Below are 144,179 nucleotides of genomic sequence, written 5' to 3'. Positions count from 1 at the left end.
CCCTGTGACAGGAGACAGTGTTGACTGACTTTCAGGGCATCCCAGTGCCATGGCATTTAACTTGCTATGAGTGATCCTGCATTGTGTTCAAGTGTGCACCATGCACACCATTGTGGCATTGCCCATCAGGACATGAGAACATTATAGTGCGTGTTGCTGGCATGCATCACAAGCATGTGAAATGAGTCTCTTCCCATCCCTTCATCCGGACACCTGTACTGAATCAGTAGCAAGAGATGTGCTGTGTGTATAGTGACATACTCCTACATGTTCACTTGCATGTATAACTAATGTGTGGGTGGTGTATGTTGGCACATTGGGGTGCTAGCATCCAACATGCAACAGACATATGTGTGAAAGTCAAGGAGGGATATGTGTGCCATGGTTGATGTTGAGAATGACAAATGTCTTTTTCTAAACAGTGTTGGCACTTTGAGCTGTTTTCAGCTGATGATGCCAGGGCTTGCCCTGTGATGTGATGTACTCACTGTGGTGTGTGCAGTCAGTGCAGGTGACTGATGTTGTTCTCTTACTTCCTATTCCTATCCAGATACATCCACGGCCACAGGAGGGGACAGCTCCACGGACCAGGAGAAGCCACAGAGCCTTACAGGGACAGAAGGAGAGGAGTCGGGTGGACCCAGTGGTGCAGAGGGCGCTCCCCCCTGCAGGATGCTACTTGTATTCTGGTCTTTGAGTGTTTTTCTTCCCCTCTTATATCTCTTTCTCTGGAAGATCTAAATAGCAAAACCTGCTTTGCCACTCAAAGTATCTGTGCCAAATCCAGATCAGGTAATAACTCCGATTCCTCAAAGACACACCGGTGCCTACACCCTCAGAGTGACCTGTGAGAGGCAGCTGTCACCAGCCCACAACAGCCGAAAAGGCCACAGAAGCTTAGAAATGGACCTGTACGTGCTAACAATGGATCAAGGTAATTGGGCCCCTTAAGAAACAGCAGATATACAGCTGAGTACAACAGACCTGTCTTTAGCCATGGAGCCTGGTTCTACAATGTACCTGGTGCTGAGCACATGTTCTGTTCGCCAGCCACCATGGAGCAATAGAACAGGAGTTTATTACAGAAATGTGCTCAACAACCAGCATTGTGTCTGCACTCAGGAAAGCTTGGTCGACCCTGTGAGAAAAAGGAAAATAATTAAACAAGGTGTTTCCGATTATTAAAAAGGACCAAGAGGTTCTTTGAACCTGTGAGAATTTTGAACTCACAAATATAGGTCTGAGACATTGATAGAGCGCCACGTTATTCAGAAAACTGTAGGGGTGCATCATATTTACTGTTAGTCCGCACCCACATATTAATCGAAATTGTATTAAGATGTGACTGAGAAATGTATTACCAAAATCTGCTTATAATAGTATGATTAGAATGTAACCATGCCATTTATGAAGAGCAGTGTCGTAGTCAATTGCGAATGTATTAATGTAGTCAATGCATAATGATTGGTTTTCGTGTAACGTGATGCAGTAGGTTAAACGTGCACCATATTGAAGTCTGCACGTGTAGTTTGCTTACTCATATATGAATTGTAGTGCAAATCAATGTTTATAGTAAAACTTTAGAAGAGAGTGTTTAAATTGTGTAAAGGCCTGATCGCATATACGTGAAAGAGAAAGGCCTGTTCGTTACTTATGTTAGCCAAATGTTGTAGGCCGAAAATAATTTCCCTTGGTAAGGCTTTGGGTTTCAGGATGTTAGAAAATCTTAGAGAAGTGGAAAGTTTCTCGTTCCCATGTTTCTGTTGCAGGTGCAAGGACATTTAGCTCGTTAGAGAACTAACTCTTTGTTTCAGGAGTCGGGATGGCCTGAGAAGCCAATATGGGAGTATACTGGAATGTAGGGGTGATACGTTCGGCGGAGAAGGTGCCTGGAACTCAAGGACGAGTAAACCGTCGTTGGATGAGAGACAAGTTTCATGGAAAAGCACTGGAAGAAGACTTGGCTGAAGAGAGGTGCCGGAGGGCGTGTTCTAGGTTTTTGAGATTTTGAATTAGGGACAGTGCCCCGTGGGTTGAGCAGTTGAGGCTTAGATGGGAAGCTAGAAGGAGCATCTTAGAGCGAGCTCTGACTAAGTGAGTGCACTTCTGAGGAAGTCTTCACTTCTGACACCTGTTACTCTCTTGCCTGGGGGGGGAAATACTAAGTAGGGATGTCACCTTAGAGATAGAGTAGGGATAGACTAACTGATTTTCCTTTTAGGCTAATGACTTCTAATGTAGAGACTAGAGTAATTATCGCTTTTTTGATGTTATTGGAATTGATTATTCTTCTTATTCTGAGTCACACGAGGCTTCTGTGTAGAATATCTTTTGTATTAATGCCCATTTATTTTCTTCACCTTGTATTGAGGTGCTTGTATGTGCAGTTATTCTTGGTTCTAATAAACTCCTAAAATTTGAGCTTTGGAGACATGTGGTCCCTTTAGAGATTGAAGTCAATTTATTGATTATGTATTAAAATTTGATTTCCTCCCCTCTACACTATTTAGTAGACAAAAAGATCCTGGCGACCTCAGAGGATTCTTGGTGATGGTAAGGTAGATAAGAATCCAGCTTCATCAGTTGGTAGCAGAGTAGGATGGTTATCTCTGATAGTGAGGGGAGATCTAGATCAAGATAAGAGATTCTAGTGGCCCATCGAATTCGAGCGATGGTGACCCATTGGATGGTGAGCGGCAGACAACGGCAGCGGAAGGAGATTGACGGAGAGTAGCGGTGCAGTGGAAAGCAGCAGTTCGTGGTGGAGTGAGTATGAATAGGGTGATGCGTTTTGTAGATTGCGGTATTGATTTGATTGTGTGATGTCTTGCGGAATTGGAATGAGAGTTGAGTGATTGTGAGATCAGGCTGTGAGTGCGCGCAGCCTAGGGATTCTTAGACTCGACAAGTAGTCTGAGAAGTTGTGGTGTAGAAGACACCCAAGGTAGATTTTGTTGACCATTAAAAGGGAATCGTGAGACGTCATCGATTACCCAGACCGAGATAGGTGGATCGAATGCATGAGTGCGTGAGTAACCGATGCTGGTTGTGGGTTGTTGTATGTGGAACATTGAGCGTTTGAAGCCTATCAGTTGAGGCGATTGTTCAGTCGTTTTGTGGACAGACAGTTGCCAGGTTTGAGGTCAACAATTTCGAGAGACTGTCGGAGGCAGTCAGAGAAGTGATTGTCCGGTCGTTTCGTGGACAGATAATTGCTTCGGAGTGTGAATGAGACAAATGCAAGAGTGAGAAGCGAATTGTGAAGGAGGGGAACTGCTGCCAGCGGAGGAAGTGTGATGTCAGAAGGTATCGCGCTGCGATAGGTCGGTTGGTGTGAGTTGCGCTGCTATTGGTGGATTAACATCAGGAAGTGAACGAAAACATTGTGCGCGATCAAAAATTTGTTCATCATGAAATGTTTTAAGGTTTTTCGAGAATTGTGTAGAGGTGACAAACATGTAGTTACTCGAGGGGGAGAAGAAGCCCCTCCCGTGGATACTCCAGCACATTATATGGCAAAGAATGTGGGATTGCATACTATAATTTGGCTTGTGAATTGGCATAAGATGACTCACGGTGAAGGAGAACTGACTTTCCCACAATATGGTTCTTTCAGGTTGGATGTGTTGTATCAGTTGAAATCTGTGATGTCTTCCTTGCGACCACTGCCTAGACCAACTCAGTTTGAGGCATTACATGCATGGATAAGAGCAGCGTATGATAGGAAAAGAGACAGGAGTCAAGAAAGGGTGAAGAAATCAATCAGGGCATTCCAGGATGTGAGGTGGGATGCGCTAGAAAAGAGGTGAAGAGTGGAAACGATTGAGGGGGATAGATTGTACCCACTATTAGAGAAACAGACAGTGCGAAGTCAGAGTGTAGACGAAGATGATAGTGATACGGATGACAGCTTGGTAGAGAGGTTGTTGTCTGAAAGACCGCCTCAGTTTAATCCAGATTCCTATGAAGGGAAGTCGGCTTCAGTGGAAGGGACTAGTGGGCTACCGACTCAGTCAGATGTGAGGGTAGTAGGGAAAATCTTGACAAGAACGGAGGACATGAGAATTCAGTCTGTAGCAAGTACTGAAGCTGCGGGAGGTGTGAGGTTACCGGATGCTTTAAAAGTACCGGTTACCATTGGACCCATTGTCTCAGTTTACAACCCAGACCAAGAGAGAGTTGGTAGTCTAGCACAGTCAGCTACTGGATCAAGGAGTGCCGGTAAGGGAAACGGGACAGTGAGTGAGGTGGAACAGACTTCGAGACCTATAGAATGGAGTATGCCATTGCCAGCCACTGCAGATTCCTCTAGGGGACAGGTGGATGTGAGACTGGTAAGACCAAGGTCTTTGGCCGAGTCAAGATCAGATCTGAGAATGTGGGTACCGCCTGCGAGAAATCAGTGTGAGAGAACTGCAGGGAATGAGGAGCAAGGTAATTCAGGAAACCGACCAGTCTCCAGGAACATGACAGAAGAGAGTAGGTCTCGAGACCAGAGCTGCGGGTACGATGAGCGGAATGGTGCAGTTTGTCGAGAAATGTTGAAAGGCGCTAAAAGGGAGGATGTTAGATGTAGTGAGATTGAAAGCAGAAGTAGACAAAATAATAAATGGAAATTTGCCTCTTGAAAGGATATATATTTATGAACAAGATGAGTTACTTTTTGTAGCGAAGTATATGACCCGCAAGGCAAAAATCGCACATGAGAAACTGACAGAGTTGGCAAAGAAGTACAATTTGGATTTGTCCAAAACAAAGTCATTACAGGGAAACCATAGGTTGCAGTATGGTGATCAAGAACTGGAAGAGAAAAGGGTCATAGGGCTGAGAACCCATATCAGAGATTTGATTATAGTGATGCATGCATGGATCATGCTTGATAAATGGGAGGAAAGATGGTCCAAGAAGAAGAGTTCCAAAAAGATAGTAGAAGAGACGCCACCTCCAGGTGGAGGGATGGTAGGCATAGGGAATTTCCCTTTACGAGAGGTACAAAATGGAGGGTACGTGCATGTGCCTTGGAGTAGGGGTGATTTGGCTGCATTTACAAACGATTTCCCTCGGCTGAGGGAGAAGCCTGTAGAATGGTACAAGCAGGTGGATCGCTTTGTCAAGATCTCAAAAGTGTTGTGGGTTGATTTGAACACGTTGTTTGACATCGTGGTTCCAGGGGATTTATGGTCTGCATGTAAAATTGCTGTTGAATGGCCGACTTCAGAGCCAGATAGGAATCGTATCACGAATGGCCCGTCACCTGTAGTTATGAAAAAGTTTGAGCAAGTGATCACGTGGTTAAAATCGAAAATTTCTCCTCAGGATATTGATTGGGTTAAGATAGATAGGACAGTCCAAGAATCAAAAGAGACGGTGCACGAGTACTATGAACGCCTCTTGCAGGCCTTCAAACAGTACAGTGGATTAGATGCTTTGGATTCCAAAGATATGGGACAGTTTGTTTCGAAGTTTGTGTTGGGTTTGAGATCAGAAGTTAGTCTCATAATAGAGCAACATCGATCTGTTGGCAGAACAAGCCGGTGGATGAGATCTTGCGGTATGCCAGGTACTGCAGTGATGAGGTAGATTCGAAGCACAGGAAGTTGAAAGACAAATTGATGCTTGTTCAGATGCAAACGACCCAAACTCAGTCTAGTGGAGGGACGTTAGGGAGAAGACAGGGAAATAACCAAGGAGAAAACCAGAACGTCCAAGGTCAGGGGAGACCAAAGTCAGTTGATCTCAAGAAGACAGGAGTGGATGTGGCGACATTGAAGAAGACCACTGCGTGTCATCTTTATCACCAGATTGGACATTGGAAACACGAGTGCCCTTTGAACCCGATTAACCAAGTGCAGCAGGAGGTAGAGATAGTTCAGGTACCTGTACCTGAAGCAGCCCCCACAGTGACTAGACCAAGGTCGATGAAAGGGGGGACGTTCAGTCCGCAGGTACAAGTTCTCCAGCCACCTAGAGTTCAATATGTTCAGCAGGAAGCTCGGACTTATCAACAGATGCCCTTGTTCGAAGGGTATGAGGAGTTTAGCCCAGATCCGTTGGCATGACAGTGCCTGAGAGGGGAGGACGACTGCACACTTGGGGCAGTCTCGGAGGTAGACCAGAGGGGACCATTTGTGGAAGCAGATGTTGATGGTCACCCTACCACCTTTTTGGTTGACACTGGTGCTACCCGGTCTACTGTGAGATCCGCAGTAGTCCCTAACCTACCCCTCTCGGGACAATTGATCCAAGTTGTTGGAGTAGCAAATAAGAAAATTAACAGTCCATTCACAGAGCCAATTTCTGTGAGAATAGGAACTTTCCCAGATCGACACCAGTTTGTGGTGTGTGACTCGAGTCCAGTTTGCCTGTTAGGGAGAGATCTGTTGTGTAAATTAAATTGCACCATCTATTGCACACCAAAAGGAGTTGAAGTACAGACAAAAGACGATGATGTGACTTTCAAAGTTGCTAATCAGCACTTGTGTATAGAAATGTACCCAGTGCTGACAGTGGAGGAGCTTCCACTTGACCTGAGAGATTCAGTGTCACATGAGGTGTGGGACTTCACTGGAGAAGAGATTGGATTGATCAAAGGTGTAGAGTCAGTGAAGATTCAGGTCAAGCAGAACGTGGAATTTCCTAGGACGCCCCAGTACAATTTGTCACCCGAGACTATTGCAGGGTTCAAACGTGTAATTGGGTCTATGATCAAGCATGGAATTCTGAAGGAGATCATGGGTAGCCCATGTAATTCACCTATCATGGGATTACAGAAACAGAGTGGGAAATTCAGGATCGTGCAGGACCTGCGAAAGGTCAACACGATAGTCGTTCCATGCTGTCCAGTGGTACCGAATCCATCTGTGATTCTGTTTCAGATTCCATGTGAAGCTGAGTGGTTTACAGTGATTGATCTGTGTCAAGCATTCTTCTCGATTCCACTCCATGAGGAAAGACAATTTCTTTTTGCTTTCCGGCGGGAAAATCGTGTGTTAACGTGGAGTGGTATCCTTCAGGGCAGAGCCAATCGATCTATAATCAGATCTTGAAGAAGAATCTTGGGAGTCTTGTGTTGCCCCAGAACTCTGTTCTGGTGCAATACATCAATGACTCATTGCCTCAGAAACAGAAGACGCTTGCAGGATCAATACTATTGCTTTACTGAATCACTTGGCAGAGAATGGACACAAGGTGTCCCCAAACAAATTGCAGTACTGTCTGAGTGAAGTACAGTATTTGGGTCACAGAATTGAGAAGGGCAAGAGGAAGGTGTCACCAGATCGCATTGAGGCAATTATGAACATGCCTGTGCCCACCACACAGAGAGAAGTTAGAATGTTCTTGGGGATGGATGGCTATTGTCGCCAATTGATTCCCAACTTCTCTTTTGAAGCGAAGCCTTTACAGCGGCTGACGCACAAACATGTGAGTGATCCGGTACCATGGGAAAACAACTGTTTAATGTCGTTTTTAAGGCTGAGAGAGGCTATGTGTCGCGCTCCAGCTTTGGGAATGCCTGATTACAACAAGACTTTCTCGTTGTTCTGTTGCGAAAGAGAAGGTTGCGCATTGTCAGTTTTGAGTCAGAATCATGGAGGTGTCTGTAGACCAGTTGCCTACTTTTCAGCTACTTTAGATCCAGTAGCTTCTGCGTCGCCCGGATGTCTCAAATCCGTTGCTGCAACAGGTGTCAGCATTGAAAGGTGTGAGAGTATTGTCATGGGACATCCACTTACAGTTTATGTGCCACATTCTGTTGAACTGTTGATGACGAGGACCAAGACACAGGAGCTCACAAATAACAGATTAACATGCTATGAGCAAGTTATACTTGCTGCATAAAATGTGACTTTGAAGAGGTGTTCTGTTTTGAACCTCGCCACATTGATGCCCATTCCACATGCAGATGGTGAAGATTGTGAGGACCATGACTGTCTTGATGTGACTGAACTGTGCACCAAACCGAGACCAGACATTTTGGATGAACCACTCCCTGATCCTGATGAAATTTTCTTTGTGGATGGTTCATGTTTAAGGGACAACGTTGGTCGACTGAGAGCAGCATTTGCTGTATGTACTATCACTGGAGTTGATGAAGCTGCCTGTTTGAGGGAGTACATTCCACACAGGTAGCTGAAATCATTGCTTTGACCCGTGCCTGTTTGGCTGCGGATCAGATTCGGATAACGATCTATACTGACAGTCAGTACGGGTTTGGTGTGGTTCATGACTTCGGGCAGCTATGGTCACAGAGAGGTTTCATGACATCTTCAGTTTCACCCATCAGAAATGGGGAATATGTGAGACAGTTGTTGGAAGCAATACAGTGTCCCAAGGAAAATGCGGTTGTCAAATGTTCTGCTCACAGTAGAGGGAATGACTTTGTTTCACTGCGAAATAACTATGCAAATGAGGTTGCCCGTTTTTGTGCAGAGCAAGGATGCATATTTACAGGAGGTTACACAGGAGAAAGCCAAGAAAGAACCGAGCTCAGCATGATGTTAGCCATGGCAGACACTTGGGAGGAACTAAAACGATTGCAAGATGAGGTTACCGACCAAGAACGAGATGGCTGGATAAGATCAGGATGTGAGAAAGGAGATGGGGATGTTTGAGTCTCGAGTGATGGTCGAGCTGTGTTGCCGGAAAGTTTGTTGAGCCCAATGGCAAGATTGATACATGGTGCAGTACATCTTGGCAGGGACGAGATGGTGCGAGTGTTTAGATAGACATGGTACAATCCGAAGTTTCGTGCGGCTGCCGAAGCTGTATGCCAGAGGTGTGTTACGTGTCAACAGATGAATGCAGGAAAGAAAACTGCTGTACCTTTGAGTCATATTGGAAGGTCAGGAGGGTCTTTCAATAGAATGCAGTTGGATTTCATTGAGATGCCAAAGTGTAATGGGCTGAGGTACATATTAGTCGTGGAATGTGTCTTCTCAAGGTGGGTGGAGGCTTACCCAACACGTAGATGTGACACACTTACTGTAGCTAAGCTATTGTTGAGGGACCTTGTCCCGAGGTTCGGGTTTCCGACCTCTTTGGAGTCGGATAGAGGGACACATTTCCATAGTGAGATCATGAAGTTGCTATGTGCTTCCTGTCCTTTCAGAACAATGATAGTGTCTTTTCTATTGATTTGAGTTAGGCTTTCTCGGAACACGGGGTTCTAAATGCCTAAGCTGAAGGGGGTTGAAGCGGGCACACTGACAGAGGGGGGGATGGGGGTAGAGAGGGGGGTTGGTGGGGGAGTTAGGGAGAAAATGTTGAAGAACTGGTTTCTCCTGACATGTACAATGATGGTTGGGTCTCTTACAAGATGCTATTGTATATAATATTGGTTTATTGGTACACTGGTTGGGAAAAACTCAATAAAATTCTTTAAAAAAAAAAAATTAAAAAATGAAGTTGCTATGTGCTGCATTCAATGTGGATCAGAGGTTACATTGCAGCTACCAACCAGAGGCTTCTGGGATTGTGGAGCAGGTTAATGGAACTTTGAAAGCATGGATGGCAAAGGTGTGCACTTCGACATCTTTGAAGGGGCCTGTTGCACTGCCCTTGGTTCTCATGAGCCTTCGTAGTGCACCAGATAGGAGAATGGGGTTATCACCTCATGAGATCCTGATGGGGAGGGCAATGCGACTGCCAGCAATACCTGCTACTGCGCTAATTAGCATCACTGATGATTTAATTCTCGATTACTGCAAGGGACTGGCTGGCGTAGTCCGCTCTGTGTCTCACCAGGTGCAAGCAGCAACTGTTCCAGCCTCAAGTGACCTGTGCCATGACCTGTGCCCAGGGGATTGGGTGCTGGTTCGTAAACACGTGAGGAAAAGATGCCTGGATGTTCGTCGGTGTGGCCTGTACCAGGTAATACCGGCCACGAACACGGCAGTGAAGTGTGGAGGGTTGCCGAACTGGGTGCATGCCTCCCATACCCATACCCAAAGAGTCCCAGCACCCTTGGAAGAAACAGCCTTGTGAATGAATATCCAGCTGAGGTGGCAGGATCATCTGAGAGGGCAAGTCAAGCTGTGAGGGTTGCTGATGCAGTTGGTTGTGCACAGGATCGAGCTGAAGGGGGTTGTGTCAATCAAATCCCCGAATTTGACTCGGACGGAGAAAGTATTGCTGTGGGTGGAGTAGAGTCAAATTCAGCCGAAGAAGGAAGTAGTGCAAAGGGTACCCAGAGGGAGAGCAGAAGTGCCACCAGAGCAGAAGAGATTTGGCCCGTGAGCCAGAGGCGTCTGAACCTGAGGTTGGCACCCAAAAGAGATCTTACCCCAGTTTCTGAATCGTCTGAATCTGAACAGAGTGACGAAGAGCAAGCCCGAGGTGGTCTGAGAAGATCCAGGAGGTCAAGAGTGCTGAGTCAAAGGTACGCCTCACCGGAGTGGACATACGTTGTGACTGATGCCAGGAGTGGTGAGCTCGGGGAGGTTGCAGTCCTTGACGTTGGTCAGCGAATTTCCGAACTTGAAAGTGGTTGTTTTGCTGTTGGTTCCGGGAGTGGAGATCAAAGGAATACTGACCCTCACAATTCCGAATACACCACATCTAAGCAGAATCCATGAACTAATCCTGGAGAAGCTGGTTTTTCCAACATTTGGTTATGTACCACCGCATCAGGAATTAGTGTGGATTCGTCTTGAACTTTTGCAACACGTTTTAGAGATTCTGGGAGCTGATCTTATTTTGGACTGAAAGTGAACTTGTTGTAAATAAAAAGTCTATAAAGAAGACAACCTATGCCCAAGTGGAAGAAGAAAAATTTAAGGACTTTCCGTCAAGACGACGAAGAAGGCTAGGGAAGTCTTGGGTGGACTGTGTAAATAAGGAACTGAAATTGCAAGGGGATTTCCAGTTCTTGAAGTATTGTTCGAACTGATTAGGAAGCGACGTTTGGAGGAGAAAAGAGACTCTTAATAGTTTGCTGCTGAAACCAAGTACTTTGAGAACTTTGCGAGATCAGGGAAGCTGGAAATACTCACCGTAGATCCAAATTAGTAGTAGGTACACTTGTAGGTGGAGTGATAGTTTCTATAATCATAATAGTTGTAGCCTCATATATTGTTTCACATGAGCAGGAAGCGGCGGTACAGGGAACACCTACACCCACCACTTCTAGCCAAAAGGAGGTCACTATAGGAGCTGAAAGAGCTTTACTAATCGAAGAGAGTCGTAGATTTCACATAGATTTGTCTAGAGGTGATGTTAAGCTTAATGCGTATGCGAGGCTGCTATATGTGTACGTGGATGCAATGGATGCAAAAGCCTGTTACGTATGCATGCAGTTACCTGCCTCGGTGGACGAGGGTATTAGATATCACCATCTTCCACTGACGTATGGAATTTCTTGTAGCTTATTGCTTAGTATCTTTTATGACAGAGGTCAGTTTGAGTATTTCGTTTTTCCAATTACGATGCAGTGCTTCCTGAAGTTCCAGCTTACAAGCATTTGAATAAGTATGATTATTATAAGTCAGAAGACAGACTTCGGAAGTATTTCATACCGTCTTTGGAATTGGATACGGCTTATGCTCATCTGCATAACTTGACCTGTTCATTGTCAGATATAGAGAAGAAATTTGTAGATCAAGTAGAAGATAGATATAGAAAACAAACACAAACACGAGATACAGGGGACAGTCCAGTAGATTGGACTGATGAAGAAAGGCTACACAGAGCCAAAGGGAGTTATGGTCCTATAGCATTGGACAAGGAGCAGAGAGGGAGGTTGTGTGTAAGACGTTATCAGGCCTACTATGAAAAGGTTCCGGTAGGACAGAGTACGTGTGATCATGTCTATACTATGGAAGATTCTGCTAAGAACTTTCTGCAAGGCTCAGTGCAAGTGATTCCAACTGTTTATTATATGTGTGGAAAGAATGCCTATGTTAGGTTGCCTGCTAATTGGTATGGTACATGCTATTTGGGAATAATTTTTCCGAAGATTTACCCTGCAGAAGATTTGGAGCTTTTGGAGGATGGACGGCATTCGAGAGCAAAGAGAGCTGCGCGTGCAGGAGCAGTGATTGGAGATATCTTTGAAGCAATGATACCGAGTTTGGGTGTGGTCTTGAATGATGTGAAGATCAGAACGTTGGCGACTGTGGTTGATGAGTTGTCAATGAATACAGCAAAGTCGCTGTTATTGGTGGATGGAGAGGTGTTATCGATAAGGACAATGGTTTTGCAGAACCGCCTTGGTTTAGACGCATTATTAGCAAAAGAGGGCAGAGTCTGTCAATTATTGAAAGTTCAGGAATGTTGTACGTATATTCCAGATAACAGCAAGGATCTGGAGAAATATATAGACAACATTACCACGATCCATCATGAAATAGAGGATTTGACAGAAGAGGGTGTGTGGGAAAAGATCGGTAAAGGATTTGGTCGTGTGGGAAGTTGGTTTGCCAGCTTGGGAAAAGGGTTCCTTGGCTTTGTACTAAAACTCCTCATCATTGTTGTGGTTTGTGTGGTTTGCTTGTGGGGATTCATCAGAGCCTATAAGTGGTACAGAGGAACCAGAGTTGAGAGAGCTCTCAGAGTGAGCGAAATGCGAATGGCTAGACTGCAGGACAGTCAATATCAGAACCTTAAGAATAGAGAAAGACTTCAGTGGGGGAGAATGGCAACAAGTACTGTTTAGGTTGGTACTTTCTCCAAGGGAATTGTGAAATGGTGTGATGACACTAGTCATCAAAGGGGGGAACTGATAGAGCACCATGTTGTTCAGAAAACTGTAGGGGTGCATCATATTAACTGTTAGTCCGCACCCACATATTAATCGAAATTGTATTAAGATGTGACTTAGAAATGTATTACCAAAATCTGCTTATAATAGTATGATTAGAATGGAACCATGCCATTTATGAAGAGCAAGGTCGTAGTTAATTGTGAATGTATTCATGTAGTCAATGCATAATGATCGGTTTTCGTGTAACGTGATGCAGTAGGTTAAACGTGCACCATATTGAAGTCTGCATGTGTAGTTTGCTTACTCATATATGAATTGTAGTGCAAATCAATGTTTATAGTATGACTTTAGAAGAGAGTGTTTAAATTGTGTAAAAGCCTGATCGCATATACGTTAAAGAGAAAGGCCTGTTCGTTACTTATGTTAGCCAAATGTTGTAGGCCGAAAATGATTTCCCTTGGTAAGGCTTTGGATTTCAGGATGTTAGAAAATCTTAGAGAAGTGGAAAGTTTCTGGCTCCCATGTTTCTGTTGCAGGTGCAAGGACATTTAGCTCGTTAGAGAACTAACTCTTTGTTTCAGGAGTTGGGATGGCCTGAGAAGCCAATATGGGAGTATACTGGAATGTAGGGATGATACTTTCGGTGGAGAAGGTGCCTGGAACTCAAGGACGAGTAAACCGTTGTTGGATGAGAGACATGTTTCAGTGGAAAAGTACTGGAAGAAGACCTGGCTGAAGAGGTGTGCCGGAGGGCATGTTCTAGGTTTTTGAGATTTTGAATTAGGGACAGTGCCCCGTGGGTTGAGCAGTTGAGGCTTAGATGGGAAGCTAGAAGGAGCATCTTAGAGCGAGCTCTGACTAAGTGAGTGCACTTCTGAGGAAGTCTTCACTTCTGACACCTTTTACTCTCTTGCCTGGGGGGGGGTGGATGCTAAGTAGGGATGTTACCTTAGAGATAGAGTAGGGATAGACAAACTGATTTTCCTTTTAAGCTAATGACTTCTAATGTAGAGACTGGAGTAATTATCACTTTTCTGATGTTATTGGAATTGATTCTTCTTCTTATTCTGAGTCGCATGAGGCTTCTGCGTAGAATATCTTTCCATTAGTGCCCATTTATTTTCTTCACCTTGTATTGAGGTGCTTGTATGTGCAGTTATTCTTGGTTGTAATAAACTCCTAAAATTTGAGCTTTGGAGACATGTGGTCCTTTTAGAGATTGAAGTCAATTTATTGATTATGTATTAAAATGTGATTTCCTCCGCTCTACACAATTTAGCAGACAAAAAGATCCTGGCGACCCGAGAGGATTCTTGGTGATGGTAAGGTAGATAAGAATCCGGCTTCATCAACATCAACTAAGATATTAGGCATATTGATTGTTTTTTTTATTCCGGTATACTTTTCACCTATGGTTATCCGGATCTTTTATTTCATTGGAGTTTGGATTTCTATCTGAAACTGACAATTAAGGTCCGTAGGCAGAGTCACCCTCCGTTGGTGGTACTTGTAGGCATCCTCAGGCATGCATGGTTGTTCTCCTCAAAGAAAACTACTACACATAGAACTCTGGAGTGGACACTGAGATAGTGGGGACAATTCCATTAATTATTCAAATGGCCTCATGTGGAGCCACGAGAGACTGAAAGCTGTGGCATGTGAGAAATACAAATCTGGGTCCTGATTCACGAAGGTAGCTTACCTTTTTTTCCAAGTTTACATTTTTGAGTAAGTTACTAGTCTTCAGTATTAACAAATTGCACTTTTGTAGTAACTTACATTTTTGTAGTTAAGTCGAGCACTACAGATGGCCAAATAAAGGCACTGCAACACCCTTTCCCAGAAAATAATGGAGGTGTAAAAGTGTGACTTTACTCAGGAGGGCAGTTTGTGAATCAGACTAAATATTGAGTCCCTCGGAGCCCCACTTCACTAGCACCAATGAGATTGGGGGAGCCATTATACTTAATCCGGGACAGAAGAGCCCCACAGTAGTATCCCAGGACAATAAGAGATCATGATTAGCAACTCACGATTTTATGCAAAAAATCTAATAAACACATTAAAAAAATGATTAGCAGCTTCTGAGTCTGGTGACATCTCTGGCCACCCATTATTGTAAAAAGGTCCCACGGTCTTATTCGAAAGGGGTGTTTTGACCTGTAAAAAGGGTTTATTTTGACAGGCTGAATTGCAGTTTTTACACTCCTAAAGTAAGGCTACAATGAAGGCATGAAGCCATGTTTGCCCTGCCACTGTAATGGATGGCACAATAGGTGCTGTAGTCCACTAGTAACGTTTAACTGACAGGCCCTGGGTACATTTTGTGTCATATACTAGAGACTTATAGGCAAGTTAAATATGCCAATTAGGAGTATGCTAATTCAGCCAAGTACATAGAGTTCTAAAGCCAGCAAAGAATATAGGTTCTAGCAAAAGGCAAAAAATATAAGCTTGCTCCACAGAAAAGGCAGATTTCAAACACACAACAATGACTTACTGTTACCGTGGGTTAAGAAACTTAGCAGTGGTGTGTTCTTTCTCCAGATAGGGTTATTTGAGATCAGGAAAAGTAATGACAGGGGTGTTATTCAGAGAGTACAATAGTCTGGAGGTTGTAATGTAATAATATGTTACTTGAAAAGATGGGTCTAGAGGTCAGTCCAGAAGTGAAGAAGTTAAAGTGGCCAGTCTACATGGGACAGTAAAGCTGATAGTCATACATTTAGGATAAAAGAACTCCAAGCTTGTGTCGGGAACCAGAATACCTGATAGAGCTATCACTTGCAGGAAATCTCCTATAGCGTCACAGTAAAGTGTAGGGGCTGAGTTGTCACAGGTACCAGCAGAAGAGTTCTCACAAGGCCCACTTATTTGGAGTGAAAGAAGAGCATTTTTTCACACCAATTATAAAATGAAAGTCTACTTGGCGATGCCCAAGACAAAATAATCTCTAGCACAACATCCTGGCATGCCATAGCCCACTCTGAAATCAGCAAGGATATAAGACTGTCTGTTATCACTGTTTTAAGGTACACACGTTTTACGCACATGATCAGTAGCTTACTTCATGTGTAAAGAAACTGCCCAAACCAGGCATGCAGAGAACAATTTCTGAGAAACCGCTTGATGCCAAATATGATAACATGTATCTTGAGATTCTGGTGTCAAAAAGTTTATCCAAAATGACATCAAATACCAACTACCAAAAGACCAAGCTAGCTAGTTCAGTTACAAATGTACTTAAAGTAGTAATCACAGTGTTGGGCGTAGAGACTCTTAAACAGTACACTGGGAATGACAACTTCGGTAGTAAAACAAACTAGAATGCTACTAACAAGGTCGGACTGAGACAAAAAATGGGCCTGGGCATCAAAATAAAAGTGGCCCCCTTTAGCTAACCAGATAGCTAAAAATGTGTCCCGCATTTGCAAATCAGGTGAGTTTTGAACTTTTACAGATACACTGTATAAGTGTTTTGTAGGGTATGGAAGGCCTCATGGATTTGAGCTTGCTGCAGGTAATGTTTGTGATAATATCAGGAAATCAACAGTAAAAACCAGTCCACCTGACCCAAAAAACAGGCCCACAAACTGCTAAAAAACTGGCCCACGAACTGATTTGTCAGACCAGCCCATCGGGCACTGCCTGATTGCTGTATAGGCCAGTCCGACCCTGGCTACTAACTACGCCTCAGCCATACAATAGACAAACTTACCCATATGTGGCTACAAATGGAAACCAGAGAAAATGATGGGATCGTTTAAACTAGGAACACAGAGAGGCCAAAATATACTAATAGTTTGATAGGATAGAGCAGTGACAGACACTTTCTCCTACATATTCTGGATGTTCAGCGAACACAGTTCTATGGGTAGCACAGCACTTTGAAAAGGAACTGTTTCATACAAACAGCAAACAATACATAATGAAATATATGAATATCAAACTGTGCATAAAACCAATATGTAACAGTAAACAATCACATAGGGTGAATAGGTTATGCAAGGTGCATACACAGTATTACCTAAAGTAGTCAGAGTTCTCACCATGAAAGCTACAGCAAAGATAGACCTTCCACAATTAGAAGGAAGGGGAAACAGCATGCCTTCCTGCTATATTTCCATAAGAGTCTTAGGATGGAATTGTCCTTATGGTCGATGGTCTAGAGCAGGGTTCTCCAAAGTCGATCCTGGAGAGCCAGATCCATGCCAGATTTTCAAGATAACTACATATATCTAAATGGGGGATATGCTAGAAATCTGGCAAGGATCCTGCCCTCCAGGACCGATTTTGGAGAACCCTAATCTAGAGTTCCACAATTTAAGTATGCATTCTGAGAAAGATTGTTTTAGAGTTTTTGCCTTCTTGAATTCTGGTATATCGAGGAGCAGATTGTCCCCTTTTGTAATCAAAGCACAGATTCACTTAGTAAAATAGTAGCAGCGTTGGCACTTAGGGACTTATTTAGAGTTTGGAGGACAGGGTAATCTGTCAAAACGTGGCAAATATCCCGTTGTCGCATTTAGAGTGCCATTGACTATAAGGGTTTTGTAATACAGCGATCAGCACATCTGTCCCGTTTGTGAGGGAGTATCTGTTCAGGTAAACCCTAGATAAGTTCATTAGTCCCATAGTTGGAGATCGCAGGGAAAGATTGGAATATAGCTCAGTCTCCTACTACAAAAAGACAGAGCAGGTGGAAAATTAAACACAGCTGTGCACATGAAACAAACTAGAAAGGCAATATAAAATGTTAGTATCTATATTATTTTTCTGGGTGTGTGAACTTGTCAAAGTTGAACTTTAACTCATTTGCTTCATTTTCTGAAAACCTTTGCCAACTTCATAGAGTTGCCACAAATTTATCAGAAACAGATGAAAAATCCTACAAAAAGTAGGTTTTTACTGGTGAAAACTTCCTTCAAAACCTATATTTGGTCAGATAATTGTCGTGCAAAAATAATAATGGCCAAAGGATAATTCAAAACACGTGGTAAATTTGCAAACATGTAAGGCTTTGCGAATTTGCAATGACTTGCAACTTAATGAAGCTGTAAACATTTTTACCTTCGCAAAACTTTGCCTGTGAAGCTATTTTGTTGCCCATCTCTCGTTATATGTTTGCAGTATGAGTTTTTGCTTTGGCAATAACATGTCATGACAATAATGTTTATCATTTTGTACTGCATTGTGCTGTACAAGGGGCACATGCTTACAACTGTCCAATGAAGCAGTTTGTAAGAGAGGAGCATTATAAAAGGTGCTCATGGAATTAAAAGGATTAATGAAGAAGGTTAGGGGGAAGACCTGGTAAAAAAAAATCTCAAGGAGGTAAGGAAAGACGAGAGAAGGGGAATGTCTACATGCAACTTCACGGTCTAATAAAAAAAAGAATGGTGCAAAAAAAGTGAAGTTAGCGAACTGGGGGAGCAGAAAGAATAGTTAGAGAGAAAATTAAGGGAAAGGGAAGGTGGAAAAGAATAAGAAGGGCAAGGCAACAGAATAAGAGGAAGTGGAAGAACAGAAGTCAAAGCGAAATATCTAATGGAACACTAAGGTGTGGTAAAGGACATGCGCGATTGCAGTTTGAAAAAGATAAGTGGAAAAGTGAGGAGGTGAGGAAGGTGATAGGAGGGACATTTGACAATCTAAAATGAGGGTCCACAAGAAGAGGAGAAAATAAATGCACTTGAGGCGGAGGAAAGGTGGAAAGGAAGCATAATGGGGAGGCGAAGCAAAGTAATTTAACATTTCTAGAAACAATGGCCTCCTCTCAGAGCTTCTTTATCTGGGGCTGTTCAGTTCCCTGCAGCATCGCTTCCCCGTGCCATCCTGCTCCTCTCACAGCCTCCACCGGGGCAGCCATCTCTAACAGCTCACGCCTCTGTTTGTTTTGTCAGGGGACCTCTTAACGGGCCTGGAGTTCACTCTGGAGGGCTTTGCAGGAAGCGTCTGTTCTCGGCCCCTAGCACACCTTCCCCACTGCCTGCTCTGCCTGTCACTCCAGGTGATGGATCGGAGAAAGGTCCGGTTCCCCTGGCAATGCCCGCCGGCCCCCCTCCTCCTCGCCTGTCCCATCCAGGCTCCATCTTCTCGCACCTCGCTTCCCGGGAGGATGCCCTGGCAGGTGTCAGGTTTTAGCACTGCGCTGGTGTCTCGAGATTACCCAGGAGTCTGAGAGGTTTGACGATAGCGCGCGCCCTCGGCGGTGCGCAGGCGCCCCACCCCGTCAATCTATGTCCTGTTGTTATTCCGCTGCTTTTAGAACCTTCCTGAACCTGCTGTGGTAGATAATGGCCAAGTTGGTAACATCTCGAGTCTGTTACTATCTATGTTTCTTCGAACACGGCAGCCATTTAGCACTCTTTTCAGTATAAATTCCTATACAATTATGACAAAATTAATCTGTGTGAAGTTTTGCTTCATACCATATCCAGTCCTGTCTCGATAACTTCTGAAGTTGCCGTCCCCATCTAAAAAAACACCGGCAAAGCCATTAGTGCTGACGTTCGTTACAGAGGAAAGTTATTTTTGATGCCTTAGCAATGTCATAGCTTGGGCCCATAGAAACCTTATAAGCATCAAAAGGGCCTTGAGTAGGTTCGTGTTCTGTTGAATTTGGCACTATTTCTTAGCGTGAAATTCAGAAAAGTGAGAAGGATAATGTAGGAGAAAGGGGAACACCAGAGAGAACAAGAACTTAAGTAAATATTGAAGGTAGATGGAAGAGGGTGATCAAAATAAAAGAACAAAATTATGATAGGCTATAGGAGAAGAAGTATAAGAGAGAGTGATATAGAGGATATAGAAGAGGATATAGGAGTCTGGATATACAGCCTGGCAGGGAAACAATAGATAGGAAAATAACATGGAATCAATCAATCAATCAATAATTTGTAAAGCACACTACATACCCGCGAGGGTTTCAAGGCGCTGAGGATGGGGAGAGGGGGGAGCTGTTGCTACTGGTCGAACAGCCAGGTCTTGAGTTGTCTCCTGAAGGCTAGAAGGTCTTCGGTTTGTCGTAGGATGAGGGGGAGGGTGTTCCAGGTCTTAGCGGCGCGATGGGAGAAGGATTTGCCTCCGGCTGTGGTTCTACGGATGCATGGGACGGTAGCCAGAGAGAGGTCTGCGGAGCGGAGTTTCCTGTTGGGTACGTAGCAGGAGAGTCGACTGTTGAGATAGGCTGGGCCGGTCTTGTGGAGTGCCTTGTGTGCGTGGATCAGGAGTTTGAAGGAGATTCTTTTGTCGACAGGGAGCCAGTGCAGGTTCCTCAGGTGGGGGGTGATGTGGTCGCGGCGCGGGACGTCGAGGATCAGGCGTGCAGAGGCATTCTGGATTCTTTGCAGTCTGTTGATGAGCTTGTTCGGGGCTCCGGCGTAGAGGGCGTTCCCGTAGTCGAGTTTGCTGCTGACTAGGGCCTGGGTGACTGTTTTTCTTGTGTCAGTCGGGATCCATCTGTAGATCTTGCGGAGCATACGGAGGGTGTTGAAGCAGCTGGAGGAGACAGCGTTGACTTGTTTGGTCATGGTGAGTTTTGAGTCAAGGATGACTCCCAGGTTGCGTGCGTGGTTGGTGGGTGCGGGGGGTGTTCCCAGCGACTCGGGCCACCAGGAGTCATCCCATGCTGAGGGGTTGGGCACGAGGATGAGGATCTCCGTCTTGTCTGTGTTCAGCTTAAGGTGGCTATCCTCCATCCAGTCGGCGACGACCTTCATTCCCTGGTGGAGGTTGGATTTGGCGGTGAGGGGGTCCTTGGTGAGGGAGAGGATCAGTTGCGTGTCGTCGGCATAGGAGATTATGTTGAGGTCGTGATGTCGGGCGATGCGTGTGAGGGGCGCCATGTAGACGTTAAATAGCGTCGGGCTGAGGGAGGATCCCTGCGGGACGCCGCAAATGATCTCGGAGGCTTCGGATCGGAACGGGGGGAGGCGGACCCTCTGGGTTCTGCTGGAGAGGAAGGAGGAGGTCCAGTCCAGGGCCTTGTCTCGGATCCCTGCGTCGTGGAGTCGTATGCGTAGTGTGCGGTGGCAGACAGTGTTGAAGGCGGCGGAGAGGTCCAGAAGGATGAGGGCCGCCGTCTCACCTTTGTCCAGTAGGATCCTGATGTCGTCTGTGGCGGCGATGAGGGCGGTCTCGGTGCTGTGGTTCCTGGGGAATCCTGACTGGGAGGGGTCCAGCATGCTGTAGTCTTCGAGGTAGCGGGTGAGCTGGATGTTGACTATCTTCTCGATGACCTTAGCTGGGAACGGGAGCAGGGAGATGGGCCGGAAGCTTTTGAGTTCGCTCGGGTCCGCCTTGGGTTTCTTTAGTAGGGCGTTGATCTCGGCGTGTTTCCAGCTTTCAGGGAAGGTCGCGGTCTCGAAGGAGAGGTTGATGATGTTGCGCAGGTGGGGTGCGATGAAGCTGCCGGCTTTGTTGAAGATGTGGTGTGGAAAAGGGTCAGATGGCGAGCCGGAGTGGATTGTGCCCATGGTCTTCATTGTGTCTTCAATGCTCACGTTGGTCCAGGTTGTCAGGAGTTCGTGGGGTGTGTGGGTTCCGGCGTGTTGGGGCCTGTTAGGGTCATCCGGGGGTTGAAGCTGTCGTGGATGTCGGCGATATTGCGGTGGAAGAAAAGGCGAGGGAGTCGCACAGGGCTTGCGACGGCGGGATGTCGTTGATGTTGGAGCTGGAGAGTTCCTTCACGATGGAAGGGAATAAAGAGAGGTGGTATATGAGCATTAAAATGTAGGAGTAATAGAACCACAGACGTAAAAAGAAAACAACTGAGACAACAAAAGAAAACACAGAGAGCAACAAGAATTATATACAGATCATTTGAGTGAGAGGTAGGAAGGTGGCTAAAAGAAAGATACACATGTATAATTAACAGGTTTAATTTACCATCCATTATCACTGCTCAGTGTCTGAGGGAACACTTTATTAGAGACTGTTGCATTCCTACTGAGACAGCTTTTGCTAACTAATGTCCATATGGGACAGATTAACTGTTGGATTTATTGATGTAACTTTCTACCGCTTCCCATTTCAAGAGATCTCTTGTTCACCTTACTTTGTTTTATTCTTTAAGAGATTAGAACCTTGATCCCTCACTTTCAGTGTAAAGCAAAGTATTGCAGATCATCCATAATCCTGTGTATCTGATAGAGACAGATAACCATAGATTGCTTACCTTAGAATATTTCCCAGGCATCAGACTAAATCCAGAAGTTTTCTAGCAGTTTTCCTGCGGTCTGGTAGGTGGTGTCATTCAGCTCTGTGTCTGCATTGTTGCCGTCGTCCGTGCCGGAAGTGAAGGCACGATGCCTAGATAGGCGCCACCCCGGTTTGCTGACATCAGTTCTTTCCTTTATGTGCCAGATAGCGCTGATCTGTGAGTAAATACACCAGGTCCTTTTTGACTGTTATTTTCCTGACTTTTTGTCAAACGTTTTTCTAGACATTTCTCTTGTGGTGTGACAGGGATGTACCTAAAGAAACCTACTGGTTTCAAACCATGTGGTATGTGTCACAGGAAGATGTTGGTGACAGACTCACCCTTGGTTTGTCTGTGGTGCTTGGAGAGGGACCAAAGCTCCAAGATCTGCATGGACTGTGGCACCATGCACCTGAAGTTGGGTGAAATTGGGTCAGTGGCAGAACCCTCTCTCTTCCCCAATCAGAACTAACCATAGTAACATTGCATCACTCCTGGGATGGGGTGGCCATCTGGGAGAGGTGGAGATCAGAGGACTCTGGTCTTTAGTGAAATTCGGACTCAATATCAACCTGTTGGAACTTTGGGTGATCCAGCTGGCATTGAAAGCCTTTCTTCCTTTGATAAGGGAAAGGCTGGTGCACAAGTTCATAGACAACACCACTGTCATGTGGTACTGCAACAAACAGGGCATGGTGGGGTTGTGGACTTTTTGTCAATAGGCCCTATGACTCTGGATTTTTCTGGAACATCAGGCCATTTCCCTGTTGGTTCAACACCTGACAGGCTCTCTGAATGCCTGGGCGGACAAACCCAGCCATTAATGCCTAGCGGATCACAAATGGTGTCTCCATCCGGAGGTGGTGCAAGGTCTCTTTCAAGAATGGGGAGAGCCACCGTTAGATCCGTTGGCCACCGCTGAGAGCTGTGCAATGCCAGCAGTTCTGCAGGCTGAAGTATTCATGGTGGCTCTCGCTCGGAGATGCTTTTCATCTCAAATGGAGCTCTGGCCTCCTGTGTGCCTTTCTGCCAATACCACTCCTGCCCAAAGTTCTCAAGAAGAACAGGAAAGACTGGGCCCAAGTTATTCTTGTGACTCCTGATTGGGCACGGAGAGTCTGGTACCCTGAGCTATTGAGTATGAGCATTGGTCTTCTGGTCGGGCTATCTGTTCAAGAGTATCTTCTGTCACAGCAACAGGGGAGGGTACTGCACCCAAATTTGCGCATCCTCCGCCTTCATGCATAGAGATTGAGTGGTGACAGTTGACAGCTTTCAAACTTTCTCCTGAAGTCAGTGATGTTATTCTAACAACCTTGGCATCCCTCCACTAAAATTGTATACGCCTGCCGATGGGATACATTTGTGACATGGTGTGCCTCCATGCATATTAAGACTCTGTCTGCACCCCTTTCCCAAGCTCTGGTATTTGTTCTTTCTTTGCCCCAGTAGGGCTCTGCTCTGGTAACTGTTAAGGGCTACTTTTCAGCCATTTCAGCATTTTTCTGGTTACCAGACCAACAGGCACATGCATCAAAGCAAAAACCGGTCGCAAACGGGCAGATTCTCAGAATCTGCCCCTTTGCGACCGTTATTTTTGCATTTGGGATGCATCATCCCAAATGCAAAAATCGCAATTTAAGTAATCTCTTAATTGCTATTACTTAAATTGCGATTGCATTTAAGGAATCTCAAATTGAGATTCCTTAAATCCAATGCATTAAAGTAAAAATGTTAGCGATTTCGCTAATAGGGGGAGCAAATTACCATGAAGTTGAACTTCATGGTAATTTGCAAAAACGTTGAAAAATGCACTAAAGTGCATTTATCAAAGTTCCATTTTACACACACACATGCCCTTGGGGCATGTGTGTGTGCAAGATGTACTCATATGCAGATTTCAGGGGTGCAACAGGGTGTCCTTTTGACACCCTGGCACCCTTGAAATTGCATGAGCAATTTGCGATTCTCTAATTGAGAATCGCAAATTGAGAAAGTCTTCCCATTCATTCCTATGGGCCTCTAGGCCCATAGGAATAAATGGGGAGGTATTCCTTAATTGCGACTCACAATTTGCGAGTCGCAATTAAGGAATGTTTATTTTGTAAGCGATTTCTACATGCATAGCCTTTTGCTATTCCTTATTAGCGAATCCTTATTTTTCGCTAATAAGGAATCGCAAATGGCATTGTTGATGCATGTGCCAGCAAAACTTCTTTGTTTAAGTCACCCGTTGTGACTAGGTTTCTTAAAAGTATCCAATATATGTTTCCTCCCAGACCATTCATCAAGCCTCAAAGGGATTTAATTATGGTCCTGACATTTTTGATGTGCGCTCCCTTTGAGCCACTACATAACTGCCCTCTCAGGTAATTGACCATCAAGACTGCTTTCCTAGTGGCCACCACATCAGCCAGGTGGGTATGCGAATTCTAGGTACTCTTTGTGCACCCTTCTTATACCACCTTCTATCCGGACAAGCTAGTGCTCCGGACATGTGCCTCCTTCCTTCTGAAGGTGGTGACTCATTTCCATGTAGGCCAGAACATCACCATGCCTACCTTCTTTGCTCCACCTCATCCTTCTAAAGAGGAGGAGCGACTCCACTGTCCGGACCCAAACAGAATGCTGTTGTTCTACCATGACCACAAAAGAGAGTTCCGGGTGGACATTCAACTCTTCATATGGTACGTCATGCCAAGAAAGAGAATGCTATGCAGAAATGGGCCATCTCAAGATGGATAGTGATCTGGATAAAGATCTGCTATGCACTGGCCAAGAAGCAACCCCTTGAGGGCTTGTGTGCATATTCCACCAAAACCAAAGCTGAAACTACTGTGTTAGCTTATGGAGTCCCTCTCCTGGACATCTGTCAGACAGCAAATGTGGGCATCTCTGCACACATTTACCAAGCACTGTTGCATGGACAATCTGGTCTGTTATGATGGGCACTTTGCCCCTTTGCCCGCAGAACTTTCTGGTTTAAATCATTTTCACAGATCCACCACTGGGGAGGTGTTGCTGGGGTATCTATTCTAAGGTAAGGAATCTGCAGGTAGAAGTCTCTATCAGATGAACATGTTACTTTCCTTCAGTAAGGCCTTATGTGGTTAAAAACTCTATCTAGCTGCAGATTCCTTACTGACCCTTCTATCCTCTCCACTCTGTGAACTGATTATAGTGTGAGGGTCACTCTTCCAAGAGCCTTAGAAATCCACACCAGTTGTCACTCGTCATTGTGGCTCTGCATTCCTGGTGTGGAAAGTCTTGAAAAGCAACGTCAGCGTGCCGGGGTGGCGCCTATATATGCACCACACACATCACTTCTGGCGCGGATGGTGCCGATGTGGAGCAGAATGACGCTACCTACTAGCACGGAAGGAGTACTACTCGAAAACCTCCGGATCCAGTCTGACGCCTGAGGAATATTCTAAGGTAAGGAGTCTGCGACTAGATAGAGTCTTTACCAGATAAGGCATTACGAAAGGAATGTAAATTGTTCTTTCATATCTTATATTTCCAATGCAATGTATGGAAAATTTGATTTTCATTTAAAATATTTAAATGTTTAGCTTTGTTAATGGCCACATACACACTTACACTATTTTTACTTAGTCTGGATATGCATGAAATCTATCCATAGTATTTATTGAAGTTACTTATAACCTTAATATAGCCAATAACATGAAATCACATTAGAATCATCAGCATGGAATAAAAGCACAAACATGGAAAAGAATGAGAAAACAGGGAGGTGAGGAGCGATCAAAGACTTTAAAATGAAAACCAATACATTTCTCTCCTGACTGCTAAGATGATCCCATGGATCTGTTTCATAGGGGTAGAGGAGTCATCAGGGAGCCATGTACAACATGACCACGTCTCAGTACTTTACAAATAATTCATAACTGTGTCTTTCCACCAAGCCTCTCTTAAGCTCCCTGGCCATCTTCCCGTTCACAAATATTTTTCCTGCCAATCTCCACCGTCACCCAGTACCCGTCTCTTCCTCAGGCACAGAAAAAGTAGCTGTCACCCTGCCATCCTCCCATCCCACCCTCTGTGAATTTCTTCCACTCCCTATCCCAATATTGTTAAACCTGGCATTCTTACACCCGCTCCTGGTAGCAGACATTACCACCCTCTTCCTACCTGAATCTGGGATTGTTGCTCTCATTGTGAAATTAGAGAGTCAAGGCTTTGCGTACAATGGTTCTGCGTAAACCACTGTCTTTGCAGTCTATGGGCAGACTCTTAGGTGAAAGGGGAGAAGGTATTTTTTGTAGGGCAATTCCCCTGTCTCTCACTCATCTGCCAAGACCTAAATCAAGCTATCGAAGGTTCTCAGGACAGCAGTCATTAACCATCATTCCACCACCTACCTTGTGTCTCTGGAGACCTTCTGGACATGGTGAATCAGCATCCTCGACTCGATTGGCTTTGAGTCTGGTTTTTCACTTCTCTTTCTTCGAAGAAGAGGAAAACAATTTGACATTGCAGCAGTGAATAACCTGATTTAAAATTCAGTTATAATGATAATGGGTTGCTAAAGAAGCCATATGCTGCAAGAGTAATTTAACTTAATTGTAGTGTAGTGTCTTTCGATCTCCTGGAGAGTTTGATGAGGTAATGATGGTATTGTTGCCCCTGCACTTCAATTTCTAGTGCTAATAAATTACAAAAAATCATTACTCCACTTTCATTGATAGTAAATGATACAAATGCTGTAATGTGCTTTTAAAATGTACTCCTTTTACAATTTAAAATGTTAAGTTCAATGTGACTGATATACACGATAATGTGAAACAACGCTCTTATACAATATGACATTGAATGTGCAAGACATTAGGGCAGCTGCCATAAGACGCCAAATATATACCTATCCTAGGTGCAGACGTGTAGATATAGCCAATCTTCAGGAAACACATCTTGACTATGGGTGTGATTTCGAGCTTGACCAATCATACCCACCACTGTGTAGGGATCAGTCTTGTTGTGTGGCTGAGATTTTCAGTGGCTGGGCACAAAAAAAGACACTTAATGAACATATGGAGGAACATGCACCCAGATGTTAAAGAATACTCCTTCTTCTCCCCTATATACAAACTTCATATTCATATATTTACTCACACAAAGCTTGGTAGTCAAAGTGATGAGTGCTGAATACTAGGGTCGCACCAAAGAAGAGCATAGTCTGCTCAAGATAGTGGTAGATCGGGGATGCAGGGTATCCCCCATAACAACATGGTGCATCAAGTTGGAGGCAATATTGGAAGTGGGGAAAGTAGGAGCCTGTGGAGGCTGGGGAGTTAAGGCTCTTGAAAGCTTATAAGGGACCCCAAATATTATTGAAGAGCTGCAGTTGATCTTGGATATTGTAAATTTGTTCATATGTGGCCAGGTGGTAGAGCTCCACGAGCCATTCCTGGTGTGTGGGTACCTGTGATCGTAAAATACATATTTTGGCTACCATAAAGGGCTGTCAACAGCCACCTCCTCCAATGGGAGACTGTGTACTCAATGTCGGTGAAGTCAAGAAGGATGGAGATCAGAGGACTCTGGTCTTTAGTGAAATTCGGACTCCATATCAACCTGTTGGAACTTTGGGTGATCCAGCTGGCATTGAAAGCCTTTCTTCCTTTGATAAGGGGAAGGCTGGTGCACAAGTTCATAGACAACACCACTGTCATGTGGTACTGCAACAAACAGGGCTTGGTGGGGTTGTGGACTTTTTGTCAATAGGCCCTATGACTCTGGATTTGTCTGGAACATCAGGCCATTTCCCTGTTGGTTCAACACCTGACAGGCTCTCTGAATGCCTGGGCGGACAAACTCAGCCATTAATGCCTAGCGGATCACCACAGTTCAAAAACCCCTCCAAGAAGGAATCTTTAGGGCTCCTAGTTATGGAGTTTATTTCTTGGCTGGTAAGCTGCAGTAGTTAATGCGATGGATACATCTCAAGTTAGAAAGGTAAGATACACAGGCTGTGCTCCCAGCAGGGGATGCCCAGTCATAGCTTTTAGGCAAGCATAGGCAACCATCTTCATTTCATTTGTTACTAAGGGTGTCCAGGCCAAGTTGGTTGCAGTATCTGCATAGGACAGGTAAGGTGATGCCATATTCACCCATGATACCCTTATTGTAACTCCATTCATTCCAAGCGGTGTCATACGGTTCCTACCAATTCAGTAAGGCTGTCCGTTTGGGCAAAATAAGCATCAAAACAATGGAGGACTGATTCAACTCGTATCATTAGAATATGTTGAACTAGTTCTTGGCTAGCTCACAGTGCACCGTGTGGACCTCTAAACCTTACAAGGTACCAGATGGTGTCTGCAACCTTCGAACATGATGACCCTGATTCCCCCAACGGAATCCCTGACACAGATCTACCCTTTTGTTGTTAGCTCAGGCATGCCCAAATTGAGACACAAGGAATACACAAATTGGCATTTCAAACATTTATTGAAGCAATTGGATTCTTGTGTAAAATATGTGTGCTGCAATGACAAATACAAGACCACAAAAAATAGTAACCAGCAATACTAGAATGGTGAAAACGATAAACTATTCAACCATTGTGCATTTGCATTGATTATATGAATACATATAATGGTACTTCTACCTAGCACTGTTTAGCCTAGAGAGCATAGGGTGAATGCGATTCTGCCAGATACCTTAGAATGTTCTAATTCCCCATTTACCTGTGTACGTGTGCCATCTGGTAGCCAGTCTGATGTCGAACAGGCCGCTGTCCCTCTCAGGATAATGATGAGCTTTAGCTGGACTAGAAGTCAGGCACAGTGCCTCCTCAACAATCCATCAAAATTCTCCTCTGCCTAAACAAAGGCTTGGTGCAACTTATATAACAAAACTGAACCCATTGGTTATGTGCCTGAGCTACGGTCCGGCTGTCATTGTTGATTTTACCCACCTAGAGCTGTCGCCAAACAGACAACAAACAAGGCCAATGTGCTCAGTGTACCTGGTCCTTGAACAGAACGTTCTAAGGTATGATAATGTGCCTAAGAGGAAATGTAGTTGTAAGCAAACCTTTTCTACGTACACCATCTCATGCTGGCATGCACCAAATGTGTGCTAAAAGTAATCATTTAAAAACATGTCAACTTTAAACGTGAACATGTAAAATGAAAGTGTTTTTTGCACAGGGCCTATGTAACCTCACAACAGTGGTTGCAATTTTTGCAGAACTGCACACCTAGGGCTAAAGTTGGTGTAAAAAAATTGGGGGATCTATTTACCTATCGCACACTGTACATTTGCCGAGCAGCAGGAGGGATGCTAGATGTAGGGAGAGCATTTTTTCAACGCATGTAGCCATTGTAAGAGCAATTGCACTAACATGGGGCATGGGGTATTCTGAACTAGAGAAGCCAGCAGCCTTACATTTGTTACTCAGTTATGGTACGGCAAGGAAAGCAGCTACTGTACTTCATAATATAGTGTTACCAAGTTATACTCAGGATAGCCAGGTCTTAAGAGTAAAGTGGGATACACATAAGAGGTTGAGACCCCACTTTCTAATATTTTCTGTTCGCACAACCGCAAAGGCTATCTTTTTACTACTTAACCTGCCAAATGAACTGTTTTGTATTCATGTTTTTTATTTTTATATTGAATGTAATATTTAATGCTCTTGGACACATTTCAGTTTTTATTTCTAGTCATTTTACATGTGTATTTTATATCTCTGTGTTTTATGTGGGCCTCCTTGGAGTTCCAAAGCATGAAATAAAACTTGATTTGATTTAATTTACCTACTGGTGTGCACTCAAAGAACATGTGTAGGAAGGTGGCAGCATCACATCCACATTTTAGACAAGTAGGTTGTCTATGTGGGTATATGTTATCTAATCTTGTCGGAGATAAGTGGGTGCAGTGAAGCACGTTAAAGTATGTCAGTTTAGACTGTTTTCACAGCTCTCTGCCTGAGCTTTTTTTTTCTTTTTTTCCAAAAAAGTCAGTACACACAAGTATCCCTTTGGTCTTGTTGTAATACTCCCTTACAAATGATATCAATTTGTCCGCATATTGAGGGACACCTATTGGTGCAAACTCCACATAATTATCTTATAGCCGCCTACTGATATACTGAACGGAGGGAGTTTTTCATTTATTTTTATAATTTACTAAATATTTAGTTGTTCTTCTCAAATGGACAAACATAAATTCCAGACCACGAATGAAACAAATGCTATTCTGGCAATATGAAACAAGTGTTTTTTTCTAGGGAATGTATTATGCAAACTCAATTATGTAATATTACCACAGATAACAAAATTATGGCATAATAACTGTTTATGGTGTAGTGTTCATCTGATGACAAACACCAAACTCAGAACTGTAGGGAAAATGAAAAAGACTGTGGAGCTGATTCCTCATTAACATGTAAAAGTTCGATGGAGAATTAGATTTTTGCCCGAACTTGCTTTTATCCTATTTTTTTAGTATTCACTATCATTTCCAGTAGCATGCCTGGGAAGCTGTGCCTGGTGCAGGTTTCCAGGTGCACTATGAAGATTTTCATATGACTATCCAACTGACTCCTGGTCAACTGTCCATAACATAGAAATCTTCAAAGTAGGAGTGGAGGCTAAGTCAACTACACATATTTCTACGTTTTTTTTGTTCGCCGCAGGAATAACATTTTCCCACATAGAGACAGCGCGTTATCTATTCCTTCAATAAATTGGGGGTGTTTGCTTCCCCTTGCCATCGTAGAAGAGGACTCACTCCTACCTCGACTGGTGTAAATCTCAAGTCATTTCCAGAGCTGAAAGGAGTCAGTGAGGAGTTTGGGAATATACTTGTTTCTTTAAACTTCCACGGCAAAGCACACCTTGGAAAGGCCACTTTCTACCCCTTGCAAGGGATTTATTTCTGTAGGTTTCTCCACACTCGTGGTAGAGAAATCTACATTACTAAATGCATTTACGACCATCAGAAATCCCTTTGTGAGTACCTGGAAGATGTAAATGAGGTCCTTTTGGCTGAATATACCTCTGTAAATAGCAGTAGCGGTCCGTGGAGGGAGTTCGGTGGGGCAGTGAGGCGGGACGGGGAGGGGCAGAGTGGGGAAATGTACACACCGGAATATGGATGAACGGAGGCAAGTACACATTTAAATAAATAAAACGAATTCCTTTGCGCGCGCTGCATCGCAAAATGCGATGCAGTGAGTGCAACGAAATTCGTTATATTTATTTAAATGTGTACTCACCTCCGTTCATCCATATTCCGATGTTTACATTTCCCCACTCTGCCCCTTCCCCGCCCCGCCTCACTGCCCCACCGAACTCCCTCCACGGACCGCTACTGGTAAATAGGCCCTATATATTTTCTAATTCCGTATAGGCTAAGGAATCTAGTCATGCTAGCAAATCGTTCCTTGCCATGACTCACTGGCCCGCAACAATGTGATGAATATGATTTTTGTCAGGTTTTAAGCAAATCTTGTTTAAAACATTGTAATTCCCATTAATCTCCCTCATGCAGAAGCGTATCACTACCAAGGGTTGACCAACATCCGTGTTCCCCTGGCTCTACTGAGCATTAGGGGCCATGACATACATGAATTTTCTATTGGTTTTGTGTGACCACATGATATAAACTTGGTGTAGTGCATTCAAGGAATTTGAGAAGCAGCAGAAAGAAAAATGCTTACCGTTACTATCTGTTTTCAACATCTACAACTCCTAAAATATGGTAGCTGGTGGCCAGACCATTCCCGTCCTTTTTGTCTCTAAACATGACTTTTGTCATATTTTGGGCAATTCTTTGAAAAACATTTCCTTCTGTATCTCTCACAATTGAGCATATCTCTGCAAAGGCTTGACCCTCATATCTGGTTACCAGATATTTGTGAGGTTTTAATAAGTTTGGGGTGCGTGTAGTAGGAAACTGCATGCAGTACATTCAGACAATTTGGAAAGCAACTCAAAACAAAATACCGATCAAGGATCTTTTGGTCTCTCATGGGCTATATTAAACATTTCATAAATTTATATTTTCAACATCTACACATCTTAATATTCCTTTTCTGAGTGGCACCCCTCCCTCACCCTAGTAAGCTGGCCAGGAGAAAGTGCTGAGTTTGACATTTGTTGTATTTTTAGCCACTTTTTCCAGAGCATGGTCATTTGCTCCACACTCTATCACACAAGAAGATGTTCCTGCCAAGGATTCACCCATTCTCCTTCATCTTCAGAGCATGGTGGTTCAAGACATGTATGGATTTTCTTTGAACTTGGGATACCCCCAGGCAATAAACTGAGTGCATTGCATTTAGGAAATTTGCAAAGCAACTGAAAGTAAAATGTTGGGTTAGGGAGCATGTCTTTTGATCGCAGGTGTCAGCTGTGGCCTTACTGAAACATAAGACAGACATATATTTCTAAAATCTACACATTCTGAGGGTACTATAATGGGTGCCACGCCTTCTCACCCTGACTGGCTGGCTACGGGAGTGGAAAGAACATGCTGTTTGTCATATTTTGTTTAATGTTTTTTCCCATAAAATACAGTATTTCTATTCAGCCTCCTTGACACAGAAACATATCTCAGCCAAGGGTTGACCCACATTTGTCTTTCCCTGGGTCTCCAGTGTGTGGGAGTATCAGATATGTGCAGGTTTTCAATGGATTTTAGCAAAGATCCACACACTTGACACCAGGTAATGTTTTTGATGCAGGCGCCTCCATGCAGGATGATTGGATTATTGGGGCCCGAGCTCTCCGAGCACCCATAGAAACCTACCAACCCTGGACATTTCTGAAAACCAAGCACCAAGTGAAAGCACGGGTATTTTGGCTTGCATGAATCCCATCACTTTTTATTATCCGTAATGATCTACAAATGTCAAAGTTTGGGTGAAAACAATTTTCAATTTGTTCACTTTTCTGTGAGTGAAAACTCCAGAACCTCTGACAAATAGTATACAATTCTTGCCATCCAACATTGCCACACATCTCTTATAAAAATGTCACCCCACAGATGTGGGTGGGACTATTGCATGGGAAAGGAATAGGCCTGAACTTTGAAAAGGTGAAGACTACATTAGCACTACGCTGACTTCAAACATCAGAGTTATGGTCTATTCTGTCACAAAAATGTTGAGAAATTCGGTTTTGAACATCAGTTTGATGCTTGAAGAGAACTCTGGATAAACAAAATTGGTGGCATCCACACAAATGATGCCACACAGGGCTCTTCTACATGTCTAGATTCAAGTAAGGCTGGGGAACGGTAGGTTTCCCTAGGTACTGGCTGGCGCTGGGGCTGAATACCGCAGCTACCCCATACCAAAAATGCAATCAACTCCTAGCTTTTTCTTGCACTTTCCATGCTTGTATTCCTGGGTCTTTCCTATAGCGGATGATTGGGGTATGGGATTTTAATCTGGAGATGATTTTAATCTGGAACAGTATTGCAATGCAAAATGGTAGGACATTCGTTATTATCTATTGCCTCCCTACTGTACTTTAATTTACACAAAAATTCTTTGTGAAAAAACTTCCTCAGATCCACCTGCTATTATAGGTAATCCAGAATTTGGAGAGGTACAAATGACACCTATCCCTAAATTCAGATTCTTGGGTATGTTAACAAAAATATATAGCTTTCATTCACACCCAATTTCTGATCGTTAGGTTATTCATTACCAAGTGATGCATGGTTGTTACACAACAAAAAAAGATTGCAAATCGTGGCTTATTTGGTGGCTCTGGGTATCACGGGCTTTTGGCAAAACTACAAATACTCTACATCTCTGTCTCCAAAAAGGATTTACAGAGGTAATAGTGCACTATTTTTGGACATCTAACATCTAGTTACAGTTGTAAACCATGTTACCCATTTTTGTTCTTTCCTTGTTTGTAGTCACTATTTTTTAATGTAATGATTAGTTTCTTTTGGACATCCGAGTGTAGTCTACAAAACGATCCTTGTTCATTTCAGAGTTTTCTGGGATCTTTCATGATTTTCGCAACATTTTCAAACCTGTTTCCCCCTCAATCACACAGTCACACAGCTCTTTCCTCTTATAATGCTTCTGTCTCTCCACGAGAAATGTGAAAGGAAAGAGCTGTGTGTCTGATGGTGTTTGGATTTTTTCTTACCCGAAGAAAAAATGCCTTATTTCTGGGACACAGACGCAATTAAGTGCCCTAGCAAGGAGCCAGATGCTGTGTGGATTTTTTTGAATTTTATTTCTAATTTTTAGTAAAAAAATCAGAGTAGAAGGTATTTGCTACACCCAGTAAATACCTCACTATGGGGCATATTTACAAGGGCATTGTGCCACAGGGAATGTGACTTTTAACAACATTCCTGTGGTGCAATGATCTGCTCCATATTTACAAAATGGGATTAAGCCACTTTTTGTGGCTTAATGCCACTTTGAAAATATGGTAAACTTTCACGTAGGTATCTGCGTGAACGGGGCGTGCAATGGGTGTTGCTGTGGGCGTTCCACCGCAACGCCCATTGCTTTTTGACGTTGTCCAAGATTTACAAGGATTTGTAAATCTGAGCAGTGCCAAAAACTAATGCCATGCAAGAGCAGGCATTAGAATGGCGAAACGAAGAGAAATACTTTTATTTCTCCTCATTTTTGCTTTTTCTATGTGAGGTGCAGCACACATAGAAAAAGCAAAACACCACAAATTATTGTTTATGTCCAAGAAGGTGCCCCTTCCTGCACATAAACAATCATTAAATAATGACGATCGACTTGCTACTTCTATGTGTGCTGCATATGTGTGCTGCATTCTGCAGCACACATAGAAGCAACAAGTCGCCATTATTAATTCTTTATGCATAGGAAGGCCACTTTCCTGGACATAAACAATAATTCCCTGCTACTCAGGCACCTGCAATGGGACCAGACAGCTAATTGTAGCGCCAGCACTAGAGAAAACACAGGGGAGAACCGTATTGTTATAAATACAGTTCATCCCTGTATTTTGGAAATGTCAAAATGCAGCTCTGCCAAATTTGGCTCAGCTCTGCGCTCCAACATTTCATTGTACATATGCCCCTATGTGGGATAGATAGCTTACTGTTGTTTTGTTAGTGCGAGTGGATGAGGTGGGTTGGGGTGATAACATCTCAGCCCTTCAACCAGAATTTGGAATCCCATTTACAGTCGCGGCCAGCATGACTCGCAGGTGGGCGGGGCTGGGGGGTTGCGCAGGGTAGGGTCACGCAAGGTTAGGGTTAATTTAAAATATATATATTTTTTTAAGTTATCTTACCTTTGCCGTCCCACGTCGGCGTCGTCTCTGCTCCTCTCCTCCTGAACAGGAAGCAGGCTGCCTCCCTCCCCTCCCCTAAACCAATCACACCGATGCAATGGCAGCACTGTGATTGGTCGGTACACCGACCAGTCAGACGCCTATGGGGTGGCCATTTTCTCCATGTAGGCAGCCTACATTGAGAAAAGGCAGAGTGCGCATGACAGGTTTGGTCGGGCCAGAGGACTGACCAAACATTCAGCGCCCTCAGCAGTGGGCAAGCCACTCCTCACCTGCCCTAGATCAGCCCCGCCCGCCCTCCCCCAACCAAACACTCCTGCTTTCTTGCAGTGTGAGAAGCAGAAACATAAAATGGTAGTTTTACCATTTTATGTTTCTGCTTCTCGCACTGCGAGAAAGCAGTGGGGCGATCCTCCTCCGCCCTAGTGGAAGAGCTGCCCCTGCCCCATTATATGTGTTTGCAATTCTTATTCCTTCTAGAAACCGAATCAGAACATCAAGTCATTACTAGAATATGCCCCTGAGGTTGTTCTATACCTTTCTTTCTGATTTGAGGAGGAGTGGAAGGTCTCCCAGGGGATTAAGGAAATGGAACATCCCTTCGGCACACGTTTATTAAAACCCATGTTTTCTCTGTATTGAAAACACAGCAGAGTCAATTGTGTTTTTCATCACAAGAGACACTATTCCGATTGCAAAGCTTATGTTAACTTTCACTAATGTTTGCTAATAGGCCAGTGTTTTTCTTGCAAATTATTTTTTTTGTCACCATTCTCTGTTCCAGCAAAGCCTCTTGCCTCACAATTCATTCTTGTCACATCTCCTACTGTTCATGAAATTTGATTTCAATCCCTGCATTTCCTGCTGCATCCATTTAAAATTATAGAAGATTGGGGTGCCTACAGGTGATCTGTTTCAGAGTGTTGATATAGTACACTATTATACCAAGTTAAAAACTTAAGACAATAACAAAAGACTTTATACGACACCTTTTCTGAAATCGCTGACATGCTTTAGGTCATGGGTAAACAGCACACGTACGCTATGCAAATATTTGTGTATGTCAGGAACTTTTACCCAGAGGAAGAAATAGCTAAATCCACCTGTCATAATGTCAAAAAGAATTGCTAACCTTTTCAGAGCTCTCTGAAAAATTCATCATCTTCTGTCAGACCTCCTGGTCAGCCACCGTGTGTTGAAGGCACCTGTGTCAAAGCAAAAGACTCCCTTAGGTGTGAGGGCACTGACAATGCAAATGAACTCAGCATGCAGCATACAAATGCAGCTGGCTGGTAATGTAAAGAATATTGATATTGGAAGTATTTGATATTAAAAATGAGTTGGCCGCCTTCGGATGGCGCTGCAGCTCATTTACTCGATTTTTATCATTCTAGGCAGTTGACGAAAATACAATATTTCAAATAATCAAATACTATTCTATCAGTCGCCAGTTTGCAGTATTTCAACTCTACATCAGTGGATACTTAGCCTTTTTATATAATTGATGATAATTTGTGTATGAAAATATATATTCACCCATATATTTGGTTCAATGCTATTTCCATTGTAAAATAATCTTAGCATTTCCTATAAATTTCTGCTTCTTGGACAGAGCTACAAGACATGTAGCAGTCTAATAACTCAGTCAACTGAGGTCTGACATACCAAGTTTTATGGAGATCCAAAGTGGGAGATGGTGGCAGGCAAACCCACGCTCATGCGCTGCCACTAGGTGAGATGCTCGACCCCCCTTACACAACTCACCGCGGCTTCTTCTCTTCCATGATGCCGGTCGGCTGCTCCATGGATCGCTGCCCATAGTACGCCTGTTTTAATGAATGAAGAGGATCCAGAACAACACAGTCAACCTCTTTGTTGCTCTTTGGAAGGCCAAGTTTGGTTGCAGCGGCTCCTTCTGTTCCTGCCTCAGGTGCCAGCCAATCCCGGATGTCCTGCGGAGTGCTGGCTCTGCCTCTTAATTAATGGTAGGGGTTGGCTGCTCTTCCTCCCGATACAGCGGCTGACGGGGGTAGGCTGCCGGGACTTGCCTGGCTTCCTAGTTCAGCAGGCTTGGGGCCCCAGGACAGCCCTTGCCATATCCTGCACCTAACAGAGGCTGGAAAAAGTGCACCATAGAGTTCCACAGCACAGGTGAAGCAGTGTTCTTTTTTTTCTGGGACTGCCTTGAACAGCAGGCATTGGGCCCCGGGGGCAGCTCTTACCACACCAAGCAGCTGATAGTTGTTGGGGGATGCTACAAGACGCACTGTCTACTCCCCCAGTGTGGGTGAAGCAGCGTTCTTTTCTGACCCAGGACAGCCTTGACCAGCAGGCATTGGACTCCATGCATTTTACTCCAGGCATTGGACTCCAGGAGATGGACTTTTGAGAGACTGTAGCTCCAAGTCCTGGGAAGCACCTGGATGTTTTTTTTTCTTCTACTTCTCTGCATATTTAAGGATTCACTGGGCGGTAGTGAGAGGGAACCGGGTTTCACACTAAGGGTTGCCATCATAGATAAACAGAAGCGTGACCTGGTAGTGGATCGCTGGGTGTCTTCTCTTGGCAAAAACCCCCCAAAATTCTACCTTACTCAGAGGATTAAAGAACTGCTGCATTTACTATGGGAAAGCATCTTAAGATCCAAAACAGCTAGATGAATATGGATACTGTTGGCTTAAAAACAAAATCACGGACTGCTCAAACAAATTCAGCATCAGCTAGGGCTGAACGTAGCCAGAAATCACATTGTGGGTCAACAGTAGCAAGCAGCCCGCTAAGCTCTGAGGATTATATGGTAGATCAAGGGTTGGCAGCTGGGGGTTCCTAGACAGCTTTGCCGCATATTTTGCAGGATCCTCCCCAAAATTAACTATTCATTCTAGCAAAGGAGGGCATGGTGCTTCAGGAAGATGTGGTGATACCACTAAAAACAGCATCCATAATCGTGCCAGAAGAAAAAGAAACCTCTTTTCAGGCACAAACTGATCCTTCTACGAATGTCACACAAGGGAAGCTGAAAGGATACTCCCTTTTTTTTTTCAAATCCAAAGTGACAACAGCAATGCTTCCAGTGCCCTCTATGATAGAGCAGAGTAATCAATCTCTGAATATGGGGGTTATCGCCCCTTCCCCGAAACATGACAAAACCGGTGCTTATCCAGTCCTTCTCCAACAGAATACCACAGTGGGACTGCACTTAACACAATCTTCGGCAACAGAACCAAGCCAGGACATGACCTCGCTAGCCCAATCGCTGACCACAACTGAAAGCAATTCCAAGATTTGTCTTTCAAATCAGAATACTATGGATTTTCAGTTGTCGCCTCTGCTAGTAGATCCAAGCAGGGTGCAATTGCAGGCTACTGTGGAACCCAGTTCCAAGACTCAGCTAACTGACCTAGGCGTGAACGATCAGCAGAGCCTGCAAAGGGGCCTAAACACCATGTTAAACCTTATTTTGGTTGAAATAAGAGACCTAAAGGCATCACAAGCAATTGAGAATGCATCCCTGCAGCACTGTCTCACGAAAATCAAAGAAGCAGTCACAAGCTTTCTGGTTAGGATGCAGAGGGCTGAATCTAGGATATCGCAGCTTGAGGATCGAATAGTTTATCTTACAGCAGCAACAGAGCGAGGAAAGATAAGTTGTTGTTGAAAAACAAGCTTGATGAACTGGAAAAGCACGGACAACGCTCCAATTTACAGCTGGTGGCTGTGCCAGAAGGTTGTGAAGGTGCCCAAACTGTTCAATGGGTTGAGACATTCATTAAGAATCATGTGGTACTGGAGATTTCAGGTGATCTGACAACTACGAGAGCCCATAAGATACTGGCTCATCCTTAGGAAATTTGAACCTGCCCAGGACAATCCTGGACTATTTTGGCGATTATCATATTAAGGAGCAGATACTTTCGAGAGCCATCCAAAGAAAACAATTTTCCACTGATAAAACACTGTATTGTCAAATATTTTGTGAAATGTCCTCTTCAGCTGCATGGCGCCAGAAGGAATTTGTTAAGCTCCTCTATCTATTTAAGGCCCAGGGTGCGCAGACAGCAATAGCGTAACAGTCCAAACTCCGGGTGTTAGTAAAGGGCAAATTTCATATGTTTACAAATTTGGAAGAGGTTCAAGAAATGTTGCAGGCTATCTCTACCCAGCGAAATCAAAGAAAGGAAAGAAAATAAAGGGTGGGGGAGATTACAGGTCGAAGAGATTTTCTAGAATGTCTATATGTGGGAGCCGGGTGGGTTTCCCGCTCAGGGTGCTCCAACATGGCACCCAGCTGGAGCGTCTATTTTGACGCTCTTTCAGGGGGGGTGGAGAGGGGTATCATGGGCTATTCCTTTCCATCCAGGGGTTGGGGGTCAGCTTGGGGGAGGTGTCGGTGGTGGAGGGCACAGATATTAGAAAAGAGCAGAATCATAGACATGGAAGGTGTGTTGGAAAAGAGAAAAAGGAAAAGAAAAAACAGCTTTAATTTTTTGTCAGTTTTTTTGTGCATAAAGAAGTCTTTTGGAAATGGAGGTTGAGGTATGTATAATATTGGTAAATGTCAATAGGATAGCTAATAGGAAAAAGTATAGGGCTCTTCTTAGGTGGCTGACTTCTTTCGCACCTCAAATATTATTTCTACAAGAGACACATTTAAAGTTTAATTCTCTGAAATTACATATTCCCAATAATTATGTAAAGGTATATGTTGCTTCTGCTGGGCTGGCCATAGGGAGCGCTGCAATCTGTTTTAGGCGAGGGCTAAATTGGGACATTATACGGGTCCAGATGGACCCTTTTGGTAGGTGGATTTGGATCATAGTTTGGGTCAATGGTTATGTTTTCAATCTCATTAATTATTAGGCCCCGACAGTAGACAACCACAAATTCATTATAAAAATGAATGACCTCATGAGAGGAGCGGTAGGTCCATTAATACTAGGGGAGGTCTTTAACTATATACAGGATTTAGCTAGGGATACCTCGAATAAAACAAAAAACATCTAAAGCCAATCACTAAAAAGGTATGAGATATCATTATCCAAGGCGATCAATTGATTGCTCCTTGACGTTGAGCCCATTCAGAAGTATCTCTGTATACTTATTATTCCCGGCAATTCCAGTCTGCTTCATGCACTGACTATTTAGCTATTTCTTGTTCTCTTAAGTGTCTTGACTCTCAAATATGGACAAACTCCTTTTCGGACCATCCTGCCATTAATGTTAATATTGAACTAGACGCTTGTCGAGGGAGAGATCCAGGTGACAGATGGGTCATCTCCTTCTCTACAATCAGGAATGGCTGATAAAAATGAAGATATGGATCAAAACGTTTTTCCAGATTAATTAAAGCACTGCAACACTTTTTTCTGTTTGAGTTGCTTTTAAGGCAGCTACCCGTGGGCAGATGATCGCTCTTGCCGCTGCTCAATCCAAGAACCGGAAGGCTCGTATTCGCGAACTTCAACTTGCAGTTGATACCGTAGTACAGGTCTCCAACTGAGCGATCGGCTATAGACCTGCAGCGGTCCAGTGCTAAACACGAACTGAGGGAGTTTCTTGCGCTGGAAGAGATTAACAGCTCTCACCCGTATCAACAACGAGTCCATGAGGAAAGTCAGCTGGGGGGCAGATTTTTAGCTTGGTCATCTAGGGTGAAGCAGGAAGCTGCTTTAGTTACTGAAGTACAGCAACCCATGTCGGGGGCTATGACATCCGATAAGGATGAGGTTGCAAAACTATTTCTTGCCCATTATAAAAATCTTTATGTGACCAAATATATGGTTTTGCAAGAGGCTATACATCAGTATTTCATAGACATCACTTTACCTGAAATATCAGGCATTCAGGCAGAGGAATTAGTGGCTGATATTACAGCATTAGAAATTTGCCAAATTATAGCCTCAATGCCATCCGGAAAGGCCTGTGGTAATGATGGGCTTCCAATAGAGTTTTATAAAATCTTTCAGAAAGAGTTAATTATGTTCCTCGTGGAACTTTTGACCACAGTGAGGAATGGGGGAGAGGTCCCCGGAGTATTTAAGGAATCAATTAGTGTAGGTTTTTTTCAAAAAGGGAAGAATCCTCTGGATGTCAACTCATATAGATCTATCAGTCTCTTAAATTCCGATTATAAAATCCTAATGAAAGTATGGGCCAACAGAATTACGCCTGTTGCCCAGATTATTCACAAAGATCAGACTGGCTTCTTGCCAGGACGGCAAATGTCTTCAAATACCACTTTTTTAATGCATGCTATTGATTTTTTTAATACTAATCAGATCCCTGCCTTTATAATGATGCTTGATGCTGAAAAAACCTTCGACCTTGTTAACAGTGAAATCGTTTTTTTGCTCTTAAGCGGGTCGGCTTTGCCAGCATAATTATAAATATGTTATATATTATATACCAGGGCTCACAGGCTTAGATGTCTTTGAACTCAAGTATAGTTGAAACTATAGATATAAATCGGGGAACTCGTCAAGGCTGACCCTTGATGCCTGTACTTTTATCTTTTTTTATCGAGCCATTGGCAGCCAGGATAAGGACTAACCGGGGAATTAAAGCCCCAATTGATGGTATGTTTAAGCTCAAGTTATTTGCGGAAGGTAGCATTTTGTACCTTAAACCCGATTAATTAAATTTGAATGCAATGCTCGGTGAGTTTGAGCAGTTTCAAGCTATCGGAGGCCTCAAAATGAATCATAATAAAACAGAAACTCTGTTGTTTAATATCTCAGTAGATAACCTCCCAGCTAATCTTCAGCGCTTGCCGGTTTCGACCAACCCGATTAGATATCTGGGAATTTATGTAACTAATTCTTATGCTGAATTATTTAGGTTGAATTATGAGGTTACGTTGAAAAAAATCAGAGATCTACTGGATATATGGTCTATTCTCCTTCTTACTCTTATTGGCCGGGTAGCCATCATCAAAATGTTAATTTTGCCTTTATTAGTTTTTTTATTCATCAATGTTCCAATAAAAATTAAGTCAGCCTATTTTAAAGAGCTGGATGTTCTTTTTCGCCAATTTGTTTGGAACAAAAAGGCACCCAGAGTTAAATACCCAGTTTTACAATTGGGAATAAATCATGGCGGCCTGGCATTGCCCCAGAAACGCACATATTATATAACCTCCCTCCTCGACTTCTTGGTTCGTATACTGGATTCGAGGGCATTGTTAGAGGATTTTTATTGATAGAATGGTAAAGTAAGTGGGATCACAGCTTCCGGGCTTCATGAAAACTGCTAAACTTCCTAAAAAACTATGTACAAGACATTGCAAGATTTACGTCCTAGACTCCAGTCTCTCTACATGAATATTTGCATTTAAAGGAATGTTAAGTCTTAGGTTTACATATACAGTCCAGTCATTTAAGGTTTTTGAATGCAAGAGGTTTCAGAGAGCTGGGTCATTTTCTGCTGGTAGAGAGGTGTCTCATCTGGCAGGGAATTCTAGCTAGATGTGGGGATCATAGTAAGCCTTTTTTAGGGGGTTTATACATATTGTCTATCTAGTGAAGAAATAATGTCTTGCCACCCGCCCTGGTCAATCACCACTAGCAGCAGCTCTTTATAAAGCCAGATTGAGTGGGGTGGGTATAGATTTCTGCAGTCAAGGCGGAAATCATCTAATAAAGGATTTCTTGGGCAAAAGTTTTATGACAACACAATGCCTCTTTTCTGAGGTCGAGTGAGAGAGAATCTCGCAACTTGGGAGTAAAGCCTTAAGTGCTGCAAATTTCAAGTGCATGTCTTTTCTCTCATGCTGGATGGCGTATTACACTCCTAAAGCCCTCCATAAAATGTACCCCGAAGTGGAAGATAAATGCTTTCGATGCAAGTAGGAAGATGGTGGAGACTGGCTTCATACTTTCTTCACCTGTCCATTGTTGGCTCAATTCTGAGAAAAATATTTGGTGCTCTTAGTAGAGGCTTACATAGCCAAGTTGACCCGGAGCCTGCAGAGGCACTTTTTGGCCTGACAAAACAGAAGTTAACGTCTCCGCTCCAAATACTAAAGCTAAGGAAGCCTTTATTTCGATCACCTCTTTAGTGGCCAGATCCTTGATTCTGCAAAACTGGAGGACAACTAGAGTTCCCACATATTTAGACTGGCACAAGAAAATCATTCACACAAGTAAATTTGAAGAGGCCTATGCAAAAAAGGTTGGTGCGACTAAAAGGTTTATGAGGGTCTGGAAATATATGGAACAACTCGAGAACGGAACTGCTATTTAGATATTCAAAATGCTTTAAAGTTTAATCTGAATGTACTGTTATTGTACTGCACTTTATTATTGGCAAAGCGTTATTTAAATCTTTTTCAAACATTATCTTAATGCACTGTTGCTGCACCGCACTTTACCTCTGGTTAAAATGTACTGTTGTCATATCGCACCTTGTTCCCTTTTTACGAAGACCGCAGACGGCTCTATTTTTATGAAACCAATCTGTTTATTTGTCATGATCCGTAGCAAAGTTACACAGCTGAGTGCCTACAACCAGTGGCTGGCAGCGAATGAGCAGTGTTGCATTTCTACACAGCTGTTATGCCTACAACTATTTTTAAGTCATAATCGATATCCGTTATTGATTGATCCTTTTGTCATTTTTTATCACACCTCCTTTTTTTCCTCTACCAAAGTAATATTATAACTCATTGAGATCTAATGAATTTTGTCTCTATTTTTCCTGCTCAGTTAAAAAAAAGTTTTATGGAGCTCCGTCCACAGAAAAAAAGTTAAGGGGGCGAAATAAGAAGTGTTTTCACATTTTTGCTCCGACAGGAAATTTTGCTTACAACTACAATCCAAACCACTGAATGGGTTAACGTCCAATTTGACATGAAAGTAGAAATTTGCAAATAAAGTATGCTTTCATTGGTTTGGTGTGAATCTATTCCGTAGATTTTTAGATATGTGCATTTTAAAAAGTTCGAGAGCAGGCTTTAAAGTGTTAGCACTTGAAATTTGGAGCTGTCTAGTTAGGTTGGTGCTGTTAAGAAACCAATCCACAGCTATGGAGGTTTTTCCCCAAAGGTGACAGACCCCAGGACAGTGGTCACAGTATCCAGAGGCATGGAAAATAAAACAAAACCTGAGAACAAAAGCATCTGAAACCACTTGTGAGCTTGCCAGCTGCCATTTTAGGTTCTGGGTAGAACCACCATTTTGTGCCTGACTCATAAATCGTTTGTGACTCACAAATATCTGACAATGTAAAAAATCTTAAAGAACACGAGTAAATCCAAATGCTAAATTGAGTATCTGGCTTTGCTTGGAAGGCATGAGCTAGGCTGCAGGCCAAGCTCGATGCCCAATCCCTGCTGCATAGGCCTTGAGTTCACGCCACCCTGGACGTGATTCCCACCGCGTATGGCCATAAGACTGCATGCATCATGGGTTGTGCGCCAGTTGTGCATCCGTGACAGGTTTAAGGGAAGGGCCTGGCCACAGGCACTGTACAGCCTGGCCCTGCTGCGAGTAAGTGATTAGGAGATGCGGACCATGGTGCATAGGTCGCAGCGCCTACAGGCCATGTGCAGCAGGTTTTTGAAATTAAGTAAATGATATTCACTGAAAAAACAAAAAGTTAAAAACTGGGGTATGGTTCTGAATCCAAAACATAAAACACTGAAATATATTGCAGGTTATGCATTAGCACCTTTGTAGCTATGGTTTGGTCAGAGTATGCATTAAAAAGGCATTTTTTGTTCATTTAAATAATTTAGCGCCACCCAACCAATCAGCATGAAAATTTCCAACCAAAAGTAGGTCCACTTAAGATTTTTCATTGCAAGTTTCATGCAGTTCTGAGAAGTGGGCCCTAAAAATAGTGGCAGTGACAAAAGTAACATTTCCTATTTTTACTCCCATGGGGCTCTTTGCTCCTCAAAACAGAAAAAAGGTGTTAATTGAATTACATAAATCTGGGCATGTAAATAGAACTTTACTCAAGGAACTTTCTTTGCTTGGTTTGCTGCAAATCTGTTCAGTTTTTGAGACACTAACATTTGATTGGGGTTCCGGTCTGGGCATGAGGAACTTTGGAGCTAACTGGGCAATGTAAAAGTGATAAGGGTAAAGTGATATGTAGTTTCATCATTAAGATGATGCATAACATTTGTAATTGGATCTGTTTCATACTTGAGCATTGCATTTAGTGCCTGAGTAATATTTTTAATGGCAGGTTTGTGAGTTATAGATTGTGGTAACCATAACTTGCGAGTTTCAGTGGTTTCTTAGTTTTAATTTGCAACCACAACTAGACTTTAATTATTTCATTGCGTTTTTTCAGAGACAATATACATATATGCACAAACACACACATATAATTATATATATTCACTGAAAAAACAAAGGTTAAAGTGATGTTATAGTTAGGTACGGTACTAAGGGCCAGATTTATCAAAATGTAATGCAAGACAACTTGCTGTGCTGCGCTGTGTGACAGGGAGAGCAGGAATGTGCCTTATCTGCTAAGTAATGATGCAATCCTACTTTCTCGCTGTGCTTGCACACTGAGTGTACAAGCCAATACAGGGTGTCTTGCGCCATGGTGCAAGGGTGCCTGCGTTACAGGAAGGATTGTTTTTGTGCAGGAAAGGACACCTTCCTGTACAAAAACAATCCTTAGAGGCATTTCCTCTTTCTATGTGTGCTGCAGAATGCATAGGAAGAGGAAATAATGAGGGGGAAAAGAAGATATTCCTTGTCATTATGTCTCTGCTGGGAAGGCGTACCATTGTGACGCAGTCCCAGGTTTACTCCCTTATTGAATCTGGGATTGCAGCAAAATCCATTGGTGAAGGCATGGGAACACCCATGCGCCACCCATGGAACGCCTTCCCAATTCAGAGTAATGCAAGGCAGCAATTTGCACTACCTTGCAGTACTCTGGATTTACTAAGCCATGCTGAGGCATGCAAGGTAGCTTTCCGTGGCTTAGTAAATCTTAATTAAGCCCTTGCGTTGCCCTGCTTTGCCTTGTGCGATGCAACTGCCACACCAGTGCATAGTAATTCAGCCCAAGGATTTTAGCTGAAGTAAAAGAAAAAAGCAAATAAGGTCCCCGCACCACTTAACTTAAGGAACATATTCATATTTTTGCAACAAACGTGTAAAAATATGATAGAGTCTCTTAAAAATTCAAAAAAGTTTAATTAAATAACATGAAGGAGTCTTTCACCTTGGTACAACAGATTAAGTTAATTTGAGATGTATTTTTTTAAGTGATAGGTTACAAAAATGAACGTAGAAATGTTCATGCATCCTCCCACCCTGACAAAAATGCCAATAGTGAACTAAAAGGGAAGTACCGTGTACATGTTTCGGTTCCCCTGAGCCCACCTTACACCCTGCCCAAAGTCCCACTGCCACTCTGCTGGCATCAATGCAGCCCTCGGGCACTCTACAGACCATATGTATGGCTCCTGGAAAAATGTTTGCAATGACCCATAATTTATAATTTAGTGAGCTAATTATAACTCTCATTTCCACCATGCACTGCTTATGACCACATATATTAAAACACTGTTGACATGTTAAATGACATCATTGATGACATCAATATCCACCTTGGCTCCTTCCTGAAAACATTTGGGATGATCCATCAAGCAGGTGACGTGAAAAGGCGGGAATCCCCAAACGTTGTTTTCCCATGTTAATTCCTAAAGGAAATTCTGGGAAGCATTCAGAAAAACAGCTAAATTGAAAAACTCCAGATTTGGATGAAAGTTAGAACTTTTCTCAGAAAGTGTGCTTTTTATGATGTGGTATAATTCCGTTAAGCCATTTTAGAGAAATTCATGTTTAAAGCGTTGTATGGGGTGGGCTTAAAAGGATTGTAATTATAGTTATATCTGCACAGTTGGTCCTGGCAGGAGTAAATGTAGAAAACAGTATTATTGATGTACTGGAGGCATGTCTGATTCACTATAGAAAAAGTTATATTGTGCACAGTTTAACTAGCAATAAAGTTTCAATTGCAAACAGAACTTCATGGCAACAAGTAGAGACTGAACGCAACCAGTGTAAGTTACACATGTATGTTACAATTAGGCTGCGGTTGAAGTTAAAGAGGCATTGGCAAAACATGTTATAAAACAAAAGCTTATCTTTATAATACATTATCTCCTCAGGTATTTTGTGCACATATTGACGTTAAATAGTTGTTGTGTAGTGATATCAACAACTACTATATAAACTGGAGATTTGTAAAGAGCAGCGGCGTCACTATGGAGGTGCGGGGGGTGCGGACCGCACCGGGTGACACCCTCACATGGGGTGACACCCAGCAGGGCGCAGGGGGAGGGCGAAGGCAGTGCGGAGCGAGGTTGCCTGCCTCTGATCACCGAGTTGTGGGCCCATCTTTTGAGCTGTCGGGAGGCCTGCGAGGCTGCGAAGACGACTTTCAGGCACAGCAGCTCTGTGTACAAGCTGAGGCCTCTCGCCTGCTAGCCCGGCAGTTCTTCTCTTACTGAAGACAGTGGCTGCAAGACGGGGTTCTCACTCTCTTTCCTCTCCTTTCTTTTATTTGCTCCCCTGTGAAATGGATCCAAAAAAGAAAATCACTTTTGCTGGAAAATCAATGTCGTATTTTTCTGACATTTAATTCCAAAGTGCAGCATCTGGAATAAAAGTTTAAAAATATGAAAAATAAATAACTAAATAAAGTAAGACAGAGTGGTAGCAAACTGGCCAGATTGATTTTATTAACACCCAAACACATTTGCGCCACTTTAACAGAGTTTGCCAGTTAAGCGCTACTTTTGTTGTCTTGGCTTTGTTTTCCCTGGGCTTGGAACTAGTGCACCAATCCTGGAGGTACTGCAATGTGAGGATTGAAAAACAAAATTCGTACTGCTGCTCTGCATCTAGGGATGTTGTCTTTTTTTACCATACTGCTTACGTTTTGTAAGGATATAAGCAATGGCCATTGAAATGGGTCCATTCAGGGCCCTGTTGTCATGTCCTTAACTTTTCAGGCAAAAGCACTCACTGATTTCTGAACAGTGAGTGTAAAAGCGTTAAGGTTACCATGTTGTTCCTGCTTACATTTCACATGGTTTGCTTTTTCCAGGATGCTGTCACTTTTTTTTTGTAGGCCACATATTGCTCTTGCCCAGTGCGTAATTTAAATTGAGCCGCATCCAGGTGTTTATAGCCGGCAACAATTGGGTTGTAGTTGAAGGCAGTCTGAGTTTTTCTCAGTGGGGCAGTATGGTGTTCAGTGGGGGAGAGGATGTGGCACTATGGCCAGAGCTGCTGAATTTGGAACTGGGGAACCAGGTTCAGCCTTAATAACCAGTCCGCCAGACCACTCTCCTGAGAGAGCACTATCTCATACTAGACCTTAGAAGGCTTCGCAAGACATTAGAAGCCCCGGTGTTGTAGCACCAGCAGGTGGACCCTAGCATGACAAGTGTAGGTTAACCTTCAAGGCTTGTCCACCACTATTCATACTGAAGTTCACCTCCAGTCTTGCGGGCAGGCCTATGAAGCAGCACACCCTAGAACAACAGTGACCCTGTCACTGAGATCACAGGACCCTTGAGAAGGGCCAGCTCTCGGGCGGTGCAACCGGTGTGACCGCACCAGGTGCTGACTTTAGGTGGAGGCATTATGTTTGCAAGTATATTATTGTTTTAAAGCGCTTGCTGCCTCCTTCCTGGCCTCCAGCAATTTTCGGTAACAATACAAATGTCATGATGACTCTGGTGATTAATGTTCTTCCTAGAGAGAGATCGGAATTTTGTCTAATGGAAGATTTGACTCATGGAAAGGTAGCTCAGAGGGTTAATGTACCTGCTGCAAAGAACATGTACCATGCAGATCACAAAGTGCACATAATGTAAATAGGCCAGTGGGCTATTGCTTTTGTCAAAGAGATCCTTTTGTTACTTGCAGTTTATAAGTTAAAATCCTAACATAGAACAGTGAGCTATTAACTGTCATCTACTCCGCAGCAACACAAGTCACATTTTTTATTAACTTTTGATACGTTTGAGCTACAAACAATTTATTAATTTAAATGGTCAGATCATGCAGCAGAACTTGCATTATGAGGCAAATATGGCAGAGCCATTATTATTTAGAAAACATTTGCAAACTAGGATTTTTAGCCATTCATGTTTGAACTGCTGTTTTGGAAAAGGGAGAAGTGCTGATGGCAGAAACTCCATGGCTCGGAGACAAATGGCTTGTGCTTCCACATTTTATCGTATTTGGGGACATTCTGTGATTAGAAGCATATCCCACTTTGTGAATACATTTTATTGTCAATAACTCATAATAACCTTAAATAATCATGTGTATCCATTGTTGATAAAACTGGGCTGTGAAACCAAACAAATACAAAAAATTGGGATGTTTGCGCCTTCTGGCCACACCTCTGGCTCCGCCCACTGATCCAATCCTTGGGTTATTCCCGCCCTCTGATTCTCCGCCCACAGTTCCCCTACTTTTTTCCCCCCACTTCGACCACTGGTATATGGTGTTGCTGGATAGTGGGAACACCACACCAGTACAAAGTACCATACCTATGATATTATAAATTCCAATAAACTGTTGACTAGCAGGTAGCCCACTGTACAACCTGATTAATGAGTCATTATCTCACTGTTGTTAACAGGCACATTTTGTAAATATAGGATCTATATTTACTAACGTTACTAAGGATTCTGTATTGTCCCGTTATTTGCCAACTGTGTCCACTGGCGGATTCGGAGCGGAGGAGGTCCATGCGGTAAGTCGTGAGGGGGTGACACCATGAGTTTTGTCAGTGTGGGTATGTTATGGTCCTGAGGCGGAAGCCGGGACTCTATGCTCCGTAAATTGCCTGTTTGTGATCGTGCTTTTTACATTGCTGATTGCTGATTGCTTTGTTTTAAAATTATCGTATTTACTGCTCTTTGATTTTAACTGCACTATTTGCACTTTTGGCGCTCGAACCCCTGTCTTGTAGCCCTTGTCCCGCCCTCCTCCAGACGAGCTGGGTGTTCAGACCAGTGCTCCGCCCCTCCCCACCTGACTAGGATAAACTCTCTGCTTTTCGCATTCTCGGTGATTGTCAGTGTGGGTATGTTATGGTCCTGAGGCGGAAGCCGGGACTCTATGCTCCGTAAATTGCCTGTTTGTGATCGTGCTTTTTACATTGCTGATTGCTTTGTTTTAAAATTATCGTATTTACTGCTCTTTGATTTTAACTGCACTATTTGCACTTTTGGCGCTCAAACCCCTGTCTTGTAGCCCTTGTCCCGCCCTCCTCCAGACGAGCTGGGCGTTCAGACCAGTGCTCCGCCCCTCCCTACCTGTTCAGGATTAAATGGCCACCTGGTTCGGGAAGCGCAGCGGACGAGCGCAGCGGGCGCGCCGGCGGCGCGCCGAAGGCTCGCCAAAGGCAAGCCCGTCTGCGCCCGTCCGCGCCGGTCCCGCGCCTAGTGCCGGAACCCCTGGGCCTGGGTCAAGGAGCAACTCGAGCGGTCACATTTACAGTCGTGACACTCTCCTGGCTCTGCGGCGCAAATGCAGAAGCCCGGGTTGCGTGATCCTGGAAATGCAGGAGGAGATACTTCCCCCTCAGTGCTGCATCAATTGTGGACAGGCTCTCCCCTTGTTAGGTTGGCAACCTAGTAACTCTCTCACTGCCTTACCTATTCCTAGGATGAGGAAAGAACACGCAGCAATTACATGCATGCTATTGAATGCCAGATCCCTGGTGAAACATAGTTCAGAGTTAGCGGAGCTTATTATCGAAACCAAATCTCTGATAGCATTTATCACTGAGTCCTGGACTGACGCTGCCTCAGGCCCAGATGTTATTAAGGCCACCCCCCCTGAGTACCAGTGCTTTGTCCAAAACAGAGAAAGTAAAAGGGGAGGAGGTCTTGTTATTATTTATCACAACTCGATCAGAGGATCCTTCCAGTCGGCCACTACGGATTTATTCGAATCACTTATTTACAACTTTACTCTGTCCAACCATCAAACTCTCAAGGGTGGCTTGATCTACAGGCCCCCAGGACCCAAAGCCCCGTTCCTCCCTGCACTCAGTGGTCTGTTAGAAGAAGCGCTGTGCGCTAAGACTTTTACTCTGCTAGGAGACTTTAACTTTCATCTGGAGTGTGATTCTGACTCGGACACAAGATACCTAATAGAACTGATGCACGGTATGGAGCTGAACCAAAGGGTCACCGGCTCGACCCACAGGGCAGGACACACCTTAGATGGGATCTTTTCTAATCTTCCCAACCTAGAACTCATTGCAGTTCAACCGGTTTCCTGGTCTGATCATTCGGTGGTGCAATTTGAAATTACCTTAGCCACGCCTCCCAGATGTAGTAAAGTCCTGAACCCCCCCAGAGTGATCAGGAGGTGGAAAACCATAGATGGAGAGGCCTTAGAAAACTTGCTTAAAATCTCCATGGAGCCTCTCCCAGTCAACCTGGAAGATGCTGCCACTGCCTATACGAGCTGGTTGGAGGCTGCCTGCCTTAACCTAGCCCCTCCTAAAACGTATCACTCCACACGCTCTAACCCCTCGGCACCGTGGTACTCTGAACATATCAGGGACCATAAAATGCTTTGCAAAAAACAGGAAAGACTCTGGCGGAAGAATTATAAAGAGGAGGATAGGAAGCTTCTCAACGCAGAGTTGAAAAGGTATAAACTCGCGATACAAGAAGCTAAACATGAGTTTTTTTCAAAACGCATTAGGGAGGCCGGTAATTCCTCCAGGGAACTGTTCCGCACAGTATCGTCCCTGGCGGCCCCCAAACCAGTGGAGATACCCCCCAGTCGCAAACTATGTGAAGACTTGGCGAAATTCTTTCAGAATAAGGTAGAAAACATCTTCCTTCCATTAGACACTCGTGCCAAGATGGCCGCTCCAGAAACCAACTTAGAGGCAGATAGCAATTCACCTAGGCTATTGAAATTCTCCCCCATTAGGGAGGAGGAGGTGAAAAACCGTCTTCAACGGATAAAATCTGGCTCCCCTAATGACCCCTGCCCAGCCAGTGTGGCCAAACTTGCCTCATCGACTGTGGCAGCAGGTCTCACTCCACTGTTCAATGCTATGCTGGACACGGGGGAGTTCCCTTCACGTTGGAAACAAGCTTCCATCCTTCCCTTGTTGAAGAAACCGAATCTGGAGCTGACCGATTTGAACAACCACCGGCCTATTGCCAGGTTGCCACTTCCAGCAAAAATCCTAGAGGGTATCCTAAACTCGCAGCTGAGCGCCTTCTTGAAGACAGGTCAGAGCCTGGATCCATCTCAACATGGATTTCGGGCGGGCCATAGCACCGAATCTGCATTGATCAAATCAGCAGAGGACGTAAGAACAGTGATGGATGCAGGAGGCAGAGCCGCCCTGATCCTGCTGGACCTGTCCGCAGCCTTTGATACGGTCCACCACAAGATATTTGTGGACCGGCTCAGGGCTAGTGGCATTCAAGGATATGCGCTCAAAATCTTGAATGCCTTTTTGTCCAGCAGGACTCAAAAGGTGGCGCTGGGGGACTATGAATCTACCCCTTTCGTGCTTCCCTGCGGAGTCCCTCAGGGGTCCTCCTTGAGCCCTACCCTTTTTAATGTATACGTCTCCACCCTGGCACCGGTCATCAGATCTTTTGGCTTCAAGTTAACATCATACGCGGATGACACTCAGATAGTAGTTTCAGTACTACCGGGGGAAACAGACAGCACCGCGGAAAGGTTCAGAGGCTGTATGCGGGAAGTCAGTAATTGGATGACGCAAAACTGCCTTAAACTTAATTCAGCTAAAACCGAAGTGTTGCTTTTTGGGTCCAGAGATAACTTCTGGTCCCCGTGCTGGTGGCCGGAGGAAATGGGCACCCCCCCAGCTCCGGTCTGGAAGGTTAAAAATCTGGGCGTTCTGATGGACGATTTGCTGTCCTTCAGACCTCAAATCAATGCACTCTCCTCAGCTACTCACTTCGTCCTAAAAACTATTCGGAAAGTTTCCCCTTTTCTTGCTGACGAATACAAGAAGACGGTGGTCATAGGTCTAGTGATGTCACGACTAGACTACTGCAACAGCTTATTGTTGAATGCCCAACAGGGGCTTCTCAACAAACTCCAAACTTTGCAGAATGCGGCAGCCCGACTGATCACAGGCACACCTAAATTTGCCTCAGTGTCACAGGATCTGGTAAAACTACACTGGCTACCAGTTCGCAAGAGAATTATCTTCAAATCTCTTTGCATAGCATTCAAGGCCCTGCATGGCCTGGGACCCCACTGCATTTCTCAACTTTTTCAATGGCACAGACCTAAAAGACTGCTGAGGTCAGCAGAGCAGGGTCTGGTAGTCATCCCCAGAGTCAGGAAAGCTCGCTGGGGTGGGAGGAGTTTCTCCCTAGGTGCAGCTAAGGCATGGAATTCCCTGCCACTGCACCTTAGACAACTGCCGGACCTCTTGTCCTTCAGGAGGGCCTTAAAGACGTGGCTCTTCTCACACTAATCACTTGTTTCATACACTCACTGTCAATCAGCGCCAGGACACCTCTGGGTAACAGTGCGCTTTCAATACAGAAAAACGGCTGAACGGAATTGCACAAAATTTGGTAGAAGGTTAGGACTTTACTTAGAAACTGTGTCTTTCATTATTTGGTGTAAACCTGTTCCGTAGTTTTTGGGAAATGTACATTTAAGGAGGTGCTCAGTGGTCATGAAGGAGCTAATCTCCAAGAAACAATTGAACAATTATGTACCACGAGAGTACCACAGTACTGACAACTGTAAAAAACACTTGCGTGGAGGGTATCGTATAATAACCAGGGTGGGTTGGAGTCAAATGTGAATGACAGTTTAACAGACCAGTGGATGAAGAGGGCTCACCCAAAACTCTGTTAAATTTGTGTATATGTATGTATTTTTTAATTTATCAGACCCTTCAGGATTTTATACCTTGCAAAATACTGTGAAATGTGGACTTTGGTAAAAATCCCAGGATTTTTGCGAAAGCCCTCCCCAAAATATTACAAATGAATTGGGCTCAGCATTCCTGTTCTTCAGATTTTTTTTTGATAATGCAAGGTTCAGATTACAGAGTCTCCACTCTCGAGTTTGAAACCTGTTTTCGCGGGAAATCCCAGCTCACCTTAGAGCTGTGCTTCACCAGGGGACTGAACGATGGGAGCTGATATTGTCTGATACATGTTGGAAGTGCGCGTGTGTGTGTGAGTGCGTGTGCATGTGTCTGTGTGTGTGTTTACAGGTCTAGGCATTCTACTTTTGTGAATAGTAAGGGGAAGCAAAGGGAAGTCAAAGCTGTGCAAAATGTGTTAAATGCAGATGGTGCTAGAATTTGCAAACCTTTACTTTTGATATGACCTGTTTTAACTGAATGATTAATCTAGTTACACACATAACACAACATTTTTTTTTAATTTTCTGTATTAGTTATTTTTATAACAATACTCGGACACCAATGGACACTGCACAAATGTATGTATGCAAATTATACAATAGCAAAGAATTATATTTTGATACACTTGATGACTGATACCCTGTCACTCGACTGGAGGCCCAACAAGCACTTTACAAACTAAGGGACATATCATCAAGGACCGGCGATAATTATCGCTATGCGCACTTAGCGCTAGGATAATTATCGCCGGGTAACGTGGAATTTTATCGCTGAGATAGCGTGCTATTAGCAACGCTTATCTCAAAAGCGAAAAAATTCCAAGCGCTAACTGCCAAATGTGAGATTATCGCTGGAAATCCAGCGATAATCTCACAAAGTTTGGCAATAGCTTGCTGATAGGGCAAGGCATATTTAGCCATGATATCCACCTTACTTAGGATATCATGGCTAAGTCAGTTTTGAAGCAGGCATAAGGAAAGTAGCGATAACAGAGGTTATCGCTACTTTTCTTGTCGCTCTGCAGGTTAGCGTGCCCATTAATAATTGGAGAAATGTCGCTTAGCGACATTTCTCCAGTTATGTCAGGGCAGGAACGTCCACCTTGCATCTCATTAGAGATGCAAAGATGGGCGTTGGGGGAAAGGGCGATAATGCAAGGATTCACCCGATAGCGTGACCTTGCTGATTAGGCGATAAAATGATCGCCGCTTTTCGTCTGAAAACGGACTCAAAAGCGCCGATAATTTTGTATCGCCTCCTTGATGATATGCCCCCAGGAGCGAAAAATAAGCAACGACCCCACACACGTCGTGACTTCTATAATGTGTGAGCAACACATGCATGACGCGAACCAGAGCTATATCGTTCTATCTCCTCTTGACTGGGTAGGAGATCAATCTTCTCCCCCGATTAATTCCCCCCCAAAACAGAAAGGGTTGAGCTCTTCTCTCCTACTTTCAAAAACACTGATCTGACTCCCTCTTCCTGTCAGAACTAACTTCAAATTGTGTTGCATAATCCCTGTGGTGCTCCACTTTAGTAAACCTTACCTCTGATTATAATGTGAACGATGTGCACATTGTGGGCAGTGTGGGGATTCTAAGGACTCAGAAAGAATGAAAACGCCAACAGGCTTTCTCAACACAGGGGCCAAGGCTCAAGCATGACTTCTCCTTGCACTTCAGACTTGATCCTTCAGTTGTGCAATACAGGGAGGGTCTCAAACCCCATCGCTTCACCATCTTACAACCATCCTACAAGTTCCTTTCTATCCTCACCCCACTGTGATGCTGTGGTTATTTTGCATGTGAACATATTTATTATAGGAGGCTGCAAAATGTGCATTGTTTTTGCGTTATTGCATGAAATTCTGCAAAATTATGCGGTGCAAAATTATGTGACATTGAAAATTAGAATTTATTTCTATGTTTTAGTGTGAAATGTGTCCTCGAATCCATTTTTGGACAGTGCAAAAAAGACAAGTGTAGTGAACAACAGCTGCTTGCATTCTGGTCGTTTGCATTTTTCACAGTATGATTATGCCATGTGGCATAATAGAATAACCATGTGAGATAACCGTGGCGTAACAGAATTTTTATCAGCAACTAATTTATTGTCCTTAGTTCTATTGTAAAGGTAATTGCAGGTGTCTAAAAACTCATATATTGAATACGAATTCTCTGGGGTTATGCTCACACTTTCAATATGTCCCCAGTAACATAAATAAATAAATATGCACTTTTCAGGCATAAAACCTCATGTTTTTTTTGACAGGGCTCCCATTACTGGCACCACGTGATTATGCCTTTTTAAATCACTCGCATGGCACTAATTTACATTAATGGTTTCAACCGCCCACGCATGCCGTCGACCAGCCATAACCTAGCCGGTTATTAGGTCTTAACCTCACCTCTAAAAACCTCGGAAGACAAACACTGTGTCTGTCCAGATTTCAATTTTAATTTCCAATTGTTGTTGTGTTTTTCTCCCCCTCCCTTCCTTTACAGGTCTATAGCAGCCCAGTAAAAGTCTACTAGGGTTTCACTCTATTGCATCTGGCTACCAACCCACAACTAGGGAACCAGGCCACTAGTGGTGCACCATTCACTCACTTAGGTCCTGATAAAGTGCCACACGACTCGTTAGGAGCGACTAGGGCATGAAACATGTCAACCCATTACACTGCGATAGCCCTCTAGGAACACTGCATCCACGCAGGGCTACCACACAATTTTTAACTAAGCTGGAACTACCTGAACCATTAAAAACATTTCTTGAAGAGGACTGCTCCAGACTTATTTTAAAACTCACCACCTGCGCACTACACTGTCCTTGTCCTCTTACCCGCACGCACCCCACGGCTTCTTCAAAAGATCTCCGCCAAAGAGCCCCGTTTACGGGAGCCCGTCGGGCATTGCAGCGCCGGCCCCGGCGAGGAGCAGAGCCCAATGATGAAGCATGACATCCCTCGGGGTGTGTGAGGGCATCACGAAGAAAGACCTGCCCTTTCCCTTTGTCCCCTTGTCAGGAACTGCACACCCCTCTGTAGCACCTTTAATTTTGTGCAAGGCTGTGAACTCGGAACCACTGAAGGAGCCACATCATAAGTCAGCTGTAGAGTTATTCCCTCTGGTTCAATGTCCACACACCCTTGATTACTGGGTGCAGGAACTCCGATCTCAGTCTTAATGCGTGCTGATCAGCAGCCACTGAAATAGAGGAACATGTGTCAAGGGTTTTAGGCACAGGCATAGCATGGCCCCAGCCACTGCATGCAGCTCTAAGGAGACAGCAAACATCCCCTTTCCAAAACCAGGCCACAGATGACCCACGCACCCTCAAGGCCATCTTAAGGATTTTGGGGGCCCTGTGCCAAACATATTTTGGAGGCCCCTCCTCTTAACAGCTTTGAATTTATGATCCAAATTCAGCTGGTTCATGCCCAATTTGGCCAGGTCACTGACAGTGCACAGACTAGGTTGACCCGACGTCCCGGATTTCCCCGGACAGTCCCGGATTTCAGAGGACTGTCCCGGTGTCCCAACACTTCAAAGGTCAAGTCTTCCTGCACAGTCAAATTTTTAGCTATACTGTCCTTTCAGGCGCCCCTGAGGTATGACATACATCATTATTTGTTTCTACCAGGCATCATGGAGTATGTCGCTGCCTGGTCTCAGCAAAGACACAGAGTGGGGAGGAGGAGGGGGCACGGGGGCGCAAGGTCGAGGTCCTGCGATTGCTGAGGCTACATAAGCATAGCCTTGTAAATTTGTGTTTATGTGTATATTCACACATGTACAAGATTTACAGGTCTAGCATATATATATATATATATATATATATATATATATATATATATATATATATATATATATATATATATATATATATATATATATCAAAGCTCCATTTCTCCCTCCTTTATGAAGAAAATACCGCACTCAGGGGGGACGTTGAAAGTCGTTCTTTATTCAACGGCAAGTAATGAACAAACGCGTTTCGGGAAAGCCTTCTTCGGTGTTCACAGCACATCATAGGAGGCTTGTTTAAAAGCGTTACCATAGAGCTTCAAAATAAAGAAGGGACCAACATTTTATGTCCTAACATCAGTGCCATTTTGAAGTGGAGCCTCATGATGTCGATTCTATGCAATTCATCACATATGTCGTGTTATATGGTTATTTTATCTGTATACCAAATTTTTAAAAAGGGACATATTCCTCATGCAGACATCATATTACGCCATATATCGGCATATTCATCTGCTTCAAACATAGGTTTCGCTGAACTAGCCATCAGTGTAAAAATCATCATTTTGCGCAAAACTTAATTGACGTGCATATTTCTCTTACACATCCATCGGTGCCACATGATTAGATTAAGCTGTGAATCGGCACACTAGTATTGCACATTTTGGCCACCCATAGAGCCGTGAATCGGCACACACGTGTTGCACAATTTAAAACTGATTATAGTTTCAGCTAATCCTTGGCACTCTTGTATTACACCATTCATAATCTCGCCGTGTATCGGCTTTTGTCCCTTCATGTAACGCTAATATCAACACAATTCATAATTTCAACTTGATCTCATTGTTACCGGATTCCAAGGATATCAGAATACACAAGGAAACAGGATATAATGGTATATGGCTCACCTTTGTGTAGAAGCACGGTGAGGAACCAAAAAACGATGGATTAGAATGTGGACCACAATAATTACTAGTGGCTGAGATTAATTCAAGCATTTAGCCCTCTAATATTTCGGTTTCCCTAACGGAAATTCAGCCCAGAATAATAAAAAGTCTTCTCAGCAAAACATAATAAGGCGATGGGCATGACCAGATATGAACTCTTTAGCTCACTGTACCCAAAGCTTCAAGCTGCTATTGGTGGTGTGAATTTGATATCCACATTCCATTCCAGCCGCTCTAACCTTGCCGAGGGATCCTGCATTTGATTATTATTTTTTTTTTTATTTCATCACAACAGACGAAGTTTTTCTATATCCATACATTGCAAAAACACCACAGAAAAATAGTTTCCGCCTCACCCTTCGCGTCCCACCCCCCACCCTTGATTTGGATCCAAAAGAGGATTACATTTATAACGACAGGGAAAATAAGGTGTCAGAAATTAAGAGAAAAAAAGGCACAAATCCTATAAATTAGGACAGCAGTGAATCTGTGGTTATTATTCCGTTAGCCCTTCAATCCACTGTTTGACTGGAGCCCATACTTCCCTACCACTTTTCCGGGCGCTGCCTCCCCTGCGTTCATAAACTGCTATTTCAGATCGATATATAGCAAGAAGTCTCACCAGCAATTGCTGCCCAGTAGGTGGTTCGGGATCTAGCCAAACTGTGGCCAGACACAGTCTAAGGATAGTCATGGCTATAAACAGACATATCTGGTGTCACCAAGGAATTCCCATATCACTCACTCCTAAAACTAATAAGGCCGGTGAAAGAGAAATAGGGAAGCCTAACTGTGCTTCAAGTATTTTACCTACATCTTTTTTCAGATTCTCAAGCTTGGGGCAATTTGCAAATAAATGAGTGAGATCTGCGGCAAAACAAAAACGCCGTGGACAATGAATGCCCTTAGATCCCCCCCATTTAACAATCTTCGCCGGAGTGATGTAAAGGTTCAACCATGTTTTATAGCATTGGATCTGTAAATTAGCAGCGATAAATTAAGTCTGCGCAAGATATAGGGATTCTTCACATTCTCCCGTCCCCATGTGTAGGAGCTCTGACCAGCGAGCTGTGTGTTTTGCTAGGTCGTCCGCAATTTCTTTGTTTAATAGTTTATATATGATGGTGAGGGAGAGTGGAGATTTTAACGTTAAATCAACAAGTTCCACCCGATTGAAGCCAGCACTTCTCCCTCTTTTTTTAACCAAACAATCCCTAAGTTGTAAATACTTGAAAAAGTGGTTATTACTATTGCCAAATGTATCCTTTATTTTATCAAAAGAGAGGATCCCTCCTTCATCTACCAGATCGGCGATCGCCCTCACCCCCCCTCTGGACCCACTGAGTCATATATCCATCTTAAAAAATATCTAGGAGTAGAGGATTATCAAATAGAGGGGTATATCTATTTATCCTACCAATACCAAATTTCTTCTGGACAGCTGTCCATACCTTGAATGCTCCCATACATCTGACCCTTTTAAAATATCCATATTCAATCTGACGAAGAAGACAGCCTCGAGCCTCACTGCCTATTATCAATTCATAAATAGATACCAAATCTCCCTCTTCTGAGCTAGTTCCTGCAGAAGTTAAAAGAGTTGTCATTTGTTGAAGTGTTGCCGCCCAATAATATAATTGGAAGTTAGGGACTGCCCACCCCCCTTGTTCTCTTGAAAGAGTCAAACATGTTGGGGCTATTCGGGGGCGTTGCCCGGCCCATAAAAAACAAGACGCTATTTGATTTAAAGATTTAAACCAAGGGCTTTCTACTTCCAGTGGGATGGCCCTGAAAAAATACAAAATTCTGTGAAGAAACAACATTTTAATCACATTACTTCTCCCTATTAATGTGACCTTAAGGTTATTCATTTGAGAAAAGTCAGTTCTGGACTTCAGTAATAATGGGCCTAAATTTAGATCGACTGTGTTCCCCACATCTGCTTTTATCTCCACCCCTAGGTATTCGCCTTGGGAACCACCCGAAAGTCGTCTAGCTGGACAGAACCATTTATTACCACCAGAGTTTTGCTTTGATTAAGCAGATATCCGGAGTGCCGTCCGAAACTGGCAGCTTCCCTTTCGATTTCCCCCAAGGTATCCAAAGGATTGGGAGTGGTAATGGCCAAGTCATCCGGGTAAGACAGAATCTTAGTATCTCCCTCCTTGTTATGCATAGCAATGATACTAGTATTATGCTCGATCTTTCTAATAATGGGGTCAATGTACAGCGCAAATAGTAGAGGCGAACATGGACACCCTTGGCGGGTTCCACGGCAGATCAAAACCGGCTCAGACACATCTCCCATTACGGCCACCCGGGCAACTGGGTTGCGATACATTGTCTGGACAGCCTTGATAAAGTCACTGCCTAGGCCATTTCTGTCTAATATAGCCCATAGGAAAGGCCAGGAGACCCTATCAAAGGCTTTCTCTGCATCTAGCAGGATTAAAGCCATAGGGTCTCCGGCAATCTTTGAGGCATCAAACAGGGCGATTGTCCGCCGAATATGATCAGTGGTGATGCGGCCGGGAGCAAAACCATGCTGGACAGGGGAAACCAGCCTCATGATCACTTTGAATAAGCGATTAGCCAGTATTTTGGCATAACTTTTTATATCGCTATTGATCAGCGTGATAGGTCGGTAAGACCCTAGCTCATCGGTGGGCATGTCCTTTTTTGGAAAGACCGCTATATTGGCATACCTCCAGTAATCCTGAGCCTCCACTCCCAATTGGGCATTCATAACTATCTCTCTCAGCATCTCATTTAAGCATGGATAAAACATTTTATAAAATTCCCCTGGGATTGAATCAGTTCCAGACGCTTTTCCACTTGGTAAGGAGTTGACCGCCCCCCCCTTACTTCTTCCTCTGAAATTGGGGCCTGAAGAAGCTCAACCTCCTCCGAGGTTGATTCTCCAAAAGGTAAATCCATAATATATTCCGCAAGTTCTATGTCATCAAAGTGAGAATCTTCTTTGTATAAATGCTGATAAAACCTCTGGAATGCCGAGCGAATAGCTAAAGGATCGGTAATTGTGCCCAGGATAGGGTCCCTTATTTCTGAGATGTCACCTTGGACAATCCTCTCCCCTGTGCGTCTCGCTAGTAGTTGTCCCACCCTTTCGTTATTCTCGTAGAGCTTACTACGCCAAGCCATATATTTGCCAGCTGCCTGCTCTATTATTGCAGATTTCCCAACTGCTACTCTGGCTTGTGCTTTATCGAGATTCCCTCCTGCCATAATTGCCGCAACTAACTGTCCTTCGGCTACTGTTAGCTCCTTGTATAAGGCCTGTTCCAATTTCTTATTCTTTCTCTGCTCCACCCAACCATAACTAGAGGTCTCCCCCCTTATCCCAGCCTTGAGAGAGTCCCACACGATATCCGGTCGAGCACTCCCATTATTTTCCATAATAAATTGGGGAATCCAGGTCTTCACATGCTGTCTGTATCTGCTTTCTGACAGTAGAGCCCTATCAAAAGTCCAGCGTGAGACTGATGAGGGATTATCTTGTGTAGTTATTTCAAGAACAAGAGGGTTGTGGTCGGACATAACCCTGGGGTACTTATAGATCTGACCTTTCTGTGCAATTGCGGGAGATACAAAAAAATAATCGAGTCTGACATGAACTTGATGAGGGGCCGAGAAGAAAATATAACCGGGATCTCCGGATTTATGCATGGCGCAGATATCCAAAAGACCATGCAACGCACATAAATGTGCAACAGACTTGTAAACCTTGGGCTCGCGGCCCTGGTATAATCTTTCCCCAAGGTGGCCTTCTTGTGGTTTTATATTTATATTGAAGTCTCCACAAATGACTAGAGGCAGTGGCCAGCCGACTAGTTCAGTATTCAACGATTCAAACAAGACAGGGTCGTCTAATACAGATCCATACACGGAGCATAAAGTAAATGAGCATGCATTCAAGACACATTGAGCAATGGCCCATCTTCCCATCTTATCCGAACTTATACGTGGAAACTTAGCTCTCCCTTTCCGGGCCATGATAGCGACACCCCGTGTTCGTGTCCCTTGGGAAGTACTAGTAATTAATTGATAACCAGCCAGTTCCGCAGCTTTCTGACGGCCTGCTTCTATGAGAGTCTCCTGAAGACACACAATATCTGCCTTTAGATAGTGGATGTCCTCATTAATTCTGAGTTTTTTTATGTGGATTATTTAAACCGCAGATATTCACAGATGCAATCCTTACCTTGCCCTTAACCATTTATCCTCCTTGAAAATGGTCCCATTCTCCATGTCCAGAAGTCCCATCCCTTTACATACTGAACTTGTGGTTAAGGATCCAACCCGGCCCTGCCCCCCAACCCCAACCCCCATAAATCCGGCAAAATAGGTCCGAAGTCCCTTGTGATGCCTCCTGCATCCTGCTGTCGCCCGATGCCGCCACCACACCCAATAAAGAAACAAAGAAATCCAAAAGTAGCAGAGAAAGAAAATTACAAAAAAAGAAATTACATAGCGCCTTGACCGTGAGGAATCGAAAAAAAGTGTTCACTATTTCCCTGCACCCGATATTTCCTGCAGGTACTCTTGTGCCTGAATTTCTGAATTGAACACTCTGATCACCCCTTTGTGTATAACTTTCAGACGAGCAGGGCTCATTACCTGCATTTGATTTTCTATTGACTGTCCACTTTGTTCTTGACTGCAGTAGTTCTGTCTGTTTTTTGCAGACCTCTCAGTCCCACTTGATTTCGTACAGCAGCAAAAGTGTGTTGCAGACATCCACAACTCCCTTCCTTTCATGGTCGAATACTGACAGATGCTCTGTACTATCAAGTGTCCCCTGTTATAATATGCCTCGGTCACAACCAGGTAGAGACAGGGTACTTCATGGAATACACCCTCCTAAGGCCTTTCCACTCCTGCTCTCTTATCCTGCCTGCGGTAACTTTATATTTTTTTTGCTATGTTCCTTCTTTTAGCTATGGTTACACCTTCATTTCCCCGGAGTGGGTCCTTGTGTCTGATAACCTTTGATGCTAAAATTAGGGCAACACAATCCCTTACATCTGCCATGTGCAGAAGGATGCATTTCAAGTACATCTGCAGCTAGGGACAGAAAGGGGCGGGGGATACCTGACCGCCTCAAAGGAAAAGCATCAAACAATATGGTTTTATCTGTGGACTTTTTTAGAGCCAGTATGTAGCGCAGCTCCCATGATAAAGGCAGTGGGCATCCTCACTGTGACTACAGAAAGCAGGAGTCCAAGTTCTGTTTGTGGATGATGTAAAAAACGTAGGGGAGAGAAAAAGAAATTTCCTGTGATAGAAGAAAAACCCAATTTTGCCTGGAGCACTTTAGTCAAATACTACACTATACTGTCAAATAAATAACATACTGTCAAGACTTTGGCATACAGTTCTATCGAAAACAAGCCATTCAAACCAAAGGAGAAATAAAGAGTGCTGCTCGCGAAACTAGCATTAGCAAAACCAATAAGTCTTCCTTTTGGGGCCTATTGACTTTGACAATGTATTTTGGCAATGCTGTACAGCACCAGCAAGATCCTGTGAAGCACTGCCTAAAGTAAAAAAAAGAAGAAATATAATTTAAAAAAGGCACAATAACGTACTCTACTATGTTACTTTGTAGACTTGCGCAAGACTCACCATGCATGTATGTTATTAAATGACATTGGTACTTTGTGAGGAAGCAACGGAGAGCAGGCAGTGGTGGGAGTGTGTTGGGGAGAGTGAAAAGTTGCACATGAGGGAGGGAGAAGCCACAAAAAGTGTGGGAGAAGAAGCACATATAGGAATAAGTAATATGAAGCACGAGAGAGTATGGTGTGGGCAAGAAGCACATGAGAAAGCATAGTAGGAAGACAGGGAGGGCATATGAGGAGGCAGAAAAAACAAGAGGAAGAGAGCTGGAAAACACATGCATTTTCAAACAGTGCTAAGTCGAAAAGAAAGAAGTAGTTCAATAAAAGTAAAGCAGTGGAAGGATAGAAGCCTGCCCATCAGAGAGATGGCAAAGAGGCTATGCTGAAGGGAAGGGGCAAACACAGGGGCATATCATCAAGGACCGGCGATAATTATCGCTAAGCGCACTTAGCGCTAGGATAATTATCGCCGGCTAATGTGGAATTTTATCGCTGAGATAGCGTGCTATCAGCAACGCTTATCTCAAAAGCGATAAAATTCCAAGCGCTAACTGCCAAATGTGAGATTATCGCTGGAAATCCAGCGATAATCTCACAAAGGTTGGCGATAGCTTGTTGATAGGGCAGGGCAGACTCAGCCATGATATCCACCTTCCATTGGATATCATGGCTAAGTCAGACTGAGAGCAGGCGTAAGGAAAGTAGCGATAACCGCGGTTAGCGCTACTTTTCTTATCGCTATGCTTGTTAGCGTGCCCATTGATAAATGGAGGAATGTCGGTTAGCGACATTTCTCCAGTTATTTTGGGACGGAACTCCCACTTTGCATCTCATTAGAGGTGAAAAGGTGGGCGTCACGGGAAAGGGAGCTAATGCAAGGATTCACGCGATAGCATGACCTTGCTGATAAGGCGATAAAATTATCGCCACTTTTTGTCCGAAAATGGACGCAAAAGCGGCGATAATTTTATATCGCCTCCTTGCTGATATGCCCCACAGTATGGACAAGCTGAGACAAGGTAAACCATCAAATAAGAAGCAAGGAAATGAGAGTGGCAAAGCTAACAAACGGTAAGCAACGAGGGGGCTGTAAACATCTATAAGCTCTTGGTTTGTCCACAGTAAGTCTTGTGCAATCAGGTAGCTGACCTAAAAAATAGGCCAATGCAGTCACAATCTGAAAGGCCATCTAGAAATCACAATAGCTACACCCTGACACTGCAAACAAAATTAAGGTACTGAACTCTAAATTAAACAATTGGCACCTTCAACAAACAAACACATTTTGATCACGAAACTGATAGACCTTTGTATTGTGATGAAATTCTTCATAGCACCTAAAAGCTGTGCTGCCCTTTTCATTTTTTCTGTGCTAGCCCTGTGACTCCTCTATGTTGACTCATGCAACACCACTAAAGGTGCCCATCATTTTACTTCCATGTTTGCCATCATAGAAAGGGATACCCAAAGTCTACCGGATTCTGAGTGAGGATAGTTACAGCCACTGAACCTAGACTTTGTGGTGAGTTACAGTACTGAGATGGGATAGTAGTCCAGGTGTACAGGCCTTTTTACCTACACAGTGAAAAGGCACAATGGCTCTCCATTGTTAAAAGTTTATGCAGTCCTCATAACTGGGTTCCTTGGCTTCCTACTGTGTAGCAGCTGTGTGCAACTGATGTGTGTGTGTGTATCTTACTTGATTCAAGAAGACAATGGAGTCTATGAGTATCCCTTCTGCATGCCGCAAAGGATGGTGCATATCCTTCTTGTCGGTTGTCTTTGTCAGCCTGCCTGTACTTCTGTTTAAGGCTCCTCCTGAAACCTACGCTACCTGGTTGGATGGGAGACTGTCTGCACGTTTCCTTTGTATGAGCTGTATTGATTTGTCTGAAAATAATCTCCCCCTCACCTTCTTCAGATATTGCTGCTAGGCACCAAGGCACCAAGACTTGACGGTCTGATTTGGCATCTCCAAAATCAGCTCAACCACTTGAGAAATTAGTCACCAAATTCCAGTTATCCAACTCAGAAGCTATACTCTTAGTATAGTGGGCATCTAAGAAAGAAGAGGGTGCGGTGGAGAGTGGAGAGTGGGGAAGATAAGCTGAGGGAGGGCATGGGTGAAAGGGAGACGAGTGAGACAGAGGGAGGATAGTCAGGAAGAGAGAAGCAGGACCAAGAATCAGAGGGAAAAATGATGGTGAGGTGAAAAAACAGCAAACATGAGGCTGTGGATGAGATGAAGGTGAATGAGCAAGAGAAAGGTCAGGTGGAGATAGAAGGGAGGGGTGGAGAGAGACTGTGACTCACATGGAGAGCATGGCGAGGTGGAGAGTGAGAGGAGGGTGAGGTGGAAAGAAAAGAAGGGGAGGTAAGAGAAGGATGAGGGTGAAGTGGAGAGAGAGAGGAGGGTGAGGTGGAGAGAAAAGAAGGGGAGGTAAGAGAAGGATGAGGGTGAGGTGGAGAGAGAGAGAGGAGGGTGCAGCAGAGAGAAAGAGAGGAGAGTCAGGTGGAACGAGAAGACCATGAAGCAGAAGAAAGCAAAGTGTGAGGTGGGTGCAAGAGCAGGGTGAAGGAGAGAGTAAGGAGACTGATTTAGAACAAGAGTTGGGTGAGACGAAGAGAAAAGAGGGTCAGGCGGACGCACATAGGTACAAAAAGCAGAAATATAGACTTAAAACTAGTACGCAGCTCCCGGCAGTAGATAGATCATGCACTTCTTCCCCCTTCTTGACAATCCAGCATGTCCAGACTGTAATCTCGGGCACCTAGGAGATGCCGGGCAATCCCTTTCCCCTTCATGGCTCACCCATGCTTCTTCATGGCCCTTCTATATCCCAAGCCTGGAACCAGGACCCTACGATAACACCTCACAGAATGTATCTAGATGGGGCTCTCTCTTTTCAAGTGAACGAATGAATTAATGACCATTTTATATAGCGCAAACAAATACCGGAAGGTGTCAAGGCGCTAAAGCAGTTCAACCATCTGACTGGAGCAAAGAATCTCCATAAGGTCATTTTACAAGGCCAAAAGCCAAGTCTTAAAGGCCTTACAAAAAGGAAGATGTAGCTCTAAACATGAAATAAAAAGAGGGAGACTATTCCAAAGCTTGCCCGCTGCAACCGAAAAAGCTCTTCGTCCCCATCGCACCCTCCTATACCTAGGGACAACCAGCCGATCTTTATTAGCCGATCGCAGTTGTCTAGTGGGGGCATATCATTGGAAGATATGCCTAATTCCCTCTGGTCCTGAGTTATGTAGTGCCTTATGCACAATACATAAGGCTTTGAACAAAATTCGTTTTTCTGCTGTCATATATAGCTTTTTATAGTTGCACTGAAATTTGTAGCACATTGTTGTCACTGAACTGAGGCAAATCCTCATGCTGTCTTCTGTGTGTAACCCATCAGCCAATGTACACTTGCAGCTCCATTTTCGCTTGTTAGGGACTATACACTAGTCTCTTCTTCAGCACAATTTCTGATCTATGAGAACTATTCCTGGATACAAGGTGGGTGTTTTGTGCTTCTTTTTTTCTGGGATATAAAAGGCAAATTAGATCGGAGCAGTGATCAGTCGGAGCTGAAGTTTTAAACAGAGTGTAGTGTTAGGACTTGTCCTACCTTTGTGCTGTACCATGGCACATGCTGCTCGGAACATATTTATCTTGGTTTTTTTTTGTTTACTGAGTTTTATATGGCGCGAACTTGACCCGAATCGGGTATCAGAGCGCTTTACATAGCACCAGTTGCATTACATGAGGACACCTCCATTTTTGCTAGGCACGGGTAGATTAAGTGATTTGCCCAGAATCACAGGATGTTCAGTGTCTCTGCCGAGACTCAAACCCAGTTCCCTAGATTCGAGGTCGCCCGCCCTAGCCGTTAGGCCAACTCCTCTCCCCTCTGTATGGAGCAGCCGTTCTGGGCTCCTTCTCCGTGGTTTCCAACTCAGCAGTTGGAGTTGGGAACCCGTGGAGAGCGGATCATCAGGACGTGGGCTCCTTTGGCCCAATAAACTTCCAGCTTGTTTCATTAATCCGCATGGCTTCTTCTATGTGATTGGCGCACTTCGCACAGAGGAGAAAGATGTAAGACCAGTGGGGCTCATCTTGCTCTTTGGGACAATCGCATCATTGTCTTCTTTGGCAAGGACGTCTGGAGGTCAGGATACATCTGACATGAGAGTCTGTAATGGAATGTAACCTGCCGTGTGAGGTAAATGAGTGTTTGCCAACTATAAACATTTGTAGCACTCAATGATTGGGTATCTTTTTATAGTGTTCCATTTGACTGGAAAACTTTGTCCTCAGAGGAGGCCAAAAACTGTGGGATAATATTTTGCTATGTAGGTCATGCTTGCTTGCTTTATATTATGCTACCATAAGCGTTTTTCTTTTCTTTTTCAACATTTTCTTCCTTTCAGGAGTAATAAAAACACAGAAAACATAAAATAAACTCCCAGTGTGGAACGGTTCAGAGAACAGTGACACACATGCATATTAAACGAATAAGTATTGCACATTCGAGGATCACAAACATATCCTATTCTGGACCGGCATCTTATCCTTACAATCAGGTCCAGGCAGAGAGGGAATGTGTGAGGCCCCTCTATATTGCATATAATGTGAAATCACAGGAAATTACATCACAGGAAGTGATATCAATTGCCTATTGCTAATGCAACATCGCAAGAAGCAGCTTTGTTGGCGCGGATATCGGTAAACCAATAAAAACATAAATATTAACACTAATAAAAGAAGCACATATATTTAACATTTCTATTAGATGGAAATACATTATATTAGTTACACTTGACAGAAAGGTTTGGTCCAGGTCTCTCCAAAACATATCATTAATCGTATTTTTTTCAGAGTTTTATAAAGCACAAACTCGGCCCGCAGGTATCAGAGCACTTTACATGAGCACCGGTATCTTTACATCAGACACGTGAATTTTTTGTTAGGCACGGGGAGATTAAGTGATTTGCTCAGAATCACAGGATGTTGAGCATCCCTGCCGAGACATGAACCCGGCTCCCCAGCATCGAGGTCGACCACTCTAGCCGTAAGGCAACATCCTCTCCCCAAGTTAACAATTTGTTTCCAGATTGCATTAGGTGTATATGTATGCAAAATGTATATAGTGCAAACCTAGCCGAAAGGCTGCAATACACTGTACAGGGTTAAAGCCAATGGCAGTCAGCATGTGATAGGAGGAGGAGATGGTTTGTGGAACGTCACTGCATACTGATGTAGTCTTTTAAAGAGTTGAGTATTCAGCTGTTTGCTAAATTGGAGCTGGGTTTGGTCTGTCTGGGTGGATATGGGGTTATCGTTCGAAACCCTTGGTGCATAGATCGCAAAGAAATGTTATTGCTTATTTTCTTTTTAGCACTTCTTCCATCTGAAGATGCTGCTGGTGTGTGGAAAGCCACTGGTAATGGTAAGATTGTCATCCAAGTAAGCAGAGTTGTCGATCATGTGTATTCGGTATTTCTACAGTACAAACCTAGCCAAAAGGCAGCAGAACACTGTATAGTATCAATGACAAGGATAAAGTCATGGTCTGATAGGAAAAGGAGCTGGTTTTGTGGACTGTTAATGTATTGTGATGGCTCTGTAAATGATGCAGCTCAGTTTGAAGATGGTGCAGGCTGGCAAGTGGAGTCTGTGGAGTTCCATCACTATGGAATGATGTGATCACATTTCTTCACTCCCTATTGAGGTGTGCTGCAGCATGTAGAATGCCCTTAGGAGGGGCTAGTGTAGTAGATCGTTTCCTAGATACCTAGAACAAGAAAAAATATGTGCAAGGAAGATATGAAAGCAAATTAAATTTGCTGAAATACCTTAAAACACCAGAAACTACCAGAATACAATTAGATGTTGTATAAAAGGGTTTAATGTCATGTGTCATGAGCCATGGCTAAAATCCCAATCAATGACCTCTGAAGCCTAGATGAATAGCAGCAGTTTTTGATAAATCAATTCAGATCGGAAAAAGTGAGCCCTGTCTGTATAAACGGACGTATCTCCAGGATTATGACATTGACTGGCTGTTGCCTCCAAGAATGTGCCGGGGAATGGATTGAATAGAATTGCCATTCATATACACCCATAGATTGTAACTTTACAAGAGTACAACATTGCTGCCACTTTGACTTGCTGGTTACACAACAGAACTAACTGTGTCGGACATAGGAAGTTAGCCGAACTGTTTAAGAGCAAAGAGCCCCATTTGTCTTTCAGTTGCTACCTTTTTACCTGCAAGTTCTCAGTTAATGAACAGCTCATCTTCAAGAATTCCCTAACTCTGGTTGAATTGTTCCCTCAGGAGAGGGCTCAGAACGTGAGAACTTGGTCCTCAAGTCCCAGGGCAGCCAGGATTTACTAGGCTCCTGTTGTGAAAATTGGAGTCATTTACCTCTGGTGCTCTGTGGCAACAGTACTATTAACCCCAAAATGATTGACCACCTCCAGAGCTTGGGGTCTGTTTTGCAAACTGCACAGGTGATAGTCATGAAGTTCCAAAAATGGGGAATTCATTGGGATAATAGAATATGCCACTGGGCACAGAGTTCTCAAATGCAGAGCTGAATACCGTGCAAGTACTGGGGTAGTGGCTATATGTTCAAACGTTAATGACCTGCAATCGCTTGGGCTGAAACTAAAACTTAAATGGTTTTGGAATCAGGACAGCTTCACTAGATAGCCCACAAAATCCCTAGACAAGGGGGCAGAGGGTGAGGTAATCTCTCAATCCCCTTGGAGGCAACTATAAGGTGAACACAACACAGGCTCCCCACAGCATCAAAGGGTGAGAGGAGAAAGAAAATTGAAGGACACCCTAATGATGGCTCTTTCCGTGGGTAGCAGTGATGATGTGCTGAGGTTGATGAATCCCGAGCACTGGCTGGGGTCGGCATCTGGGTGAGTGTGTTTGTGACCCCTTTGTTGGTGAATAGGAAAAACTGTGCAAAATAAACCAGATATGTCAGGCAGGCTGAGACGGGTGGTCCCTCTATACATGCTATCTAGCCGGTCCATGAGAGCGAGCATGGAGTGCAAAAAGGATGCAAAAAGGATTTTCCTGTCCTATGCACTACGAAGGAGTCAGCAACAATAATATTTAGAGGACTTGATATATCATTCTCCATCCCTCAAACTTACTGCCAAATCTCCTTCAGTACTGCACCTCATACAACACAGTGACATACAATCTTAAATCTGACTACAAAGTGTGACAATTTGCGCATAATAAAAACTCTTAAGGGGTCTATGTACTTGACATGTGTGGCAGGGCTTTCATTGAGTGTTTATCTGCTGTTACATACAACACAGGTCTTACTTCATGTCAACATGGCTACTGTTTGTGCAGAGATGCATGACAATAGGTTAGGGCCTGGTGGGCCAACCTGCTCAATACTTGAGGCTTTTTAATTATGTGTGCTCAATTGTCATGTACTTTCTGTTGCTTGTGTTAATTATCCAGAGAAGAAATTTGACCTCTACTGCAGCTTCTTCTCACAGTAACTGTAGAGCTTCTCCAAAACTATAAATGGCCTTGCTTCTCTCTGTAGAGGAGGAACTAAAATATGTAATTGTTTACTGAGAAAAAAGAGTCGTGCACGAGCAGACCCCACTTCACTGCATAGACTACCATGTAAGAAAAAGGTATAAAAGAAACTGGCAATTAGAGCTGGCAAAGCAGATGGCCCAGTTGCTAGAGGGATGCTGAGAGATGAATCTCTGACTTTAGGCCTCAAATAATAAAGATATGAGGGGATGTAAATATTCTAAAACCAACTACGCTGTATACCAGGGACCTATAACATAGGTAGGGTTTAAACAAATTTATAGGGACGTGTATTTGGGTTTATTCATGGCAATACCACATACATTATTTGTAGAATAGCTCACAGTCAAAAGTAGCTTATTCTTAAATACCTATACATCTATGTCTGTAATTGTTTGTGGGATTACAGATAAGAGATTATCTAACAGGTTTTGTGAACATAACTCAATCGGAGAGGTCAGAGACCCTTCCTTGCCTGTGCTGCTTATTCTGACAAGGTTGCAGTTTGCTTTTGGGGCCAAAAAAAACACTACCAGCTGCATCCTAATAATTTTGGAGAGCACAACTCACTGAATTCACCACGGATCCTTAAGCCCCATCAAGAAACCCCAGGACTATAAAGATTAATCACAAAACCTTAGCAAGCCCTTGAGAATGTGCATTAGAAGGAGGCACTTCTTGGCTATCTCACGTGAACAAATCCCAGTGTAAAAGAGAAGAAAACACAAAAAAGAACAAACTGTCTTTATTTTTCATGTGATAAAGTCACCGAATGCCTAACCCCACGACTATGGTGCCAATTACGATCCTGTAAAAACCGGGTATGAACCGTCGGACGGAGCATATTCTCCGTCCGACGCGTACCCGGTCGTAAAAAAATACAAACATGGAATTACGATTCGCACGGGAACACCATTTCCGTACGAATCGTAAAAAACCCCCACCGAACAAAATAATCCTACAAATGCGATCCGGGAAAGCGCCGACCTGACGTCGGGACGCTCGCAGCCTGCCATTCACGAACCAGGAATTACGATTCGCACCGACGTCATCCCGCACGGTGAATATTTTCCGGCAGCCAAAAACTGCCGGGAAATCAGGACGACGCGAACAAGGACCACCAGTACGCGACGGACAGACAGGACGACGCGAACAAGGAGGACCAGTACGCGACGGACACACAGGACGACGCGAACAAGGAGGACCAGTACGCGACGGACACACAGGACGACGCGAACAAGGAGGACCAGTACGCGACGGACAGACAGGACGACGCGAACAAGGAGGACCCGTACGCGACGGACAGACATGGACCCAAACCTACGTGTCATCCCGGCCCTCATAGCAGTCGACCTCCTCTACAGGTTCCGACGCAGACGCCGCAGAAGGTCAGAACAACTAAGGGAGGGGGGAAAGTGGGGTGGGGTGGGGGTGGCAGGACCAGGGCAGGTCACAAACCCCCCACCAAAGTCACACAGCACACATGCCCTGGACATACCTGACTCCCAGGCCCTGGTCACTACGAGGGGGTGGGGGCGTGTCCAGCTAAGCCAGCGACCGCCACAACGGAAGTCCGTCACGACGCGAACCGGCAACACAACCAGACATGTACGTCCCGTACCCACGCCTGAAGAGCGTGGGTACGAGTCGTACCACGCCCACACCCACGTCACCACAACAATGGCGGGACGGCTCGTACCCACGTGGCAAAGGCCTGGGTACGGGCCGCACAAGCATCACATAGCGTGGGGACGGATATGTACGGACCGTACCCCCACCCCGTATGCATGGAGCGTACCCCCCACCCCAACAGTGTAAGTACGACACGTACCCCCACCCGCGTATGCAAGGAGCGTACCCCCCAAGCCAACAGTGTAAGTACGACACGTACCCCCACCCGCGTATGCAAGGAGCATACCCCCCACGCCAACAGTGTAAGTACGACACGTACCCCCACCCGCGTATGCATGGAGCGTACCCCCCACCCCAACAGTGTAAGTACGACCCCTACCCCCACCCGCGTACGTATGGAGCGTACCCCCACCCCAACAGTGTAAGTACGACACGTACCCTCACACGCGTACATATGGAGCATACCCCCACCCCAACAGTGTAAGTACGACCCGTACACTCACCCGCGGACATATGGAGCGTACCCTCCAACCCAACAGTGTAAGTACGACCCGTACCCCCACCCCAACCGTGTATGTACGACCCGTACCCTCACCCGCGTACGTATGGAGCGTACCCCCACCCCAACAGTGTAAGTACGACCCGTACCCTCACCTCAAATGCATGGAGCGTACCCCCACCCCAACAGTGTAAGTACGACCCCTACCCCCACCCCGTATGCATGGAGCGTACCCCCACCCCAACAGTGTAAGTACGACCCCTACCCCCACCCCGTATGCATGGAGCATACCCCCACCCCAACAGTGTAAGTACGACCCCTACCCCCACCCGCGTACGTATGGAGCGTACCCCCACCCCAACAGTGTAAGTACGACACGTACCCCCACCCGCGTACGTATGGAGCGTACCCCCACCCCAACAGTGTAAGTACGACACGTACCCCCACCTCGAATGCATGGAGCGTACCCACATCCGTGCATGTCATGAGCGTACATATTGTGCAATTGGAGAGGTGGGTGCAGAGTCCTCCCAGCAGTGCCCTGAGACAGGAGGGGTGTGTGCAGAGTCCTCCCAGCAGTGCCCAGAGACAGGAGGTGTGGGTGCAGAGACCTCCCAGCAGTGCCCTGAGACAGGAGGGGTGTGTGCAGAGTCCTCCCAGCAGTGCCCTGAGACAGGAGGGGTGTGTGCAGAGTCCTCCCAGCAGTGCCCAGAGACAGGAGGGGTGTGTGCAGAGACCTCCCAGCAGTGCCCAGACACAGGAGAGGTGGGTGCAGAGTCCTCCCAGCAGTGCCCTGAGACAGGAGGGGTGGGGGCCTATCACTCCCAGCAGTGCCCTGAGACAGGAGGGGTGTGTGCAGAGTCCTCCCAGCAGTGCCCAGAGACAGGAGGTGTGGGTGCAGAGACCTCCCAGCAGTGCCCTGAGACAGGAGGGGTGTGTGCAGAGTCCTCCCAGCAGTGCCCAGAGACAGGAGGGGTGTGTGCAGAGACCTCCCAGCAGTGCCCAGACACAGGAGAGGTGGGTGCAGAGTCCTCCCAGCAGTGCCCTGAGACAGGAGGGGTGGGGGCCTATCACTCCCAGCAGTGCCCTGAGACAGGAGGGGTGTGTGCAGAGTCCTCCCAGCAGTGCCCAGAGACAGGAGGTGTGGGTGCAGAGACCTCCCAGCAGTGCCCTGAGACAGGAGGGGTGTGTGCAGAGTCCTCCCAGCAGTGCCCAGAGACAGGAGGGGTGTGTGCAGAGACCTCCCAGCAGTGCCCTGAGACAGGAGGGGTGGGGGCCTATCACTCCCAGCAGTGCCCTGAGACAGGAGGGGTGTGTGCAGAGTCCTCCCAGCAGTGCCCAGAGACAGGAGGTGTGGGTGCAGAGACCTCCAGCAGTGCCCTGAGACAGGAGGGGTGGGGGCCTATCACTCCCAGCAGTGCCCTGAGACAGGAGGGGTGTGTGCAGAGTCCTCCCAGCAGTGCCCTGAGACAGGAGGGGTGTGTGCAGAGTCCTCCCAGCAGTGCCCAGAGACAGGAGGGGTGTGTGCAGAGACCTCCCAGCAGTGCCCAGACACAGGAGAGGTGGGTGCAGAGTCCTCCCAGCAGTGCCCTGAGACAGGAGGGGTGGGGGCCTATCACTCCCAGCAGTGCCCTGAGACAGGAGGGGTGTGTGCAGAGTCCTCCCAGCAGTGCCCAGAGACAGGAGGTGTGGGTGCAGAGACCTCCCAGCAGTGCCCTGAGACAGGAGGGGTGTGTGCAGAGTCCTCCCAGCAGTGCCCTGAGACAGGAGGGGTGTGTGCAGAGTCCTCCCAGCAGTGCCCAGAGACAGGAGGGGTGTGTGCAGAGACCTCCCAGCAGTGCCCTGAGACAGGAGGGGTGGGGGCCTATCACTCCCAGCAGTGCCCTGAGACAGGAGGGGTGTGTGCAGAGTCCTCCCAGCAGTGCCCAGAGACAGGAGGTGTGGGTGCAGAGACCTCCCAGCAGTGCCCTGAGACAGGAGGGGTGGGGGCCTATCACTCCCAGCAGTGCCCTGAGACAGGAGGGGTGTGTGCAGAGTCCTCCCAGCAGTGCCCAGAGACAGGAGGTGTGGGTGCAGAGACCTCCCAGCAGTGCCCTGAGACAGGAGGGGTGTGTGCAGAGTCCTCCCAGCAGTGCCCTGAGACAGGAGGAGTGTGTGCAGAGTCCTCCCAGCAGTGCCCAGAGACAGGAGGTGTGGGTGCAGGGACCTCCCAGCAGTGCCCTGAGACAGGAGGGGTGGGGGCCTATCACTCCCAGCAGTGCCCTGAGACAGGAGGGGTGTGTGCAGAGTCCTCCCAGCAGTGCCCAGAGACAGAAGGTGTGGGTGCAGAGACCTCCCAGCAGTGCCCTGAGACAGGAGGGGTGGGGGCCTATCACTCCCAGCAGTGCCCATGGAACGCAAAGGGTGGAGTATACGCATGCATAGCGCAGAAAAGAAAACATGTACACATGAAGTCATGTCAATAGGCCACATACACAAGTACAATGACTACCAAGGATGCCACGAATGATGCAGGTGGAGACATCGCTCAGCATGCATGTGCAAAGGTGAAGGACTAGGTCACACACCCAGCTAATGGACACACAGCTCTGTGCTAAAGTCAGGGGACACCCTGCAGGGAAGAAGTCAGGGTACACAGAGGAAGTAATACACCTTGGGACAATTGCAACATGCAGCAACTGCATACATGAATGGAGAAAGGTAGCTAACACCGTGTGAGGCACACAGATCCCAGGGTCCCCCCTTTGAGCAGCACACTACTACATTTCCCACACACCCAACACATGACCAACACCCACAACCATGTAGCAGCCCCACCAACAGCAATGCCAGCAATGCAGGAGTGTTCCAAGGGAAAAAAATAAATAGCTTTATTCAGCATGAGCAAAAAACTAGTATGACGTAAGTCCAATATTAACAAAGCCCATAGGGCAGTCCAGGAGTCCCAGCTGGATGGGGGACACAGTGGGATGCGTGTCCCCTAGCTTGCCTGCACAGTTACAATCCGTTGTCTTCCACAGGGGTGAGGGCATCATGTGGGGGTGAGGAAACAGGCACCGCAGGGACAGGAGGGTGAAGGGTAGGCATCGTGTGTGCAGGGATGGAGGACTCCACCACAGGGGGTGGGGCAGGGCCAAAGGCGGAGGCCAGGATGTCACTGCACACCTTCGCAAGGTCCTCCAGGGACTCCCCTGCACCCGAAGGAACCACAGGCCCCAAGGAGGGGGGGGGGTCAGAGGGATGGGTCGCAGCGCCACTGGGGGAGGATGTGGACAGGGGGGGGGACTCAAGCACCCTGACCGGGGACCTCCTTGACCGCTTGCGGGGTGGTGTCAATGTGGGGCTCAGGGACAGAGCGGCCATGAAGGAGTCCTTGGGGGAGATGTGGCCAGGAGAGCTGAGGGGAGGGGATTTGGAGGGAGTGGATTGGGTGGAATGCGGACTCCCACTCTGGCTGCGTGTCACACGTTTGCCCCCCGACCCAGTGGGTGTGCCTACTGCACCCTGTGTGTGCGTGTCAGGAGGTGTGCGGCGGACCTTCCCTGCTGGTGTGGTGCCTGTGTCTGTTGTGGTGGGTGCATGCTTACGTCTGGGTGTATGTGGGACAGGCATGGGAGTGGGAATTGTGGAAGGAGCAGGGGTAGGGGGTGGGACGTAGCGCTGCAGGAGACCCACTGCTGCAGTCAGTGTGGAGTCTATGGACCTCAGCAAGTTGCGTTGGTCAGCCTGCGATGAATGAATGCCCTCCAAGTATGCCTCCATGTTGTTGAGGACCTGGCTGTGGCCATGGAGGACATTAAGGATCGCAGTCTGACCAATCTGCAACTGCCGCTGGATGTCCACAGACTCAGCATTGGCGGCAGCAGTGGAGACAGGGGCAGGGGGTGCGGTGCCTGGCAGGAAGGAGACATGTGGGGACCGGGCACGCTGGGAAGGGACACGAGCACGTGGGAGGCGGCTGATGCCAATGGAGGGGGCGGTGCCAGATGTAGGGCTGCTGTCAGATGGTGGTGCAGCCACCGCCCACTCGGAGTGATCCTCCTCGGACCCGTCAGCTTCATACTCTGTTGTGCCAGTCGACAGGTCCCCGGGTTCACTCTCCACCGCCTCAGTCCCACTCGAAGTGCCAGCCCCGATGTCACCGCTAGCACTGGTGCTCGGTCCCTCCGCGCCGTCTGTGTCCATGTCTCCCTCCGTGTCCCCCGACGATGCTGTGGGCAGGGTGAAGAGACAGAAATTAATCATACACCTGTATACATATGTCACATGAGTCAAATCTACTTAGGTCACAGTGCATACCCTGAAACAAAGGAAGAGTTACAACTACAAAACAAGGTACATATGTAGGCCCTGCAAGACACAGTTGTGTGACCCACCATGCCATGGAAAAACTATGGAGAGCATGACACAATAGCAAATGAGATGACATGGAATTTTGACTGAGGAGCCAGGCCCTGGGGACAATCCAGCACTGCATCTGCACCACACTGCGTGGCAGCCAATAGGGATGAGCAGGGACCACATCCAGGACCTAGAGGCACATGCAGCATAGGTAATACTGAGAACATGCCCACCCTGACTGGCACAATGCACCTTGAGTGTATGTCCAGACAAACATCACACACTGGCCAGTCCTAGCAAGGAGATGACAGGTCTTGACATGTAGGCCATGCCCGCACCACCCACCCCCTACATGAGACAAATCTGTGGAGACACAGGAAGCACTTACATCTCTTAGTCAGGGTGAAATACACATGGGATGCAAAACTTCAATATTGCACACAAACTACCCAAGGTGCGGCTGTCCGAATTATCATGTACAAATGGCCATCATCAGATGATTGCAACAAGACACAAAGGCAATGGCCACCGTGAGTATGTAATAGGAAAATCAGGTCAGGCTGTACAGTGGACACTTGCAATACATCTCACGTCAATATACATGGTGCCAGGGGACAATGGCACAGAGCACAACCTATGCTGTAGACACAGAGATTGTCGACATTCTCGGCTTACCCACATGATACCTAGGAAAAGATGCCCCTGGGGACAGTAGTGGCCACACAACTCCATGCTCCTGAATGGGAATGACTGCAACACACGCTAACATCCCTGCACTATGCGTAACGCACAATCATGCACATCATGTCACAGGCCACCACATGGGACATGCCTGCTGGAAGGCCTTGCACTCGAGAGATTAACTCCCATGTCTGGAATCAGCATTAGTGCCAACTGACATGGAACCCACAAGTCCAGAACTGGACAGGGCACAGGCAAGGTCACTAAACCTGTTACACACCACCCCCACACATGATGCTGCAGGCATTGGACACTTGGAGAATGTGTCAGGCTACATAACTTTGTGATGGAGTGACTACACAGAGACCAGGGAACACATTGCAAGGAGGGGAGGGCAGGCAGGAGAGCACTGCAATACTGTGGGGAATAGGATCTGCACAGCACCATAAACCCTGGAAGTGTATCCATGGAACATTGCACTTACAAATGCTGGTGAAACACAACAAACACACACATGTACCTACCCCCTTCCGGCTGCTGCATCTCCTGTAGACGCCTGTCCAAGTCAGGAAAGACCACCGCCAGCACACGTTTCTGGATGTGGGAGAGACGGCGGCGCCCGCGGTTCTTGTGGCTCTCAGGTGAGTCCCCCAGCAGGACCCGTGCGATCCTCCGCGTCCAGCACCGGATATCCTGCCAGCGTTTCCTCACCTGGGTCAGGCGCCGCTTCCGACCTTCCGCACTCCTCACGGCGCTGACGGCGTCCAGCCATATCTGCTCCTTGGCAGAGGCGTCTACCTGTGAGGATGGACAAGTGACACTACATCAATACACCTGGCACATGTCACAGGGACACAGATTAGAACACATTCGCTCTTTACAACAAGGCCTAGTATGCATCCAACGCATTGCACCTTTGTCATAGGGACATGATCCTCTGGGGAAGGGCAAAAGCAGTACGTGCCATTGAAAGTACACAGGTGGAATGAGGGCAACGACACAATCAATGATCCAGGCTCACACTGTGCATCACACCCACCCCTCCTGTCTCAGGGCACTGCTGGGAGTGATAGGCCCCCACCCCTCCTGTCTCAGGGCACTGCTGGGAGTGATAGGCCCCCACCCCTCCTGTCTCAGGGCACTGCTGGGAGGACTCTGCACCCGCCCTCCTGTCTCAGGGCACTGCTGGGAGTGATAGGCCCCCACCCCTCCTGTCTCAGGGCACTGCTGGGAGTGATAGGCCCCCACCCCTCCTGTCTCAGGGCACTGCTGGGAGGACTCTGCACCCACCCCTCCTGTCTCAGGGCACTGCTGGGAGGACTCTGCACCCACCCCTCCTGTCTCAGGGCACTGCTGGGAGTGATAGGCCCCCACCCCTCCTGTCTCAGGGCACTGCTGGGAGGACTCTGCACCCACCCCTCCTGTCTCAGGGCACTGCTGGGAGGACTCTGCACCCACCCCTCCTGTCTCAGGGCACTGCTGGGAGTGATAGGCCCCCACCCCTCCTGTCTCAGGGCACTGCTGGGAGTGATAGGCCCCCACCCCTCCTGTCTCAGGGCACTGCTGGGAGTGATAGGCCCCCACCCCTCCTGTCTCAGGGCACTGCTGGGAGGACTCTGCACCCGCCCTCCTGTCTCAGGGCACTGCTGGGAGTGATAGGCCCCCACCCCTCCTGTCTCAGGGCACTGCTGGGAGTGATAGGCCCCCACCCCTCCTGTCTCAGGGCACTGCTGGGAGGACTCTGCACCCACCCCTCCTGTCTCAGGGCACTGCTGGGAGGACTCTGCACCCACCCCTCCTGTCTCAGGGCACTGCTGGGAGTGATAGGCCCCCACCCCTCCTGTCTCAGGGCACTGCTGGGAGGACTCTGCACCCACCCCTCCTGTCTCAGGGCACTGCTGGGAGGACTCTGCACCCACCCCTCCTGTCTCAGGGCACTGCTGGGAGTGATAGGCCCCCACCCATCCTGTCTCAGGGCACTGCTGGGAGTGATAGGCCCCCACCCCTCCTGTCTCAGGCCACTGCTGGGAGTGATAGGCCCCCACCCCTCCTGTCTCAGGGCACTGCTGGGAGGACTCTGCACCCACCCCTCCTGTCTCCGGGCACTGCTGGGAGGACTCTGCACCCACCCCTCCTGTCTCAGGGCACTGCTGGGAGTGATAGGCCCCCACCCCTCCTGTCTCAGGGCACTGCTGGGAGGACTCTGCACCCACCCCTCCTGTCTCAGGGCACTGCTGGGAGTGATAGGCCCCCACCCCTCCTGTCTCAGGGCACTGCTGGGAGGACTCTGCACCCACCCATCCTGTCTCAGGGCACTGCTGGGAGTGATAGGCCCCCACCCCTCCTGTCTCAGGGCACTGCTGGGAGGTCTCTGCACCCACCCCTCCTGTCTCAGGGCACTGCTGGGAGTGATAGGCCCCCACCCCTCCTGTCTCAGGGCACTGCTGGGAGGACTCTGCACCCACCCCTCCTGTCTCAGGGCACTGCTGCGAGGACTCTGCACCCACCCCTCCTGTCTCAGGGCACTGCTGGGAGACATCAGGCATTCCCCCCCCTTGGGACCCCCCCTACAGTACATAGCATGTGTGTCACACCTGGACACAATGGCAGAAGTCACAGTCACAAAAAAGGGACACAGTCTGTGGCAGTGGACACTGCACTCACCTGATAACCTGGTCGCCCATACAGCATGGGGTACCGTGGGAGGATCACATCCACCAAAGCCATGTTCTCCTCCAGGGTGAATGGCTGTGACCTCTCCACAGCCCTTGACATGGTTCAAGGGAATCAGTAGCAGCAGCTGGGTCGTGGAATACAGAGATGTGCAGGCAAGTGCTCCCTCATGGGACCTGGCTGCCTTATATCTGCCTTGCTGGCCCATCTCATGCACAGGAGTACAGAGTGATTGGTCACTCACATTTGCATCCTATGTTTCCTCCAATCCCTTCAAACCTAGCAGTCTGTGGGTTCTCTATCGGTTTCATTTTCCTGCATGATGTCAGCCCCACAAACACATTGCAACAAAGTAGAAGAATTCCAACTGACTTCTGCTGTGCACCTTCCAGAACAAATTCGAAATTTGAACTTGGTCTCCATGACAACCAGCATGCATGTAGGCCTTAATACTTGTCCCTCATGTGTCCCCTATGTAATTTGGAGCGTCACACACAGGTACGGTGCGTTTCGGGGCCCTAGGGCACCCCAAATGCATTGCAACGGCCCGTACACGCGTGCCTACGTTCACTATCACTATGGGTCTCCTCGCGTATGCGTACTCGTAGTGGTACGGGCCGTACACACGCATGTACGCTCACTATCACTATGAGTCTCCTCGCGTATGCGTACTCGTAGTGGTACGGGCCGTACACACGCATGTGCGCTCACTATCACTATGGGTCTCCTCGCGTATGCGTACACGTAGTGATAGTGAGCGTACATGCGTGTGTACGGCCCGTACCACTACGAGTACGCATACGCGAGGAGACCCATAGTGATAGTGAGCGCACATGCGTGTGTACGGCCCGTACCACTACGAGTACGCATACACGAGGAGACCTATAGTGATAGTGAGCGTACATGCGTGTGTACGGCCCGTACCACTACGAGTACGCATACGCGAGGAGACCCATAGTGATAGTGAGCGTACATGCGTGTGTACGGCCCGTACCACTACGAGTACGCATACGCGAGGAGACCCATAGTGATAGTGAGCGCACATGCGTGTGTACGGCCCGTACCACTACGAGTACGCATACGCGAGGAGACCCATAGTGATAGTGAGCGTACATGCGTGCGTACGGCCCGTACCACTACGAGTACGCATACGCGAGGAGACTCATAGTGATAGTGAGCGCAAATGCGTGCGTGCGGCCCGTACCACTACGAGTACGCATACGCGAGGAGACCCATAGTGATAGTGAGCGTACATGCGTGCGTACGGCCCGTACCACTACGAGTACGCATACGCGAGGAGACCCATAGTGATAGTGAGCGTACATGCGTGTGTACGGCCCTACCACAATGGGTGTTCTTGCGTATGCGTACTCGTAGTGGTACGGACCGTACAAATACCTGTACGCTCGCCATCACGATGGGTACACATACGGCAGCACTCCCATAGTGATTTGGGAACGTACACAGGCCCTCTTAGCAGCAGTACGGCAGTTTTCACACATCACAGTGGTGATAGGCGGCACACAGGTAGGAATAGGGCGGACATACTTGTCCATGGATGGACATACTTGTCCATGGATGGACATACTTGTCCAGGAATGGACATCAAGGCATCGTCTGTGCATTACTACATGTGTGGGGCACAGGTGTGACAGGTTGTGATGTGGAACATTACTCCTGAGTGGAGAAGGCACCACATGTATGATGAGATGTGTACAGGTGTACTGTGTGACGGTGCAATGTGTGCCAGGCATGCCCTTGACTCCTTTGACATGTGTGCATGTCGTACTGCACACTTGGGGTGAGCGTCACTGGCATGGCACGGACACCAACACACGGAAGTGTCCCCTGATGCCCGGTACAGGGGTTACCACACCTGCGTTGACACTACCCACGGTGCACAATGTGACTATGTCATGTATGTGTGGGGGCTTCCCATCAGGTTGATGTTGGAGCACCCTCAAAAGCTGCAGCTGTTGCAGCAACCAGCATGTGTCTGTGTGTAGATGGACATCGCACACTGTTCCGCACACCATGCCACATGTGGTATCGGATGTGAGGTGCACATGTATGCATGGGACACGGAGTAGCGTGACATGGACATGTCTGCATCCTCACAATGATTGTGTGGTGAGTCATGACATGTGCACCTTCATGGCAAGGTGTGTGGGCTGTCCTAGTGTAATGTCATGTGACCTGTGTCTCTAGTGTTCCGCTACCAGTCTCTGGAATCGGCATCCTACTTCTGCAGATGTGTGGGCGTATGTCACTCCTGTCTTGCGTCTGGCTGTTCACTTGCACTGGGACACAGCTATTCCCATGCCATGGCATGTGGAGGTTCAGAATCTCTGTGTGTAGCTGGGTCTTGGTAGGAGTGTCACCTGGCAGCCATACGTGTCCTGGGCATGTAGCACATACCTGACTCCCTATGTAGCATATGTGTATTGACAGATTTACATGTGCTCAGTACATATGAATTGTTGTCGTAGTGCACTCACTCTTCCTTGTCACTTCCTAATTACTGCAGAGCGCCGCCTCTTGCCCGACCAATTCCGGACTTGGCTGACATGCGGGAGAATGACAGCATCCGTTGCTACCGCTTCCCCCAACCGTTGATTCTGGAGTTGACGGCGAGACTGGCACCACACCTGCAACCGCAGCACAGGTATCCTACGGCACTGACACCCCAGCTGAAGGTAATGGCTGCCCTACATTTTCTTGCCACGGGTACCTTTCAATATACCATAGCTCATGTTGGTGGCATGTCCCAGAGCATGTTCTGCCGTGTGCTGCATGATTTCTTAGAGGCCATGTTGATTCACCTGGATGACTTCATCAAGTTCCCAACCCCTGAACAGTTGACTGCGGTCAAGCGTGGATTCTATGCCCTGGGAGGGATGCCCCATGTCATTGGGTCCATAGATGGGACACATGTAGCTTTGGTACCACCACACGCACGGGAGGTAGCGTACCGCAATCGGAAGCACTACCACTCCATCAATGCCCTTGTGGTGTGTCAGTCCAACATGTTGATTTCACATGTCTGTGCTCGTTTTCCAGGATCAGCACACGATGCCTACATCATGAGGTGTAGCAGGATGCCTGAAATGATGATGCAGCTGCGCAACGAAAGAGCATGTGTTGTTGGTGGGTACAGTCTGTCTGTCCTGTATTTTGCATAGCCTACCAGCACGACCGCTTCACCAGTTCTAACGATGTCCATGTGCTTCCCATGTAGGGGACGCTGGCTATCCCAACATGCCTTGGCTGCTCACACCTCTCCGCAACCCCATCACGCCGGCCCAGCTCCGCTACAACACCGCCCATGGCCGGACAAGGCGAGTGATAGAGAGGACGTTTGGCCTGCTGAAGAGCCGCTTTCGGTGCCTCCACAAGACCGGCGGCGCCCTCCCATATGCCCCTGCGAAGGTCGGCAAAATCATCATGGTCTGCTGTATGCTGCACAACATGGCAGTTGAGAAAGCTGTGCCACTCATCCTGGATCAACATGACGAGGACCATCCACCCGTGGAGGACGAAGGCCTTGGCAATGGGGCTAGTGATGTGGAGGATGTGGAGCCGCAGGAGGACATCCGGACTCGGCTCATACGCGACTTCTTTGCTTAGTGGTGAGTACCAGTGTCTGAGTGTGCACGCATTTGTCCCCGTGTGGCATGTGTTGTGATGTGTGTCTCCACCTGCATGTATGGCACGTGAGTCAGAGGTGTGTGTGGGTGTGTCACTGGAGTGATGGTGGCAGTGATGGTTGTATTTCCCCAGTCATAATTGTGACCTAGCATGTTGTCATCCATACATGTGTCGAGTAAATGCACATGCAAGTGGCTGTGCTTTTTGTGGCTGACTTCTTGTGTGTCTCTCTTCCCCAGGTACTTGCGCATGCCGTCTGCTGGTTGCATTGTTGTGGCACTGCTATTCCTCATGGACACGTAATCGTGGGCTGACTCAGCGTTACAGGCACGGACACGTTTGGAAGTCTCCATAGGGTAAGGGATGCATCAGGGGTGTATTGGGTGTGGCAGTTGGTCACGATGTATGCACACTGCCCCTGTCGATGTTTGGTTCCTCTGCAGCCATGTAGCATCACCATATGACACGACATGCAGCTGTGTACACCTGAATAGATGGTCTGACTGGTTGACAGTCATCAGTGATGGGATAGTGGATTGTGATGATGGCATCAATGTGTGTGACACTGCCCTCGGACACATACGGTTAGCATTGGCTTGACATGGTGTGGGACTTCCACATCAGCGGATCTATGGTGTATGGCAGGCTCTCCGTGAGCAGCTGTGGGTGTTTAGCTGTTAGCCGACAATTGTGTGCCAGTTCCATGGCTAACACGCATTTGTGCTGCAGAAGGGGGGTGCCAGTGTTGGACCCACATGTTACTCCACAAGATGTGTTCATGTGTACTTCAAGTTGCCTCTGCAATCCCGAAAACATGACTAATAAAGGTGTCCCTATGCCTCCAAGGTGCCTCTTCTCAGTCAATGCTGGTGTGTTGCCACGGTGCATCCAGCATGTCTGGCATGGTATTCCCTGATTGTGGCTATGTGTCAATGTGTCGAGTAGCAAGATGCAAGCTGTGTGTGTGGGCTGAGACTGTGTAGTGGGCATGATGTCCATGACTGTGTGGGTATTGTGACATGTGCCATCCCCATGCATCCAACGTTGGCCAGGCCCCCATTCTCTGCATCCACCGGACTCAAGCTTGCAGAACATGGTTCTGCCACCTGTCTACACATACCTGGGTGCCCCCCAGGACACTCCACATGATCCCTGACCTCTGCGCATGACTGTTGCTGTACTCAATGTGTCTGTCAGCACGGTTGTGCGGCCACCCCCTCAGCTGGTTGGGCCCATCACGGGTGTGTATGGTGCTCCATGTCTGTCTTGCCTAATACACTGTGACCCGTGTGTTCTGTGCCAGACTCAGGCCCCAGGGTGTGGATGGTTGAAGTCAAAAGAGAACTCAGGCATGGTTAAACTTTACAACACACATGTAAGGTAATAATGCAACCAGCAGGCATCTTCTCATCATAGTGTGATTTATTATTTTTTTGGGGGGGGGGGATAAAGTGAGGGGCTTTCCGGGAGTTTTGAATCCAAAGTTCAGTAGGGGAGTTGGTGTCCTTGCCATTGGAAATCCTCATAGTCCATGCCACAGTCTTTGTCAACATTGGTCAGACAGTGACCAGCAGGGCCATGTGGCAGAGAATGTCTCTTGATGCTGTGATGCTGTTGCTCCAGTGGGCCAGGTGCCAGGCCAGGTGTCCTGGGAGATGGTGATGTTGCGCCGACCCTCACGGTCTTTTCCGTGGACGACCCGCCCTCCTGCAGGGACCCTCAGAAGCAGGCCGTGACGACGTCTGGGATGCTCCATCGGATGTTTCCTCCTCCTCCTCCTGCTCCCTCCCTGTGGGTGGTGATGTTCTCCGCCTTCTGGCACAGGGAGGGTCGGCCATGTTGTCGGCCATCCGACGGAGTGTATCGTGAATCCCCTGGAACACCGTCACTTGCTCAGCCTGTCTGTCCTCCATCCTCCGTTGGTGTTGCAGTAGACAGGCATGTTGCTGGGCCTGCTGGGTCTTGATCCCCTCGAGGATGGACACAACCTGGGCCATGCCCGTGGTGTCCTGCCGGTATGTGTCCATGATGTTACGGACATGGGCAAATACCGGTTCCCCAGCCAACTGGTCAGGCTCGCACCTCCGCCGTCCTCCACTCCCACCACCCCTGCCCACTTGCACCTGGCCTGCCCTTGTGGGTACATCGGGTCTCCGGGACCCCTGAGGGGTGGCATTGGCGTTGTCGCCTGCCTCCTCCTGGGTGCCCGGGACACCGTGTCCCTCCTGGCCAGCCTGGCTGCATTGTGGTGGTGGGGCAGGGATCCTGGGTGTCTCCTGGGATGTGGCAGGAGTGGGGGTGGTGGCTGGCACAGTTGTTCCTGACGCAGGTGCTGCAGGTGGTTGGACACCAGAGGGGCCAGGTTGGTTGGGCTCGTCCACAGAGTGGTGAGAGTGGTCGCTGCCGGTGGGATCGGGCTCCTGCAGATCCGGGTCCTGTGAGTCTTCCCCCCCAGTGTTGGGGGGTGACCCACGACGTTGACCTGTGTGTGAGAGAGACAATGTTAATTTTGGTCCATGCAACATCCATGTTTCATCAGTTTCAAAGTTGGCACTTTTCCTCTTGGAATTAGGATCTGTCTTGCATTCCACTCACAGTGCACTTGGGCATGGGTGTGTCCCTTGGGCACCACTTTGGCCCCTTTAGCTATGTGTGGCACAGTCTCACTTGCTGCGTCAAGTGTGACTGCAGTCAGCAGTGGAGTGGGCAGGTGTGGCGGCCATGCATTGGCGCCTTCCGTGTAGCACTGTACATGTGCACATGGAGTGGATCCACACACTTATATGATGCAGGTAGCTGTCGTTGTGCTCGTGAACAGGTTGTGACATGGCCCTGTGTTTTGCCATGGAGAAGAGGGGGGGTTCTGGCACTGGCCACCCTTGTCTACATGCACGCAGTCTACCTGCTGACGAGCAGACATTCGCACACGCCACACGGCTGATTTGCTCTCCTTGTGTCTCGCTCCCTCTCTGTCCCCCTCTCCCTCCCTCTCTGTCCCCCTCTCCCTCCCTCTCTGTCCCCCTCTCCCTCCCTCTCTGTCCCCCTCTCCCTCCCTCCGTGTGTCAGCCTCCTCCCTCTGTCCGTGTCTCTGTGTCTCCCACCCTCTCTGTCCCCCTCTCCCTCCCTCTGTGTATCACCCTCTGTCACCTCAGGCCAGCTTCCTGGGCACACACTGTTAGCAGATCTTTGAATGTCCCTTGGCTTGTTGATGTGAGTTTGTTTCTGATCTCCAGGCACCCATTGGGTGTAGTGTGTGTCTGTGCGCTGCTGCTGTGGTGGTGTGTGCTGCCACTCTTTCACAATGTTGGCTGTTCATTAGCTGCTGTCATGTGCAAGAACGTGCCGTCACCCCCATGTGTTGATGCAAGGCGTTCGCCATTTGCTGGCGAGTCTTTCCTGTGTGGGGACACAGTGTTTGTCTGGCTGTGACCTAGGCCATATGGGCAGAGGGCATTGTTGTCTGCTTCTGAGTTGCACTATGTGAATTTTGTGGCCCACCCTCCCGCCATCCGGGTTACCATGTCAGGTGTTGGTGTCTTCTGTGGCCTGTGACTTGACATTGTCCAGCTGGGTGCATGGGGCATGGTGGCGGCAGTGGCATGTGCGTGTTCATGGAGTGTGGTTGAGTCATGCGATAGCTTGGGGTGGTTGCGTGCCTGTTAGTGATTTTGGTTGTGGATGACGTTCCCCCCATGTGAGGTGCGTTGTTTGTGTACTCACCCGGGTCTCGGAGTCCTTCTAATCCGTCCACTGCCTCCACCGGCAGTATGGCCATCACCCTCTCCTCCCATGGCTGGTAGTGTACGGGTCTGCGGGAGGGCCCTCCTCCAGTGGCGTTGGCCTGGTTGTGTTCCTCCTGCATCTTGGCTCGGACCCTCCTCCGCAGATCGTACCACCTGGATTGGCATTCCTGCCTGGTCCTTCTGGTGTCCCCAACAGCATTCACAGCATCGATGATGGTCTGCCACATGGCTGTTTTAGCTGCCATGCTGGTGTTTCTGACCAATGTTCCAAAGAGCTGTGGCTCGACTCTGAGGATTTCATCGACAAGAACCTCCAACTCTCGGTTACTGAACTTTGGATTCTTGGTAGTGGGCATGGTGAGGGGTGTGGGTGTGGATGGTGGGGGGTGTGTGTGGATGGTGGGGGGGGGTGTGTGGATGGTTGTGGGTGTGTGGGTGTGGTTGTGCAGGTGTGTGTGTGTGTGAATGTGATGAGGGGGTGTTTGTGAAGGTGGTTGTGTGAAGGTGTGCAAGTGTAAGGTGTGGTGAAGCTTGTAGTATGGTGCTGTAGGTTGTCTGTGGTGTCTGGCAGCAGTGAGTCTATTGCAAAGGCTCATGGTTAGTGTGTGTGGGCCCTTTTTATTGGTCCATTGGTGGGTGTGGCTGTGTTTGAAGTTTGAGTGGGTGTGTTATAAGGAGTGGTGGTGTTTAGGGCCTCTGTTTGTTTTTGGCAGTTGCAGGTCAGTGAATGTGTTTTTTTAGTGTTTGTTGGCCATGTTTAGTGGCTTTGTGCCATTCGAATAGTGTATTCTTGTGTTGTTTTGTTTTGTCCTGGTTGTGTACGTGCGTTTTGAGCATGTGTACGGTGTGTACATGGGCCATTTGGTTGTACGGTGCTGTCCTTGTGTGTGGCTTGGTACGACTCGTACATGCGGTTGTGATGTTGGGGCCTGGGGTGCGCTCCGTACTTAGGAGGTTGTGTTGGGGGTGCGACTGGAACGTACAGGGGTGTACATAGACGGTGGTACGACACGTACAGGGTGGGGGTACGACTGGAACGTACTGGGGTGTACATAGACGGTGGTACGACACGTACAGGGGTGTGGGTACACGGTGGTACGACACGTACAGGGGTGGGGGTACGACTGGAACGTACAGGGGTGTACATAGACGGTGGTACGACACGTACAGGGGTGTGGGTACACGGTGGTACGACACATACAGGGGTGGGGGTAGGACTCGAACGTACAGGGGTGTACATTGACGGTGGTACGACACGTACAGGGGTGGGGGTACGACTGGAACGTACTGGGGTGTACATAGACGGGGGTACGACACGTACAGGGGTGGGGGTAGGACTCGAACATACAGGGGTGTAGGTACACGGGGGTACGACATGTACAGGGGTGTGGGTACACGGTGGTACGACACGTACAGGGGTGGGGGTACGACTGGAACGTACTGGGGTGTACATAGACGGTGGTACGACACGTACAGGGGTGGGGGTAGGACTCGAACGTACAGGGGTGTAGGTACACGGGGGTACGACATGTACAGGGGTGGGGGTACGACTGGAACGTACTGGGGTGTAGGTACACGGGGGTACGACACGTACAGGGATGGGGGTAGGACTCGAACGTACAGGGGTGTAGGTACATGGGGGTACGACACGTACAAGGGTGGGGGTACGACTGGAACGTACTGGGGTGTAGGTACACGGGGGTACGACACGTACAGGGGTGGGGGTAGGACTCGAACGTACAGGGGTGTAGGTACATGGGGGTACGACACGTACAGGGGTGGGGGTAGGACTCGAACGTACAGGGGTGTACATTGACGGTGGTACGACACGTACAGGGGTGGGGGTACGACTGGAACGTACTGGGGTGTACATAGACGGGGGTACGACACGTACAGGGGTGGGGGTAGGACTCGAACGTACAGGGGTGTAGGTACACGGGGGTACGACACGTACAGGGGTGGGGGTACGACTGGAACGTACTGGGGTGTAGGTACACGGGGGTACGACACGTACAGGGGTGGGGGTAGGACTCGAACGTACAGGGGTGTAGGTACATGGGGGTATGACACGTACAGGGGTGGGGGTAGGACTCGAACGTACAGGGGTGTACATTGACGGTGGTACGACACGTACAGGGGTGGGGGTACGACTGGAACGTACTGGGGTGTACATAGACGGGGGTACGACACGTACAGGGGTGGGGGTAGGACTCGAACGTACAGGGGTGTAGGTACACGGGGGTACGACACGTACAGGGGTGGGGGTACGACTGGAACGTACAGGGGTGTACATAGACGGTGATACGACACGTACAGGGGTGGGGGTACGACTGGAACGTACTGGGGTGTACATAGATGGTGGTACGACACGTACAGGGGTGGGGGTAGGACTCGAACGTACAGGGGTGTAGGTACACGGGGGTACGACACGTACAGGGGTGGGGGTACGACTGGAACGTACTGGGGTGTAGGTACACGGGGGTACGACACGTACAGGGGTGGGGGTAGGACTCGAACGTACAGGGGTGTAGGTACATGGGGGTACGACACGTACAGGGGTGGGGGTAGGACTCGAACGTACAGGGGTGTACATTGACGGTGGTACGACACGTACAGGGGTGGGGGTACGACTGGAACGTACTGGGGTGTACATAGACGGGGGTACGACACGTACAGGGGTGGGGGTAGGACTCGAACATACAGGGGTGTAGGTACACGGGGGTACGACACGTACAGGGGTGGGGGTACGACTGGAACGTACAGGGGTGTACATAGACAGTGGTACGACACGTACAGGGGTGGGGGTAGGACTCGAACGTACAGGGGTGTACATACACGGGTGGGGGTGTACATACACGGGGGGTACGTGTCGGACGTACGGGGGCGGGGGGGAGTGTTGGGCGCATATGCGGGCACATGTCTCCATGGTTGCTATGGGAGTTCGGTGCGGACGGTGTTTTTTCCATACGGTTGTGAGATCGGACGCACGGGATGGATCGTGATTCCTCGGTCGGACTTCACCTTTCACATTTGTACGGTAAATCGTCCGAGGACGTGTCTGACACATTTTCCGACCCGAGGACGTGTGGGTAATGATTCCCGATGCGGTTCGTATGGACTTTTTACCATGCGAATCGTGATTGCCAGTTCGTACGGCACTTGTACGATTCGTACGGTAAAAAGACCGGATACGAGTCGCACTGGGAAATTTTTTACCGGATCGTAATTGGCACCATAGTCTCATTTGGAGGGCAGCTAACACTCCCAGTAACTATTTGTAGACCATCCTGACCCAGTCATAACACAAGGGACAACAAGGTGTCTGTTTAGCTTTGTACCCACTTACAATTCGAAGTATAAATGCAATGACGCGCAGGTGGGTGTGTGGTCCTTTGATCCACTGCTACACATGTTTGTTTTCTTCTTCAACATTGCATAAATGTAAATTCTCTGTAAGTAAATGATGGTTGTATGATGGGAAATAATATGTCATTCATGTGAGACAAAACATTTGGCACTCATTGACAGACATAGTTTGCTATCTGAAGGTAGCAAATTGCAAATTTGGGCTTTGACACAATGGCAGCTTGATATTTGTCTGGTTAATATATGAAGTTTGTGACCAACTGATTCTGGTAAGATTTTGATGCCAAGGTCTTTATAATATGTTTAAAGTAAAATTGTATTTATTTTCCCTGAAACTCTCTGATAGATGATAATCGAAATCACTGTAGATGCTTCAAACCAAAAGTCTAATAAAACAAATAAAAGATAAAGATACACACAGTGCTTTTATATTCACCTGTCTTGGTAAGATTGAAAAGTTTTAATTGTTCATTGCCCAGGCGAAGGCCCAGACTACACCTACCATATGTCTACGTGGCAGGGAGGCCCCATCTCCTGTCGCACTGCGCCGGGTGGCAGTGTTGCCAGATTTTGAGACCCATCCCAAGCCCAAAGACGCTTAAGTACAAGCCCAAATTCAGCCCAACGCAGGCCAGTGTCAGCCCAAAAACCAGCCCAAAGTTGAAACTCTCAAATTTTGCAAAAATGGTAGTCTTCAGAAAACATTTTAGGGATGAATCTAAATTCTATTCAACATACAGATAGTGGGAGGAGGTTAAATGTGCACCTGTGTTAATAAGTACTCATTTTCAAGACCAGTCCCCACTTTGACTTTTCATTTTATAGTTCTGTCACCACAGAACCAAACCCGAACCTGGCATTCATGATGTCCCTCTACAAAAGCAGATTATGAACCACTCAATGTCTATGAATTGGAATTTCAATGCTATTTCAACAATGGGTCTTCAAAAAAGGTTATACAGAATTAACACCCCACAATGATCTATATATTATTAAACATCTCCTTGTATTAAAGTAATTGCAACACAACTTTTGTGGCATGGCTTAAGATTCCATGTACTTGTCAGATGATATTAAACAAAAAAAATCCTTTACAATGACAAAATGGGACAACAGCAAAAATAATCACAGCAGACACATTTGAAACACAGTTTTCATGCAAAACAAGTGTATGTAAATGTGAAGCAACAGTGTGAAAACGGAGGGTTGCTACAGTAAGACGAGAGTTCCAAACATTTCCGGGTAAATTTGTAAGGAGAGGCCAGAAAAGAGACAGAGACAATCACCTTCTCTGACTGATTTCCTGCTCTTCGTTCCAAAGTCCTTCACCGCAACCACTTACTCTGGCACTAAAAAGTATAGAGGACATTGTTGTTTCCATTGTGTTTTAGCAAGTGCTCAACTAAAGCTCCTAGTCTTGGCAAGCAGCAGATGGATGCAGGCTGTTGGAGCCGAAAAGAAAATGAACCAATTTCCCAGAACTTTTGGTGACACTGACACTCCCTCAACTCTTTTGATACTGTCAAAAGGACGGAGATGGTCACGCAAATCAGCAGATTAGAGAAGCTGAGCTAGCATGTTATCTCTCTCAATGCTGCACAGGGCAGTTTGACTTTTTCTTCCCTCAAGTTGGCAATGGCCGATGGGCTCACGGCACCTTTTCCAGGATCTTGTAGAATAATAGTGCAACTGCTTTAGCACTGTCCACAATGAGGTAGCATCCTGGAACTGTTTTCAGCACAGATATAAGACTGTTGCACGCTACGTTGTCCACCCACCAAAGGACTTAAACCTCTAGAATAAGTAAGTGCATAAGCAATCCACAGATCGGCCTTGTTTGCCATTGATCCCGCTGCTGCACAGAACTTGGTATCAGAGTTGCTGGTGTGTTGACATTGCCAGAACCATACATGCAGGGACTCTCCAAGGCCAAATGGTGAGTGAAGAAGAGCATCAGACCCTGAATTTAAGAACAGATTTCAGAAACAGCTATAGGCCAGTTTTACGCAAACACATGTATTCCTACTCAAACAGTGTGATTGCTATTATGTGAGTGTTTAAAAAGCACTTGAAATCGTGTTAGAAAACGAGGCATGGGCTATTCTGCGGCTGTGACATAGGGTTGTTTCTGAAAGGTGTTTAGCAGGTGGTACAATCCACTCAAATGTTTCTTGGCCTTGAAGGTTAGTAATACATATCATATAGCACATAGCTGCCAAGGTTTGAGATTGCTTATGTGTGGCGTTTTCATAGTTTCAGGGTGACTATGAGTGACATTCAATGGCCAAATATGTGACACTTAGGAGTGGAACTGTCCTGCGAGTAAAATAAAGTAATGCAGTCCACGGAGAAAGATAAATATCAGAAGTCACACCCATATGAGCAACAAGAAACTAAGGTCTTGAAACTACTACAAAGCGTCTGAAATAGAGGGGCATTAACCTCTCTCTTTCATGTGTTTCATTTGTTTGTATTGAGCTCCTCATACCAGTGTAGGGTGTCGGAGCACTTTACATAATACATACATTATGCAAAGACAACAAATTGTATGTGTGTAAATCAGTCTATGTTCCATATGACAGTGAGGATTACAAGTTGTAGGAATTCCATGCCATCCATACTAGTAGGCAGTGAATTTTTAAATTGTTTGATTCGTAGAAGTACAGGCTCAGGATTTAAAAAGTACCTCAGTGGTTGGCTGTACTATAAAAATAATGTCTTTCCACCCAAAAAAAACCTTTAACAACATTAGGATAATTTAAGACTGGAGGGAAAAATAACGTTGTAACATACTATGCAGTTTGAATGCAGCTCCTTGATGGGAGTTCATATGTAATTGCGCTATCAGGATTGTAACTTATGAACTGCAAGTAACCCAAGGAACTTTGTGACAAAATGCAGCAACTCACTGAGATAGCCACATAAAATGCAGTTTAGTGAACTGCATGGTACACGTTCTTTGCAGCAGGCAAATTCACCCTCTGCACTACTTCATGATCAGTGAGATTCATGATCAGTGATACCTGCAACTAGACAATATGCTGATCTCCCTTCAGCAGGAACATTATTTACTTGTGTTATCATGACATTTTTACCGTTTCCTAAAAACATCTGGACACACAAGGAAAATTAATATCAGCGCTGCTGCTGAATCAAAACTGCCATTAGAGAAAACGCGGCCCTGTCAGCAGGAACATTATCAGCAGCAAGTTATTTGGCTTCCCTGTGCACCTCAGAATCTTACAACTCTGTGCTGCAGCAGCCTGCTGCCTTAAGTGCCCGTGAGCCACACTGACTGCAGACAGTTGCTGTGGTCCTGGACATCACGATTAAGTCTATGGCGAGATGCCCGTCTTAATGTAAAAACTCTAGACACTACCCCATTTACTCGAACTCTCGCCTTTGGGTCTCTATATAACAGCTTGACCCAGCTGATTAACTCTTGTCCAAATCCCAGCCTCTGGAGCACTGCAAATAAGTACAGCCACTCGATACTATCAAATGCCATTCGGGCACCTAGTGATAACAGGATAGCTTCTTCCCCTGGTCTGTCTTGGACCGTATGTAGAATCCCATATAATCGTCTGAGATTACTAGCATCAACTATTTCAGGGTGATCTAGGTCCAACCTCTGGCCTCCAAAGCGGCCCAGCTTGTCTAAGAACGCAGCAGAGTCATTATAGTCCTGGCCTGGGAGTACCCACTTCAACTTTTCCCTCTCTCAATCCTTCCCTCCCTCCCTCCCCCCCCATCTCCAAGACCACACCAAAGGATTTTGCCTGGGTTCCATCACAGTGTTCAGCCTGCTGTCCTCATTTTAGGTTTCATCACCATCAGTTCTCATTCTTAAGTGGATTCCGCCCCTACCGTACAGATCAGCTGTCTCGTCCCGGTCATCGTCGGATCGACTTGATACAGCATGGCTCCCGGAGTCACATCCATTGCTTGCCCCTTGGGGGGGGGTCGCCGTCCCACCGTTCGCCAGCCCTCCAGCCATTACCACGTTTCTTTTGGTGTGTTAAAGTGCCATGTTTTCCCCTCTGCTACGACCCGGAGCCGAGCGAGAAACAACATCATATATTTAAGGTCTTTGGCATGGAGCTCCCTTTTCACGGCCTCAAACGATCTGCGTTTGCATTGGACGTGTAGGGTATAATCAGGGAAAAAAATGGATTACCGTATTCTCGTAGTTAAAGTCTCCATGTGAGCTTTCAGCCTGTAGGATAGAATCCCTGTCTCGATAATTCAGAATCTGGGCTATAATTGTTCGCGGGGGTGCTTCCGGTCTTGGCTTGGCGATTGGCGCCCTGTGGGCCCCCTCAACAGAGAAAAAGTTAGATAGGCGTTTGGGTTGCAGGTGTTTAAGTATAAGATCCTCCAAGTAAAGGTCGACACTCTGGCTTTCCGCTCCCTCCGGCACTCCCACCACCCGTATGTTGTTCTATCACGCCCTTCCTACTTGATCTTCCAGCTTCACTGCCAAGACTGCTTATTGTTTAGTTAAACAGCCTACTCGCTCTTCCAGGCTCTTTGCTGAAGATTGCAACTGTGTTATGTTGAACTCTGCTGTCGAGACCTTGTCCGAGATCTTATGGAAGTCTGCACTGCATAATTGTCCATTTTGTTGGCTTGGCCCGCAATTTGCATGGGCTTGCCCATGTCTGCCTCTCCGTCCAAGGTAACGTTGCCCCCAGCCGGGCTCCTGTGTCTTCTCCCTCGCTTCACTCAGGTGCGTCTGTTTAGGGATCACTTCCTGTACGGTTATATTGTGATTTGTTTGTTGCCATAGCCAAATTATCTTCTGTCCCCCAGACTCTGCCTGTCTAATTCTTCCAGTCGGCCCACCGGACCCTCGGGCCTTCTACAGTTGCCACTCGTGCATATGCTGCTGCTCCTCACTGAGGGTTATTGCGCCGAGTTGTCTGGGCTGACCCCACTAGATCCCAGTCACAAGGAGTGCAGCCTCCGCCCACAGGTGTTCTTCAGGTCAGGTTACCATCCCTTTCATCTTGCCAGCTGCTGTTCTGTGTCCCTCTGCTCCTCTGACTCACTTGAGGTGGCCCTAGCTGCACAGGCCGCACTAAACACTCAGTCTATTTTCCCCCACCTGGCAGTCCTCGCGGCCCACTCTTCCAAGGCCATCCAGGCTGCCCGGTATCTTCCTGTATAGTCCCCGGGTACCCACTTCTAGGCCACTGCGCAGGCGGCACACTAGCCCCCACCTGCAGATCTCGGGCCCGCAGGGGAGAACGCACACCTGCAGGAGGCCCCGTGTCCCGGCTGCTCAACTCTGGCCGCAGTGCCCTTGTAACCGTTCCCCAACGGCCGAGTCCTCATTACGTCCGTGATGAGGGGGGCATCAATCTCTCCAGGGGCAACTCCCAGTCCCGAGGCGTTTTCTACAGACTTTCTAGCTGGTAGACCCATGCCTCCATCTTGGCAGTCTCCACTCGGCCCTCCGTAGTCCCTTGGCCACACCATCGGGTCCTCAGCCTTTCGGTGTCGGGTAAGGGAGGGAGAGCCCAGAGCCTCCTCCGTTATTTCTATAGATTGCCTCCTCAATTACTCCGCAGTCCCAGGCAGTTGCAGATCATTAGAACGGATTTACACACCAGAACGTCTGTCCAGGAACGGAGCTCCTCTAATGTGCAGTCATCACGTTCGGCGCTGTAGCCAAGCCCCCGTTTATATTTACTTTTATACTTAATTACTGAATAGTACTATAGAGCACTATTGGGTCACCTTTGAAACCACTTTACCCTGCAAGTTTGAATCAGTAATTCACATTGTGATGTTCACAAATCTATCCAAATGACTCTAATGGCGTCTCTAATTTGTTGAAAGGAGTAACAGTGACATTTTTCTGTTCACTGGTTGCTCTGCTAGTTTCAGAGTTGTTTGATAAGGATAGCGCCGTTTGGGAAACGAACTTTGCAACAGTGACTTCGGTCGTGATGTGCTATCAGATAACAAAACAGATCTAGTTTGGTGTGAGAGTTGTTCACTTGGGAGAGGCTATGATCTAAAGTTTTAACTGAATGGAAATACTTTACTTGTAGATGAGCTCTTTGTGAAATGGCAAAATACTGTCACTTGTGTGAAGTTAGCCAGTGCCTGAAGTAGGTTGACCACTGCCCCATGCTATATGCCGAATGGGCAGAAGAAACTGTGAATGGCACACTAACAGACGAATGGATGAAGCGAGCCCTTGTAAAAGTAAGTATTATACCTATAGTTTTAGTTAATTCAAAAGGTCTTGGCTAACGCCAGACCTAACAAGCATTGGCATAGCCAATAGGTCTCGCCTTTGGGACTTTATAAGTGTTTAGCCATGCAACAGTTGCATAACTAAATACTTATAAGGTCCCAAAAGCGAGACCTATTGGCTGTGCCAAGCGGCCTTGCGGGCGCAAAAGTGAAAGTGATCGCGATTGCGATCAAACATCAAAGCGTCCTTGCGGCCGCGAAAGTGAAAGTGATTGCGGTAAAAACGTGGCTCGCGCGCCCGCGCACATGCACTGTAGCTCTAGGCTGGCCTGGTAGCACTTTTTGGAGCCCTCTCAATAAGTCTCGCCAGACCAGCGCATGCGCTGGGTCAGGCGAGACCTAAAAATGACTGGTGCTGACATTATTGCCTGCATAACAGAGAAATTATGAGTGAAACCAAATAAGCAATATGGTGAGTGATGCAAAGAGCAGACTGGAACATGGACAGAATGGGATGTATTTGACTCCAGCTGCTGTGGTTTTAGATAGTTTTATAAGTAACAGCAGAGAAAAGCTTTGCTTGTGAAAATATCAATAGCTCATCCTCAGAGAAAGCAGCTGTACTTGGATTTATGAATTCAAAATGAGAGCAGACATTGATTACTCTAGTGGGCTTCTTGAAATATATTTAGCACTTCTAAATCCCCTGGCACACTGAGTGAGGCTGCACTTGAAGCCATGGCTCGTAAGGCAAACAGAGATGGGATTGTGCAGGCCAGCTGCTGCACGTAAACTCCTTTGGATTTTGTCGACTTGACTTTTCAATAAGAAATCAGCTTTTTTGGGTGGATCCACTTTAAATATAATTGGCCCGGATACAAAAAAAATTAAACAAATGGTTACGTTTTAGAACAACTTTTGTCCTTATATTGCCTTGTCTCTTTAAATTCTTAGCCCTGCCTCCAGCGATCACACAATCTCTCTTAAATAGATAAAGAATAGCAATGCTTTTATAGCCGCAAAACGTAAAACTATAATTACTCGGATTACATAAGGGTAATTACTATATACCAATTCGTAAATTCTCATAATTAAGTTACTGCTAACTAATTTAGGCATTACTGAAGTCTTTAACATTTACTGCTTAAAATAATATATATTTAAATATATGTTTAGAACTCATTTTACAAGCTATCCGTCCTTTAAAAATGTAGTACTTCTATTTCAAATTTTATAGCATACGTTCCATGGTAAGCTCTAAAATATTCAGAATGACTCCCTGCCCTGAACATGGTGATTTTCACTGAGAAATCTGGTGATGTAACATTTTCTTGTATTGTAATTACATTTGTATAGCGTTTGCTACCCCTGGAGCAGTATTGAAACGCAAAGTTAGTGGTTATTAATTATTGTTGTAAATATGTTGGCTTTTGAATGAGTCTTGTGTTCTGAGGAAACTGAAGCATTTCCTCGAGTTGCTGGTAGTGTATTAAGTTATTTAGGAGTTAGCTGTAATTATTATTATGAGTTCATGCAAGTGGAAATAATATAAAACAACGAAAAGTCAAGTTTCCTGTAAGACAGCTTTTGCACGGGTGTTTGAACAATTTCTTAACATCATGGGCTCTAATACTTGAAAGCCTTTTGTGTCTCCATGACAGGAAATCTCAGGGTATTTTAACTGAAAACAGTTTACTACTTTGAGACCATCTATAGACAAAACTGTTTGTGCTTCTTGCTATATAAATTGGCACTATTGCAATGCATCTCTCCTGTCCATTGACCATATGTTTTGCAGAACTTAGCTCAGTTTAACTTGGCAAAATCTTGAATTTTGCAGGGTTAGTTGAGAGAATAATGGTGTTTCCACTGGAGTGACAGCTTAGTAACCATGTAAAATGTATGGAACATCCACCGAATTCGAACACCCTGGATACTCACAACATGGAAACATGTAAAAATGTTTTGCACATGGCGTTTTTTTCCAGGTGGAGAGAAATATTAAAACAATGTGTTAAATTAGCGGATATTAATGTTCTCTATACTCCCCACTGTACACTCACGGCTCAATATAGCCCACAATAGGTCAGGAGGGAGGAATGCATAGAAATATTTGACTTAAACAGATTTACAGGCCCCCGTGGAGTATAACGAGTGCCATGAAAGTCTGAAATCGATGCAAATCGTAGGCATACATTCAGTGCCAGGCAAAGGTTTTGTGGGAAGTGGAACAATGTTACTCACAGTTCTTCTATACATCAAATAAGAAAATAAAGTCTGGAGTGGAAAGTGATACTCTAAATGTGAAAGTGAAGCATTGTGCATGGCTGATGGGAAATAATGAGCACGGTTACTATGATTTAAAGGTTTATACTCAATAGAAACAAGACAGAAGCTCAAAGTATATATTGGAAATGTAAATCGAGTAACACTCACAGAAAGAATAATATCACAACGAGGGGGGATTAGCATTTGTGGCTAGCATTTGTCCACCGTTGGGGGCTCACACAAAGTGCTCTGACATTTCTTGAAAAAGAAAAATGCTTCCCTGTGCAAACGGATGCTATTTTTTACCTTTGCTTTTTGGTAGCCCTTGTTTGCATAAAAACATTATAAAATGTTCTAAAAATATGTGTATTCATTTATATATTTCAGATTTATTACTTCTCCTTTTTGACTTCCCAATTATAAACATGCAGTTTCAAATGCACTGTCGCAAACATATTTATTCATATCATTGCTTGCCTCACTTTAATTTCAAATATCTTGTCTTGATCCCAGGTTATTAAAGGACTAATATAAAGGCAATTCTTATCCATCCATAATTGAATATCTGCTCGGTTTTCAGTCGGAGAGAAGGAACGCAACAAATATTGTTTACTTTACACGAGTAAGAGTTGAAATGACTCATGCTCCCAGGATAATATATAGAACGAGAATAAAAGTGCTAAAAGGACAGAACACTATGGACCTCCATAAGATACAAATGTGTCAGTAAAGAGAAGCCTTCCAGGAAACAGAAAACATTCAAGCTGAGAGAGGAGACGAAATGCAAAATGGGATATAAACCATAATGCCCAAAAAATAAAAACACAAATAAAAGTATTCTGATTTACCATGGAAAAAGGTGCAGACAAATCAAGTAGTTGCCTAAGCTCCAGCCTAACTTTTGAGCTATCAAAAAGAGACAGACCTGACTTCTGATTTTAATGCATACCTGACATCAGTCAAGAGTGTGCTGAGAATCGATGGCCCCTCTCAGAGACTTCATTTACTAGACCTTAGACCGTCTTTCAAGTTAACGCATACTTTTGCTTCAGTCTTCTAGAAGTGAAAGCTTTCTTATCCAAGCTTATTACGGAAGAAGAGGTAAGAGGGGGAAAAGTTGAGTAAACGGTAAGAGGCAAAAATATATATCGAGTATGTATTTGTTGTATACTTAGAGATAAATATAGCAATATAACGCCACTTTAATTCGGAATCTATATGCAATATATATGCACATGTGTGTGTATATTTATATATTTTATACATACATATACATATATATTCACTGAAAAACAAAAAGGTTAATGTGACATTATAATTGTAATGATATGTTATTTTACATTAATAAACTTAGAAATTCATTTAAAAAATAAAGGATGAAGGGTTGTTATAGTTAAGTGAAAAGGTCAGTTAAAACATAGCGTCTTAAACTAAAAACAACACTGAAATTCACCATTTATTTATCACAATTAATTATAACTCATGCCCTAAAGTAATTATGACTTGGGTCCCGACATACCCAGTGTTATTATCAATGATGTCATTAGGGATCTTATCAATGCAGACATTCAACATATCACAAGTGATGTAATATTTGAAGGTACAAGCAATTCATGGTGAGGGAGCAAGTAATAGTTACTTTGGAGCCAAAATATGGATGGATGCAGGGAACTTATGGGAGTGTTATATGATCAAAAACCCCAAAAAGTCACCAAAAAAAAATAAAAGGTTAACATTAAGTTGTGGTTAGCTTTGGTTATAACACTTCAATGTATCTTTTTTAAAAACCTCAGAAATGTATCTAAAAAAAACTCAGTTAAAGTACAATTATGGTTATGAATTAGAACTGTAAAATCACTTCAATTCACAGGCTTCCGTTAGGAGCACAATCCGACCTTAACTTGACCAACAGCTATGCAAACTATAACTCGCACAACAAGTGCAATGCTTATGACCTCACAATATTTACACCAATAACAAACAACACCTAAAAGTGAAATGCAATTAAAAAACAACACATAATCAAACCAATTAATGACACTAATTCATAGTTGTCTCTTGCTAAGTGGCAAAGGGAACAGGATATGTAATATTACCTGTAAGATGATTTATAACATTTTGCAATTGCATCTATTTTATTAGGTATCTATCTATCTATCTATCTATCTATCTATCTATCTATCTATCTATCTATCTATCTATCTATCTATCTATCTATCTATCTATCTATCTATCTATCTATCTATCTATCTATCTGTCTGTCTGTCTGTCTGTCTGTCTGTCTGTCTGTCTGTCTGTCTGTCTGTCTGTCTATCTATCTATCTATCTATCTATCTGTCTGTCTATCTATCGATGTGCATGTATAGATTTGATTTTAGGGTAGTGGTAATAAATATATATGTATGTATGCGTATGTATATCTATATATATATGGACATTGAGGAAGGCATTCCATACCGAAACCTGTCTGTCAATGCGGGGGGGTCCGCACAATAAAGATAACAATGAGAGATTGACCCGTGAAGCCGCGTTTGCAGAGAGTTGTAAAAAGGGGCGAGGCCTCGGACCACCTTTCTGCAACACAGCTCTGTGGCGCATACTGGAGGTACCTGGTGGGCTAGTTGGCCCTCAAGGACCCCCAGTATTCAAGGGGAATTAAATTCCCAACTTACAACGCACCAGGGGGCGCGTTTGCAGAGTGGTGCAGTGAGGGAGCGGAGGCCTCCGGTGAGATGCTTTTTGTTTTTTTTAGACGGGGGGCTGTGTTGCCCCCCTTCTTTTACTATTTTTTTGGCCCTGGGGACCCCCCCTCCCAATGCCAATTTCGGCCCAGGGATGACATGGCCAGTCTTTTTTTAAAATCATTACTCAAATTCTTTTGGCCCCTGGGACCCCATCCCCCGGGGCCTGGCCTCACTGTTGGGGACCGTGGGGGGAGCCCCAATGCCCCCACGGTCTCGGCGGCTACCCGCCTCCTGCGGGAGCCGGCATTGCTTTTGTGCAAGGGGAGCTGATAACATGCAGCTCCCCTTGCTCAAAAGCAATCTGCTTTGCTTCAATGAAGCAAAGCAGGGTTTGCTGTGGCAGGGCAGGAGCCATGCTCCCGCCCTGCCATAGCAAACAGCAATGTCCCGGGGGTGGGTACCCCGGGACATTGCAGGAGCCGGCCCTGGGTGGTGGCAGTACCCAAAGCCATCGAGGGCTCCTGGAGGGGGGCCACGTGGCCCCCCTCCCATCATTTGCACAGCCCCGGTGAGGTGGCAGTCTCCAGGGCAGCATGGGGGCCGTGTGCCCCCACACATATTTAAGTAAAGCCCCAGGGGGTGGCGGTCCCCAGGGCTTGGGGGGTCTGGCAGGCCTTCCCCACAGATTAATAAACAAGCCCCGGGAAGGTGGTGGTCCCCGGGGCTGCGGGGGGGCCGTGTGCCCTCTCGCATATAATTTGCATAGCCCCAGGGAGTGGCGGACCCCAGGGCTACGGGCCCGTAATAAAACTTTTGGCATTCCCCCGAGACCTGGCCCACCCGGGGGCTCATTTAAATGACGAGCAGGAGACCGCGCTTCATTTTTTAAAATTTTCTCAGCTGGATTCGTGACCCAGCAAGAATTCGGACGAATAAAAAAAAAAATGCTTTTTTTGGACCTGGGTGCCCTTGTGGGACCCCCTGAGCAGACCTAGGGGGTCAGGGTGTTTGTACCCTGCCCCCTTTTCTTGTCTTTCATCTTTTTTCACACTTTTGTCTTGTGACTCGGTTACCGAGTCACAAGATGGCTGCCAACACTTCCTGGTTTGGAGTGTTGGCAGCCAATCAGTGTGAAGCTCGTGCCCGGGAGGGTTCGCGAACCCTCGTCGGTGCTCAGATATCGATATTTTTCTTTTTCTAATTTCTCTGAAACTACTGAACGGATTTACACCATTTAACAAAAAGGGCACTTTCTGAACCAAGACCTACCTTTTGCTTAACCCCTTCCATGCGGGGCGGATTCCCCCGCGGTGCTGACCGTTACCTGCGCGGGCGTGGTCATGACGGAACGGTTCCGTCATGAGCACAGCTCAACCGACGCTCATGACGGAACCGTTCCGTCATGAGCGTCGAAGGGGTTAATTTGGTGTAATTCTGTTCAGTAGTTCGGGCTGTAGCTTTGTCTAAAGTTTATTATGGAAATTAACATGGAGAAAACGTGATTTGGGACCCCCTTTTTTCTCGGCCCCCGCTAGATGAATCTCCCCAAAACTTTCAAGACAGGAGCTGACCGTAGCGCCCCACCAGTTTTGAAAGTTTCGCGAAGATTCGTCAAACGGCGCCAAAGATATTGGCAAAAGTAAAAACGCTTTTTTAATAGAAACGAGGTCCTAACTATAACTACCTACTGGCGACCGCCAGTAGGTCATATATACAGATATATATATTTATATATGCATGTGTAAACACATTACCTACTGGCGGTCACCTGTAGGTAGTTATAGTTAGAACCTAGTTTCCATAGGAAAAGCGTTTTTTGATTTGCTAATAACTTTGGCGTCGTTTGACGCATCTCCTATCCTGAAAGTTTGGGGTGATTTGTCAAGCGGGGACTGACAAAAAAGGGGGGTCCCAAAACGCGTTTTTTGTGTGTCAATTTCCATAAGAAATTTGGAGACCGGCTACAGCCCGAACTGCTGAACGGAATTACACCAAATTTGGTAGAAAGGTAGCTCTTGGTTCAGAAAGCGACCTTTTTTTAAATGGTGTAAATCCGTTCAGTAGTTATTGAGAAAAAAATTAAGCGTCAAAAAATCAATTTCCCATAGGAAACTTTAGCCAAGGCTACAGCACGAACTGCTAAACGGAATTACACCAAATTTGGCAAAAAGGTAGTGCTTGATTCAGAAGGCGAATTTAAAAAAAATGGTTTATATCCGTTTAGTAGTTGCTGAGAAATTCAAAAAATAAAAGTTTCCATATCTGGGGCAGCGGTGGGTTTGTGCACCCTCCTGACCACGCCCTTCACTGTGATTGGCTGCCAACACTCCAAACCAGGAAGTATTGGCAGCCATCTTGTGACTCGGTTCTACCGAGTCACAAGAAAACAGTTGAAAAAAGATTAAAAGAGAAGAAAAGGGGGCAGGGTAGAAACACCCTGACCCCCTAGTTCTGCTCACGGGGGCCCCACAAGGACCACCAGGACCAAAAATTGTTTTTTATTTAAAAATAAAAACGTCAGAATACGCGCATGGTGCGCGAATCCGGACGGAAAAAAAAAATGAAGCGGGGGCTGCCCCACTTCATTTAAATGAGCCCCTGGGTGGGCCAGGTTCCGGGGGCAATCCTATAATTATATTGCGGGAGCCTGCGGGGCCTCTGCAGCCCCGGGGACCGCCACCTCCCTGGGGCTCTATAAATTAGGAGCGGGTGGGCACACAGCCCTCCCGCAGTCCCGGGGACCGCCACCTCCACGGGGCTTGTTTGTAATTTTTGGGGGGCGTCTGAGGCCCCCCCAAGCTCCGGGAATCGCCACTTCCCGGGGCTTTAATTAAATATGCGGGGGGGGGGCCTCGCGGGCTCCCCAAACCCTCGGGAACACCACCTCTCCGGGGTTTTGAAAAATAGGCTGCACGGCTCCCCTGCTGCAGCCCTTGATGGCCCTGGAGACCGCTACTCCCCAGGGCCGGCTCTTGCAATGTCCTGGGGAGCTCACACCCGGGACGTTGTTATTTGGTATGAGAGGGTGGAAGCATGTCTCCCACACTGTCATAGCAAACCCTGGTTGCTCTGTTGAAGCAAGAGGAGGAAAACCTGCTCTCGGTTCAATGAAGCAAAGCAGGATTGCTTTTGGGCAAGGGGATCTGTATGTTAGCAGGTCCCATTGCCCAAAAGGAATGCCGGCTCCCGCAGGTGGCGGGGAACAGGCGGGACAGTGGGGACATTGGGGCTCCCCACACGGTCACCAACAGAGAGGCCAGGACTCAGGGGATGGGTCCCCAGGGCCAGAAGTGGTCTGGGAGGGGCGCCGCGTGGCCCCCTCCCCTTGGACAAAAAAAATGTAGATGTAGGCATGACTCGGGGGATGGGGTCCCCGAGGCGAATGTAAATTAATGAAAGTGAACGCTTTTTATTTTTATAAAATGTTTGGAGTTGGGACCCTAGAGCGGCCCTCTAGTGTGAATACGAAGGGTGTGCGGCTCTCAGCACAGCCCCCTAGTGTGAATACGAAGAGTGCGTGGCTCTCAGCGCGGCCCCCTAGTGTGAACGCGCTGGGTGCGCGTCTGTCAGTGCGGCACTCGAGCACTTCTCAGGTCTTTAAAACACCGAGAAGCATATTCTCAAGGACACATCGCCGAGTTAACTGCACTTTATCGCAGCCAAAATGGTGATAAATTTAGCACACCATTCACAGCCCATATCACCAGTTTACCAGCGATAGCAGCCTCAAAAAACATCATCAAGGGTGACCCCGGCAAATATTGCTAATGAGATGCAGAGTAGGCGTTCTCGTGCAAAAATCAGCGATCACACCACTTTGCAACTTTCTCAACCACCAGTAAGATCGGCGAAGAGAGTACAAAACAGGCAATAAGGTGCGTTAACACCAGGAAGTTTAGACGTGCTCTGACCTGGTGTAAAGTCAGACTACAACCTGCAACATGAAAGGGAGCCCAGCCCACAGCCACACCTGAATGACAACAGATGCAATGGAGCCAACGATCTTGCAGCTCGGACACCCAACAGTGGCCCGACACCCCCTGCCACCAGCCCCTTGTCCGCCATCCCCCCTGACCCCCCTCGACAAACAATTGTGACAGCAATCTTCCGAAATCTGGAACGTAACAAATCGGGTGATGTCGCACAATTATAATAAAAAAGATGCATGTGAGGTTGGACAAATGAGAATCTCAGTCATCTATAGATTTACATTTTATTTAAACAAAACAACAAAATAAAAGTAGGTACAGCCATGGCGTGTCATCCCTCGACAATCTGTGAATCACAACCTGCAAGACGAAAAGCAAGATAAGATTGTGCGTCATGAGTCCATCAAAGGAGAGATAAAGAAAGACAGAAAGAGTGAGAAAGAGGAAGAGAGAGGAAGAGAGAGAGAAAGAAAGAAAGAAAGAGTGCAAGAGAGAGGAAGAGAGAAAGAGAGAAACAGTATGAGAGAGAGGAAGAGAGAGATAAAGAAGAGAAAGAGTGAGAGAGGAAGAGAGAGAGAAAGAGAGAAACAGTGTGAGAAAGAGGAAGATAGAGAGTGAGAGAGCGAGGAAGAGAGAGAGAAAGAGTGTGAGGGAGAGAATGGAAGAGAGGGAGAGTGAGTGCCGACACTGTAGACAAAACCCTTACAGCTCACCTTTCCGCCACCGATGTGTCTCCAACCACGTGCCGGGACATAGTGCAGCCCTCAAGCTCACTCATCTGAAACATAGTATAGAATCAGTAATGGCAGAGTACATACAACCGCACATGCCTTCATCACTATCCTGCCCCTGCGCACCCAGGCTGCTGCACCCCATCCACTCCCACCGCCCAGAGGTGCCCGCTCGCCACTGGGCACCCAGGCTGATGTACCCCATCCACTCCTGCCGCCCAGAGGTGTCTGCCCACCCCTGCGTACCCAGGCTGCTGCACACCATCCACTCCCACCGCCCAGAGGTGACTGCCCGCCGCTGCGCAAACAAGCCTCTCTGCTCACCTTCCACCACCGGAGTGTGTTCAAAAGGGCCCACCACGTACCGAAGCAACCTCCTCAGCCGTGGCGTACATGCGATCCAGACAAGCTCACAATTGAAATCGGGTTTTGATTGCCAGGATGGTGTATGAAGGCCACGCATCATGCAGTCTGCACACCCGCTCAGCACTGGTGGCACTAACTCAGTGGAACTCAAGTCATCGCCACGTGGCAGGAGGCCCGTGTCGGGGGTGGGGGGTCTACAATCTGTGAATCACAGCCTGCAAGACAAAAAGCAAGATAAGATTGTGCGTCATGCGCCCATCAAAGGAGAGAGAGAGAGAGAGAAAGAGAGAGAGAAAGAAAGAGTGAAAGAGGAAGACAGAGAGAAAGACAGAGAGAGTGAGAGAGAGAGGAACCGAGAGGAAGAGAGTGAGAAAGAGAGAAACAGTGTGAGAGAGAGGAAGAAAGAATGAGAGAGAGAGGAAGAGAGAGAGAGAAAGAGAGAGAGTGTGAGAGAGAGAAAGGAAGAGATGGAGAGGGATGTGAGTGCCGACACTGCAGACAAACCCCTCACAGCTCACCTTTCCACCACCGGTGTCTCTCCAACCACGTGCCGGGACATACAGCAGCCTTCAAGCTCACTCATCTGAAATATAGTATAGAATTAGTAATGACAGAGTATATACAACTGCACACGCCTTCATCGCTGTCCCGCCCCTGCGTACCCAGGTGACTGCACCCCATCCACTCCCGCCGCTCAGAGGTGTCTGTCTGGCCCTGTGCACTCAAGCTGCTGCACCCCATCCACTCCTGCCACCCAGAGGTGTCTGTGCGCACCCAGGCTGCTGCACAGCTTCCACTCCCACCACCCAGAGGTGACTGTCCGCCCCTGCGCACCCAGGCTGTTGCACCCAATCCACTCCCACCGTCCAGAGGTGACTGCCCACCCCAGCGCACCCAGGCTGCTGCACACCATCCACTCCCACCGCCCATAGGTGTCTGCCCGCCCCTGCGCACCCAGGCCTCACTGCTCACCTTCCACCACCTACATGTAGAAAAGAGAGCCCACCACGTGTCGCTGCAAGCCCCAAGCCCAGGGCCCACGGACAAGGCACCCTCCACAACATGCAGCACCGCTCCACAGGCCACCAGGTCTCACATTTGGTGCTGCGTCTTGATTTTACCATAGCAGAGGACATACCAGTGCACCCGCCATCATCGCAGGTTGCACACAAGCTCAGCCCTTGCAGTGCCACTAACTCTGTGACCAGTGAGGCCACGCCACGTGGCGGTAGGCCCGCGCTGTTCGATGGCTCAGGCCTACACTGCGGTCCAGCAGGGCACACAAAACCTGACCTGTACGGACCACCGGGACGGGGCATCATCGCAGGCTGCACACATGCTCAGCACTTACAGTGCCCCTACCTCAGTGCACCGAAAGTCACCGTCCCGTGGCAGTGCGCCTGTGCCAGCCGCAGTGCATCCGGTGCCACCAAGTCTGAAATGGAAATGGCATGGAGCACGTGCGCCCGGTCCTTTTTATTGGAAGGGTCATGTGTCCTGTGACGCCTGTGCTTGATGGGTGTGGTGTGGGAGTAAACTAGCCATCAAGGAGTGGCTGTGGCGTACTGACAACTAGACATGTGAGCAGCAGATCACTACAATTAAAACCTGGGCCATGTAGCGTTGTTGTCCCTCCTTGTATACGTAAGCGGAGTGGGCGGCCTGGCGTATGCCAGTCCTGCGTGAGGCTGTGAACAATGACTCCGGAGCTCTGGATGTGGTTCCGTCCTGGGCTGTATGAGGAATCAACTGATGCGGGTGTCCCTGTTGTAGTGCTGCCGCCACCCGGGCCGCAATTGCCAATGTGTCACCCTGTGACCCAAGTCCCAAAACATGGCCAACATGGAAGGTAGGGGGAATCACTGACCCTACATTCATCCATACTTACACACATGAGAGATCGTGCACATGACATATCTGTGTGGATATGAATGTTTATTGCACATTCAGTGGAGTGTTGCAGCTGTAGCAATACAGGACCATGCCAAGCCCAAATTTCTGTTTTTGGCACATGGAGTGCAGCCAATTAGAGCCAAGCTCGTGCTCGAGGGTTAGGCTCTGCCAACATATGCACCTATCCAATCACTCCGCCAATTCCGAGGCACGTATAAATTCACTATACACTTTCCTTCCTGTACTCCAATAATCCAGTCTCTACCTATGTACTCATACAATGACCGAGACAAAGTTACATAACCAAAGTTTTCCCCACTGCCAGAGGTAACATGGTTGAGAGCGCTGTCCACAGCAGAATGTAATGTGGTAGGGCCCAGGGGCAGCATCATGCATACATAATGAACACACGGACACAGTTAGATAGATAGTGGAACTGGGTACAGGCACGTGCGCTCGCCCCCTTTTTATTACCAGGGTCACAAGTCCAGTGACGTCGGTGCTGGATGCGTGTGGTCTGAGTGTAAGCCAGCCCTCAGGGAATGGTTGTTGCTGGCAACAAGTACAACAGTAATCATCTGATCACACACAGAGATTCAATCATAAAGGGTCCATGACTTGTGCTGCACTAAGGTAGGGGCACCAGATGTGAAATAATACACAAAAGATTCTATCGTAAAGGGTTCATGACTTGTGGTACACTGAGGTAGGGGCAGCAGATCTGAAATCATACACAAAAGATTCTATCATAAAGGGTCCATGAGTTGTGGCGCACTGAGGTAGAGGCATCAGAAGCATTCAGCGTGTGCGCAGCCTGCGATGAAGCGTGGTTCGGGCGGGCCGCACTGGTAGCAATGTCTGTTGCCTACTGGACTGCGTCATCTGTAATCGCAACTCGATCTGAATTGTGAGCTCTGCTGTCCGCAATGTAGATCGAAGGCAGTAGTCAGCACAGACATCGAGGAATGCTTTTTGTCATTTCCTCTTGAAAAAATCCGAGGACATAAAGTACAATTCTGTCTGCAATTAATAAATCATGTCCCAATGTAAATTGTGAGCTCTGCTGACCGCAGTGTGGGTATATGGAACAAAAGATGAAATAAGTATGGACTACATTGTCGAAATATGGAGGTTTCAGGGACGTTATAGTTAGTTGCCTACTGGACTCTGAAATTAATGAATCATGACTGAATTTGAATTGTGAGCCCTGCTGACCACATTGTAGGCCCGAGGCAGCGGTCAGCAAAGGCCCACAACCATGTGGCGTTGACTTTAGCTGCACAGATTGGGAGCATTTGGTCTTCTTAACCGATTATAGTCTCTTACACAATTTGCATCAATCCTAATTTTTAATTGTGAGCCCTGCTGACCGCAGTGTAGGCCGGAGGCAGCGGTCAGGAAGGGCCCACAGCCACGTGGTGTTGACTTGAGCTGCACAGACATAGTGGCATCTGAAGCACTCAGCGTGTGCGCAGCCTGCGATGATGCGTGGTCCGGGCGGGCTGCACTGGTAGCAATGTCTGTTGCCTAGTGCACTGCGTCATCTGCAATCACGACTCTATCTGAACTGTCAGCCCTGCTGACCGCAGTGTAGGCCAGAGGCAGTGGTCAGCAAGGACAAACAGCCATGTTGCGTTGACTTGAGCTGCACGGTTAGTAGCACCAGAACCACTCAGCGTGTGTGCAGCCAGCGATGATGCATGGTCTGGGCGGGCCGCAGTGGGAGCAAGGTCTGTTGCCTACTGGACTGCGTCATTTGCAATCACGACTCGATTTCAATTGTGAGCCCTGCTGTCCGCAGTGTAGATCGAACGTAGTAGTCAGCACAGACATCGAGGAATGCTTTTTGTCACTTCCTCTTGACAAAATCCGAGGACATAGAGTACAATTCTATCTGCAATTAATAAATCATGTCTCAATTTAAATTGTGAGCTCTGCTGTCCACAGTGTAGACTGCTATTCAGTGTTCCTTTGGACTTGCAAGATGAATTTGGTCATTGTAGTAAAGCTATAACTGATATAAAATAAGTTCTTGGAGCAAGAATACTGAAAGGATATTATGTAGGTTTTAGGGACGTTATACTTAGTTGCCTACTTAACTCTGCAATTAATGAATCAAGACTCAATTTTAATTGTGAGCCCTGCTGACTGCAGCGTAGGCCGGAGGGAGCAGTCAGCAAGGGCCCACAGCCACGTGGCTTTGACTTGAGCTGCACAGAGTTAGTGGTACCTGAAGCACTCAGCGTGTGCGCAGCCAGTGATGATGCGTGGTCCGGGCGGGCCGCACTGGATGCAATGTCTGTTGTCTACTGGACTGCGTCATCTGCAATCGCAACTCTATCTGAATTGTCAGCCCTGCTAACTGCAGTGTAGGCTGGAGGCAGCGGTCAGCAAGGACAGACAGCCATGTGGTGTTGACATGAGCTGCACAGAGTTAGTGGCACCTGAAGCACTCAGCGTGTGCACAGCCTGCGATGATGCGTGGTCCGGACGGGCCGCACTGGGAGAAATGTATTTTGTCTAATGAATGCTGCCTAAGGCCACGTGGCGGTGACTTGTGGTGTACTGAGTTAGTGGCACCTGAAGCACTCAGCGTGTGCACAGTCTGCGATGATATGTAGTCCAGGCAGGCCGCACTGGGAGAAATGTCTTTTGTCTAATGAATTCTGCCTCAGTAAGGCCACGTGGCGGTGACTTGTGGTGCACTGAGTTAGTGGCATCAGAAGCATCCAGCGTGTGCGCAGCCAGCGATGATGCGTGGTCCAGGTGGGCCGCAATAGTAGCAATGTCTTTTGTCTAATGAATTCTGCCTTGATGAGGCTACGTGGTGATGACTTGTGGTGCACTGAGATAGTGGCACCTGAAGCACTCAGCGTGTGCGCAGCCAGCTATGATGCGTGGTCCGGGCGGGCACCACTGGATGCAATGTCTCTTGCCTACTGGACTGCGTCATCTGGAATCACGACTCGATCTGAATTGTGAGCCCTTCTGTCCACAGTGTACATCAAAGACAGTAGTCTGTACAGACATAACTCTGTGGTGCTGTGCCGCTTGGTTCCAGGGGGCCTCTGTAAAGGAGGGTGGCAGTCACGACGGCGGCCTCATGTCAGGGTGAGGGCCGCTGCTGTGGCAGACACGTTGGCTTTCCCAGAAGTGAACCACACCCAGAGTCCCGGCCTATTTATTCACACTCCTACGCTGGAGTGGTGTACGTTGGACCAGCCCACTCCGCTTCCAGGGGGGACAACACAGCTACATGACCAAGAACTTTCCCACTGCCTGAGGTAACATGGTTGCATCCACTGTTCACAACACTGCAAACACCAGCAGTATATATACACATGGAGAGGTCTGTGCTCTGCATAATGAGGTCGGTCTAGCACATTACCGCTACACTTGGCATTGTGTGCATTGTTATTGATGGGTGACTTGCGTCCTTCACACATACTTGGTTGCCACATCTCCCAACATTCAGCTATCGTGTGGCCGAGGGGCCATGCTGTTTTGGGAAGGTTCGCTGTTCTGTTCTGTATACACAGTGAATCAACCACTCAAACATTTATGCACAGAGTCACACACCTTCCACCCACCCACACACACACTCAGGCATCCCTCAGGCAATCAATCGATAACCCATATAGACACTCATGTAGCTACTGAGCAACCCATGCAGCAGCTTATACAACAACAGACAGACTAATACAGACATTCACACAGTTTAGTCACTAACTCATGCATTCAGTAAGACACATGTAATCACTCACTTAAACAGTCAGTCACACACCTACTAAATCCTCCATCCAGACTTATACACCCACTCATTTTTCAATACACCTTGGCATATATATAATTCATATTTACACTTTAAAGAAAAACACTGTCACTGGATGATGTCATCAGTAATGTCATCAGTGATGTCACTGACCATGTCATGAATGATGTAATATGTAACGTCGTCAGCAGTGCATTGCGGGTGCCCGAGTTATAGTTAGCTGAACTAACTATAACCGGGGAATTTCTATGGCTTTGTACGAGTGAAATATCCAACTAACTATAACGTCCCTGAAACCTATGGTTTTTTCAGTGAATAAATATATATATATTCACTTAAAAAACCATAGGTTTCACACATGTTATAGTTAGCTGTACATTTCACTCGTAAAAAAACAATGAAATTCCACGTTATAGTTAGATCAGGTAACTATAACTTGCGCGACCGCAATCCACAATGTGTCATTTCAGATGTCATCATTGATGTGAAGAGTGATGTCACTGACCATGTCATGAGTGATGTAATATGTGACATCATCAGCAGTTTATTGTGGGCGCGCAAGTTATAGTTACCTGATCTAACTATAACGTGGAATTTCATTGGTTTTTTACGAGTGAAATGTACAGCTAACTATAAAATGTGTGAAACCTATGGTTTTTTAAGTGAATTTGCAAGGTTTTTTAAATGCTAATTCCTAACTATAACGTGTGTGAAACCTATGGTTTTTTCAGTGAATTTGTACGGTTTTTTAAATGCTAAGTTATGTATTTATTTTTTATTTTTTTTTCTGGTTTTTCACCGTGCGCGCGCTGTGGGAACTCGGTGCGCTTCACGCACCGAGCGCCCACATTGCGCAGTTCATACCGTGCGCGCCTCGCCTTTTTTTACACAGTAACAATTTTTTTTTCTCCCTTGCGGGTCCTTCAATTTATTTAATAAATGTGATTGTTATTTCTTTTTTTTTTTTTCTTTTTTTTTTTTGCCGTGCGCGTACGGTAAGCTTACCGTACGCGCACTCGGCGATTTTTTTTTTAAATTAATAAATGTATTTTTCGTACTTTTGTGTCCTTCTTTGACCCCCTTTCAAATGTTATGGGGTCTATAACTCTCTTCATTGCCCCCTTTTCACGTTATCTCCCTTTTTTTTTCTGTGTGAAACACACAAAATGGCGGCCGACACTTCCTGATTTCGTCCGATTCGAATGTTTACAGTCATGTGACAACCAATCAGATTTGAGCTCGCGCACGGCACCGTACGCGTACGGTAAGCTTACCGTAAGCGCACGGAGCGCGCTTACAGATATATATATTGCTTTAAATGCTTTTTTCTCAGGAACTACTGAACAAATTTACACCAGACCTACAAAAGGCACTTCCTTGACCTTATGGCTACCTCTCTGCCAAATTTCAAGTAATTCTGTTCAGCCGTTCGGGCTGTAGCTGTGTCTAAAGGTCCTATGGAAAAATGCAGGGGGAAAACGCGTTTTGGGACCCCCTTTTTTCTCGGCCCCCGCTTGACGAATCACCCCGAGACTTTCAGGGTAGGAGCTGAACGGAGCGCCCCATTAGTTTTGAAAATTTCGCGAGGATTCGTCAACCGGCGCCAAAGTTATTCAAAATAGACTTTTGAGATTTCCTATGGAAACACGGTCCTAACTATAACTATCTACTGGCGACCGCCAGTAGATAATATGTATGTATCAGTATACACATATATATATATATCACACAATACTACATAGCTGTGGTTGGCACTGTGTAGTTATGGTTTATAGGCAATTTCATAGGAAATTTTTCTCATGCCTACAGACCTAGCAACTGACCAGATTTACAAGCATGGTATGAAAGTAGCATTTTACTCAGAAATGTTTTCATTGGCTTGATGTAAATCCATTACACCCAGGTGGAATTCATATTACAGCAGCATAATTTTGGGAATTTCGTGTTGCACTTGTTATGCACAGTTCCCAAAATTGCACCATTAGGCTACATCACTTTCATGGCAAAATGTTAGTGTAGGAGTGCAATAACAAAGTGGATAACAAGAATGCTAGCAGTTGTTTGTCACAGAAATTGTGTTTTTAGTGTTATTGCTCTAACACAAAATGCATCCTCGTGTAAAGAAAAGGCCTGGGCCAAAATTCCGTTCTGTTCGCGGAAATTGCGATAATTTGGCATATTCGCGTTTCACGGAAAGCGCGAAAATGTAAAAATTTCCGCATTCCGCAGCCTAGCGATAATTTGTTTCTTGCTCGCGCTGTAAAATAATACATTCTCGCGTGTGCGCGATCGCCTTACCTGAATCCCCGCGTTCGCCGACAAGTTTTCCCGATCCGGTCGCGTTCTCCACGAGATGTTGGATTGTTGGTAGCCATTTGCGCTGTCTCACGACAGTTCGCGCCCGCAGTAACGTCATGCGTCGCACGATCACGTCTTTCTTCTCGCGATCATGCACCGCGAGACAAGTGAAAACAAGATGGCCGCGCCCGTGAGCAACCGCATGGGTAAGTTGGCGAGCTGCGACCACGCAGAAAATACCGCGAACGGGCGGGAAAAAAACTTTCGCATCTTCGCGATATTTCCGGAGATTTGAAACATTTTCGCGATAATTTGCGAAAGTGAATTTCGCAAATTCCGCCCACCCCTAGTAAAGAAATTGAGGTGTGGACGCATTTTGCGCTAAAATATAACACTAAATAATGGGTTTTCATTTCATGTAAATTCCGTGCAATTTTTCAAATTTTCCCAAAATTCCTTGTAATTACATGAAAGCAAATTATACATATTTTGCATGCTCCTAAAATCCGTTGAGTCATGTTTGAGATGTTAGTTTTTGAAAGAGTTGTCAAGTGGGCTTTAATAGGTTAACACTTTGTACATCTCAGCTATTGTAACTTATAAGTCATGATATGCAAATCCTTTCAATTATATTTTGATTTTTTTTAAATATGATTGGCTGTATAAAGGTTCTGCAATCGTTTTTCTACCATCTTAAACTAGAAAGATGGCACACACTAGTAAGTTTAGACTCCATGGGGTCCACTGCCAAAAGGAACCTACCAGAGGGGAGTGCTCAGAGGTATCCAGGCCCATGCACCCAACTCCCCCTGCACTCAGTCGAAGCAGGAGGCTGTGGTGTTTTGGCACCCATGGTGACTTGGGCTTAGGGCCTGTCCATTGGCCAGGCCATGCATCCGACCTCCAAGGTGGGTTGTGCACCTGTAAAAGGTTGAGAGTAGGGTCTGTCTGTGGAACGAACCTTGCACCCAACCTCAGTGGTGGTTTGGGCTCCTATTGAGCGTTTTGGTGCTCGTTGTGTCTTGTGCAGCCAGGGCTCGAGTCGGGGTACCACGCGGGTGGACGGCGTCCCCCCACTTATTTTACCGGGTTTTTACCGGGTGGACGCCGTCCACCCTGCCCAAAAGATGGAGCCGGTACCCGAGCCTGCGCGCGCGCTCAGCACTCACCAAACCTAACCTTCTATTGTCGAGAGAGGGCGAACAGAGCTCTTTAAGTTGTTTCACGTTGATGGAGCCGTTCAGTATGACAGACGGGCGCTCGTGGCCGTATATTAGAAAAGGTCAGTATGTGTTTATGCATTTCAGACGGAGACCGGCAAATTTACTGTGGGCAATAAATACGCACCGAACAAGCGCATCTTTAATTTCCCCGTTCCTTTGAGTGTCAATACGGTGACTAATTCCAACGTAAACATTCTCCTTTTCCCTTTGAACCTGCCCCCATCGCCTTCTAACCTTTGTTAATTAGTGGGGACTCCATCTCGTGACGTCACTTCCGGCTGTGAGGTCACTTCCGGTGACACCACCTAACTTGGAGCGTCCCCCCACTTCTTTTTTTAGGACTTGTGCCCTGTGTGCAGCCATGGTAGGTTGAGAGTAGTGCCTGGCCAAAGGCCAGGCCCTTTGCCTAACCATAGCGCACATGGTCAAAGGTCATGCAAAACTGCGGTTGGATGCTTGCAGCAGGCTGGGTGCAAGCCAGGCCCTGCACGCACCCCGGCTGCACGTTAGGAGCACACCCTGGCTGAAATAAATGTAACCAGCTCCGGCAGCACCCAGGCAAGGGTTGTGTGCTTCAGTGGGTGATAATTAAGTACACCATAACAAACCATGGAAATTCCCTCGGAAAATAAACAGTTAAAAACTGTGTTATGGTTCTGGCACAAACACATAATACCACTGAAATTAGCCATGCCCCAAAGCACCAATTTGATAAACAATGTGTGGCCTTCAGATGCTGGACACAGGCAGGCTCTGCGATCAGCTTTCACTGTGTAGAGCCAAAAGACGTGTTTCAGGGGTTGAGCGCCTATGATTGGTTCTGCGCATGGCCTGTCTGCAGGCCAAGCCTTGCACCCGACCTCTAAGGGGCTTGGATGCCACAGAGGCTAGACGTCTACTGTGGGCTGCACACCAGCTGTATGCTGACTCTACACAGGCACCAGTGGTAGGAGGGTCGCAGGGCAGGCCCTGTACAAAACCCCAGCTGTTCAGACACCTCGGTGGGTTGGATACAGGCTCTGTCAATTCTGCCACATGGCTGGAACCTAAATTAAAAGCCACACGATAATTATTGTTGGGGTATTTACCAGATGTGATAATTACTGCACCCGCAATTTTTTTCTAGAGGAGTTTTGCCAGCAAAAAGCCATTTAAATCTATTGGTGAGAAAATGCCTGGGAAAATGGCAAAGTGGGTAACTTGTTCCTGTAAATAAATTTTTCAAGTGCTGTGCCTCATTTATTGGGACAGTACTTTGAATAGGAGTTTCTATTGCACCTGGCAAAGGCCCCACTCTGGGGTAAAATATATCCAAGGTGTTATAAATACCCATCCGTTTGGCTTTCTGAAAAGTATATCTTAAAAGAACCATTTTAGGGCGGCAAACAAAGATATATGCCACACCAATTATTGCAAAAATCATGATTTTCATGTACACGTTCCAAAGTGAAAGTCTTCTCCAACTATGTGAACCTGTTTCCAATAGATCCTTCAAAAAATTTGTAAAAAAACTTTACAACTTTCTTGAAAACTTAATATTAAAATAATCACGTTAATTTAATATTGTCTATTGATGTAGATATCTTTCTGTGTCTTTAGGAAGACATAAATATCGGTTTGCATCACACATGACCGTTTTTCTTCAGGTCTGATATGTATTAGATTTTAGAACAGGAACAAAACGTGTTTAAATAAAGTTCAATGGGTTAAGTGAGCACCCATTGTGGGTGTGTCTGTGCCATCTGTAGATCATAGATTTTGATCCTGGATTGGTCAAATAAAGTGTTCTATCTTCAAGTACCAATGAAATGAGTAGCAATTTAGATTGGCTAATAAGAAGCTAATGCATAATATTCTAAAAAAAAAACTTTCGTTAAAAGTGTCCTATAAAACACGGTGTATAATTACAGAATGAAGCAGTCTGTCCAACTAACCTATTATTAAAGTGTAATTGATGGTTTTCTTTCTAATGGCAAATAATAAAAATTCCTTTAGTGAGGCATCACATAAGAAATTGGCTGAAAAGGGTGAGGTATTTAACACATGGTAAATAGTATTACCCCAGGGTGAGGTATTTATAACATAAGGCTAATGCCTCCAATTCTGAGTTTCCAACAGGAAAATGAGGCATAACATGCAAAATCGGGTTTTAACACACTGAGGGGCATATTTACAAGGGCTTTATCTCCGCTTTTTTGGCTTACAAAGCGAAAAAAGCGGAGATAAAACCAGCGTCCTGTTTACAAGAGGGTGCTAACATGCATAATCGCATGTTAGCACCCTTTTTCCCAACGCCTCACTTTGCATCTCCAATGAGATGCAAAGTGGACGTTACTGAGCATACCCAAGATGGACTACCTTGCAAATATCGCTGATGTTTACATCGCGATATTTACAAGGCAGCCCACGTGATTTTAGCACACATTAGATTTTGGTGAAAACGGCTGTTTGCGCCAAAACCTAACGTCTGCTAAAATCCTGATTTAGCCATCCCTAACATAGGGGGTGGATTATGCTGATACGACCCTGTGGGTCGTATCAGCAAGGTTATCGCACTTTTTCAGGGAAAATCGCTGGCAAACCAGCGATGTTTCCTGCAAAAGGGCGCTAACCTCGCTATCTCTGGAATGGCGATAAATACCAGAGATAGCCTGCGATAATATAATTATCGCTAAGCACGGCCAGCGAAAATTATCGCTGGCCGTTGTTAATATGCTCCTGACTTCTTCAAATTTTTGTTTTTTCTGTGCCCTTTTCCCTAATAATTCTCTCCATGTTTGACATGGAAAAACTGTGATGGTGTGATACATTATCACGCAATTCTTAATTCCGACGGATCAGATTTTAGCCCTTAACATGTAATGCAGGCCTGAGACACAAATGTCTAAGATGATGCTGAGGTGTCACCGAAGGTCTGAAAACAGCAATGAAAAGGTATATAGTGAGTTTATCTCTCTGGGTACTATTAGGGGGGTTAAAGGCAACTGTGAGAGTAACATTCACACTGAAGCCACATTCAACAGCCATTAAAAAGCATAACATTTAGGGGTATATTCACATGAACGTGTGATAACTACCACAAGAGTTGCTCAACGCAACTCTCAACATCGCAGCCTATCGCGGGAAAATTACGCTGTGCCAACCAAGTATTCACAGCGCGGCGGTAGCATGTGATAGTCACCAGATAACGCGTCAAATGGCTGTGCAAAAATCAATGTCGCGCTGCAAAAATGCGGAACGTAAACGCAAAAAATCATGCGATGAGGCCAATTGCGGTACCAAAAGTAGCAGAAACCAGCCACAGGCTTGTAAATCCCACGCGTCTGGCGGGAAAATGCACCATATAAACCACAGAAACAACACACCAGAAACAAGCCAAAGCAGGTAGCAACATGGATGCACCCTGGCCCAGCGCAGAGGCCAACGCGAACCCCATAAACCCCACAGACCACCAGCAAGTGACAACGGGGACGGAGACGGCCGAGGGGAGGAGGGAGAGGGTGCAGTAAACAGCAAAACCAGATCAGCGTCACGGAGGTGACAGAAAGCCACCAGCAACTGACCCACAAGTAGACCACCTGGAATGCAGTCGGAGTGCCGAGGAAGCCAATGGAGGAGGCCAAGAGGCGCTGGCATGATGTGACAACCTAAACCAGGCACAAACCCGCTGCCAACAGGAAGGCTTCAACGGCGACTGGATTTGACAGTCCTGCGCCACAGGAGGACTTGGAGTAAACCGAGGCCACAGTCATCAGCGTGGAGACGGTGCAAGGAGTATGGAGTACGGACACAGCTCGAGAGGACCTGACACAACATCAACAGGGTGAGTAACGACCAGGGACTGGAGGGACGGGAGGAGATGGGCACAATGGCACACATGCACAACAAGGCGTAGCACAATGCACACCCACAATTACCCTGGATCATGTCTCTCATCCCCTTGGCACACTGCAGCACACACACATAGCAAGAACAGCACACCCACATTGACGACAACATGGTACAATGTGCAAAGCCAACACTGCAGAACAGAGGACACAACTGTCTCCCCACATGCACAGAAACATGCCTACTACATCTGACAGAGCAGGAAACCGTGAAATGGAAATGTACGCGTACAACCTCACATCCGTCATGTAGTCCAGTTGTACACTGTCCTGCAGCAGTAGTCAGCACCTCCCAAACAGTCACAATGTACACTGTCATACAGTCTGCATGTAACCCAGAACAATGCACCAACATACATGTCAACACAATGTCAAAATGCACCTCCCCTTCACATTGCAGAGGGCACACTACACCTCCAGCAGAGCACAGAAGACAACACATCTGTGATGCCGGAGAGGACCACCACACCCTCGACACCAATGCCCTACAACAGCCAATGGACATCCCACGCAACCCACCACCAGGACCCGGGCAGCCAAGCTACTTAGAGGAGTACACAGAGCCTGCAACAGACCACACAGCAGGAAGCACCCGCAAGCACAGCTGGCTCACGACACTTCACCCACCCACACATGGCACCCCAATGCCATGTGTCAGCACGCCAAAACGAGATGGCCCAACAGGTGTGGGTGGGGTCCCAACCCATGGAAGGCGATCTAGATCACATACGTTGGTGTCTATTACCCTTCAAGGACCACCTACACCCCACAAAGGAGACCCACACTGCCATAGGGACACATGCAGATGCACATTAACAGTACACAACCACGCCCAGGGGCCCGCACATATCAGTCACACACCCACGTTGGCCCTGCGTACGACAGCCCAGGATACTCCCCTTACGAATTGAGTGGGTGACGGCAAAGCTACATGTCCAAGCTCAAACCCGATGCCTGCGGTGACATGTCTGCATCCGCTGTACACAGCACAAGGTAATGTCGCAGGGCCCTGGGCCCCCACGCATACAACAAGACCACAGGGACACATGCAGACATGATGTTGAACTGGATACGGGCACGTGCGCCCGGCCCCTTTATTGGCAGGACCACATGTACAGTGATACCTGTGCTGGATGTGTGTGGGGTGGGTGCAAGCCAGCCCTCAGGGAGTTGTTGGTGCTGGCAACAAATACAACAGTTAACACAATGAATACGTAAACAGACAACACCAGCATCACAGGGACAACTGCGGAGCATCATGGAGGTAGCCTGAGCAAGTCCAGAGTGCACACAATGAGTAAACAGAAGTGTCCGTGAGTTGCAGCGCACTGAGGTCTGGGCACTACAGCTGAGCTCGCCCATGTGAAGAAAAAGTCTCGGATTGTGTCCCTTCGAGATATTCCTGATGCAGATGCAGTGGGGTGTGTTAGACCTGCATCATCTTCCTCATCAACGTCCCAGGTCTCCCACACTGCTTGTGATGACATCACTGCGCAACCTCTACACAGCACAAAACACAATCAGTAACAGACGATGACTTGCGTTGCACTGAGTCAGTGGCACCTGGAGTGCCTAGCAGGGTATCAGTCTGATGATGGCATCCACGACAGGTGTGAGCAACTCCATAAGTCTGTCAGGACCACCGTTTCAACTCTGGCAGATGGCGGTTGGAGGTGGTCTTGGCGGTGGTGGTGTGTGCCTCCTGCGATAATGCGACGTCCGGGCTGGTCGGGACTCGATTTGGTGTGTGAGCCCTGGTGGACCGCAGTTGAGGCCGTAGGCAGTGGACAGCGCAGGACCACAGACAAATGGCGTCGATGACCCTAAGGGTACAAAAGGGGGTGGTGATGGACGGAGCATCAGAACCAATCAAACACTCACACCCAGTCAACAGATCTGGGTTTGATCCATCACCGTTCTTTAGCCCACTCTGCCACCCCAGTTCAGACATGGCCATATGCAAATCAGTCTGAACCTGTGCCTCATGGGAACAGTCCAGCCCGAACTGCCAAGCCATGTCTTCCCTGGACCGAAAACAAGCTTCCTAGGACCGGTTTCTGGCATTTCAGCCGTCTTCAACCAGGCTTGCTTGAATCCAGTGGCAAAGTGAGCAAGGGACTCACGTCTGAGCATACCCTGCCAACTTATGGCGAACAAAGCGGTACAAAAGGGGGTGGTGATGGACGGAGCATCAGAACCAATCAAACACTCACACCCAGTCAACAGATCTGGGTTTGATCCATCACCGTTCTTTAGCCCACTCTGCCACCCCAGTTCAGACATGGCCATAGGCAAATCAGTCTGAACCTGTGCCTCATGGGAACAGTCCAGCCCGAACTGCCAAGCCATGTCTTCCCTGGACCGAAAACAAGCTTCCTAGGACCGGTTTCTGGCATTTCAGCCGTCTTCAGCCAGGCTTGCTTGAATCCAGTGGCAAAGTGAGCAAGGGACTCACGTCTGAGCATACCCTGCCAACTTATGGCTTGGCAGTTCGGGCTGGACTGTTCCCATGAGGCACAGGGTCAAGACTGATTTGCATACGGCCATGTCTAAACTGGGGTGGCGTAGTGGGCAAAAGAACGATGGATTTAACCCAGATCTCTTGACTGGGGGAGAATGTCTGCATTGTCAGCATTCCGTCCATCATTTGTTTGTTGTAACGCTTTTCGCCCTAAGTGGGATGGGTATTCCCAGACGTGGGACCCGTGCTCACTACGCCACTGGAGTCAAGCTATCCTGGCTGATGACGGCTGATAGCCAGAAACCGGTCCTAGGATGCTTGATTCCGGTCCAGGGAAGACATGGCTTGGCAGTTTGGGCTGGACTGTTCCCATGAGGCACACGGTCAAGACTGATTTGCATATGGCCATGTCTAAACTGGGGTGGCGTAGTGGGCAAAAGAACGATGGATTTAACCCAGATCTCTTGACTGGGGGAGAATGTCTGCATTGTCAGCATTCCGTCCATCATTTGTTTGTTGTAACGCTTTTCGCCCTAAGTGGGATGGGTATTCCCAGACGTGGGACCCGTGCTCACTACGCCACTGGAGTCAAGCTATCCTGGCTGATGACGGCTGATAGCCAGAAACCGGTCCTAGGATGCTTGATTCCGGTCCAGGGAAGACATGGCTTGGCAGTTCGGGCTGGACTGTTCCCATGAGGCACAGGGTCAAGACTGATTTGCATATGGCCATGTCTAAACTAGGGTGGCGTAGTGGGCAAAAGAACGATGGATTTAACCCAGATCTCTTGACTGGGGGAGAATGTCTGCATTGTCAGCATTCCGTCCATCATTTGTTTGTTGTAACGCTTTTCGCCCTAAGTGGGATGGGTATTCCCAGACGTGGGACCCGTGCTCACTACGCCACTGGAGTCAAGCTATCCTGGCTGATGACGGCTGATAGCCAGAAACCGGTCACAGGATGCTTGATTCCGGTCCAGGGAAGACATGGCTTGGCAGTTCGGGCTGGACTGTTCCCATGAGGCACAGGGTCAAGACTGATTTGCATATGGCCATGTCTAAACTGGGGTGGCGTAGTGGGCAAAAGAACGATGGATTTAACCCAGATCTCTTGACTGGGGGAGAATGTCTGCATTGTCAGCATTCCGTCCATCATTTGTTTGTTGTAACGCTTTTCGCCCTAAGTGGGATGGGTATTCCCAGATGTGGGACCCGTGCTCACTACGCCACTGGAGTCAAGCTATCCTGGCTGATGACGGCTGATAGCCAGAAACCGGTCCTAGGATGCTTGATTCCGGTCCAGGGAAGACATGGCTTGGCAGTTCGGGCTGGACTGTTCCCATGAGGCACAGGGTCAAGACTGATTTGCATATGGCCATGTCTAAACTGGGGTGGCGTAGTGGGCAAAAGAACGATGGATTGAACACAGATCTCTTGACTGGGGGAGAATGTCTGCATTGTCAGCATTCCGTCCATCATTTGTTTGTTGTAACGCTTTTCGCCCTAAGTGGGATGGGTATTCCCAGACGTGGGACCCGTGCTCACTACGCCACTGGAGTCAAGCTATCCTGGCTGATGACGGCTGATAGCCAGAAACCGGTCCTAGGATGCTTGATTCCGGTCCAGGGAAGACATGGCTTGGCAGTTCGGGCTGGACTGTTCCCATGAGGCACAGGGTCAAGACTGATTTGCATATGGCCATGTCTAAACTGGGGTGGCGTAGTGGGCAAAAGAACGATGGATTTAACCCAGATCTCTTGACTGGGGGAGAATGTCTGCATTGTCAGCATTCCATCCATCATTTGTTTGTTGTAACGCTTTTCGCCCTAAGTGGGATGGGTATTCCCAGACGTGGGACCCGTGCTCACTACGCCACTGGAGTCAAGCTATCCTGGCTGATGACGGCTGATAGCCAGAAACCAGTCCTAGGATGCTTGATTCCGGTCCAGGGAAGACATGGCTTGACAGTTCGGGCTGGACTGTTCCCATGAGGCACAGGGTCAAGACTGATTTGCATATGGCCATGTCTAAACTGGGGTGGCGTAGTGGGCAAAAGAACGATGGATTTAACCCAGATCTCTTGACTGGGGGAGAATGTCTGCATTGTCAGCATTCCGTCCATCATTTGTTTGTTGTAACGCTTTTCACCCTAAGTGGGATGGGTATTCCCAGACGTGGGACCCGTGCTCACTACGCCACTGGAGTCAAGCTATCCTGGCTGATGACGGCTGATAGCCAGAAACCGGTCCTAGGATGCTTGATTCCGGTCCAGGGAAGACATGGCTTGGCAGTTCGGGCTGGACTGTTCCCATGAGGCACAGGGTCAAGACTGATTTGCATATGGCCAGGTCTAAACTGGGGTGGCGTAGTGGGCAAAAGAACGATGGATTTAACCCAGATCTCTTGACTGGGGGAGAATGTCTGCATTGTCAGCATTCCGTCCATCATTTGTTTGTTGTAACGCTTTTCGCCCTAAGTGGGATGGGTATTCCCAGACGTGGGACCTGTGCTCACTATGCCACTGGAGTCAAGCTATCCTGGCTGATGACGGCTGATAGCCAGAAACCGGTCCTAGGATGCTTGATTCCGGTCCAGGGAAGACATGGCTTGGCAGTTCGGGCTGGACTGTTCCCATGAGGCACAGGGTCAAGACTGATTTGCATATGGCCATGTCTAAACTGGGGTGGCGTAGTGGGCAAAAGAACGATGGATTTAACCCAGATCTCTTGACTGGGGGAGAATGTGTGCATTGTCAGCATTCCGTCCATCATTTGTTTGTTGTAACGCTTTTCGCCCTAAGTGGGATGGGTATTCCCAGACGTGGTACCCGTGCTCACTACGCCACTGGAGTCAAGCTATCCTGGCTGATGACGGCTGATAGCCAGAAACCGGTCCTAGGATGCTTGATTCCGGTCCAGGGAAGACATGGCTTGGCAGTTCGGGCTGGACTGTTCCCATGAGGCACAGGGTCAAGACTGATTTGCATATGGCCATGTCTAAACTGGGGTGGCGTAGTGGGCAAAAGAACGATGGATTTAACCCAGATCTCTTGACTGGGGGAGAATGTCTGCATTGTCAGCATTCCGTCCATCATTTGTTTGTTGTAATGCTTTTCGCCCTAAGTGGGATGGGTATTCCCAGACGTGGGACCCGTGCTCACTACGCCACTGGAGTCAAGCTATCCTGGCTGATGACGGCTGATAGCCAGAAACCGGTCCCAGGATGCTTGATTCCGGTCCAGGGAAGACATGGCTTGGCAGTTCGGGCTGGACTGTTCCCATGAGGCACAGGGTCAAGACTGATTTGCATATGGCAATGTCTAAACTGGGGTGGCGTAGTGGGCAAAAGAACGATGGATTTAACCCAGATCTCTTGACTGGGGGAGAATGTCTGCATTGTCAGCATTCCGTCCATCATTTGTTTGTTGTAACGCTTTTCGCCCTAAGTGGGATGGGTATTCCCAGACGTGGGACCCGTGCTCACTACGCCACTGGAGTCAAGCTATCCTGGCTGATGACGGCTGATAGCCAGAAACCGGTCCTAGGATGCTTGATTCCGGTCCAGGGAAGACATGGCTTGGCAGTTCGGGCTGGACTGTTCCCATGAGGCACAGGGTCAAGACTGATTTGCATATGGCCATGTCTAAACTGGGGTGGCGTAGTGGGCAAAAGAACGATGGATTTAACCCAGATCTCTTGACTGGGGGAGAATGTCTGCATTGTCAGCATTCCCTCCATCATTTGTTTGTTGTAACGCCTTTCGCCCTAAGTGGGATGGGTATTCCCAGACGTGGGACCCGTGCTCACTACGCCACTGGAGTCAAGCTATCCTGGCTGATGACGGCTGATAGCCAGAAACCGGTCCTAGGATGCTTGATTCCGGTCCAGGGAAGACATGGCTTGGCAGTTCGGGCTGGACTGTTCCCATGAGGCACAGGGTCAAGACTGATTTGCATATGGCCATGTCTAAACTGGGGTGGCGTAGTGGGCAAAAGAACTATGGATTGAACCCAGATCTCTTGACTGGGGGAGAATGTCTGCATTGTCAGCATTCCGTCCATCATTTGTTTGTTGTAACGCAGTTCGCCCTAAGTGGGATGGGTATTCCCAGACGTGGGACCCGTGCTCACTACGCCACTGGAGTCAAGCTATCCTGGCTGATGACGGCTGATAGCCAGAAACCGGTCCTAGGATGCTTGATTCCGGTCCAGGGAAGACATGGCTTGGCAGTTCGGGCTGGACTGTTCCCATGAGGCACAGGGTCAAGACTGATTTGCATATGGCCATGTCTAAACTGGGGTGGCGTAGTGGGCAAAAGAACGATGGATTTAACCCAGATCTCTTGACTGGGGGAGAATGTCTGCATTGTCAGCATTCCGTCCATCATTTGTTTGTTGTAACGCTTTTCGCCCTAAGTGGGATGGGTATTCCCAGACGTGGGACCCGTGCTCACTACGCCACTGGAGTCAAGCTATCCTGGCTGATGACGGCTGATAGCCAGAAACCGGTCCTAGGATGCTTGATTCCGGTCCAGGGAAGACATGGCTTGACAGTTCGGGCTGGACTGTTCCCATGAGGCACAGGGTCAAGACTGTTTTGCATATGGCCATGTCTAAACTGGGGTGGCGTAGTGGGCAAAAGAACGATGGATTTAACCCAGATCTCTTGACTGGGGGAGAATGTCTGCATTGTCAGCATTCCGTCCATCATTTGTTTGTTGTAACGCTTTTCACCCTAAGTGGGATGGGTATTCCCAGACGTGGGACCCGTGCTCACTACGCCACTGGAGTCAAGCTATCCTGGCTGATGACGGCTGATAGCCAGAAACCGGTCCTAGGATGCTTGATTCCGGTCCAGGGAAGACATGGCTTGACAGTTCGGGCTGGACTGTTCCCATGAGGCACAGGGTCAAGACTGATTTGCATATGGCCATGTCTAAACTGGGGTGGCGTAGTGGGCAAAAGAACGATGGATTTAACCCAGATCTCTTGACTGGGGGAGAATGTCTGCATTGTCAGCATTCCGTCCATCATTTGTTTGTTGTAACGCTTTTCGCCCTAAGTGGGATGGGTATTCCCAGACGTGGGACCTGTGCTCACTACGCCACTGGAGTCAAGCTATCCTGGCTGATGACGGCTGATAGCCAGAAACCGGTCCTAGGATGCTTGCTTCCGGTCCAGGGAAGACATGGCTTGGCAGTTCGGGCTGGACTGTTCCCATGAGGCACAGGGTCAAGACTGATTTGCATATGGCCATGTCTAAACTGGGGTGGCGTAGTGGGCAAAAGAACGATGGATTTAACCCAGATCTCTTGACTGGGGGAGAATGTCTGCATTGTCAGCATTCCGTCCATCATTTGTTTGTTGTAACGCTTTTCGCCCTAAGTGGGATGGGTATTCCCAGACGTGGGACCCGTGCTCACTACGCCACTGGAGTCAAGCTATCCTGGCTGATGACGGCTGATAGCCAGAAACCGGTCCTAGGATGCTTGATTCCGGTCCAGGGAAGACATGGCTTGGCAGTTCGGGCTGGACTGTTCCCATGAGGCACAGGGTCAAGACTGATTTGCATATGGCCATGTCTAAACTGGGGTGGCGTAGTGGGCAAAAGAACGATGGATTTAACCCAGATCTCTTGACTGGGGGAGAATGTCTGCATTGTCAGCATTCCGTCCATCATTTGTTTGTTGTAACGCTTTTCGCCCTAAGTGGGATGGGTATTCCCAGACGTGGGACCCGTGCTCACTACGCCACTGGAGTCAAGCTATCCTGGCTGATGACGGCTGATAGCCAGAAACCGGTCCTAGGATGCTTGATTCCGGTCCAGGGAAGACATGGCTTGGCAGTTCGGGCTGGACTGTTCCCATGAGGCACAGGGTCAAGACTGATTTGCATATGGCCATGTCTAAACTGGGGTGGCGTAGTGGGCAAAAGAACGATGGATTTAACCCAGATCTCTTGACTGGGGGAGAATGTCTGCATTGTCAGCATTCCGTCCATCATTTGTTTGTTGTAACGCTTTTCGCCCTAAGTGGGATGGGTATTCCCAGACGTGGGACCCGTGCTCACTACGCCACTGGAGTCAAGCTATCCTGGCTGATGACGGCTGATAGCCAGAAACCGGTCCTAGGATGCTTGATTCCGGTCCAGGGAAGACATGGCTTGGCAGTTCGGGCTGGACTGTTCCCATGAGGCACAGGGTCAAGACTGATTTGCATATGGCCATGTCTAAACTGGGGTGGCGTAGTGGGCAAAAGAACGATGGATTTAACCCAGATCTCTTGACTGGGGGAGAATGTCTGCATTGTCAGCATTCCGTCCATCATTTGTTTGTTGTAACGCTTTTCGCCCTAAGTGGGATGGGTATTCCCAGACGTGGGACCCGTGCTCACTACGCCACTGGAGTCAAGCTATCCTGGCTGATGACGGCTGATAGCCAGAAACCGGTCCTAGGATGCTTGATTCCGGTCCAGGGAAGACATGGCTTGGCAGTTCGGGCTGGACTGTTCCCATAAGGCACAGGGTCAAGACTGATTTGCATATGGCCATGTCTAAACTGGGGTGGCGTAGTGGGCAAAAGAACGATGGATTTAACCCAGATCTCTTGACTGGGGGAGAATGTCTGCATTGTCAGCATTCCGTCCATCATTTGTTTGTTGTAACGCTTTTCGCCCTAAGTGGGATGGGTATTCCCAGACGTGGGACCCGTGCTCACTACGCCACTGGAGTCAAGCTATCCTGGCTGATGACGGCTGATAGCCAGAAACCGGTCCTAGGATGCTTGATTCCGGTCCAGGGAAGACATGGCTTGGCAGTTCGGGCTGGACTGTTCCCATGAGGCACAGGGTCAAGACTGATTTGCATATGGCCATGTCTAAACTGGGGTGGCGTAGTGGGCAAAAGAACGATGGATTTAACCCAGATCTCTTGACTGGGGGAGAATGTCTGCATTGTCAGCATTCCGTCCATCATTTGTTTGTTGTAACGTCGATGACCCTAAGGCCATCGCCTCAGAGGCCATCAAATATCTCAGAAGGAGGGGCCCCGGACCTGACCAGCACAGAGTTAGTGGCCCCGGATGCCCAGCGGCCGGCACAGGCGCCCTGCCACGGGACGGTGACTTCCGGTGCACTGAGGTAGGTCCACGCGCAGTGAGTGGGTCCTCATCGATGTCGAAGGTAAATGTGGTGGAGTCTTGCGGGGGACAGAGGAAGGTGTCCTCCAGGGCATGATGCGGAAGGTCTGATGTTATCCGAAAGCAGCAAATGGTGGAGTGGAAAGCGGCAGCCTCGTTTTCACCACCAATTTGGTATCAGTTACATGAGGATGAAAACTAGCCCCTAGTCCATAGACTCAGGCATCACAAATGTACCACCAGAGAGTGTCCATGAATGTCAGGGAACAGACTTAGTGGCACCGGTGCTGAGATGGGATGCAGTCTGCGATGATGCCGGTACACTGATATGAACTCCACCATCGCTAAATCAAGACTCTGTGACCTACTGGACCGCAGTGTAGGCCGGAGGCAGCGGTCAGCAGTGGCCTACACCCACCTGTCCTTGGCTCGCGATGCAGTTAGTGACACCAGGGCAGTTGTCGGTAGTGTTCGAGCACCTCCGTAACGATGATCCTATTCCCTCCGGACTACAACGCGTTGTCCAATTCCGCCTCGCCTTGCGTGTGATAATATGTTTTCTGCCTTTGAATATTCGATGTTCAGTTCCAATTCTGTGACCTACTCTTGTGCAGCATTGGCCGAGGGCAGTAGTCCACGTAGGCCCACAGACACGTGTGGTTGTAATGCTATGCACAGACTTGGTGGCAAAACATCGAAGGGAGTATTGTGACATGAACTCTGCCTTAAATAATGTTCACTGCCATGGTGTAATCAAGACTCAGTTCCAAATGTGTGACTTACTTGTCCATAGTGTAGGCTGGAGGCGGCAGTAGAGTACGTCAACGAGAAAGGTCTAAAGCGGGCCTGTGTCGTGGATGCCGTGATGGTCTGGGAGGCTGCCAAGTTTGTGGGCCTCTGGCTTGGAGCTTGCGCAGGCACGTGGTGGGCCCTCCTTGACACACGCCGGTGTCGAAAGGTGAGCAGTGTGGCCTGGCTGCGCAGGGGCGGGCCTGATGGGTTCGGGGTCCAGAGGGCCGGGGTACAACAGGCGCACAGGATCGCAGACAACTCCGCTCATGAGGACGGCGTCAGCCTCGTAGCGTAGTGAGAGGCGCCGCCCTGGCAGAGACGTTGGGCTTTCCGAAAGAGGACCACGCCCAAGGCTACATGCTTTTTATTCACACCCCTACGCTGGCCTAGCGTACGCTGGCCCATCCCACTCTGCTCATGTTTCTGGGGGGCGAGGGGGCGTAACAGGCAACATTTCCGCAAATTCCCCCGCTGGCTGGGGTGACATGGTTGTGTCCACTTTCCACTACATTCCATACACCAGAGGTGTATGTCGCCATGGATATGGGTGTGTTCTGCATGCTGCGGTCTGTCCAGCACATCTCCGCCACTCTTGTGCTTTCCCAGTTGTGGTTCTCCTGCCTCCTCCACACATGCCTAGTTGCCACCTCTCCCCACATTGGGCTAGTGTGTGGCTGAGGTGCCATGCCGTTGATGGCTCATCTTCACGGCTTGCCCAGGTTGCCATTGTGAGTTGTTCTGTCGTGTCTGGTGGGTGGGCATGTTGTTTGGCATGTTGGTTTTGATTTTGTGATGTGTGCATTGCCAGAGTTGTGGTTGCATGGTTGTGGAGTTGAGGTGGGTGGGTGGGGTGTTCATTTGGAACTTGCCAAGGGGCTGTGCACTTCCCTTGGTGCCATCCTGGGGTTGCTGGTTGCTGATGGACTGTTGGAGGATAGAGGAATTGTGCACACTAGCTAGGTATTTGGAGGCGAGATTGGTGGAGGTTCCACGGTGTTCGGTTGTTGCCTGCACATTGATGTGAGACGTGTGCTTTCTTTTGTGGTGATTGTGTGCTGTGTCGGCAGGGGGCACAGGTATGACATGTGTGCTGTGGATTGCCCCCAACACGTGCGTGCATTCAGCTATGGCGTATGGGCCTTGCTTGGTGTCCAGCGGATCCTGCGCATTGTGTTGGACGCATAGGGACTCGGGTACCAGGCTGATGGGGATGTCCAGGTCAGGTGTGAGGGACTTGGATGTGGCTGGCTGTGTGACTCCTCCGACTGCGGCGGGTGTTGATTGGGGGGTACCAGGGGCCAACAGGGGCAGCACAGCCAGCAGCTTTGTGTGGGGTGGGATGTTGGCTGTCCACTGTCTTAGTGCCGTCGGCCTGTTGGGCGTTGTTGGTCAGGATGCGTAGGATGGTTGTCCTTTTGAACCTGTAGTGGGCAATGACATTGTCAGGTGTTGGGTCTGTGTGGCTGGTGCGTTTCCTGGGGGTCCGCTGTTTTTGCCTGCGCTGCCTCTTTGGTGGTCCGGTGGGGGTCTCCGGGTGGGGGTTGGGGTCCTGGGGTGGTGGCGTTGGGTGTTGTGGCCCTCTTGGGTGTCCTGCCCGCATGACCAGTGGCTCCATGGCATCTGTTGTCCTTCCGATGTGGCTGCGGGCTGTGCTCCCTTTTGTGGTGCAGGCTGTGGTCCGACTTTGCACCAGGTCAGGGCAGGTGTTATTTTCCTGCTGCTAATGCACCTTATCGCCTGTTTTGTGTTCTTATCGCAGTTCTGGCTGGTCGTTGTGAATGTTGTGGAGTGGTGTTGTCACGGCTTTGGGCACGGGAACGCCTACTCTGCATCTCATTAGCGATGGTTGAGGGGTCTTCTGTGGCAATGTTTTTTGTTGCTGCTATCGTGGGTAAACTGGTGCTGTGAGCTGTTAACACCAGCTTGTGACTGGGGCGATACATTTATCACAACTTTGGCTGCGATAAAGTGCGGTTAACTCAGCGGTAGCTTCTTGTGAATATCCCCCTTAGTGTTCACAATTCTCTATTTAGCAGGCAAGGTGAAGGCACCTTTCCGCTGGGTTCCCATTTTTCTTTGGACCCTAGGCACCTACTTTTTATGCATGTGAGCAAACCTGCATGCGAGGAAACAAGAAATGCCTAGATTTCTATTTTAAAATCTCTGTGAATCCATTCCTAAGGATTCAACAAGTTCTTACTCGCTCATCATATCAGCAAACAGTGAGATTAATGGAACGTTATTAGAATATTCAGTAAAACAAATGTATCACCCCTTCTTGTCAGTGTCTCCTTTTCCAGTCAAGTACGGCAGAGGACATTTTAAAGCTGAGAAAAAAGAACAGCTGTGCTAGAAGGATATTAAAGGAGGTAAAATGAGGCGTTTATGTGTGAATCTGATGCACAGTTTCCTGGTTCATTTTTGTTTGTATTGAGTGTGTATGTAGAGCACATAACCCCTGCAGGCATCCAAGCCCTGGCAGAAGATTTAAGAACATGTGCTGGCTCAGCTGCTAAGAAAAAAGTACAGGGAAATAGTGAGGTTTTTGCCAGTTTCTGAAATTGCAAATATTTGAACTGTTTTTACATGTCTGGTAGCATCCGACTCCATACTTGTGCTCTAGTGTTCAGAGGGATTTGCCTCTTGCTCGTACATGTCTAATTGTAGGCATCACAGGAGCATGTCATTGCTGGCACACATGAGGCAGCCTTGCTGCTATGGTGGCAGACTATTGTTGATGTACCATGGAACTACTTAGGACAGGGATTAATGTGTCAACTTTGTTTTCGAGGCTGCTGGGCGCCATTGCAAGTGTCTGAGAACAGAGGTAGCACATGAAATGAAGTTTGGATTTAATGTAATAACACAGTTTTGCAAAACATCTTTTGCGAAAATCACTTTTCGAAAACATCTTTTGCAAACAACATTGTTTTTCAGCTCAAACTTACTAGATAGTGAAGGATCTATTGTGGACTTACCAAGAACTTACAAGGGCTGATAGTCCACCCATTACTTCCCTTGGTTTGCTTTATAGCCATTTTGATTTGCTTGCTTCTCATTTGATGGCTTTCCTTGAGCCAGTCTGTCAATTTTTTGATTGTCCTTTCCCTTGAGAATAGCTTCTTTACCATCTCTCAGACTGACTGGCATCTATCCCTCTCCTGTTCACTTTTAGGGAACTACTTCTTTAATTTTGCTTAAGCACTCTATGAGAGTGCAGGTGCTTTCCAGCTCTCTCCCTCATGGGCTTGTGTGTGCACCGCCTGCCCACCTGTCGCTCTGAATGCCATGTTGCTTTCTCCCTGATATTGCAAGCTCTTTCTCATGTGCTTCTCCCCCACCAAACTCCCTGCCTTCCTCATGCTTTGTGTTGCTTTCTTGCTCGTGTTTCTCCTCCTGCCCCCGTGTTGCTCTCCCTCGTGTGCTACTTTTTCCCTTCTCCCACCCACTCCAATTGCCACTTTTCATCCAAATTCTTCATTGCCCCAACACCCACTGCCTTTTTTTTGTTGATATTTTTTTGCAGGAGAACCAGGAAGCAAATTGATGCCAACCCCTCCACCTTAAAAAAAACGCTTTTGCATTACTTCTTATACATTTTATAACATTTATCTCTCAGATTGGAAAATAAAAAACATGGCACCTGCTTTATTTTTTAGGTGCACACGTGTAATGGCATATGCGTGCACATATGTCATCAAGCACGTGCACCCTACAATATTACGCTACCCCACCGCAACCATGTCATCACTTGTTATTTAACTTTTGGCTTATGCTGCACAGCATCTTGTTAAAGCTGTCCAGCATGGCCAAAAGGCTTTAGCAAAAGCAATAGGTCCCAAAGATGATACCTATTGGCTTTACAAATGCCTGTCTAAGTAACATATATGGACCAAAATATCTTTTCATGAATTTTGCATTCCCTAAACATTTTTTCGATTTAATTTTGTTTTTGGATGTTTCTATTTACACATCAATTTCTATTCGCACGGACACACATATCTTTACCCCCAAATTGTGTCTGTCTGTCTGTCTGTCTGTCTGTCTATCTGTCTATCTATCTATCTATCTATCTATCTATCTATCTATCTATCTATCTATCTATCTATCTATCTATCTATCTATCTATCTATCTATCTATCTATCTATCTATCTATCTATCTATCTATCTATCTATCTATCTATCTATCTATCTATCTATCTATCTATCTATCTATCTATCTATCTATCTCTCTCTCTGTCTGCCTGCCTGCCTGTCTGCCTGTCTGTCTGTCTGTCTGTCTGTCTGTCTACGCTGTTTTTAGTTTTGGTTTTTTAGATACTAAGCAAAATAAACAACTACTGATGTTTCATTCTATTCTATATGGTTTATGTGTGCTTTTCCTTTATATGTGTATGTGTGTGCGTGTGTGAGCACAAACATGTTTATGTTTTTATTATGTTTCATGTTATTTTTATCTGGTGGGAAATGAATCAATCAATTAGCATTTGTACAGCGTAACACTGTCAAAGCCAGTTTCTTTCTGAAGTCATCCAGCGAGGGTACAGTTCGAGGTTCGATGTGGAGGGGTGTGGTGTCGTTAGGGGCAGTTACCCTGGGCTTCTGTCGTGCAGGCCCCCACACGTGGACAATGAGACACCGGACACTGGTATGTATGTGTTGCTCCGTCACTGCTGCCGTGGCTCCTCTGCCTACGTGCACGCGTGACGTCATATTTATTTGGGGATGGATACACGTGACCTGACGCGCACGCCAATGCGTGTCACGTCAGTACTACTATCGCGACACTACATTCCTCCCCAACACACAAAAACAAAAATAATAACCCAAAACATGTGACTGCATTTTAAAACATGAACGGCAGGTCCCTTAGTAGTCCTCAGCCCTGCACTCAACATTTGCAGTTCTAAACTCAAACAAAACCAAAACAGTCTTACTTGACGTAGTCTCGTAAACGACAGGAGGGCTCAGGGTGCGGCCTCAGGTCATATCGCGGTCCCCCACAGTCCGACGCGATACCCCGGCCCCTACTCACGGAGTCACCATCTGCGCCACCCTCTCCAGCCTCTGGCGCGCCAGCTGCCTCGGGTAGCGTGTTCTCTGGCTGGTGGCCTTGCTGCGGTGTGGCAATTCCATGACTCAGGGAGTCCGCTCCTCCACTCGCCTGGTCCGCAAGTTCCAAAAATCTCTCCTCTCGCGGCGTGTGTCTCGGGGGACCGTCTTGGCGTCGTTCATCCGTTCCAGGGGGCACTGGGATTTTCTTGAAATATGAAACGTTTCTCGTTATCTTCTCGGTACCTTTCCTGGCTGTCACGCACGTGCCTCTGACCTTCTCCACTGTCCATGGTTGTGGTTCAAAGTTCAAACGAAACTTGCCCCCTGGCATCCGATTGCGGATCAGTACATTGTCACCTGGGACTAGGTGTGAGGACACAGCCCGCCGTCGGGCGTCGACTTGAGCAAAGGCTCCGCGTCGGTGCTCATCAATGGCACTGTCGTTGGGAGCTTCGGGCTTCCATTCTGGGTGGTGCGGTATGGTGTCTGTGACAACCCGCCCCATCAGCAGATGTGCCGGTCCTACTCCCGTGATAGAGTGGGGCGTCTGGCGATAGCTGCGGAGAAATGTAAAGATTGCAAGTTCCACAGATTGGTTCTTCTCGTGGGCAATCCGTATCACTTTGTTGAGTGTCCTCATGAAGCGTTCAGCTTCTCCGTTCGCTTGAGGCCATCGGGGGGTGATTCGCCGGTGATGAACTCCTAGAGTCTGTAGGTACGCCGTGAAGTCCTGGCTCTGAAAAGGTGACCCATTGTCGGTTCTGATCTCTTTGACTATGCCGTGTGTTGCCATGATCTTTTCAAGCTTCGGGATTACTTCCTGGGCACTCAAAACAGTCAGTATTTCCACTTCGGGATACTTGGAGTGATCATCTATGGCAACCAGAGTGTGCCGTCCGTCCGGCAGGCTGCCAAAGTCGACGCTTATCTTCGACCAGGGCCTCCTAGGGCGAGGCTCCATCACGACAGGGGCTGGCCGGGGCACTTCCCCCGTTACCTGACACGCCTGGGATTCTCGAATGGTGGCCTCCACTATTTCGTCCATGAGAGGGAACCACACTTTGGTTCGGAGCCTTGACTTGGTCTTGACCATACCTTGGTGACCAATGTGGGCCAGATCCACCACTCTCTGGATGAGGGACGTCGGCATGACCAACCTGTGGCCTCTCAACAAACATCCTGTGTCGTCTTCCGTCAGTTCCGTTCTTACATTGTACAGGCTCTCCATTATTTGTTTCGCCCGAGGCGTCAAACTTTTCCACTCCTCTCTGGCGCGGCTCCAGCTGTTGTTTCGGACCGCCACTCTTGCTCTTTGTAGGCACTCATCTTCGCTGGTGGCCTGTGACAGGCTGGCCATGGACACTGGCCGGGGACATGACCGCGCGGTGATGCAGCGGACGTACTCTTCTGTTTCTGCCGCTTCCTTCATCTCTTTTGGAGTTGCTGTGCGAGGGTGGCGAGATAGGTAGTCCACCGGGTTCCGGGCGCCCGGTTGGTACTCAATTTTGCAGTTATAATCCTGCAGTTGCAACATCCATTTCTCGATTCTTGGCGGCGGCTTAGTGGACGTGCCCGCAAACAGGGATACCAGTGGCTTGTGGTCTGTGGTCACAACAAATGGTTTGCCGTAGACATACAGGTGGAAGTGACGACACCCCCAATGAATGGCGATCGCCTCTTTTTCTATTTGTGAGTATCTCTGCTCAGTTTCTGTAAGTGACCGGCTGGCAAATGCCACCGGGGCCCATTCCTCGGCACTTGTCTTCCGTTGTAGCAGGACTGCGCCCAACCCGACTGGACCGGCGTCGACGGCAATTTGTGTCAGCTTGGCCGGGTCGAAGAAGGCCAACGTCGTGGCTTCTGAGAGCGCCTGTTTGATTTCCTCGAACGCTCGATCCTGGTCACTGTTCCATGTCCAGGGGATGGACTCTTTGGTGAGCTCTCTCAGTGGCGCCGTGAGGTTCGCCAGGTCCTTGATGAACCTGCCACAGTAGTTCACCATCCCTAAAAAGCTCCGCACCTCCGTGATGTTTGCGGGGGCGCCCGTCCTTTACCTTGTCCGGATCTGGGTTGACACCATCCGCCGAGAAGGTGTAGCCGAAGAACTGGATCTTCCTACACAGAAACTCGCACTTCTCCCGATGCAGTGTAAGGCCTGCGTCTCGTATGCGTCGTAGCACCTGCACCAGCCTCTCATTGTGTTCCGCCACGGTCGTGGCATGCACCATGATGTCATCGCTGACGTCGATCGCTCCGGGGATTCCTGCGATGAGCTCTTGTATCACGTTCTGGAATACTTCAGCAGCGCTCGACACTCCGAAGCTCAGCCTCGTGTACCGCCTCAGGCCTACATGCGTGGAGAACGTGGTGATGTTCCGGGACGCTTCGTCCAGTACTAGTTGGTGATACCCAGAGCGTAAGTCCAGCTTTGAGAACCATTTGGCGCCTGCCATTTCCCCGACGATGTCATCGATGGTCGGAGTGATGTGTCGCTCCCTTTTGATGGCAGCGTTGGGGAGCCGCATGTCTACGCATATTCTGACAGCGCCTGGTTGCTTGGGTTTCTTCGCTACGACGATTGGCGACACCCACGGGGTCGGTCCGGACACTTTCTCGATGATTCCCGCCGCCTCTAGTTTCTTCAGTTCGGCTTCCACCAGTGGCCTGAGGTGGAACGCTATGCGGCGATGCCGGAGTGCTATTGGCTGAACAGTGGGGTCGATATGTAGGTGGACCTCTTTGCCTCGGAACTTGCCTATTCCGTGAAAGATCTCCTCGAACTCCTCCAAGGTGTGGTGTACTGACTCTTGGTGTACCCCAAATGCGAACGTTACCACTCCCAGATCTTCTGCCGCTCGGCAGCCCAGGAGCATGCCTTGCCCGTCTTCGGTAACATAGATATTTGACGTGATTGACCGCGTCCCATGGGATATCACAGTCCTGAACTTTCCCCGTACCTTTAACGGTTCCTCCTGCCCATAGGCGAACACCGTGATCGTCGAGGGATAGAGTGCTGGCTGTGGGTGCATGGATCTGTGCATCGCAGCGGCCATGATATTGATGCTGGCTCCTGTGTCTACCACCGTCGTGACTTCCTGTGACCCTACTCGGATGCTGCATTGCGGCAGTCTCCTAGTCCGGCGGGCCGCCGTGCCTATCATGTGTACTCTGTGTATTACCTTTTCTTCCTCTTCATCATCGTCCATGTCACTGGCCCCCGGGCCTCCTTCCTCAACCGTGTTGACGGCTTGGCGGGGCCTTCGGAATTTCTTTGACCGGCACACTTTCTCAAAGTGGTTGAAGCGTCCACACCCCCTGCACTTACTCCCTCGTGCTGGGCACTCAGACGGGGTGTGGGGCGAGCCACCGCAATACCCACAGGACTTGGGTTGCTCTTGAGCGGCCGGGCCTGGTCCTCGTCGGGGCCACCTCTGTTTTGGCTTGACTGCCACTGCGTTGACCGGCTCGGTCTTCACTGGCGCTTGTAGGGCCGCTTCCATGTGCGCAGCGCGCGCTTTAGATAGTTCCTTCGTTCGGCCCATTGTCAAGATATCAGCTAGGGGCTTACCGGATTCCTCTAAGATCCTTTCCCTCAGCTTGACGGACGCGCACCCTTGTATTATCTGGCCTCTTATCTCCTCCGTCTCATCCCGAAACCTGCAGGTGGCCGCTAGGTTCTTTAGACGAGCGTAGAATTTGTCGAGCGACTCCTCCGGCAATTGGCGTGCTTGGCGGAATATGAAACGTTCATAGTCGCGGTTTGCCATTGGTTCGAAGTACTCGTTGAGCGTCGCTATTAACGTCTTGGGGGTGTTTTCCGCAAGCGTCTTTACTATGTTGTGAATCTCCTTCCCGCCATGGTGAATTATCATTGCGCGTTTTTGGTCCCTTTGGACCTTTGTGGCCTCAAAGAAGATGCGCACTCTATCCTCCCAGTCTCTCCATCGGGCTGCTACCGCTGATGGGGACCCCTCGACGGAGAATGGCTCAATTGGCGGGATGGTTGCCATGTCGCACGTGCGCGGCTTGCGCCGGGCGAGACCTCCTGCTCACGTGCGCTGCTTGCGCCGGGCGAGACCTCCTCCACCCCTTGACAGTGCTGGCTCCCAGATATGGCTCCCACGTGGGTGGCAGGACCTTCACCCCGGCTGTGTGTGACCTTCCCCCGGTGATCTCCGGTATTTCAGGGATATGGGGATCATTCAGCGCTTTGCCCTTATTGAACTTGGGCCTCTCATGCAGGCTGGGTGTGGCGATCGTCCTTACCCCTCAGGCAGCACTTGAGTCAGGCCCTCACGCGACCACACGACTTGCAGGCGGCGAGAGGCAAAGCCCACCAGTATTCCAGGCAGCTTCAGGCAGGAGGCAGGGTGTGGAAGGCGCTCCGCGCGCCACAGGCCAGCGGGGGCGGGGCGCACGTGTTCACAGTAGCGCGCTGGGGCGCCGATGCAGCAGACGTCCCCCACGCGTTCACCCTGCCGACCGGGAGCGCTCCGAAGCTTCCGCGCTCTTCCGCCACAGGCCAGGGGGCGCGGGGACAGCAGCGCGTTCCAGCGGGGCACGAGCACCGCGAGCGGGGACCGCTCACCGGCCGCCACACCAACTGAATGCAAGGAGCAAGAGCGAGGGCACGCCCACCCTCGTCGCCACTTTGTGGTGTCGTTAGGGGCAGTTACCCTGGGCTTCTGTCGTGCAGGCCCCCACACGTGGACAATGAGACACCGGACACTGGGATGTATGTGTTGCTCCGTCACTGCTGCCGTGGCTCCTCTGCCTACGTGCACGCGTGACGTCATATTTATTTGGGGATGGATACACGTGACCTGACGCGCACGCCAATGCGTGTCACGTCAGTACTACTATCGCGACACTACATTGGGGCAGGTCTTTCCAGGACTTGTTGACGATGTAGGAGAAGGAGTGGCCCTTACTGTGGCTGTGGCAGATGCGGGCGGTGCAAGGGCGAGTGAGGCAGAGCACAGGTGTCTTTCGGGCAGATGTTAGGTCAGTTGATGGTTAATGTAGGACAGTCCTTGGTTGTGTAGAGCTTTGTATGCCGACATGAGGATCTTGAAGTGGCATCTCTTCTGGATGGGGAGCCAGTGGAGGTTTCTGGGGTGGAGCGTGATGTGGGTCAGTTTGGGGAGGTCCATGATGAGTCTTGCTGCGGTGTTCTGTATGGTCTGGAGTTTTCTGAGGTGCTGGGTGGAAATTTCAGCATAAAGCATGTTGCCATAGTCAAGGCGGCTGGCGACGAGCGCCTGTGTGATGGTCTTTCTGGTGTTGATTGGGATCCATCTGAAGATTCTGCAGAGCATGCAAAGGGTGTGGAAGCAGGAGGAGGCAACTGCATTGACTTGTCGTTTCATGGTAAGTTGGCTGTCAAGGATGATGCACAGGTTGCGTTCATCGCCTGTTGGTGTGGGTGCTGGTGTTGGTCTGAGTTCTGCTAGCCACCAACTGTGGTTCCATATGGAGGTGTACTTCCCAAAGATCAGTACTTCTTTTTTGTAGGTGTTAAGTTTGAGGCAGTTGTCGCTCATCCAATTGGCTAAGTTTGTCATGGCGTTGCAGAAGTTGATTTTGGCATTGGTGGGGTCCTTGGTGAGCGAGAAATAGCCCACAAACTCCTCCTTAATTTATATATACCCATTTTGTAAATAAATTGTTATGTTAAAATACTGCCCAAATTGCCAGTCAACAGGCTGCTCCCACTGCACCCAGACTGGCATTGCCAGTCCAGGTGGCCTTTGAATTGGGCCACTTTGCAACCCTCAATTAGCACACTGGGTTTGCCTTATTGCACTAGGTTGACCCAGTGTTTTAGATGGCACTAAGGCATTTGATTCAATAGAATGGCCATACCGCTTTGTACTTGTTTCTGACGCATGGGGCTGCCATCCATTTTTGTTGACTGAGTACAAATAATTTATGCAAGTCTCACAGCGCGACTTATACTGAATGGCCATCTCTCCATGCGGATCATGATTTAGAGATATATGAGGCAGTCGTGCCTGTTGTCCCCTATATTGTTTGTGCTAGCACTGAACCTTTGGCAGTTAAATGATGCCAGCAGTGCGCAGGGCACATTCTCTGATACAGCTTGAGCAACCTACTGGTGTCTCTATACACCGATGACATGACACTTTTTCCCCGAAATTGCCAAGTAAGTCTCAATCCGATCCTTAGTGAGTGTACCAGTTTTGGTGGGATTTCAGAGATCACAATCAATTGGAGTAGATATGGTATCTTCCCCCTCACATCCAACACAAAGATTCGGCCTGGACTTCCCAATGGAGTAGCATGACTTGCCAGGAAAGTACCTGGGTGTATGGATTAATCACTATACTGACATTATCATAAGGGTGAACTCCGGCCCTGCAATATTCCAGTTAGAGGTCAAAATCGATAGATGGATTAAACTCCCTCTGTCCATGGCCGGGTGAATTGCTTTGGGAAAAATTGTGATATTCCCACAAATTTGTTATTATTTCCTCAACACCCCAATCCCAAGTCGATTTTTCAAAGGCTGCCCTCCATGATACTTAGGCAAACTTGAACTGGCAAGGAGCCTAGACTCAAGCCAGACACTACCATATAAACATTGGCAAAGCCAATAGGTCTCGCCAATGCAAGAGCTACTGACTTTGCCATTGTTTTTTAGCCATGTTGTACTTCAGTGTGGCTGCTTTTCAGCATTGCTAAAAGTTAGTAGTGTAGAGGAAAGTGTTGTGGAGTGTCGTAGAGTAGAATGGTGAACAATAGAGTTGAGTGTGGTCGAGTGGAGTGGCACAGAGTATAGTGTAATGGAATGGCATTGAGTGGAGTCGAGTAGAGTGAACTGGTGTAGAGTGCACTTGAACAGAGTGTTACAGAGTATTGTGATGTAGAATGCAGTAA

This window comes from Triturus cristatus, chromosome 9, assembly GCF_964204655.1.
Source record: "Triturus cristatus chromosome 9, aTriCri1.1, whole genome shotgun sequence".
NCBI classification, from domain to species: Eukaryota; Metazoa; Chordata; class Amphibia; order Caudata; family Salamandridae; genus Triturus; species Triturus cristatus.
This window is presented reverse-complemented; position numbering follows the sequence as displayed.